The sequence below is a fragment of the Dermacentor andersoni genome, chromosome 6 (assembly GCF_023375885.2).
Source record: "Dermacentor andersoni chromosome 6, qqDerAnde1_hic_scaffold, whole genome shotgun sequence".
Lineage (NCBI taxonomy): Eukaryota > Metazoa > Arthropoda > Arachnida > Ixodida > Ixodidae > Dermacentor > Dermacentor andersoni.
Genome location: NC_092819.1, coordinates 79,399,500 through 79,543,678, shown reverse-complemented (window position 1 = coordinate 79,543,678; position 144,179 = coordinate 79,399,500). Strand labels below are relative to the sequence as shown.

General features: G+C 45.7%; 4 protein-coding genes and 1 long non-coding RNA gene across 6 annotated transcripts; 1 reads left to right on the top strand and 4 right to left on the bottom strand.

The window, feature by feature from the left end:
• Window positions 1–1,485: 1,485 nt before the first annotated feature.
• On the bottom strand, window positions 1,486–18,160 carry LOC126522446 (uncharacterized). The gene is made up of 4 exons (XM_072288941.1): window positions 18,107–18,160; window positions 13,148–13,424; window positions 9,946–10,115; window positions 1,486–1,830 (listed from the first exon to the last, which is right to left on the bottom strand). Exons 1-4 carry the CDS (start codon window positions 18,158–18,160, stop codon window positions 1,486–1,488), a joined length of 846 nt encoding a protein of 281 aa, XP_072145042.1.
• Window positions 18,161–18,263: 103 nt separating this feature from the next.
• LOC129382375 (uncharacterized) lies at window positions 18,264–24,782 on the bottom strand. Its single transcript, XR_008610442.2, has 3 exons — window positions 24,701–24,782; window positions 23,993–24,025; window positions 18,264–18,382 (listed from the first exon to the last, which is right to left on the bottom strand). It is a non-coding gene; the product is annotated as an uncharacterized lncRNA (long non-coding RNA).
• A 9,455-nt stretch (window positions 24,783–34,237) lies between these two features.
• On the bottom strand, window positions 34,238–51,682 carry Surf6 (Surfeit locus protein 6). Its single transcript, XM_050171192.3, has 5 exons — window positions 51,442–51,682; window positions 48,944–49,057; window positions 46,717–46,806; window positions 45,527–45,903; window positions 34,238–34,520 (listed from the first exon to the last, which is right to left on the bottom strand). The coding sequence occupies exons 1-5, from the start codon at window positions 51,611–51,613 to the stop codon at window positions 34,299–34,301; spliced, it is 975 nt and encodes a 324-aa protein (XP_050027149.1). The 5' UTR covers window positions 51,614–51,682; the 3' UTR covers window positions 34,238–34,298.
• Window positions 51,683–51,859: 177 nt separating this feature from the next.
• Window positions 51,860–123,800, top strand: LOC126522451 (RNA-binding protein Ro60). The gene is made up of 9 exons (XM_050171194.3): window positions 51,860–51,966; window positions 57,075–57,406; window positions 59,471–59,705; window positions 65,433–65,668; window positions 74,315–74,602; window positions 84,570–84,809; window positions 92,141–92,310; window positions 108,363–108,546; window positions 111,431–123,800. Exons 2-8 carry the CDS (start codon window positions 57,086–57,088, stop codon window positions 108,493–108,495), a joined length of 1,623 nt encoding a protein of 540 aa, XP_050027151.1. The 5' UTR covers window positions 51,860–51,966; window positions 57,075–57,085; the 3' UTR covers window positions 108,496–108,546; window positions 111,431–123,800.
• Window positions 123,801–134,263: 10,463 nt separating this feature from the next.
• Window positions 134,264–143,575, bottom strand: LOC126522450 (calcyclin-binding protein). 2 transcript variants are annotated; one of them, XM_055066416.2, is made up of 7 exons: window positions 143,455–143,575; window positions 142,163–142,379; window positions 141,003–141,099; window positions 139,550–139,649; window positions 137,728–137,822; window positions 135,113–135,161; window positions 134,264–134,889 (listed from the first exon to the last, which is right to left on the bottom strand). In XM_055066416.2, the coding sequence occupies exons 1-7, from the start codon at window positions 143,470–143,472 to the stop codon at window positions 134,806–134,808; spliced, it is 660 nt and encodes a 219-aa protein (XP_054922391.1). In that variant the 5' UTR covers window positions 143,473–143,575; the 3' UTR covers window positions 134,264–134,805. The 2 variants fall into 2 exon arrangements, with proteins under 2 accessions (XP_054922391.1, XP_050027150.1); XM_050171193.3 differs by lacking the exon at window positions 135,113–135,161 and having other exon boundaries at window positions 143,455–143,567.
• Between the last annotated feature and the right edge of the window lie 604 nt (window positions 143,576–144,179).

Here is a 144,179-nt window from a genome sequence, read left to right as displayed (position 1 = left end):
CGAGAACAATGGGCCGTTCCTGTGGCAGTGACAACAAGCGAGGCGAGTCCTGGCCAGGAGGACCGGCTCTGGAGCTAGTGGAGCCCTGATGGACGCCCTCGTGCCATCCACTGAACAGGGACACCATTTGTGCTTCATGAGCGAGTTGCCCCGATGTGGCCGTCACAGTTTGTTGGTCTGAGCCTCTGGTCCGATCGATGCCGTCAGAGGGCAACGAAAGTGGCCTCGACGAACTGAACAGGACAGCTCGGGTCGGCTCTTCCACCGAAACATCGTTTGGGCTGACTTGTTGGGCCACTGCAATGAAAACAGGCTCTCGTAAGAGAATTGTTCTCTTAAAGAGGTTTTATTATGAGGAAAAACATTATCCATACCTCAGGCGCTCGAGGAATTCACTTAAGCGAAGCTTTTATTTGTGTTTCAGAAAACGCTGTTTGTTTTTCTTTTTTTCATTTGTAGACATAGAGCTAACAAAACGCATCGCTCAATATAAACTTGTGGGCCGAATTCGCAAAGCTTTTCGTTCGTAAGTGCTTTTTTTCACTGACTGATCGCCTTCGCTAATAATATATCCTACATCACTACTGGCTGGCACGAAGGCTTTTACCGCAATAACTTTTTGTGAATGCGGGCCCTGGTGTTCGATAATACAAATCCCGTGCATAATGACGAAGGAATGTGGACGACGGAGGGAATATGGGATGACGACACTGCAACATGACGACGACGCTATGACGACGGTATATGACGACGACCTAGTGACGACGGCGACGTCAGGACAACTGGATAGACACATTGGAATGGCATAGACAGGTTGACCACGATAGAACAACAGCGCCGATATGACGACAACACAACGGCGACGACGGCATGACGAAACTGGAATGACTGCGACAGAGTGATGACCATATACCGACATGACGACGGCATTATACGACGATTACTGCAAGGCAACAATGTGTTGATGATAGTGACACTACGACAATGGAATGACTAAGCTGGAGTGACGGCGTTGGAAGGATCACGACGGCGTAACGACAGTGCGATGACGAATCGGGAATGACGGCAATTAAATGACCATGAAGGGGCACATATAAGTTTCGCATATATAAACCCTCCAATAAATCTGGTAAGGAAGCCAAAAGCAAAGCCCAACCCTGGAGAAGAGGTAAAGAAAGCGCCTACCTAAAGCTGCTCACTTTTGCTGACGGAACGTGGCCCGTCGAACACCAAGATTGTACTGCATTTACTGACGTGGTCGTGCCTCCAAAATGGTCGGGTGTAGCAATACCCTCCAGCTCGACGTAAACTAGAATCACGTTGAGTATAGGCAGATGGTTCAATTGAAACGCAGCTCAGCGTACGCGTTTTTCTTGTATTTTTTTTTCTCTACACCGCCGCGGGGACAGAATTGGCAAACACACAAGAAGCGCGTTCTCAAAGGTAGACAACGTGACTGAAGCTGTTATGTTGAAACACTCTGCGCTACAAAGACTGCATAGCGGTGTAGACAAGTAACCGCTTACAGTGCTCCGCCTGGTGCTCAACTGGGAAGTCGAGATCGTGGCCTTCGTCGGCGACCACGTCGGGTTCTGTGGGAAGGACCAAGCGGCGCGGATCGTAACGGGCAGTGTCCCCGAAGTGCCTCATGTGCGGCCGGCCCGAGCCACCTCTGAGCTCTGCGATCTGCATCGCCTCGAAGCTGGATGAGGAGGGGAGCCGCTGGTGGCGAGAGATGCTCGCCGCTGGAATCTCAGCGTTCGACGAAGACTGGTGCCAGATGTACGAGACGCGCCTCAGGTTGGGCACCACGCGCATGGCGTAGGCGCTCTGCGAGTGGGGGCAGGGGGGTAGGAGAGTGTTTCTAACGATAGCTGGAGACGCTATAGCCTGGCGATTTGCCTGGCATGATACTCCATATTATTAGGGTGAAGGATTCAATAAATAGTTTCCGGGAATGATTCTAAAAGGTTAGACGCGAGAAAAATTATTCATGGAAGAAGACACAAGAAAAGCAAAAAAGAAACGGCACATATTAACAAAGCTCCTTGTGTTTCAGTAAGAGTAAACTTCTGCTCCAGTAAAAAAGGTGAAGTTAGTTCCGTCATGTAGTATTGAAAATCAGTACTGGTGGCATCTTTCCAACTTTTCATATTTTTTACTGCAATCGAAAGCCCAGGCCTTCTATAACAATACAAGAAAAGTTACAAGCATATGACCACACTAAATAATTTACTGTAATGCTTGATTGTCACGATCGGCCCGGATGCGTGAACGAGGGAGGGCTCGAGGCACCCTCCGTTAGACGATGCTCCGAGGCGTGGAGGTGACGAACGATGACTGACCGCCGAGTAGCTGTGCTTGGGTGCGGTGCCCAATATTGCCCACCAACCATGGCAGGCCACCGAGCCTGGCGGGCCAACGAAGATTATGCCCGAGGGCCTGTCACATGCTTGTTAAACCTCCTTACCCCCAGTTTGTTTGTCGACAACAAACATCCAAGTTCAAAGTACGAGGCTCTGCCTCCGTCCTAGCCGGGTCGACAGTGCCTGCTACTCAGGCGAGTTACGGTCCGGTGGCCTCCGCCGTGGAGTACTCCGCCTGGGCACAGGTGTTGACGGGCCGGGTGTGGCAACGCCAGGTGCTGCCTGAGCCAGCCTCGCTCCATCCGCAGGGTTCGTAGTGGTCGGCCTTGTTAGTGTTGCCGGACTTGCCATCGGCCAAACGGGCGCCGCACCACTGGCAACGCTTGCGGCCTCCGAGATGGGCGTTGCTCCGCTGGAAGCGACAGGTGTTGCCGCTAGTCCTCCTGCGGGCCGTAACTCTGAATTGGCAGTCGAGGATGCTGGCCAGGTCCCGAGGCGAGGCCTAACATGGTCGGCTTGTCTGTGCCGCGTGGCCCCGTCTGGCATGCGGACGAGCAGCGACGAGACGCTGGCAGGATACACCACCAGTCCGGCGGAACAGGGTGGGCCAGGACGGAAGTTACTGGCGAAAACTTGAGCTCCCGACTCCGGCAAAGCCCGACACGGCACCCTTGGTCAGTAGCCAGTTTCTGCTTCAGCTGCTTCAGGAGCACTGTGGATCGGAGGTCCGGATGCAAGACTTCCAAGGGTGTCTTGACCATGCGACCCAGCAGGAACTCACAGGGTTGCGGCAAGGCTAGTGACATCATGGGGCATGGTCCGGTACTGAAACAGTATCGGGCAATCTGCGTCCGGAAAGCACCTCCGGGTACGCGTGCTCCAGCGTGAACACTTCAGCAGGTTCCGGAACAGCATGAGATACCTTTAGCAGGGGCAGGCGGCTCAAGGCATCGGCAGGTCCCAGGTCCTTTCCCGGACGGTCAACCAGCTGGTACCTGCAAGCCGCCAGCCTCAAGGCCCAGCGTACCACTCGAGGTGGTGCATGCACGGAAACTGCCTTGTCAGGCCCCAGCAGCCCCAATAGCGGCTTGTGGTCCGTGACCACCTCGAACTTCCACCCCCAGATACTGGTTAAAGCGTTCGACACAGAACATGAGGGCCAGGCCTTCCTTGTCCAGCTGGCTGTAGCATTGCTCTGCAGCATGAAGCCGACGAGAAGCAAACGAGACAGGACGTTCCTGGCCATCGTTGTCCCGGTGTGCCAGGACGGCTCCCATGCCGTACGGCGACGCATCTACGGCCAGGACGAAAGGCTTGGCAGGATCGAAGTGTACCAGCACTGGAGCCTTAGTGATTAGCTTCTTGCTACACTGAAAGGCCCGGTCCTGCTCCTTCTTCCAGGCCCATTACTGAGCATCTCGAAGCAGTAAATGGAGCGGCTGTAGATGCTCCGACAGGTTCGGCTGGAAACTGCTGTAGAAGTTGATGAGGCCGAGGTAGCTCTGAAGCTCCTTGTTCTGGGGCTTAGGCGCCTTGAGCATAGCATCAACTTTGCGGGGAGCCGGGGCTAGTCCAGCCTGGGAAATTACATGTCCCAAGTACTCAACACTGGGGGCCAGAAAACGCACTTTTCCAGCTTGAGCTTGAGACCGGCGTCCTGCAGCCGTGCCAGGACGTTGTGCAGGTTCTGCAGGTGGTCCCTGTCGTCGCTGTCATTAACCAGGATGTCATCCAAGTACACCGCGATGTGCCTCCTGCCCTTGAAGAGGTTGTCCATCTCCTTTTTAAATATGGCTGGGGCTGAGGCCACGCCAAACGGTAAGCGCGTGTACTGGAAGAGTTCCAAAGTTGTCGATATTGTGACATACTTCCGGGAGGCATCCTGGAGCACCAGCTGCTGGTAATCACCTCTGAGGTCGAGCTTGGTGAACTTCTGTCCACCGGACAACACTGACCAGAGATCTTCTATCCGGGGCAGCGGGTACTTCTCGACGGTAGCGACGGGGTTGATGGTAACCTTGAAATCCCCGCAGATCCTGACACTGCCGTCTCGCTTGAGGACGGGTACGATGGGAGCGTCCCATTCAGACGTCCTGACGGGCACCAGGATGCCCTCTCGCTGTAACGGCTGCAGCTCCTGGGTGACCCCGTCCTTCAGAGTGAACGGCAGTGGGCAAGGCTCAAAAAACGTGTCTGGGCTCCCTCAGGTAGATAGATGCCAGCCGTCGTGCCGTCGAATGTGCCCACCCCTGGCTGGAACAGGGACTTGAACTCGGTCAGGAGGCTGGGCACGTCTTTCACCACATACATTCTGGCTTCCTAGTATTCTGGCACACGAACGCCCAGTGCATGTATCCAGTTTCGGTCCAGCAGCGTCGGCGACTACCCCTTGGTTAAGTAAAGGGGAAGGATTGCCTCCCTGTCGCCAAAGCAAACGCTGACCTTTGTCTGACCCTGGACCTAGGAGAGCTGCCCGGAGTAGCTGCGCAGCATCACGCCCGAAGCCTCAACGGACATGCCGGGGAAAGTACGCTTGAAGAGTTACCGGGCCATTACCGACACGCAAACCCCTGTGTCCAGCTCCATGAAAATTTGGTGCCTGCATATTTTGACGGTCAGCATCTATGGCGGCACAGACAACGGAACAAAGCCTGTGTGCTACATCTAGAAAATCGGCATGACGACGTGGCCACGACGGCCACGACGTGGAGCCTGGCCGCGGAAGAACTTGAGCCTGCTCCCGCACGCCCCCGCAGCGTACCCTTGCGACGGCTACCCTGGCCACGGGCTTGTCTGGTACCTGGGCTTGAACCAGGCTGCTGCTGCTGTTTGCTGTTCGTCCTCCCCCTTCGGCATACCCGTGCCAGGTGCCCAGTTTTCCACGCACGTGAAGCATTGTGCTTGAGAAACTGGCACTGTGAGGGGGAGTGGTCACCACCACAGCGACCGCAGGTACCGCGCTTTGTCTCCAACTTGTTGACCACCGCTTCCGCCGTCGGTGAGCCAGTCGCACGGGTCATCTCGCCGGCGTCCTTGGCGGCAGCTTCCATTGCCAGCGCTGCCTTCACGGCGTCGTCCAGCGAGGGGTCGGGAAGCTCCAGGAGTCGCGTCTGCATGTCGGGGTTGTTGATGCCGCAGACGAAACGGTCCCGGAGCAGCGAGTCCAGCTGGCCCCCGAAAGCACAGGCACTCGCTAACCCTCGTAGCGCAGCAACGAACTGCCCGAGAGTCTCTCCTTCCCGGCGGCTCGGGTTGTTGAAGCGGAAACGCCCCATTAGTGTGGACGGTGCTGGATTGAAATGAGAGCGCAGTATGGCGAGATGCTCACCCAGCGTCTTAACATGCGGCGTGGCTGGCTTGAGAAAGAAGTCGAGCAGGAGACTGAAGACGCGGGTCCCGCAGCTGGCCAGGAAATGTCCCGCTGTTTGCCCTCGGATGTGTTGTTTGCCCGGAAGAACACGTGGACTTGTTCCTCGTAAATTGGCCAGGCGGACTAATCTCCCTCGAACGGCTCGAGCCTTACATACAGCGGCATAACGGCAGCAACGGGGGGCGGTGTTTCGCAGCTCGCGGTGGTGTGGGACAATCCGTGGGCGCTCGTCGCCAGTGTCACGATCCTCCCGGGTTCGTGAACGAGGGAAGGCTCGAGGCACCCTCCGTTAGACGGATGCTCCGAAGCGTGGTGGTGACGATGACTGACCGCCAACCAGCTCTGCTCGTCGGTGTTTATTGGGTGCGGTGCCCAATGTTGCCTAGCGTGCATGGCAGACCTCCGAGCCTGGCGGGCCAACGAAGATTATGCCCGAGGGGGCATCACATGCTTGTTACATTGATTTCTTTACCCATTTCAGTTCCAGTGCCCAGGAGGGTTGATTAATTATGACGTCACTATGTAAGTTAGCTCGCACCGTGCCTGCGCTTCTTATGGTTGTCACACGCAAGCGCAGCCATAAAAATGCGTGCAGCACACTTGTTATATCTCTCCATAAAAACGCTATCATGCATAGCCTTGTTGTTATAGGACTTCAGCAAATTTAACTCTCTCGTGACGTCGCGATGTCGTCTATGACACAAACCCTGGCATGTTGAGAAGAAATTTAGCGTGTGATAAAGTAAGATAAGTGCTTCCCAATTTTCCCATTTAATAAGTGTCAACATTCCGCATGCGAGACACCTGTAGCAGAGTGTCTGCAGCTTCGAAAATACCTGTCAGTACTCCTTTAATCCGTGTGTCTCGAATAATAAGAGTCATACGCGCCTTTGCCACTCACAAACCAAGCACGGTGTTTCCCCCACAGTCAAGAACGATCCGCGCGTTCACGGTGTGTTACTCGATGGTGTTTAATGAACTATTTCGGTTCTTTATTGTGGTAACAAACCGCTTGCATGTGCGTATTAGAGGTGCCAAATCCTCGCGAACAGTGCATGCGTGGCATATGCAGGAAGACATGCGCGTTGAGCGATCAATTTGGTGAGCGGTCAATTTGGTGGTCATCCCCCTTGTTCTTACCAAACCGTAATTTCCATAGCTAAGAATACGTTCTCGCAGCTTCCGAGGCATATTGTTTCCTGTGGGTCCACAGTTACGCCAAGGCTTTTAGGCTGTACAAACATGATCTTGAATGGGCACACAATATTCCTACGAAATTCTTAATGCTCCGTATTTCACTGTCAACTTTCTTTCCTTTTTTTCATAGCGAAGCTGTTAAGGGCTAGTTCCCCCAGGAGCGTGTCCATGTGTAGACACAATACTATCATCATCAGGATTGGCTCTAGCGTCGTCGTGTGCTGCCACAGCTGGCTCGTTGGCGCCCCCTGATGCTACCACGCGAACGCCCTCGTGCTACTGCTCCCGCGTTAGTCGTCGTCCTTAATTAATTAATTAACACAAAGGCGCAACCAATTTTACAGCGAAGCTATTAATGACTAGTTCCCCCGGGATCTTGTCCGTGTGTAGACACAAAACTCCCCATACGTGGGCTGACCCCGAAGGTTGTACAATGCCGGGCCGACCTGCGGCGGAAGTGAGGTAGGCGTTAAGCACTCCCCATAAGTGGGCCGCTCCCGAAGATAGTGCAATGCCGGGCCGACCCACGGCGAAAGTCCAGTTCGCCATTAAGGGGCCCACATACCCAGCTTCGCTGGTCGTCCTTCTTCACAGAATGGAAGGGCACTGATTTTTTTTTTTTTCGATTTGCCGGAACCTCTCCCATGCCCTTCCAACAACGCGACATTGATAACTTTGTAGTGATCCCCTACATCAGCAAGTTCTTCAAGGAGTGTAAACCTACAGTCCTAATCTGCATTATTCCTGCAACATTTGAACTGTGTCCGCCCAGTAGAGATCTTGCCTGGTTCTTCGAACCCTACGAAATGCTTCCACAAGAAATTAACGAAGATTTTTATAATTTCCCACAGATAACCAAATTAATCCGCATACTCATCACCTTGCCTGCACACCATCCACAATGCACTATTAAACAAGCAGCAGTTCTCCAGCTCCAGGCCTAGGCATGCGTCAGTAGGTGCACATCATTGTGCGCATGAGTGTAAGTGATATATTATTGCAAGAGTTGTCGGAGTGGCTATGTTAGGGGGGGGGGGGGGGGAGGAATGGTCCAGATGTTGTGCTGACCGGTGCTCTCTGTCCGGGTGTATATCTTGCATACGCGCATGAGCACATGTTAGAGCGTGTGGCGTCCGTGTATATCATGATGCATTTCCTGCCTATGTGGTGATGTTTTGCTTGCGCTTGGCGTCGACCGTCATTTAGGGTTGGCGGTGAAGCAGGCGTCAAGCACTCCTCATACATGGGCTAATCCCGAAAATAATGCAACGCCCGGCTGACCCGTGTTGGAGGTGCAGTGTGCCATTAAGAGGCCCACATACATAGCTTCATTTTTTTTTCTCCACCTTTTTGAGGGGTAAGAGGGGGCTGAGTTTCAATGTGGCCCCGTGTCACTCCCTCCTATCTTTTCTTCACTCCATGTATCGCTAAACCTTTTTTCCCTCGTTGCTAGTTTTGTCACTGCGCGATGCACCACGGCGCGGAGAAGTCACACGTGCAGCTCCCGTAGGCACCGTAGCGACAGCGTTCCCTCAAGTAATTTGTCGTTGGAAACTCTGTGCTGTTCTCTACTCGCTGGAGGGAATCGACGAAAATTATTTCTATTTGTATAGACGTCCGCACGCTAAGTTTCATCCTAGACGCCAGCGCTCGGTTCTATACACTGGGGGAACACTTTCTCCTCCCACGGGTGTACGTTTCCGCCGCTTCCCTTCAAGGTCGCGCCCGCGCATAGCCCGCGCTGAGCGCGAAACATCTATCATTTGCGATGGCGCCTCTTCGCATGACTGTTGTTAACTGTCACAACAGCAATGTAAACACGAAAGGGTTGACGTCACCAGTGAAATTCTGCCGATTCACGGGAAAATGGTACGAAAAAAGCAGACGAACGACATGGATTATTGCGGTGTGCCGAACAAAGTAAGCAAACAAATGGCAAACGAAGCCATCTCGTCCATTGATCAATTGAGAGCGTATGACGGTTTTTACATGTAATCCACATGAATTTCATGATTACTGGGCATATAATTGTTTTATTCAAATAAAAACGTTCAGTTGTTAGACCAGCGCTTGTCCTTCCTACTTTCTCGTGTTTTGTTTGTGCGCGCGCTGCCCAAGAACGGAAACCATTTGTGTTGCATGCGCTAGCAGTGGCCGGAGTTCACGCGTGCCGAGAAATGAAATATGTACACGATGCATTGAACATGACCGGAGTCCATTCCTGAATCACCTCTGTACCGATCGATCAACTTACTGCACGATACACGCCCGCGTCTTTGTCGCGCAGGCATTGCTGAAGCAGAAATGATTACAAATAGTTTCAACTTCCGTCTCTTGACCACTGTTAAAAAATGGCCAAGCTGTTTACGCTGCTGCCTATATTCTATATTGTAGGGGACGTACTAGTTAAAGTTGTGGGCATATGTCGTATTTGTGCTATGCGACGACATGTTTTGTGTATTTCCGCGCAGTGTCGATGGAAGTCCGTTGTCGGCAACAGAGCCAACACGGATTTGTGGCAAACATTTTGTGGGTAACTGCAAAAATGACTTTAGCTAACACGCATGGTATGTGCCGACGATTTTTCTGGCGGCACATACGATGTTGTTTCCTATTGCTTGCTCATCGTCACTTACATGGCTAAGCAGACGCTGCCCTTTCGCCGCATTGCAACCATGAAAATAATCGTCAAGCGCACCGATCTTCTTAAAGGAAATAGAAGCGTGTGCATCGTACCTCGAATAAAACGTCCGCTCACACGCATGCACACAGCGCGCGCGGTACGAAACGTGCCCAAACACGTGCCGTGCAAGAGGCAATCAAGGCGGTGTGAACGAGAGACGGGAGAGATGTACACCCGCTAGTTGCATTTCGCCCCGCGCGCGGCGCTCTCACGCCGGCGCGACTAAGGTCCCTCTATAATGATTGAGGGACTTTAGGCGCGACAGCGCAGCTCGGCGGTGCCATTCTTGACCGTTTGTGCGTATAGGAGGCAATACTACATGATACTACCTGCTCGTGCAGGTCCTCGAGGCCGCTCGGGCTACGTAGCTCTGCCGGGTCGTACAGCGTGTCTGGTTGCGTCACCCCGCTGGCCAGTGATGAGGCACCGCCAGTACCGGCGCGGCTTCGAGTCTTGGCGCGTCCGCCGGGGCGCGGAGGCCCGGGACCGGGGGTGGGCTCTGCGGTGTAGCCGGCAGAGTGAGTGCTCGCCATGCAACTCGCGCGAAGCAACAACTTCGGGAGTTGTAGATCGGTTGGTATCACGTGCACCATCATTTCAATGAACGGTTTTAAAGCACGGAGCTGCATAAAGTTTCCTACACAATTTACTTTGCCGGTCGTTCTGGCACGGGCTACTGGGAGCTCGTAGGGAGAATAGATTTATTTGCATAAATATAAGTTCCGTGGCAGCACAACGTTGTCGAGCCTTTTTAGCACGTTCGTCATATCGCTCTGCCAAATTTTCTTCGCTCAGGTTCCGGGTTAGCCGCATTTTTACCCTTCCGTTGCATGGCGCCCCAGTTTTCTACCAGACACCGAATGCTAAGCAAGAAGAAGCGGGCCAGTCGCATAGGCTAGCACGACCCTTGTCGTCAGGTTTTCTACTTTCACTGCGCTAGCAGGGCCACCCTGAAACCCTCTCCCCTTATGCATGCTCCTCGTCTCTGGTCAGCCAATTAGATAAGAAAAGCCTGTCACGATAGCTGATGCTCTTCGCTTGGAAAGCAAACAAAAGTGACCTCTAGTAAACGAGCGGAGCATTTCATTCGCCCGTTCAAACAACGCTGCGAGTCACCGCCCGATGTTTGCGTCGGCAGTTGTGTAAATTTGACGTCAAAAGTTTGGAATAAAACAGATTCAAATAGCTTTACGTTATAAGGCTCCAGCTGCACAAACACAGGATAAGGAGAAAAGAGTCCTCTTAAGCACGCAATGCCGCTTGACGTCAGGGAATTAGGCGAATCTAATTGGTTAATCTAATGCATATTATCTTCGAGTTGGCCGACGTACATATAACATTTTTTTCTTAGGCTGTAACCGACTATAGTGTCTATGGGAGCTGCAAGCATGGCTACTCCGCCAGCATGCCAATGAACGATGGTTAGTACATTGATTTGCTCTAAACATCGTTCTTCTGGCTTGAAATGGCTTTGCGGCTTAAAAACGAACTATATTCTACAACATATTGCGTTATGCGTGAGACAATTTGCAGAGGTTATGTATTCGCATAGAGTGTTACTGCCTTCTGCGCTTAGAAAAATATTATTGCTTGGAAATGTAGGCCAATAAAGGCCGGAAAAGCGCATCAAGTAAAGCCTCGACAAGGTCTGAAGCTACAACCACGAAGATTATATAGTAAAGCTATACACTAACCATCGTTCGCGTAATGGCGGAACGACCGTAGCGCCAGAGTTCTCTCTAGTCATGTTGGCAGCCAACTCTATGAGGAGCAGCATAAGGGACTTTCCTGCTGTGTCGTGCCCGCCCCGCGTGCCACATTGGAGGAGAGCACGAAAGGATTGTATCAAGTTGCTATTGAAGACATTGGAAAAAATGCAGATGCCGTTTACGACGCTAAGGTGGGAGCTTGGGCTTGTTGGTGATCTATTACGAGCAGTAAGGAGACGTAGCACAATGCATATGAGCAAAGAAGAAGTGGCTCCTGTCGACTCTTCTTTTGCCATGTTCAGCATAGCCCTATATCTATACTGCTCTTCTCGAAATTGCACTTCCTATTCAGTGTCATTCTTCAATTCCTCGGGATTTCTTAAAGCTACCTGGAGTCCAAAATGAAATACCCGCTACCTGTAACAAAAACATCTTGTGGGGAAGTCCTGAGATCCAAACCCTGGCTTGCCCGTCTCCTGCATGCTAGCCCTGCGCCGCACTCCAACCTCTTTATTGGCCACAATGTCGCTGCTACCGTATACAAAGCGCGCTTTGCGGCAGCAGTTCCCACAAGTTCGACAATTTATTTGCAGTGGAAAAATACTCATTTAAATCGTTTCAGCGCTAGCCTATTGAGAGCACTTCAAGGTTTCTTTCGCACTTAATTGAATAAAATCTCTCGCGCAGGGTAGCCACCGAGGCTCGCTCGTTGCCGTGGCGTCATGATCTTGAGCACAAAACACAAATATTCAAAAGGGAGTCAGGCGCTAGGCAAGGGCCATCGCCTAGTTATGACTTTCGTGTTCTTATCACTGTGTGTTTTGAAATGCAAGCAAAGATCGACGACATAGCTCTAGCTGAGCTCAGAAGCTTTGTCCGGTATCTACCCAGTAACTATCCATTTCCTTTTATATTGTTATTTCTCTTATTGTCAGTCACACAGAGTGGCCGATTCCAAAATTAATACCCTCAGGAGACGATGATCCCGCTATAACCAATAATGTCGAACTCAGGACGCATGGACACGTGCCTTCGCACGATCCACCCTCTCATTGGCTGACGGCAGGTTCGGCTTCCACTTCATGGCCACGTTGTGCAACACAGTGTAGACATCTTCCAGAGCCTTGCGTCGCACGACATGCTCTCTCCTATAAGCAGGCGCATCCTTCGAGTTATTTAAACATATTCGCTCCACAAAAAAAATTGCTGACTATTACTATACTCCCTAATGCGAAATTTGAGCTCAGTTCTATAGGTGTTTTCATTTCGCGAAATATCGGTTGGCGCGGGCAATCCGCCTTGCGCGGCACGTTGCAAACGGAGCGAAGTGTGGTGCATCTGAGCACGTGGATGATGCGTAGGCGCGATTCCCATCAGCCGCTGCAAACAGACCTCCGCTCATGCAGCGCTTTATTTCCATACAGACTACGCGTGCTACCGCGACGCCATTTTGTAGCCATCGTCATCGCACAGCCCGTCTTGCGCGGAACTACGCTTTTCTTCTCACGCTTTCGCCCTAACCTCCTCCTCCACTTTCTTCCTATCGCCGTCTTTCATCTCCCGCTGTGCTCCGAGTTCGCTTTCATCATTCGCTGTGCTCGTTCGCTCGGTTACCAGGTGTGACGCCGACGCTCACCGCAGGAACTGGTGCCTAAGAGCCGCGCTCTAAAACGTACACGAGCCAATCGTCGCCGCTGTACGGTGGTCTTACTTTCAATATGCGAGCGTGTGGACCAACCTCGAGTACGCCATTTGGTGATAACCTCTGTGAGTGTTGCACATCACCCGCTCTCGCTTTTGGTATATCAAAAATAAAACGCACCGCTCGACGTCACAACGGATCGCCAGGGGTTAGGAGTTAGCCACCCGAGGAGCGAGAATGACCCGGCACCGCTGCGTCGACTCTGGCGACCGTCGCTGGGCACGTGGAGAGAACGGCGGCTGCTCGCGGGGCGCCTTTTGATCTGGAACCAGCGCCACGGGTTGCGCGGATCCACAACCGAGTTGCTTGACGGGTCGGGTGACAGCACAGGGGTGGCCTCCGCCTCCTGTTCCAGCTTCGACAGGTAACTCAGGTAGAAGCACACCAGCACCAGCGCCTGCCCCGTCCCGAAAAGTGACTGTTTATTGATGACACGTTCTATCCTTGATCTATGGCAACGGTAGAGTATGCCAGTACGTTGAAAGCCTCCCTTCAAGCAATACAACAAATGTAAACACGAGTATTGCTCTCATGCAGTGGTCCCATAGGCGCAGTGCGCGCGACGGACGCGCCACTGGTGGCGGCTTAGCTAAGTGAACTCGGGAAAGGAGGCAGCCGTCCGCCATAGTTTTCTGCGTCGTTGCTCGCGCTTCTCCGTCTCATCCACATTTTTGGAGTAAAATAAGCAACACCCGTCGCATAAGCGCGGTGGCCACATCATCAAGGTATGTTGAAAAACAATTGTTGCGTGGTGAGTGCTCACATACTTGCAGAAACTCCCCGGCGACACGGTTCTAAACATTTCCCCGCACGCCGCATGAACAGCAGCAAATACATTAATGGATCGAAACTGTTCGGCAGGAAATTTCTAGGTTTCCCGGTTTCTTTTGTCACTGCAATGTTGAACTCGACTATGTTTACACGGCTGAGCAGCGACGTTGATCACGGCAACCCATGTTTCGGTTCTGTTTGTCCGCAGTTCAACGTGCAGGTTCGGAATGTAGTTTGCGTCTTTTACCATTTGCCGTTTCTTTACCGTGGTACTCTAGAACACCGTGCATGACTATACGAGTGCATCGTGTTGTGTGTTAAAGCTGCTCAGACTTGCTAAGAGTGATTTTTTTTTTTGCTTTATGCGGCTCGTTAAATCGTCGCACCAGCTCTCACGAAGACCGTGTTTCTGCATCTATTTTATGCGTGCCTTTGCGCTTCTTGAACTGTTGTTAGACGCTTCATACAGAGCTTTTCTTATGCTTTAGTATTAGCAACGTAAAGGGGGAAAAGGTGTAGGCGTGTGAAGTGTGTGAATATATATATATATATATATATATATATATATATATATATATATATATATGTATGTATGTATTCTCGCTCCATTGTTGCCAACTCGACGTTGTAGGGGGGTTAGCAGTCCTTCAAGCAGCTCCTGTGGCGTTTTTTTTTTTCCTTACTTCCTCAATTTTTATGGAAACCGGAAAATAAGAAAGAAAGAAAGAAAGAAAGAACGAAAGAAAAAAAGAAAGAAAGAACGAAAGAACGAAAGAAAGAAAGAAAGAAAGAAAGAAAGAAAGAAAGAAAGAAAGAACGAACGAACGAACGAACGAACGAAAGAAAGAAAGAAAGAAAGAAAGAAAGAAAGAAAGAAAGAAAGAAAGAAAGAAAGAAAGAATTTAACGGCACCAATTATCATCACAGTTTTGCTCGCAACTGTATGCTGTGGCTGGGCTTTCTCGTGTTACTGAGCGTAACTGCGGCACGTCTCAAAAGTGATATAGACTCAGCCACGAAAGTTCCCAGGACACGCTTTTCACCACAAATGCAAATCTCTGTTCAGTTATAGCATGGCGCTTTCAATCTAATGGATCAATACGTATTCCTATGGTGTACCGACCACGAGATTGCCGAAAAAGAAAGCAATTTCTTCGTAATCAACATGCATAAACTGATGTTGACTAGTGCACTAGAAAGTTCGCAATGCCAAGCTTGGACCGTAGTCCTCTATTTGAAGTTACATTCGCAGACAAACGAGAAAAATCAGCTTTGTCACCCAATCTCTGGTTTGTAAATTTCTGCTCACTGGTGTATGCCTCAAGAACTATATTAGCGATTAAAACATTGCATGCGAGGTTACGTGCTTAGGCTTCACATGGATGCAGTTTTTTTCTTTTTTTTTTAGCATCCTTCCCTGCCCGTACAGTTTTGTGGCCGGCTGTTAAGGGCATCATCGAAGGAAGGAGCCATGCGAAGTCCTGCACGTCTTATTTTTGAGGTGCATTCCCTTTCCGAAAAAACACACAATTCACAAACCATGAACACAAACTTTACATGGTCACTGCTCTATACTTACCCTCACGCTTGCTATCGCTGTGACCAACACGAGAACACTCCAAAAATGCCGCTCCTGTAATGAGGAGTATAACGGTGTAATAGACAGCAGCACGCAGCTGGTGACGCTGCACTTTAATGTCACAGCCATAATTATTTGGCTAAGCAAAGATACTGCAAGGGTAACAAATTTAACGCAGTCGTACCATGACAGCACTTCCTTTGTGGATCAAGATTTGTGAACACTGGCAAATTCCTTCATGCTCGCGCTTTGAGCCTATCAGAGAGGACGTAGCCGCCCTGTTAACCATCAGGTTGAATCAGGTTGAATTTGACAGTGTCCAGACTCGTTGACTGTGCAGCAGCTTTTCTCAGCAAAAAAAAATGGATTGACTTGGCTTTCTGTCTCATTCTAACAAGGAAATAATCCACAGAAGTTCCTTCTTTTCCTTGACTCTTAGTTTCAATGAAGGCCTTGATGCTGTCGCATTCTAGGAGGGTGTGTTCTCCGGCAGCACAGCTCGAGTTGACGCTCTCCTAGAGTAACAATTTGGAGTTACTTCCTACAAATAAATCCATTCACTAGATGTTCTATCAGGCGGGAAATTTCAACTCCTAAATATACAAGTATTAGTACATTACGATTAACAATTGGCAAAAAGCCCCTTCTTCCGCGGGAAGCAAGGCAAAAAAAGAAATGCAGAAACGAAACCTGGATTGCGCCTGAATTTCCCTGAACTCGCTCGCCAAGATGTCATGGATTTCGACAACGTTTGCATGTATCAATAGTTAACTGTTTTCCACTAAAAAACACTAGAGTCTACATGGCAACCTAGCAGCTCTTGCGAATTTATCTGACGCAGAAAACGGCCCATACACCAGAACAAAATTTGAGCTCGTCACGTCAAATTTACGTGCGGCTCTGGGATTTTGACAGAAATTCAGAAAATAAAGTTAGGCCTGCCTTTCTTTCAATTATTTGCCAAGCCTTTTCTCACTGAGTGAATCAGGGTTGTAAGAATACTGTGTCATTGTGAACTGGTGTCAAGTGGGTAGCGCAAGAGAATCCATACCTGTGGCTGTTCTATTCGCACTATTTACGCACATCTAAATGCGCCTACGTGGTTGACCGATATAGTCCTTGCCATAGAGAAACCAAAACACGTAATTGAGCTCATGGCATCCGCAATCCGAAAACCTAAACTTCCAGGCGTGTGTGGACAATGCACCAGCCTACCTACCCCAAGAGAGCACGATAGCGCGCAGGTGGCATGGTCATATATGAGAATTCTGAAAGCTACTACGAATCTGAGCGAATAACGAAGGAAGTTATTTCTTATAGAATGTCAGCATCCTGACGACACTTCTGAAGATAGGTCCCAACGTGCACTGTCGTCTACTGTTAATATTACTTTCCTGTGCTAAAACATTACAGGATATTTTTGCTATCTTTCCAGAATTCGTGGGAAGAAAACGGTTTTTTTTTTTTTCATGTCTTGTTTCGTGCGTTCGAAATTACCGAAATGTTTACCCCTCTAAACACAACAGAGCTATAGGGAAGTTATCGCTTTACTCTCACAGTCATCCTCCGATGGTTCCTGCTCAATATTTAAAGCGAACCTTTCTTTAGCTCTTCTCCCCACTTTGCAGGTGTTGGCTGCTACTGCCTTGCCAACAACTCGGGTCACTGGGCATGTGTAACCTCGCCATGCGACACGAGCTATATGAACGTTCTCGGTCAATGCCCCAGAATGGACATGCGTCACGGGGTGCTCGCACATACAAGCAGAACAAGAGGCAAGTAATGAAGAAGTCGTCAACGTCAAAAATTAAAAGAAGTCGGCAACAGAAGCAGCCGAGTGCCAAGAAGTGAATAAAATGAGACCGGAGAGTGCATTGAGCGAGAGGCGTTTGGCTACCTGGAAGTGAACAAGGAGAAGTGAAGACATTTCAGTAAACTTCAAGGGAAACCTTGCTTATCACCTTTTAACACATGCGCGCGGGATATCCGCCGATTCTTTTATAAATGCGAAGTATTCTTCGTCCCATTCTTGGCACTTTGCGGTAGGTACGTAGGTAGACAGGTAGGTTCCTGTCTTGGGGCGCTATAACGTAAAGCTATTCCAATTCTGCAATCCGCCCTCCGCGATTGGTCAAAAACTTTTTTGGACCACGATCACTTCGCTTGTCTCTCACGCGACGTCAGGAAAACCGCGATAGCTCCCTATCTGATGTGACTTCCACACACTGATTATGCGTGTCTGGAGCGAACGAAAGAAAAAATTGTTATTTTTGATTCGATGCCTGTTCGCCCTTAGACCTCGGCGATTGGTCAAAAGCTTTACGGCTGCACCTACTTCACCTGCTTGTCACGCGATCTCACAAAACCGCGAAAACTCACACGTCAAAATGATGTGTACGCGTTAAAGATGCATTAGTATGCCGAACTGCACTACTTCCTAAACTGGTCCACTTTCCCCAGCACTTTCACGTAACACTTTACGCAGTTTAGCGATTTCTTCGTAACAGCCACACACGCGTACGCTCGCGATCCACACCCACAACAATTCAATTTACACAAATGCGCTTGTTGCTTTGATAGCTGTTTGCAGTACCCCAAGCAATGCTGGTTAACCAAGTACCTACAAAATGCTTCGCAAAACGGCGATTCCCACAGTGCCCGAGATCCACAGATTTCGTTGTTTGTTTGTTTTTGCGTTCCTTTTTCGTGCGTCTGTGAGCACCACTTACATGCTTGTGTGGTTTGTGATCTTCATTGACCTTAAACACACTGGCTCCCATCATTTCGAGGCTGCCGTTGGGCGAACCACCAGCGTCTTGAACAACCTGAGAATAAAATCACAGAATGCATCAAGAAGTGGATGCAAATAACACATAATGAAGGCGGACATAACATGTACTCACCTGGCTGTACCTGTAATGAACTTGAATGCACGCAGCGATCCAGCAGAGGAAGATGGTGACGGCGTTCCAGGCGATGAACATTTTCAATATTCCGATGATACTCTGCGCAAGTAGTGTGGTTACACGCTACTCAGTTGAAGACAAAGGAGCTGCTAAGGGGGTGAAAGCAGAAAACTGTTATTGAAGACTGGACAAATACTGAAGACCTGTACCGAATGCTGCTGACGTTCAAACACTTCCGTGGCGTCCGCTACGTGTTTTAGTGCTATTTTTCATCGATCGGTGAGTGATTTGTGCAGCTTCACTACAGTGGCGGATCCATAACGCAAGGGGGCGGGGGGAAAGGGATCAGATTACCCCGTGGGCTAAAGGATCTGCAGGATCAGGCCCACGTCTGACAGGGGCCCCATATACAAGGTTTCTTTGACGGCCCCCTCAACAAGCCTAAAGGGTGCCTCGTCAGGATCCCGCCGGGAATTTCGGTTACAAAATAAATATAGTAAAGCATCGAGCAGGGAGCGCTCTACCACAAGAATTCCACAAGACAGGGGCCCCATATACAAGGTTTCTTTGACGGCCCCCTCAACAAGCCTAAAGGGTGCCTCGTCAGGATCCCGCCGGGAATTTCGGTTACAAAATAAATATAGTAAAGCATCGAGCAGGGAGCGCTCTACCACAAGAATTCCACAAGACAGGGGCCCCGTATACAAGGTTTCTTTGACGGCCCCCTCAACAAGTCTAAAGGGTGCCTCGTCAGGACCCCGCCGGGAATTTCGGTCACACAATAAATGTAGTAAAGCGTCGAGCAGAGAGCGCTCTACCACAAGAATTCTTAAAATAAGTTTAGCAGTAGTTGAATTATAAGCAAACAATCTATCTAGAGGCTATCTTCCTTTGCTCGACCAGCGTCCGCAAGCAACCTTTCTACGTGGCCTTAACCCATACAAAAAAGGAAGGTTCACCCCCTCAGCAACAACGTCAATGAAGAAGTAGCTTCACTGTCAGGTTCAGCGCACTGCAGGGTTGTGCCTCCTCTTTTGCAACGACACCCGCCGCGCCTTTATTATACTTTTTAATGTGATTAGCATTCTTTGCAAACTGCAGTCATTTTGAATCTATCTATCTATCTATCTATCTATCTATCTATCTATCTATCTATCTATCTATCTATCTATCTATCTATCTACCCAGAGCCATGCCGTCGTGGTCGTCTCATCGTCGTCATTCTAGTTTCGTTATTTGACTCTCGTCATGCCATCGTCGACATGCATTCTGCACCAGCCCAGTGGTCAAAGTTTTCTGATAGATCGGGCCTGTAGGTGCTCGTGGTCGTGATGTCATTATGGTCGTTGCACCGTCGTCATTCAAGCTTTGTCATCCGACCCTCCTCATGCCGTGGTCGTCACGCCATCGTCGTCATACAGTCATCTTGCATTCGTTGTCACACCGCCGTAGTGATGCCATCGGGGTCATTCCATCGTAATCACTAGTTTTGTCGTCTGACTCTCGTCATGCCATCGTCGCCGTGCCATCGTGCTTCGTCATACAGTCGTCGTCACGCCTTTGTCGTCGTACACTCTTCGTCATCACATTGTCCTCATACCGTTGCCATGCCATCGTCATTGTTGTGTCGTCGCAATGTATTCGTTATCACACGTCGTAGTGACGCAGTCGTTCCCATCATTGTCCTTCTCACTTCATCATCCGACTCTCGTCGCCCTGTTGCCGTCACACCATTGTCGGCACGTTGTCATCATCATACCATTGTCATCATGTCATCGACGTCGGGCTCTGTCTTTACCATGGTTAAGAATTCAGTAACGTGGTCCCATTGTCGTCGTCATGCCACCTTCTTCAATCAATCGACGTCATTCCCCCTTCCCTATTATATCGTAGTTATACTATCGCCATTCAGTTCAGGTTATGCCCCGTTGTCTTGTTATCGTCATCATTGCGTCGTAGTCAGACAGTCGCTATCACGCATATGTTTTTGTAATGCCGTCGTCATGATATCTTCGTGGTCGTACCATCGCCGTCATTCCAGCTTCATCATGAGGTTGTCGTCATACCGCCGTCGTCACGACATTGTCGCCGTACACTGGTCATCCCGCTGTCCCGGTGTCGTCGTTATACCATCGTCACCACTTAGGAACCGTCTTCTCGTTGTCGTCATACCATCGTGGTAACACCGCCTTTGGCGTTCCATAGACGCCATTGCTTCATCGTCATTCCATCGCCGTCGCTGCATTGGCGTCGCACGGTCGTCATGCCACCATGGTCATGAGAGCCCTTGGCAGGCGCAAAGTAAGCAAAGTAAGCCAATACCGAAGTACGTCGCATGTAGCCGAAGCAATGAAAATCGCAAAATGACCACTAGAGATGTTAAATAAATGTGACTTCAGAAATACGGTGTGTTGCTATATTGCTCGAGGGATAATCACATTAACATCGACAGTCATCATGAGATGGAGTTGTGCCGTAATTTGTATCGCAATTGGTTCACAAAAGATGACGTAATACGTCCATCATATATCCAAGTCAACCTGCAGCGAGTTTGTTGACATTATGGCACGTAATTAACGTAAGGAGATGGATTTTTGTGAAGATGAAAGAAGCCAAATGTTCTTTCGTTGTTGATTCCACGCCGTATATTGGCTAGCATTCAGTAATTGTCCGGTGCATGTTACGCGGTGATGTCCACCAAATATTCATTGGGTTTCTACTAATCGAATCGCGCACTTGTGAACATCTGGCAACGTCCATGTGTTGTCTTCTTTGGAAGAACGCCATTTCAATCAGCAGCTGCCGAGGCCAGTCGTAGGATGACGCCAGAAAGAAGGCTGGAGTGTACCAAACTCGAAACTAGAAATACGAAGGCCTCCAGTTGCAAATAAAGAAGGACCCATTGGATATTTATATAGCATGCTCCAGTCACTTTTTAAACCCGGTTGGTGCTTGGAGTGTAGACTGTTGTGTCGAGGAAGTCAATCTTTTTCTACACTCTTTGAGAAGTTCTATGAGTTCTTTTCCGCCTCGCCAAAGTGATGGAATTACTTCTTGAAGGGCCTCTAACAACATAGAAAGCTTTCTGTTCCGAAATGCTTGTGAACTACAAGGTGGTCCCGCCATGCTGAGTTGTGCATTTCCGACACATGGAAGATATTCTTCATATTTTGGCTCAACATGAACGAGAAACTGGCAACACCCGGCCGTGTCGACCGAGACACGATTTCTTCTCAGAAGCTGTCGAAACTCGAAAGTGCTTCACGGCAACTTTATGAACGAAAATTTTTGGAGCGCTTTAACAAGAGGCAGTGACGCGCTTCAGAAGCCCGGTTTACATCATTCCTAAATCTTATAGACGTCTATGTCGGCTCTGTCCGTCCATATACTCATATCTCTACCTCAAGTACCAACTCTTTTTAGGAAAGGGCAAAGGTACTGAGGGTCCATATGGGCGCTGTCCGCCCTTTGCATGAAAGTAAGAGTTTTTGCCAGCTATCAAGGAGGCCTCTGAGTGCAGCGCAGTATTGATCAAGCAGGCTAACGAATTAGTCGAAATGCGCGGAGTCCATCTTGAGTCGACATTTTGTGCTCAGGTCGCACAGTTTATCGCTCTCGCATAACTGCACATAGCGATATAGTAACCTTCGTGACCTCACGAAAATGTTGAAGCGAGCACACATTTAAACCATTTTTTTTTCTAATGTCTTTATTTTGCTTGGGATATATTTGATTATTCCAATCTCAAACTGTGAGACCGAAAGCCCTTTTCCAAAGCGTTGCATGATTCAAAATTTTCTGTGCTCTACCCTCGGCGATAGGAAGCTGCTGCACTCCCTAGACAATATGGTCGTCGAAAGCTACAGTGCGCATGTTCAGAAGTTAACTTTGTTTGTTCTTCACGATATATTCATAACCTTAATTAATCACAACATAATTTTTCGTATGTTAATAAAACCAAGTGTCGCGAGCCTACTGTTTATTCTGGGATTCTAAAGAGCGTAAAAGACACAGGTACGGACCTAAGAACGACAACACATAACGTAGTGTGTTATTTATTTATTTATTTATTTATTTATTTATTTATTTATTTATTTATTTATTTATTTATTTATTTATTTATTTATTTATTTATTTATTTATTTATTTATTTTTATTTATTTATTTAAAGTTACCTTACAGGCCCCTAGAGGCATTGTGTAAGGGGGGAGAGTACACTCATAGATTATAAGATACAATAATTATAATACATATGTGAATACATATGCAAAGAATACAGTGTAAGAAATGCGCTAACATAGCGTAACGTGGTGTTACAATTGTACAATGGACAAACGGAACGCTTTTGAACGCGAGAGGTCACCGAACAACAAACTTTCACGACCAAGAAAGGTGTACACCGACCAAGTAAAACTTATTAAAATACAATACCTTTCGGCTCCCATACGAAGTCCTTGTTCAGAATAGGGCGAAAGAGGTTGAAGTGCCTGCTTAAATAGGTTTTAGCATGTGCCGCAAGCACCGCGCGTAAGACGGGGGGGGGGGGGGGGAAGGGGAGGAGGGTTTTTTTGTTTCGATTGAGTGTGTGTCCTGTTAATTGTACCTCGAGGGACTCTAGGTACAGACGTGACTTCCAGTTTCTTTCCTGACCGATTAGACTAGATTTCATCCAGTTAATATTGTGCGTAGTCGTTACTTCGTGCTCTGCCAAAGCATTTGAAGCCACTCTTCTCTTATCCAAATCGTTTTGATGTTGGCGCAGCCACTGTTTAAGGTTGCCCGTTTCCCCTATGTAGGTACCATCGCCTACATGTTGGTTTCCCCTATGGTTTACCTCGATCTCTCGATTAAATAAACTTTCACACAGTAAAATATATTCAATAGAATTACAGAGCGAGCTGAATGTATTTGGCTATAACAAAACATTATTTAACGGATAGTAGCACATTAATAACGAGAAAGGCAAGAAAATATAACACTTAGGTTATGCAGAGTTCGAAAAATGCGTTGTGAGAAGACGCCGGAAATTTTCTTGGTCCCTCTGATAAGCGATGGGGTTATGAAGGCTGTTCGAAAGGCGAATGTCTCTTGGAAGAGCGGAGTAGCTTTTTTTTTCTTTCAAGTATTTTTATTTATTATTCATTATTATTTATTTCTTTCATAATACAGTGAGCCTTTCTCAGGCTCTGACAGGAATGGAATGTACAATAGGTGGTACAACAGGTTTGGTGTTCCGGAACATGAATTGAAAGATACATAACTTACATAAATAGAATCAAAAAGTGTGCAGAGCTGTAGGATCATACAATTCATGACTCATATTCAAGAAAGCTATGGCTACAACACATTCACGAAAACATTTTCTTCCCATTCTAAAGTATAAAAAGACAAGGCCATTCTGAAGTATGGCCTTGTCTTTTTAGCGCTATTTAAGATCCGCGCTTGGGGCCCATCTCCTCCTTCCCAGAGGCATGCCGGCACTTCAGCAGTAGACAGTATTGAGTGTGCAGCAGTATTCTTCTTTAAGACGCGAAAATATGTACTTCGATCAAGATGCAACAATGAAGTGTTCCGTCTAACCATGCTTGATTCTTATTTCAAGTATTTGTTTCACGCCTTCAATACAACGTTAAACTTTTCGCTACTAGCATCTGTCTGGTCACCTAAAAATCCTTAAGAATAGTTGCACTTTCTTTTGTATATACTTACGCGACCTTCGGAATCTGCATGCGTGCACTCTTTCTGAAAGTGGAAAAAAATAGTGAAGCTTTTTGGGCCTGCCTGATCGATTTTGGACCTCCACTGATCGAATCCCGTGTTCATGTATACGGCATCTGAGCCAAACCCCCAACATCTGAATGAGTTGTACAGGAAGACTCACACATTTACAAAATCACCCCAAGAAGGTATTAAGGCAAAAGTACCCCTGCAGTATTAATGAATATTCAAGAAAATAGCTCCTTACTTTCGAGAACCTGACGTATGAGTGAAACTAAAGAGCACAAAGCGAAAACAAAAAAATCAGTTACCGAGAACTAAATTTTAAAATACTAAAATAGGTATTGTAACAATAATATTGTGAAACCTGAGATCTGATATTTTGGTTGTCACCCATCAGTTAGCCGGATATTTTTTTCTCCAATCGCATTAGCTCTTAATTGACCGTACATATCTTACGTGCACTTTCCTCCCAATAAGTGACGGGATTCGACTCGACAGCGTAATTACGATGCCAAATTTCTTCCGAGGGCGCTCGAAGTACAGCGTCTTGCGCAGAGTACACAATCGAGCGTGTTACATTCACATGTGGGACAAGTTCTTCGTTTACAGCATGTCAAGCAGTTATGCAATCGTCTTTCTTGTAGAGAAGGAGAAGCAGTTGCGACACAAATGAAAAGAGGGAGAAAGCATACGCACAAAATAAATGCTGAATATGAGGATGACGTCACTGGCTGCGTTTGTGAAGAGCACGATGTTGTACACAGTGTTGAGCGCCAGTTCTCCTGCAAGAACGAAGAGAAAACGCCTCCATTTAGAGGAACCTCTACCAACGAGGCAGTTATGGGGCAGAGCGCACCGTAGAGCATCTAGCTACTCTGCGTGAGGAAATCCTGTGAAGAGGCTTTGATTCCGCGAAGCACTGCAGAAATTCTAAAGGTTTTTTTTATTAATTTAAGAACGCCGTGAAAGATGGAAGAAGAAGACAGGTCAGACAGATGTCAAACCGTCATACAGATGGCAGGAATAATCGCCACTTGTGGAAGAACCTCGGCGCGCTTTTCAGGGAAGCCAAGGGCGGAGAGAAGCCGAGATCTGCACAACCTCCGTGATCGGCCCAATTTTTTTAGAGTGCGTTATCTTCGGGATAAGCCCACGAGAACGGCTAGCCAGATGGTAGATGGTAGGGGAAAACCGTGCTACAGTGCAATGCCCCCGACAAGAATGCTTCGCTGTAAAAAAAAAACCAGCGTAGATAGCAGGACTACGGGAATACAGTGCCCGTGTTGACGTCATCCCGTATTCCTATTCGCCGGCGCGGTTTTTTGCAAAATGTCAATAGGCACGACCACGGGATCAGCAGTGCAACGCTATAATTACTGGGCTACCGCGATGTGTGTATAACATAAGACATCTTTCTCCGATGCAGAACGCCACAGCCATCGAGCCAATCATTATATAACTAGCTGAGAAAAGTATCACGGAAGCAGCTTGATCCAACTATGGTACACGGTCGTCCTGGGAACATTGATGCCACTCAGCGTAATAACCACTAAGCGTCGGTGAAAACGGCAAGCCCTGCAGAGTGAACAATGGCTCGTCGCTAAGTTGCTTGTAACGATTCATTCACGTCCTGAGACCGACCAAACGTAATGCGGAAGACGTCACCTTAATTCAACCTGCGATGGCGCTGCTAGCGCTTCATCGATCTCCACTATGAAGGAACCAGTTGCATAGCCACAGTACCACCGCGTCCGTATAGATAATATTGCATTCTATTGCGAAGTAAGCCTTACAATTCGTACATTCAACGGTTCCGAACCTTTGTTGTACAAAACCGGCCCAAATGCGCGACAGTTCCGCAGAGTCTACATCCTCTCGCCTTGTAGCTGGAAGTACAGTGAGCGCTCCGAAAACAGCCTCCCGAGGCGTCTGAGAGCGCTGGTGTCTTAGCGCTCACACTTCGTCGATGTCTTTATCGCGCATTTCGCGTGAGTGCTAGTTTTGCGGGTTCCAAGTCGACACTGCGTACGTATTGGTGAGAGTCGTAACGACTGTGTAATAAACTTCCAAAGCTTTAGAATAAAAAACAGAAACTTCTTTTTTGGATATCTATGTCACATTCAATGACGTCTTTATATTCTGCTTCTGCAAATAAAGCATTTGGTTGCTAGTCAGCGCTCTGTCCTGTGCTCTTTACTCGCTCGTCCTGTGTCGCGCTGTTTTGTTATTCTAAAGATGAACCAACCAGCCCCTTCGAACATGCTGCTAACGTCCCAAAGCTTGCAATTATTGCCAAATTTGCAATAAACCATGGTACAGCGCGGGCCACCACCGCGGCAGTAAGAGCAGAGCGCTGATTTTAGAAGTGTTACCAGTCTCCACGTACGCTTCTTCAGGCTTCAGTGACCTTTCTGTATAATACAGCACTACCTAACTATTGTATATGGGAATCCTTCACGGCTCTTAAGCGTTCGTCTTCAGTCGATGCCGTTCTTGATGCATGCTTACAAGAAGTTTACGCAGACCTGCCAACGTTCTCGAAAGTGAACGTTTCCTTCTCGGCGGTGGCTGAGCTACTATAACATCTTCAATCATTTATTTTATTTTATCGCTGGCCTGTGGATACGATGATAACGATGATGGTAACTATTTATGAGCTGCAAACGCCGCTGTGAATGCAACTGTAAAGTCAGTGTAACACCTACAATCACTGTAAAATAGCGTGCACTTGTTAACACGACACACAGCAGCAAAGAGAAAGTAATACCTTGTGTTTGATGCATCCCGATTTTTTCGAATCCCCAATCGTTGGACACCGCGAAGAGGAACACGCAGTTGTAGCACTGAAAATAAGCGCAGACGCACAGAGCGCAGAAGTTACGGGAGCACTGTTACGATTTCCTGAAATGCAGTTGGATGATGTCGCTTAACCTTTATGTCTATATAGGCTTCATATTCATACATAAGTAAAACGTGAGCAGGAGGAAGCGCTCGCTTTCTGTTCTTCTGGTGAGTGACAGATCAATAGACAGGGAGGAAGGAAAGAAAGCGAGGTCAACTAGACTTTGTTTGATTACACAACACGTGGGGAATGGGACAGTGTTGAACAGGGAGAGATAGCACAGCAGTTCAGAGAGCTCAAAGAAAGAAAGAAAGAAAGAAAGAAAGAAAGAAAGAAGGAAATAAAGAAAGAAAGAAAGAAAGAAAAAAAGAAAGAAAGAAAGATAGAAAGAAAGAAAGGAAGAAAGAAAGAACTGAAAAAAAGGACAGACAGAAAAAAAGGACAGACAGAAAGAAAGTACAGACAGACAGACAGACAGACAGACAGACAGACAGACAGACAGACAGACAGACAGACAGACAGACAGACAGACAGACAGACAGACAGACAGACAGACAGACAGACAGACAGACACAGACAGACACAGACAGGCACAGACAGACAGACAGACAGACAGACACAGACAGACAGACAGACAGACAGACAGACAGACAGACAGACTTTCAAAGCGATGCTTTCAGCGCAAGCAGGTTGTATACATACACTGACACTTACCAAGCAGCCACTGGTGACCAGTAAAACCACCCTCGAACTCCGGCCGACTTTTCTTGCCGACAACCTCTCTTCTGGAGTGTCAGGCATGTAGTTTGATAGGTTACCAACGCTTCCCCGAGGCATCATCCCGTTTAAGTGCCGTAGGCACACCTTGTCCTTGTTCCTTAGTGAAATGGCGCACCGCGGCGGCAATACATCTTCTTCTTCTACTTCTTCCTCAGAAACAGCTGCCGCGTGATGATGATGATGATGATGAATCCTCAACAAATGGCACAAACCCACTGTGGGGGATAGGCCACGAATCGGGTGGTAATATGATTCAATAAATAAAATAAATTGGATAATAAATAAATAACACAGGAAAAAAAAAATAATCCAAGATGCAAAATGAAATGTTAATACATGAAATAAAGTATTGATCAATACTGTAGTAAGCCTTGCGGTGATAAGAATGGTTAAAAAAAAAAAAAAAAAAAAAAAAACAAGAGAGAGAGAGAGAGGTGGATGCACTTAAACTTGAGTAAGGTAAATTATGGATAATAATAGTAAAATTTAAAATGTGAATTCTGTCAGCGACGCAGTTGATTGTTGCTTCTTCTTCACGCCGGCGATATACGCGATTCCATCATCGAAAAAGTGATTTCTCGCGTTCCGCGGGATTTTCATTGGGCTTGGAAAAAAACTTTTATATAGCACGTATCGAGCAATAGAAAGTTGGATCGAGGATTTTTCAGGATCGTCTATTATTTATTCTTTTGCACTTCTGCTGGAACATTTGAGAAGTTGGTTATAAATAACGAATTATGTTAATAGGCGACATGCAAAAAATAGTCTGACTTGCTGCAATTGCCACAGCATACAGCATTGCCATGGTTCTGCCCAGCTACGTGGCACTTACATATTTTAAAGTTTTCGCACAAGTTACTTGGGACACATTGTTATAGTGAAAACAATGTGTAAAAACGCCCTTACTCAATGCCCATTGCTGGTCCGTAAGGCAGTTTTGAGTATCCTATTTGCCTATGAAGTTGCAACGTTGTATTAGTTGATGCTTACTTTTGTTTACCTCACTTTTGCTGCTCAGCGTTAATATGGAGTCAGGAACGCTTGATGATTTTTTATTGACAGGCAGTGCTGGTCGAAATGCCGGCTTTAATCAGAAATTGGAGATGTTAGCCTGCAGTTGACGGCATGTGGTGCTGCTCCAGAGGCTATAGGGATATATATATATATATATATATATATATATATAGGTGTTTTCTTCAAAGTTCAGCACGCAGGACCCGACGTAACATACGCAGGAAAGAGACGACGAACTTTTCGGAAGACTTCTTTTACTTAACGTTTTCGGCTGGTGGACCAGCCTTCGTCAGAGTACAGTGTACTCTGACGAAGACTGTACTCTGACGAAGGCTGGTCCACCAGCCGAAAACGTTAAGTAAATGAAGTCTTCCGAAAAGTTCGTCATCTCTTTCCTGCGTGCATATATATATATATATATATATATATATATATATATATCCTTGTAGAGGGATGTGTGAATATTCGCAATTTTCAGTACCAATCGAATATCGAATATTCCCTGTTATTGGATTCAGGCTTAATTTGAAGTCAAATATTCGTTTCTTTCGAATATGTAGAAGGGATCGTTGCAGTGCACATTTTCTAGTAGAATATGTATGCAAGTGGTCCATAGCGTTACGTCTATTTTACGAAAGGTGTATAACTTTGGCGGCTGAACAGGCATAATTACAACTACAACTGAAGTCAAATTTTGCGAACATAAGGAGAACAATACGCCAAGTTTTTGTGCGATGGTATATGCATGTTGATCAAATACAGGGTAAAAAAGTTGCAAGCAAGTGTTCGAAGGTATCACGCTGCTGCAATTAGGTAGGTTTCCCAATGTCCTAAGAGAACTCTGCGTTTCACATATTTATAATTTGAAGGAATAGCCAGCACCCACCGTAGTGTTGGGCTGCTGAGCATGAGGTCGCGGGGTAGAATCCCGGCCGCGGGGGCCGCATTTCTATGGGGGCGAAATGCGAAAACACCCGCGTACTTAGATTTAGGTGCACGTTAAAGAACCCCAGGTGGTCCAAATTTTCGGAGTTTCCCACTACGGCGTGCCTCATAATCAGATCGTGATCTTGGCACGTAAAACCTCATAATTAAATTAAGAAATAGCCAGCATTTAATTGCAATGCGTCGTGTAGTCCTAACGTTTCTGGCTCATTTAGAAGCTGTACGAATAACTACTGAACATTCATCTTTCTTTCTTTTTACTTTTTCATGCATGATACAGTTTCGTCTCGTGTCCTTCCTGAACTAAAGGAGGCCGCTTCGTTATGTTTGGTGACTGTAAGGACAAGTTAATGGGTGATGTGCAGGTGAGGTTGAATATAGATAGGTAATTGGGTCTTTCACAATAAATTACGTATGCAAGCACGTATGCGAGCGTGTCTAAGGAGCCAGGAAGAATTGGGCCCGCTGTCCTGGGAGAGCTATAAAAAACCACCAAGACAAAATTTAGCGAAAATTGGTGGTACGCTACGGAAACTATCTGTGCGAAGTTAAATGCAGCTGGATGAAACACATCCTTTCTAAAAAAATTCTTATTCGCGTGTTAGAGCTTATGATACGACCGCTATCAGCTATTTTCTTTGGCAGCAACTAACTGCTTTCAAGACAAAGCCCGCGCGTTCACGCGGGCTTTGTCTTGAAAGCGATTAGCTTTGGGGGCACAGTATAGGTAGCTTTGAATGAGCTGTGTTCTCGCCACTCAGTTTGCTTTGAAGCTATAGACAGCACGAAGGTCACTTCGTTCGCTGCTGCTTCCATACGCCATACGCTTCCATACGCCAGCGTCTTCAGAGCGACTTTCCACGGTCATTGAGTGTCATGTGTGCATGTTTGCCTGTGCGCGCTGACAGCATGCTTGTCAATTTAGTTAGTAAACGAGTGTTTAAAAGTTTATACGGCCGATAAAGCTACTGTCCTGCACGTGCAGTGGGTCGAACTAAGCAAGCCAGTGAAGCTGCGATCAAAGACTAATTTCGTATTCGCCTGGGAGACTGGTCTTGTTTACAGACTCGAGCCTCGTGACTACGGCCTAGTATATTTTCTTCCCTTCGGCTCCTATCCTAAAGCAGGCGAACGAACCTTTTCTATTTGAATAAACATAAAACGATATCTTCTTATCTTTTATGCGAAGATAGTTTTTAATCTGATATGATTGTTCGCAAAGCTGGTGCACTGAAAAGGAGGCTCGTCCTGCTGCAGGAAGCCAGGGACGCATCTTCTCCCTTTATGTCTTGAACATACAAGACTACTGATCATACCTTCGAGGCTAACACCACATAAAACATTACCATTATCATTACTGCCACCACCAATACTTTCAGTTGCACGTTCTTGACCTCTTTCACCACTTGGACATCATTTATGACATCCCCCGCTGCTGCACATTGCAGTCATAAACGACGTTTAGCAAGCGGCACTCACTTGCAGTTCATCGGGAGAAATTAAATCACACTGGTGTATCTGATGTTCTGACGGTGACATTGGTCCCACAATGGAAAGACCAACATGCGATCACTGTTAGAGTGCTTAATTTTACTTTATCATGTATTTATTTTCAATAACGGTGAAAGCGAAAAGCGGCCTAATGCCACACATCCCGGGATCATAGGAGGCGCGGAGTAGGAATAATCAGATGGAAAAGGCTTTTTTGTAAAAGAAAACAACAGAAAATAAATTAAATTTTGACTGTGACACTGCCGGTGTGCCGCCTCCTTCGTACGCGCATACTTATAGCGTAACAGTAGAATCATTAAAGCAAGCTTTCCCGCACATAGATCTTTGCTGAGGAAAAGCCGGCTTTAAAGGGTTCCTCACAGGGCCCCGACGGATATTTTTGGTTATCACTGAGTGATAAAACTCCGCCCAGGATACGTTATACCGCAATAATTTTTACTGCGATCAGCAAATTATTTTAAAGCTTTACCTACTTTGCGGTATGTCTGTACTTAACCTATTTCACCCAGTGACCCAAGTTGTTAATGTCTTCTAGCTTGTGCCACTAGATATGTGCAGACCAGACCACACGGGCCGTTGGGTGTGTACCCGAATAAACAACTTCGGCGCAGCGCATGTGATATTGGTACGTGCCCATTCTTTGCCTGAGAATGGATGTGCCAATGTGACACAATGGGTATATGCAGTCTTAAATATACCAAAGCGATAGCGCCCCATCCGCGTCGAGCGTGGCCATTTGATAGACAGCCATCGCAACGATGGCTATCCATAGCGGCGTCGCCGCTAGGGGACACATGGTGTCCAGAGTAAAGCGCGAGGAGCCCGGCTGCAGTGCGCACCTCATGCATGACGCCACTCCACGTGCCCCTTTAGTGAGCCCTCTTACCGTCTCCATGTCTCGCTTAAATAACCTGCTTACCGCTCACGAGTTCGAAGAACGCAAGCACCGCCGCTATATGCAGCGGGAGCCCGCGCCGCTTCGCTTGGAGCAAATGGGCGACCAACCGACAGCGCCTCGCGGCGAAACTGATGAAGATAGATCACAATTTGCACCATATCCGATAAACAAATATACCATCACAAATTGATGACCGTCGCCAGGGCACAATCGGTAGTGCCACGTACGGGTAATGCGGAGGTTGTGGGTTAGCCTACCATCGGCGACAAGTTGTCTTTTCGTCCACTTTCATTTTCTCTTTTTTTCGGAATTTTCTACATTTGAACTTCAACCACAGCTCATTACCCTGTGCTTTTGTTTGCTTCATTGCCTGCTGGCTTTACGTGGTCGTACACCCGTAACAATAAAGCTTTCCCATCGCAATAACGTCACTAATCCTCTGCACAGGATGGATGCGCCGCCAATTTAACTTTTCAATGGCTTTCCCAATCGCCTAGATGAAGCAAGTGAAATGTGGTGAGGCCACGGTGCGAGGAGGCGAGCAACTTTCCCGCTGCCTCGCCGAGCGCCCTCAAGCGTCATTCCTCACCCCCCGCCTTCCTTCTATATATCAGAGCCTAAGGCCCACGTGATGTTTCTGTCAGCACTCACGCCGCCTCCTTGTCTTTCTGTGCACAGCCTTTCTTTTTACTACCCCTTTTCACTTGCTGCGCAACGCATTTCAACAAGCGGTTGGCCCGCGTGATGTTTCTGTCAGCACTCACGCCGCCTCCTTGTTTTTCTGTGCACTGCCTTTCTTTTTACTACCCCTTTTCACTTGCTGCGCAACGCATTTCAACAAGCGGTTTTGCCATTCCGAGTTTAACGGGCATCCCCCGAGTCCTTCACACTGCTGCTGGCGATTTGCGTGCACTAGACGCCGAGTCATCTCTGCTGGCGGGAGGAATGAGCCTTCCATGAAACATGAAAGGTGCAGAGGCTTGTGTTTGAATTTTCGGTTGTAGCCGCAGCGTACATAGGCGTAATACTTTGCAGACACGATTGTCACCATGTGTCTGTTTGCAGTGTCGAAAGCTAGTGGAAATAGTGAGCAACGCATGTAGTGCATGCGTGCAACAGCAAGTTTTCGGTGCACCTCGCCCTGCTATACGACTGTACGTACAATCGTCCCCTGCTTGATCCCTCAGCATGGATTATGTTTGGCCATTAGTGCAATCTTTCCGGGAAAACGATGAGAATGCTGTTGCATAGTCTACTATATCCTTATCAGTGCCGTCTTCCAAACTTCACATCCGCTTTCACCTCCCCATAGCTCTGAATTCATCGCAGTTTCTTATGCACAATTGCTGTTTCTGTTTAATGCAGATATTGAGGACATGTGTTGGTGACATAAATTTTAGGAAAAATTTAACCGGTGCATATTAGAAATGTAAGCCCCCATATCTGCAGCAAAAAAAAAAAGCAGTACTTTGCTGCTTAAGTGCACCACCCGAACATGATGAATGACCTGCTACATTCCCATAGCCACAATTTTCAATACCAAGTTGCATGCCTTAGCTCCAAAATATTTAACCCTTTCTGCAAAACCTGGCATCCTTGTACTCTTGCTCACAAGCATACTGTGCAGTACAAGCATACCTTCAGTAGTACACTGAGGGCCAAGGCTCATGTCGGTAATAAGAGCTGGCTGCATGCTCCAGGGACTGGCAGAGGGCGCACCCCATTGTGCATTACTAGATTTTCCATGAAGCTTTCATTCAGTAAGCATTAGACAACAGGTCACAATCAGTAGCAGACACCAAAGGATTGCTTCTTCTGGTGCTCCATTCTGCTTGGCTGACACAGCCCATAGCTTTTATTTCAGTAGCGCGTTGGAAGCTACAGACATGGTATGTCCCACCACGTCCACAAACAGTTACGACAGGATCTTTGATGTCTGGTGAGGTTGGCCGTTGCGAGGACTAGAGCATGTTACTATGTAGAACATACCAAATGTGTGGAGCTCAGCATAATACTACATTGCAGCAACTTGCCATTACACTGCCAAAGAGCCAGATATGTGAATGAAAATGGCTTGTCTGCATTACATTACTAAACCGATAGTATATTTCACATTTACTCATTTGCAAGATTCCTGAATGGGTGGTGGAAATTAAATAAAGCATGACATGCATACTATAACGTATCCATCGGTGTGACACGAAGAAGGGTGATGAGCAAGCCAATCTAAAAAAAGACAGTATTCTTCAAGACAGTCATTTTTTTTATAAATGTATGTTGCACCCCCAAAACCCCTAATCTTCTCAGAAGCCTGGCACAATGTGCCCCTTTTTCTTTAGCCGCTTCATCTTGGTCTGAAGCTTGGCCTGCTTGCGTGCCTTGATGTTGTCCCGACGTTTCTGCTGGCGTTCTTCCTGACGTTGCTTGACGTGCTCAGTGCGAGACTCCCACTTCTTGCGGCTTTGCTGCCGGCGCTTTTCGTGCCGTTTCAGCGACGCCTTCAGCAGCTCTGGGTCATCCCTGACCTGCAAATGCAGAGAGGGCTTTTTTAAAGTTCCTGATATAGATGGAGCAGTGCCATGCACACCGACATACTGGACAGCTAAATTGTACTGTTGTATCGCACAATGTTCATCCACAGCATACAGTATTTGCAAGAATGTAACCCAAGATAAAACTGCACTTTCAACTATGTAATGCATGTGGCATTACATAGTTGGCAGCTCTAGAGAGGCAGCGACCGCATGAAACCGAGGAGAAGGGGGCAGCACCCCCAGGAAGGGGGCGGTGGCCTTCTCGGACCCGCGGAAGTAGCGAGGGACCAAGACCTCGAGGAGCACAACACACGAGACTGACGTAGTGGCCGCGTCGCGGTAAAAGCTTGTCCTCCCGGTGTGGAGGGAGCCTAACCAATTCTGCAGGCATATTCAATAAAGTTGTTTCTCTCTCTCTCTCTCTCTCTCTCTCTCTATGTAATGCCGACATTCTTTTCTAAAAATGATATGTGCAGTTTTTAGCCAAAAAGTCACAAAACCTAAAAACATTCACCTTATGCTAGCATTGCTTGAGCTATTACATGGCCATGTCTATGGAATAGCTCAAGCTGGTGTCTACAGGCTATATGTCTATGTGTCATTTTGCCTCGGTCAAAGCCTCATCAGTTTTGTCTGAAGCACCAGACAAACATCGCCTGTCATATTTATTGCCCAGGTATTGCTCTCTCACAGTGTGCCTCCACAAGTCTGATTCCTTTTTAAATTTGTTGAACATTGTTCAATGACTCGATTTTTAAGGTAAATAATGTTTAATTCAACTGAAATGCACCCATGCATGTTAAAACACTTTACTCATTCAAATGAGTTTTGCATGATGTTTCACTGGGACTGTATACACAAAGTCAAGTGTTATAGGCTATTTATGTGTCAACATTATTAGACCATAAAATAATTTCTAAAGGTTGTAATAAAATGTTCAGAGTACCCCAAAGGTATTTAATACACTAAAGCATCATGAACTGAGACAAAGGAGAGGCCAAACCGAGTCAGAAAAGACAGCAAGATGATGCTTTCAAACATGGGAAAAGAAAAGTGCCATCTCTCCCAGCATGCAGGATAAAATATTTTTCCACAAACCACTGTAAAATGTGAAAAAAAAGTATGTGTTTAAAATTGGCAACAGAAGGTGAAGGCCAGAAAAACTAGGCCGCAGCCATGGCCCCGTTGCAGGGCGCCTCCCTCGGCTGCGGGAGATTGCAGGTTGAATTCCCGCCGCCGCTGGGCACCCACTGGTTCTGAAATGGGCACAGGTGAACCAAGGCGTAGCATTCGGTTTTCTTCAGGGGTGATACACCTGAGAAGGGAGCCTGTGCACTAAATTTCCATCGAAACCCTCGTGAGCATCAAAAAGAAAAAGAAAACAAAGTGATGTTTGGGCTGCTCCCATGTGGCGGCCCAAATGTACCTATTGAGGTAGCCATGCCTTCGAGTTGGAGACAAACACACCTTTCTAAGGGCTAAGGTCCCATAACGGCCGAGCATCAGGCTGGAAGCATGCTTGTAGTACCTATTTTACCGGTAGGCACCCAATGGCAGCACTTGCCTCCCACAGCCGTGGCGGATACTCTTCAACAGGACTGTCTGTGGTTGGACAACCAGGTGCACAGAGACAACTCGTAGATCTCTAGTGGGCACTCTATTCGAGATTTGAACCCCTACAAATGTAGAGTACCAGGCCTCTACCCACTGGAGAAAGCTGGCGGGTTTCCGGCAGCACCAGGATTTTAACTCGGTATCGCCCGCATATGAGGCAGATGCTCTACCGCTAGAGGCCACCACTGTGGTGACCTCTAGCGGTTGGAAGTAAAACTTTTGACCACAGACAGCCTTGTTGAAGAAGATCCGCCTCAGCTGTTGGGGACAAGTGCTGCCACTGGGTACCAGCCGGTAAAATAGGTACAAGTGCGCTCCCAGCCTGGTGCTCGGCCATTATGGGGCACCACTGCTTGGAAAGGGGTGTTTGCCTTCAACCCGAAGGCTCAATAGGTTCATTTGGGGCGCCACATGGGAAATGGCCACCATAAGAGCTGCCCAAACATTTTTTTCTCTTTCTCTTCTTTTTTGCTCATGAGGGCACACTTGCACCCATTTGACAACCAGTGGGTGCCCAGCGGCAGAGGGAATCGAACCCACAACCTCCTGCAGTCGAGGCAGGCGCTCTACAACTAGGTCACGGCTGCTTACGTAAAAGTGCGTATCTCTATGCCCTATTAATACATACATTCTTAAACAAAGAAACTAGTATTCATCTTACTTTTTTACTTATTATTATGGCTCTGGCGTTGAAACCATACACTTGGTCTCAAAACAACTGCTAATTGTTTGCTCTTAAACCTTTTAGGCTGTGAATGACATTTTCAACTAATGCCATTGAATTTTCCAACATAGTAGCTCACAAAGGACGCAGGAACTGTTTTTTATTGGAAGATACTGAAAAAGGCCACTTATAATACGAACCCAGACATGCTATTATGAAAGGCAATTCTGGGACCGCAAAAATGAGTTCAACATGGCCTTTGCAGCAAGCGGTAACTGGAACTGAGTTCACGAGGGTTGCAATGTGGGCTTGTTGGTAATGCATCTTGAAGGGGTGTATGGTAGCATGATTAAAAGATGGGACAAAAGAAGATACACAGAGACACACACAGCGCTGTGTGTGTCCCTGTGTGTCTTCTTTTGTCCCGTCTTTTAATCGCGCTACCGTACACCCCTTGAAGATGGAACTGAGTGATGCATTCTCTGATGTTGTAGTTGGACTGCGCCACATGGAAGTTCACTGTAGATGGCTGTTGCATGTGAACATGGCGCAGCGTGCACAGTGAGCCTTTACTTTCGGCAGCCTTCATCAGCCCGACTCTATGCACTTCATTCGTTGTTAGTTTTGCTACCCTCAGCCAGCCATGAAAAAAAGACAACTGCTAACATGTCAGAAAATGGCACTAGTTTTGTGCTCAGTGACAGTGACGACAGGCTTCTCTCACTTCACAATGTTTTTAATTTGAAACTGCCACTGACTCTATGCATAAAAAACAAGACTTCAAACACTTTGGGACCCGAATATAGCATGAGAAGCAAACTTGATGTGCCACGATTCAGAAAAGAAACTTGCATTAATATGCAGGTTTTTACAGCATAGTTTTACCATGTGAGAAAAGTATGCAATATGTTGTTTAAGCTGATAGCCTCCCTTTGACCTCTAAAACAAAAGTTTCTCGAGGCTCAGCCACTTTGTCCACAGACACTGGTCTTATGAAGTTTTTGGAAGCAAGAGATCAGCTGGGACAATATTCTCATTCAATCCCTTTAGAAGGTATGAACACTTTTGTGAGATCTGGCACAGTGCCAAGAACACTGTCACCTGTAGATGCCGATGCATTAAGTGCTAGCCATGCAAAATCACATGAAAGTGATTGTACAGTCGAACCCACTTATAATAACATGCAAGTGCCACAAAAATTCCATGTTTATAACCAATACTTGTTATAACCATGTTGTACGAAAAAAGCTAAATACGGGGACGGCAGAACTGTTATGAGCAAACTATAATGTCGGGAAGGCCACTGCCCTTCCCCTCACCTTCCTCCATCCAGCTGCTGATTGTGTTGACTCGTTTAAGTGTTTACTTCCACCATCCAGCTGCTGATTGTGTTGACTCGCTGAACTGTTTAACACTGCTTCCTGCGTGCTCCAATCGCGTGTAACAAGCCGCAGCTGCCAGTGTTCAAGAATGACACTGCTATAACAATTGCAATGAGGGGTCACGGGCGGCAGGTGATGTGCGAGCTCCACTGAGGCATCGCTTTGGTGCCCCCAAAATGAGCCTTCTAAAATATGCAAGAAGGTTGCCACAGCAGCCTCTCAGCTTGAGAATTCCAGAAGAAACACTGGGGCGAGATCACCATGAGCATCTCGCCACACTGGCTTTTACGAGAAAACCCCATGTCCGTCAGCCTTGCTTGCTTTACGCCAAGCTTGGCAACATCATTTTCCAAGGCATCCAGGTGCTCTATGTAGTGCAGCGAAATGCCCCTCGCAAGAATGAAGCCCCAGAGAGACTGAATCATCTGCAGGGCCTCTGATGAGGACAACATTGAGGCAGCTTGCCCTACTGCGTCACCACTGCCATCGTCACTGTCGCTATCCAATGCAAGCATGTTCGCGACAATTGCCATATCAGTTAAAAGTTCTAATATTTCTAATGCATCGTCCACATGTAGAAACTCTGAGCCCTGAAGCACCTTCGTCAGCTGAAGACAAAGTTTCAGGCGTCACTTCTATGGCTGGAGCTTTGCAGGCTGCACATAAGTCACTGCTGCCTCGGACAAAGCATGCTTTCCCAAAGCAGTTCCGCACCGTAGAAGCGTCTACTTTGGACCATGCACCAATGATAAACTGCACAGCCATCAGTAGGTTGATCTTCAAGTCTGGTTGCTCCCTGCTTGTCCGCATAGCCATGTCCATTAACAAGACTAACTTGTTCAGGAGATGGCGATGATACATGACCTTAAAATTGGCGATCACGCTAGTGTCCATGGGCTGCAAGCCTGCTATCGTATTTGATGGCAGGAAAAAACTTCCACGCTTTAGAGCTTCAGCAGTGAGTGGTGGGCATTACAATTATCCAGGATGAATTCCACCTTCCTCTTAGATCGCTTGATGCGTCGATCAAACTCAAAGAGCCACTCATGCAAAAGTTCTTGCATCATCAGTGCCTTGCGGTTGTGATGGCAGCGTACCGATATCATGGCTGCACCACAGAAGCAGCGAGGAGTTTTTGATTTCCCAATGAGAAATGTAGGGCACTTGTTACTCCCCTCCATGTTGGCACACAAAAACACAGTGAGGTGCAGCTTGATGTTTTTCCCACCCTTACATGTGTCTCCTTTGAAGTGCATGTGTCTTGGATAACAACATCTGGAAGAACAGTCGTGTTTAGTTGACATTACATACAACGATGCTAACGTGGTTGTTGAGGATACGCGGCAGTGTTTCCTCCACCCACTTGTACTTCGCCTCCACGTCAAGCAAGGCTCCTTCGCTGGTGACGGCTTTGTAAACAAGGCCGTGCCTCTCTTTGAAACGTTGTACCCAGCTGCCATCTGGCTGGAAGTCCACATTGTTTATGAGTAGGGCAGACTGCTTCGCCTTTGTGGCCAGAATTGGCTCAGCGATGGGCACGTTCGTGGCATGCACACCATGAAACCACTTAATAGAAGGCCATTTCCACCTCCTTAGAGACATGCATTTGTGCCCATCGTCTAACGAGCAGTTTTCTTTGTCGAACTTCTCTGCCGAGTGGATGATTGTCGACACTGTTGGTTGCGATTGTCCGTACTTCACCAAGTCACACACTTTTTTACTGTCTTTGTAGTCCTTCAAGATAGGTACTACACTTTGTTTTTGGATCTATAGTAGTGCACTTTCTTTGATGATCAGCGGGTTGATCAGTCATCTTCTGTTTTGGCAGCGAGTCAAACGAGGCAGAGAAACCATGTGGCCAGGAATGGCTTCAACGCAACCAACAAAGACGAGCACAAGGAACTTAATCCGTTGGAAGAACTGTGCAGAATGAGAGGCCAGCGAGCAATCTGGGAGCAGCGCTGTCAGCACAGTTGGCACGGTCCATTAGTGTTTCGTAGGGTGGTGCGGCATAGAGCTGCGAGCGCAACCCATTTGTGTGTGGAGGGGTGCAAGGGCAACGGAAGGGAGGGACGCAAGCTTGACGATGTGGAAAAGGCTGGAAAACAGGTTCTATGGACCTCTCCTTGTTTGCAAATAGCATGACATCACTGCAAGTGCCCCTCCCATCAGCCACACCTGCAAAGTGGGCAACAAAGGTCATGTGACCTGTTCTCTCTGCACAAGAGCACTGCTTGTAATCAACTACCACAATCCTAATTCCGGCATATTGCTATTTTTTGAAGTGACAGCATCTATGAACTGTGCTTAGAAAGTATAATCATTGTTGTGCTTTACCAGCACAACAACGTAGCATTGTTGCTGAGTGCATGGTTCCCTTAAGGCAGCATGGAGTGATTTCGTAAGAATGTGCCTCTTCTGCAGATCAAACAGCCACAAAAATGTATTACTCTTCGAAAACGAAGATTTTGTCACAGAAGATGCACATTTTAACACTGCCGAAATGATACTTCACTTAAATGACTGGTCCTCGGACAAAAATTTGCATTGTTGTGAAGGCACTAATTTGCACCCCATTAACACTGTAGTGTTAAACGATCCAAAAGATGAACTTCTCTATTACTATCAGCCATACCAATCAGAACGGTGACCGAATTCCGCCGAGGAAAAATGCAAAGACACTTGTTACCGCGCTTTAAGGGCATGAGGGAACAGTAAGAAACCCCAGGCGGTCAAAACCCCAGACAGAGCCTTTATTTACAGTGTTCCCCATAAGTCACTATGCAACTTAGGGATATAAACCAGGCACGTACCCAGGGGGAAGCCAGGAGGGCCCGCCCCTCCCCACCACGAAATTATGCAGCATACCCCTTCCCGCCTCACCACCACTCCTCACTCACATTCCTAAAGCGCCACCAAACCTATCTTGAGACTTGACAGCTTTTCGACGGTCAACACAGTATTATTATGGCCGAGGCATGGCAGCAATCACTGATCAGGTCAAGGGAAAGGACACTGAACCAAGGGCATGAAACAGATTGATATCCTCCCAGCTAAAGAATGGCAGAATGTTTTCGCCCTTCTCATTATGTCGATGTTTGTTTCGAAATCTCAAAGTGCTGTCGTTGGAAAGGCCCCACTGATATCTTTTTAATGATCTACATTTCACAGCCATACCAAAAAATTCCAAAACTGCAATGAAACCCTGCAATAACTGTTAAGCCCATAAGCAATATGAATGTGACTTGAAAAAGGGAGTACCAGAAAAACACAAAGGATGTGCACACAAGGAAAAGGCATTAGACACAGATGGACACTGGACTTTAAGCTGGACTTCATTGGAATTTACATTACCGCACATAATCTCCGACGCATGCGTATCTTCGACTCCTCATCATTACGCCATGAATGTCGCCTGTTACCTCGTCTGATTTCTTTCCCCTAATTGTACAGCACTTTTCATGCAGAATTGGCAACAGGAAACAAGGGTTGCAAGAAGTGGAAAAATTAAGTGATCTACTAAGGGAGAGAGCCAAGGCAACAGCCAAACTGCAAGGAAAAGCGAAAATTAACAAATTTAACCGTTGTTTGTGAAAATATTTATGGATGAAAATCTTTTTACTTAAAAAGAAAGTAGAGAAAACGCCGCTGGAAGTGGAGTATGGTTCCATGTGTTTTGAATGACGTTTCTATAGTTATCAGTTGAGCCTCCCGATGTAGGCACTTCTATTCTGTGCTTACATGGGTGTTTCTCTAAACTTCCAGGGTGGGCACACTACGTCTAGAACCGCAACATCCTGCACTCTACGTGGTTGCACAGGACTGGCAGCCACACATCATTATGCAACTTCCCAAATAACAATACGAGTTGCTTTTGGCACTTGACTTGGTAGAGCAGTAAACGAGGGATTGAAAAGAACCCATTGTTCCACAAATATATATTTCTCTATAATTCTTCCAGAGCTAATTAGAAAAAGCACCACTACAAATCTTTATTTTATGCTTTTCCTAGTTTACTTGTTCTTAGCCTTCCTGTGTTTCTCTCCTGTGTGAGTCAATTTGATACGATTCCTAGTTTGCCAAGTAAAAGAGAGGTGTATATCACAGGCGTAGTTGTGAGATAGACCTTATTTCATCTCTTCTGCAGGTTTATGCGCCTTTATAGCAAACAGTGGGAATTATTAACGTTCGTACAAGTAAAACTACACGCGTCTCTCATTTGCATAGAAAAGTTACCTTGTGGGTTGCCCCCCCCCCCCAAAAAGATCCTGGGTATGTGCCTGTGCTAAACACTATAATTTAATTTTAATTATCAGTCATAGTAATGGAAATGTACAAAGCAAGAGTGTACATAGTTACATAGTCCATTGCAATCTAACTTTGCTGTGTCTGCTGCCTCCCTTTGCTGCTTTCAACTTTTGCATGTCTACAGGGTCCTGAATATTTCACTATGCGTGTTCGAAAAAAGGTTTTGCACTCACCATTGCCCTGCTGTTGCTCAAATTTTGCAGAACCATCGCATTTTGGCACCGACTCCATTTAGTATAACACTTGGCACAGTTAAATGCCTGGTCTTAAAGAAGAAAGTGCAAATCTGCCTGCGCTTATGGGGATGCAAGCTGCTGCTGCAACGGCGCAAGCATAAACTTATTTTTCAGCCTACAGTCAGCTGCAGAAAGTAGCATATCAAGGAGGGCAGTCGCTTGTTCCAGGAGTGGGCAACACGCGGCAGCGATGTGGAGCAGGCAACATGCATCGCCGGCGTGGTGTGACGTACCCCAGGAGAGGTCTATTGGATGAGCGTGCGGCGGCCATTGGGGCGGCGGGCAAGGGTGTAGCAGCTCAAGTTCCTCTTTTTCTTTTCAAGGATTTTGCATTCCATTACCTTTCAGCACGGACACCCAGCAGCCAGACTTCATCACTATAACCGATAATGCGGCATAAGGGCATTATCATAAGGAAAGTAAGCGGGTTATTTCACCACAGACAACATACAAAGTTGATGATGCAGCAGCTTGTCATTGTTACAACCAATATACAGTAAAACCTCGTTAAACCGTACCCGCTTAAACAGTAGTTTCGGTTTAAATGTAGTAAAGTCAATTCCCCGACTCAGCGGCCATTGAACATAATGTATTTAGTATCCGCATAAACCGTACCAGCTTATTGCGTACGCATCGGTTAAAACGTAGCCTTTCCACTTTTCGTCGCGCAAACACGGCGGTGCGTCGTCTCCACCGGGCGGTCCGGCAGAACAACAAGCCTCAGAGATCGGTACAACGGCCTCCAAGCGCCCTGTGCGTTTGAACGTGAAGCCGCATCAACATCAACATCATTTCGACGCCGTTCCAGAGAGCGAGAGCGTCATGGCGTCGCGCAAGCGAGGACTCGCGTCATGCCGAAGCTCGGATAAAAAAAGACGCCGGGTGCTCAGCATAGAAGAAAAATTAGACATCGTCTGTGCTATCGGACGTGACATGAAGTCGGCGCTGGCCCGCGACATGGATCTGCTGTTGACTACAGTGTGTGGCATTTGGAATGCGAAGTTGCTCGGCAGCGCTGCTGCGACCGCAAAGAGATGTCGGCTACGAGGTTCGACTTTTCGCCATCGTTGCCTCTGTTGTTGCCGAAGTGTCGACTAGCGACAGTGATGAGGACGACACGGAAAGCGACAGCACGGGCGATTCAGGCCCGACAGTGGCAGAAGCTGCGCGTTACGTCAGCTTCGTGAATGCAATCGTCGCAACGAGAACAGGGGCGCGATAACGTAACTATTCCAAACCAAAAGTTTTCCGAACTCCGGCACCCGGCAATGAAAAAGGCGCCCCGGAACTTATGCAGCACTAGTGCGCGCGTGCACGGAGTAACGCCAACGAGGAATCTGCCGTGCGAGTGTTTGCCGAGAGGAGGGGGGCTGGCTGAGAAGCTGGCACGCAGCTTGAGTAAGTTTGAGGCTGCTGTCGTCGTGCTAGGCCGCCGCGGCATCAAACGAAAATAACACTTATGTCGCGCGAAGTGAATAAATACTGCATGTTTTTTCCCCTTTCATCGCACTCTCTCTGAGTTCCGTTTTCTACAGGTAAGTGGGCGATCTCATGCTATTTCGGTTAAACAGTACTACCGTTTAGTACGTACTTTTTCCGAGCTCCGGCCAACTACGGTTTAACGAGGTTTCACTGTACAGTCAAAGCTCGATATATCGAACACAGATATATAAAATTATTGTGTATAACGAATACTTTCTATATCACCTGGAAAATCGCATGCATTTTTTATTTCGAATGGGGTCGGGCGTAAAATGGATATATCGAACTCCGCCACCCCAGACCACGTGCACTATGTTGACAGGCGGTGAGCTTTCCCACAACACTATCGAAGATAGCGGTGGCGTGATGGGCGTTCTCGGCTGCTGCACACAATAGATGCACACATCGATCGCGTTGAGGGCACCCGTTGAGGCGGCTTGGCTACTTCGACGTCGATGACTCATTGTATTTGGTGCACTGGCTCCTCCTCGCTGCCACACTCCGCGCCTCGTGAGGTCAGGCAGTTCGCATCCACAAAGACATGCGACAGCGCGCCCTTACTGGGCTCTCTCACAGACGCTTTGGCAGACGCCACTTAATATGTTGTTATTGACAGTGTTTCAAAATGCTTTGATTGACGAACGTGAAGATTGCAGCAGAAGTAGCGGCCAAACGAAGATGCTGCCGAAGTTGATCCCGCAAGCGCTGATGTTGCCCCGCTCCCAACTTCATCTGGGCTGTAGCTGGCACCAGAATATCGCTTTTGGATGGTTGATTATGTGACGACTCCGTGTATAGGCACGCGGCTGCCAATAAGAAACAGGCTACACTGCTGCATTACTTTCAGCCAAATAAACAAATACTTTGTGTGAAGCTTCAAATGAGTATTTAATGCGCCACTATTGGGGCGCGATCAGGGATCGTTGTTCGGTTGCGCCGCACAAAATTGGCCAAGGCCGCATCGACTTCACACAGCTGACAAAGTCGGCGCAGCCTAGGCTAAATGCATGCAGCATAGTCGACCCCGTGCACTTGGCTGACTAAGTCGACGCAGCCTAGGCCAATTGTGCACGGTGCAACCAAATGCGCACATGTTGTTTCACTGATTGATTGATTTCCAGAAGTTTTTGACGCATTTCTTACGTGACTTTATATATTGAATTCTGGCTATATTGAACTATTTCGCAATCACTGCGCTGTTCAATACATAGAGGTTCGACTGTATTTCTGAAAGTGGCTTGACTAAGAAAACTGCACATGGAAACAACTTCCACATCACTGATAATAAAAAACAAACATTTAGCCACCCACCTTGATCCCCTCAGCCCTGTCCAGAGCCCGGTGCCACTTCTGCTTCTCCTGAGCTTTTTTTGCACGCTCCGGGTCAAGTTCCTCAAGGTTCTTCATCTTTTCTGCCTTCATCTCCAGTTGATGGACAAGCTTCTTCTTCTCAACTTTGGGACGCGCATCTGTCCCTGCTGCTGAGCCAGCCAGCTCAAACTTGCTGTACACCATGTGGCTGTCGCGGTTGAAGACCGGCGCTGCCTGGGGCACCTTTCCTACTTTCTTGCTGCTTGCAGCGGGTAAGGTGTCTTGAGTTGGTTTGTGTCGTTTGTTCTGGGTCGGCTTGGCAGTTGGCTTGGCAGCTTGTTTGGTGGCTTTGCGCTCCCCTCCTTCCGGTCTTTTGCCTGTGACAATGAACACCAAAGTTAACAATTCAAGCACTTATACAAATAGACACAAGTGTGCTTCATGAAATCGTGGTTGGCTGCTTTCACCAAAGTGAAAAGTGTGACCTTGAAGAGAGTTTGCTGATAGGCTAGTTCGTACATGATGCTACGTGAGAACCAAACAGCGCCAGAAATAAGACAAAGCACAAGCATGTCCAGTCACATAGGCACAGCCTATCGTGAAAAAATAAAGGCAATTTGGACATCACCAGCAATCACCAATGGGCCTTTAGCTTTTTCAATAGTCTGTACAGTTCTCAATGAATGAAATCTAGTATAACAGCATATGGCTAGCACTACACTTTGTGCTCTTCTTTGAAATGCTGGGAATATTTTTATTGGCAAGCATGTTACACAAGTGTGAATGTTGCTGTGATAATGACATTTTTCATTACGTACATCCTGAAACATAATGTATTCCCTGAAACTCAAGCAATAATCTAAGCGTCAGATGTTTACTGCAGTTTGAGATGCTAAGTGTCCAAAGTTAAAATTATATTTCAATTAATTTGTTGAGCAGAGTAGAAGCATGGCCACACATTTTATTACACTAAATTTCTAATCCACATGAGTAGAGTTCCAATTCAATTTCAATCGATTCAACGTTTAAGCTTCAATTGATTCAACGTTTGTCTTTTTAAGGCATAGAGGACGTGACATACTGCATGCTCTGTGCCTTTTTGACTCCACGTCCAACCCTAAGGCTATTCCTAGGACAGCCTCTCTTCCAACCTAAACATCACACAATGGCAACAAGAATGATCTCCTCACCTCTTAGAGTCTCAATCTTGCGGCTGAGCCGCTGTCGGAGCTCATCCAGAGAACTGGCCCGATCCAGTGCAGCTGAGTGCAGGCTCACTTCTGCAAGAGTGTTGAGTATGCACACTGATCAGGGCACACACCTCAACTAAAGGCACTCAGTGTCACCCATAAAGCAAGAGATATTTAGGAGGTGAAACTTCACACTAGCAGTAGTGTGAACAGACACAAAGAAAACATCTTGGGATGGGAATAATGGTCAGCTGCATAAGTGGGGCAGGGGCATCTCAGTAAATGCTGCCATGAAAGCTGGGCCACACGAAGGTCTGCCATCTTGTATCCTTCATTATGAGAGAAAGCCTTTCCTTTTGCATGAAGATGCCGAGACTCAAAACAAGAAATGCAATTTTCAGCAGCTTATTATTCATGTTAATTACTACGTTATGCTGCCACCAAAAACTACTCTGCATGAAATGCATGGTTTGATGAATAAAGCATGGTGTGAATGCACAACTGATAGCACATTTTGCACAATCCACAGCCCTACACTGCAGCCTCTCACATTGATTGAGTTGTTTTGAAATATTAAACCACATTAATCAATCTCCTTTGATATGCGAAGAATCTTTTTGTTCACAAGCATTTCAGGGCTAGAGGTGTGAGTGTCATTGTGGCAATTATATTTCTCACTATGTATGTCCAGGGTTTATACTCTCCCTTCAGTAGGGGGGGGGAAAGAGGGGTTCGTAGGGCGGCCACAAATATAGTGCACGCACACACATACATGCTCATATATATATATTATATATATATATATATATATATCGGCAAAGCAATGAATCACAAGAACCAGCAGGAAAACAGGTCAAAGAATAGAAGGACAGAGGAAAAAATACCAGGATTTTACTGCCATTTCAGCCGGGGACCGGCCTTCACTCTGGCAGAGGCCAGTCCCGACTCACTGTCGGAAGAATGGCATGATGAAGAGTGGCAGCAGCAGCGAACGAATGCTTGTTGTTGCCTCTAGCTTTAACGCATCTTCAAAACTTGAGATTATGTGAATTTCTATACAACGGACGCAAGAACATGACTAAATGTGATTCTACGTCTCAGTCAGTTTCGTCACAACTCTCACAGGGCACAGAAGTTGTGTTTGGGACATTCACTTTTTGTTTACTTTATTGGCGCTGAAATAGCCAACTTCAAGCAATGCAGTGAGGCCAACTTTCTTTAGACCTAAAGCAATTTTTATGCGTGTTCTGCAAATAAATGCATTATTCTTGTTGTATTTTGGGCATTTATTTAATTTGCTGATCCAATCAAGCACTTAGAAAATATTGGCACTTTAAAAATGCTTTCTTTTTTTTTTTTCAGAAATATTTCGGAGAGTAAAGGGTCAAATACTATATAAAAACTCGAAGCAAATAAGTGTAGTTGCAACACAGAACATTAGTTGCTTTGCCTCATTGACAACCTCAGGCACTACAACAATATATTTTATGGTTTCTCACTTACTCACCTACAAAAGTGGACAAAATGCTTGTCTTTGTTATACCTCAGCACTCATCGTGCACAACTAAATGAATGATAATTAACTGGTAACCTAAAGAAACCAAGGTGGACAGTCACAAGCTAATTCACAAGCAGGTAGCTTCATGCTCAGGCGACTCATAAAACAGTTGCTATGCCAAGATTCTTAGTTGAACAAGGCTGGTGATTGTCATGTGCCGTGCCTCGGGGAAATGCATGCAGCAGTAATACAATACTTGCTTTCCTGTTTCTGCTCTTGCCACATCAATTGATTATTCGCAGTTAATCTATTAACCAAAAAATTAGAATTGATTCACACAAGGCACTACTGGTAGTAAAATCAACTCCAGTGCTGATCAAATGGGTGCCGCAGTGCTACAATTGGCCTGCCTAGTGGAAAACGAGCCCCCCCCCCCCCTTTTCAATAATGGGGGTGGGGGGAGGGCCCTGCCTGACTTTAAGCACTGTGTATGTCCCAGAACATGTAAGGGAAGGGGGGGCTGTACTTCTGACACTAAATGTTTTGTAGTTGAGACTACCTGGAAGAAAGGAATGAACGACTGTGCAATGGTTGGCTATAGTCAGAGGGATATGACATCCTGCTTGAAATGCAATGCCAAGTTTTCAAACAAGAGAGAATTAAAATGTCATGCAACATTCCAAATTTAAGGAGAAGCTCTGCAATGTCACTGGGTAATTGATCACTCACTGGCCTTCCGGGGTTTCTTGCTTTTCGGTTCACCGGCCTGCAGTAGCTGGCTGACAGTCTGGAAAAGGCCCGGGTCTAGCCGTGCCATTTTGTGTGCCTTCTTGACGCCCGAGCCTTGGAAGGAACACAGTCAATTCTTGCATTAATTCAGGCTCCAGAGGATCAGAAGACTTTGTTTCAATTATTAAAAGACTGGTTAATCAAAATTTGAATGAGATACGATCGATGCAAAATCTGTGACTCATTACATAAACAGATACACATCCATGATCAAAGGTGTGCAGACCAGGTGTTCTACGAAAAACAAAAACAAATTTGTGTATGGAAGCATTGTTCATTTTAGCTACTGCTGTGTGAATTTCTTTTTTTTTCTCTTTGAATTGTCGGTGGTCTCAGAAAGTGGATTAATTGGCACAACCTGTTCTCAAAAAACACATGGTTCAAATAAACTGAAAGCCTCACTTGTATTGAGCATGTACAATGTTATGTAGCACGTCAAATAAAATGTAGAGATTTGTTTAACTAGAATAACAGATTATCCAAGTGTGAAATATTGTGGTTCCACTGCAGTAGCACAGCACGTGAAACAAATTTGTCAGATGAGCACATGCTCATTCCTCCGTAGCTTGGCTAGTTAGCAAACAAATGTTCTGTTAACTCAATGTGGGCATCCTTAATTCCACAGGGTAGTATACGAGGCTTTATTGGTCGGTTACATGCAGGCCAATAGGTTCATGTATTATGTGATGCCTGCAGTCGAAAGGATGTTCCATGTCCTTTACCAAGGCTGTGAGTAGCACTGGCTAACATTGACAGGACTACGTCTAGTACACATATACAAACACCCAAGAAAATGTACAGGAGGATTGCGGCCTTGATAGTTCAATAGTAGAGCACTGCAGGTGTAATGTGGGCTCGATTCCCGCTTGCTCCAAGCTGCATTTTCATTCCCTTTCATTTCCCTTTTCATTATTATTTCTATGTTTCAACTAAAGAGGACAGTTCCCTCTGTTTGCCTGGTTTCATTTCTGCTGGTTTGATACAGCTGTAACTAACAAAACATAGATTCCCTTAGTTCCTCTCATTCTTCTAGCTCACATATCATAATTCACATAGCATGGGGATGAAGCTCTAAGCATTTGGATGCTATCAGTGGCACTGAGATATTTTCTTTTGTGTGCAAAACAGTTAGTTGCACTTCAAACGCACAGTCCATGATCAAGATACTATACAGTTCAGCTGCAGCTGTTCACGGCAGCTTTTCTGTCGTTGTGACATTAGAAGCATGTCACAATTTGGAAGCAGCTCATCAATTTCCCACAATTCGAAGTGTTATGGTTACCACATGGCAGTCCAGTGTGGCTACACAGATAATAATATGAAATGAAGCTTGATAAAGTTGTCACAAGTACTTGCTGACGATGACGATGCCCTATCTGTCCACTCATTTTCTGCAATCGCTGTTTTGTTTCAGTGGCTGTATATTAAAGGGACACTTAATAGAAAAAATTTTCTCACCTGTGTTACTAGACTATCCTTCTACAATACCAAAAGCGGCACTGTTACCACGACAAGAGGCTTGGTAGGCCAGAAAAGGCACAACAAGGAAAGACAGGTGGCGACGCCACCTGGAAGTTCCCGCATGAAATCGCCATGACGTCACAGATTTTTACGGCGTCTGCTGGAGCCTAAGTAATCATTTATAGATAAAAATGGACTGGTATGCATTGTGTTCTAAAGGAACCAAAGATTTAACATGGCAAGTTTCGGAAACATTTATTGAGCCTACGCGGCCCAAATATAGAAAAACACTTTGACGTCAGTGACGTCACACTGACGTACCGGCATTGGAGTTTCGGCGCGAAATTGAAAAAAAATGAAACAATGACCTTAGTTGTTTTTCTAACAACCAATCTATTTTCGCCAAATTAACGAAAATAGAGTTTTCAAAGACTCTGAGATGCGGCATACACGTGAGTGGCAGACCCATGAGCCATCGCGGCAGACCTGCGATGAGTGTTCACATGTAATATCAGTCTAAACTGCTTTAGTGTCCCTTTAAGTATTCCGTTGGTTTCACTCCTTCGACCACATCATACGGACAATTGGCGTACGGAGGTGCGATTTCACAAGTGCGCTCCGAAGAACGGTTGGATTGGTCGCAAGCTTAGGTGACAGCACTGAGTTCTGTTATAACAAACCGCTCAATGCGTGAAACTGCAGGAGTTTAGCAACCAGATGTCGAATTTCGTAATGGCGCTTGCGTCAATTTAGCAACTTTCCATCTCCCCAGCGCTCTTATAGCTAATTAAGAACGTGATCGGTAAATAACGTGAGAGCTGCAAGATGACAGCACAGCAAGCATCTCCGCAAGTGAGGAAAACACGACAGGGCACGCGAAAACGTTGCACTTTTCTACGGTACCAGCTTACGTTTTCTCCGGGGTGAACACTTAAAAACATCGCAACACCACAACTCACACGCTAACGAGACACTACCTTGTACCCGGTTAGCCACTTTTGAGTTGATCTCTTCGGTCAATGCCTCCACTGTGTCAGAGTCAAAGTAGTACTTCGGAGGCACCGTGTCAATCAGCCGAAGCATGTAATCGTCCTCGGCCATCAGTCGGCTGCGCAATGAATCATCACGCGATCGCTCAGATTCGTTCATGGTAGGTTCGATCACCGCGTCGTGGAGACCACCACCACGCGTAAATTTCAATCAATGGGCTGCGCCATCTTGCAATAGGCTCGCAGATAAGTTGTAACTTCTAATAATTAAATATAAAATGTCTTAGTAACAAATATTCAAATATTTAAATTGTAAATATATTATTTATTTTTATAACTCAAAGTTTGTATTACCTTAATTTTTGTGAGGTTTTTTTATGTTTAATGTTTATGATTAGCTGCGGTCCGAAAATTAAAGGCCGTCCCTTTTGTCAGCTGTGTGGCTGACCTACGCTAGCTGGTTCCTCTAACACTTGTTGCTACCTGAGCGCCGTCCCGACGCCTAACATCAAGGTAAATACGCTGATATGTCATCTCTTAAGGTGAGACATATCGAGGGCGATGGTCAGGCGTGACAAAGCGTTGCCACGTTTTAGTGCAGTGTAGTTTTAGAGAGGCAGGAACTTGCGACGAGTTGGGAGCCGTACGGCGCTAGCTCTAACCCATTTCGTGTGCGTGTCATTGTAGAAACCTCATCATCGAGTATTCTCAGGCCGCGGTGAATTTACACGCCTAAATAAAGGATTCTGTGTTTTCTTTTGTTGTCTCCCATGGCTGGCGGACGAAGCTGACGACGAAAGCTGTGCTTCGCACGCAGAGCCGAGCAGGGTTATTCTCTCTCGCTCTTCTTCTTCTTTTTCTTTTTTTTTTTTGTAAATAGATTTCGGCGATCATATAATGAGTTGCAAGCTTGAAACCTCGGTGTTCGCGGTGTGATCTAGCTTTTTATTTCAGGAAGAAAAAAAACAAGTGATGCGGGCATGCTTCACTCACGCTTGTGACCGCAAAAAAAAAAAAAAACATGGGTGTGTCATCAGGCTGTGGACACTGTCTACTTGTGTAGCCAATCCCCCTCGTGGGTATGTGCCATGTTCGACAGGGCTCGACAACAACCCGTGGTCCTGGTCGGCGCTAGAGGGACCGCTGTGTTGGGACAAATGCCCTCGCTCAGCGCCGCGACAGGCCCGAAGATTCTTTCCTGCATGCCTAAAATTTCGCTATATATAATATATATGTATATTTCAACTTGCATTACAGCTCTTAAATCGCGCGTCACTTTTTGCACTCGCGAAAACCAGATTTGCGGATCTCGGCGCGTCGTACGTAGATATAACCACGGTCCAGGAGTACGCTATGAAAAAAAATAGAGAACAACTTATACGCGTTGTCTCAGGAACTGGTGTTACTACGCAACCACCGCAGCTATTCTGCAGCGGAATCATTCGGAACAGTCCTACCCATCATTATCTCTCCCTCAATACTTCGCTCAGTGTTTTTATACCTCGTATATAAGAAAGGAATAATTGACAACTTCGGACACTGAATTCTCAAATCAAATGGCAAGGGACCATATGATTCGTATTGAAAATTAGGAATATTTGCACTCCCCTAAATAAAAGTGATACTAAAGGACAAATGTTGGATGATGCCAAGGTAATTGTACATGAGATCGTTCAACAGAATGTAAACATCTTGTAAATAATGTGACTATATATTACAGGCACTTTTTAGGAAGCATATACATACAGTAATGTGGTTGTTTGGCATGTCAGTAAGACATGACTGAAAACTTTATTTAAAGTGCGCAACCAGATGAGGACGATAAAAGAAGTCACGAGACACACGAGCGCTAACTTCCAACAATTTATTGAGAACCGCAGAGCAGAATATAAAGGTATTTCATGGCCATATCTCATCCAATTGCAGCCAGCACAACAATCAGTGACGATGCAAGCACTGTAATTCCTTCAAAGATAAAGCATTCGATGGCTTGGACACACCACACTGTTATCCCCTAAACTATCGATCATCACTGCCTCGGTGATATCATGCACAAAATTTCTTCATGGATTGAAGAAATTGAAGAGGAAATGGGCAGTTTTTCTTGGCGATACATTAGTAGCAGTGGCTAATTCCAGGAAGTATGTGTTACATATAGCAATATGCTTTTTCTAGTTTAACTGATAGGCTTTTCCATTGGTAACATTAGGACACATGTTGTGACTGTCAAGTTCAAGCAGTTCTCAGTGCGTTTAGCCCTGTTGCGGGGATACTGCATTGGATCCTCATGGATCCTGGGGATCCATGAGTTTCAGTATATTTGTCTCCAAAATGTGCTGTATGATAAATACGTAATTGTTCCTCATGATTTCGTTCTCCAGTGTATGAGGAAGGACTTGGGAAATGTTTGTAACAACAATCTATTTCACTGGACGCTTTAGTAAACATTTCAGAGCTGATGCTTGTCTCAGAATCTTGCTTAAATTAGCATGGCTCCAGTACCCATCTGCTTAAATTCTGCACCTGCAACACATGCTACTATGTGATTATACATAGTAGTATATGTGTATAGTAGAAGTTTGTATAATTCAATGTGTGATCAATGTTGCTGCAAATAATCTATTGCTGATCTTTTAGAATCTCCAACTCCACTGCTCTATTGTTTTTCACTCCTGCTGCAATAAATTCAGCATATCAAAACTCGCCTTAGAGTGCAAATACTTCACCTTGTTTGTTTACCTGCTTCTAAAAGGGAAGGGAGAAAATGTGGGAAGGCCAGGCAGTACAATATGAGTGCCTATTTGATTTAATACTTATTAGAATTTTATTACTGTGAGCTGCTTGCAAGTGAGAAAAAAGCAAAAACCTGAGCACTGTTTGTAGTTGATTTATTGCAGACTTTTGATGTGGCTGATAAATTTATATGTGCAGGCCCGTTTCTGTTACCAGCAGGCTTCAATAATGGCAGTAAGCCCGTACGTTCAGCTTTATTCAAATATTCAAAAAATGTTAATATCAAGTTCTCAAAATCAAACACATAAATTTGAAACAAAGGCATTCAATTCAGTGTTTCAAAAGCATTCATGTGTTTGTGTGTTTCTTTGCGTTCCTCATCCTTCGTCTCATTTTCTTCGCGCTGGTTAAAATTTGTTTCAAGATTCAATTTCATATTCAGAATTTCTAATGTTTTGAGTACATTCAGGGTAGGACATCAAGTGCATAGCAACGCTGCTGTGTTCATCAGTGAAAGAGATGTCCATACCTCTCGCATAATGTCCGTCAATGAGTTTGGGGGCATACATAGCAGGATTACAGCATACCCTGCTCGCGCAAATTTTGTTGAAAGACAAGGTATACTTTGGAGGGGGGAGGGCGGCTGTTTGCCATTCAAAAAGGAAAATCAAGGGAGGTTGTACAAGCTTTGTCGATGGCTGGCTGATGTGTGACTGTTCACATGTATTGTCAAACACTTCTGCCAATTTTCAATCATTGTTTCACATTACAAGCAAAGAGGAGCAAGCCAGTAGGGCAGGTGATCGGTACATTCTTCAGCCTTAGCGTGCTGGAACATACCATTCTACCTTAAATTAAAGAGCTCACATATTTCCAACAGAAATTAATGATTTTCTTTCTAATCCAACTAACTTTTCACGCCATTGTGCTTCCCTCTGTTTGCGGGATACACTTAAGTACGTCAGATTTCTTCCATGTATCTTGCGTTGATGCCTTTTCAGTTACTGAAATCTTTTCATATTTTTTATTGATATATTTATAGCCATCTATTTTGTTTTCATTACTTTTAATTTGACATTATTTAATAACGTTTTATATGTAAAAGTTTTGTGTGTTAGCACTGTTGTATTACTTATTCTTATCATGGACTGGAGATCCAAATTTAGTTCCTCATTACTGGACTTCTTTCTATGTATACATCTTTTATGATTCCTACCTCAATACTGACATGAATAAAATCACCTTGATTCATAGAGTTCAAGTTAGCTTTGCAACTTTACTCTATATAATAACATATGGGATCAATGACTACTGGCACTAGCAGGTGTAAAAAGCTCAAATAAATTGAAGTGGCAGTTTTGTTCCATCAACATCCAGCATGACCTCTTAACAACACTACGTAAACATAAATGTCACAATATATTTCCACTGTAGGTTGCTTTTCACTATACTGCACAGATTACTTATATTTAGCTTCTTTTCTTGCTTTTATAGTGAGCTAAAGATATGCTCATGTATTGTACCATTATGGTACTATACTAATAAATTTGGTACTGCAGATTTGATTGCGATAATTGAATTAATTTATAGTGAAGTTTTTAAACGGTTGTGCAATCAAATTTTCTAGCTGAGTATCTTTGCTATGAAAGTGTATGTACATTATCGTGATAAGCCAACTAGCTGTTGTTTATTTTGTCATCTTGTTAAGTACCACCTAGTGCACAATATTTGCCTCTGTCTTTTAATTGTATAATTGTCAGTACTTGGAGTACACTACCAACCTTAGAAGTATTTCTTTTTTCTTCTAAAATTTGCTCAGTGGTATGTATTGCTTTTTTTAGCTTTGTTTCAATGCTAAGCTTTGCTTGTACATTATTTGCACAGTTCATGCAACTCCAGGAAGGCAGGTGGATTTCCCTAAGGCCAAAATGTTCAGGAACCCCTGCTCTAACAAACGCAGTTTACAGAGTTGCGATATCTGTTCTTGGTGCAGATTTTCCATTTTTGTTTTTTGTTTTTTAATTTGCCAATGTTTGGAAATTTTTCGTCATGAATTTCGGGCGATAAATAAAAATTCTGTTTCATAGAGTCACTATAATTTAGCTTTTCCTCTCAAATGTGACAAACTTCATTCAAGCCAGTCTAGCAGTTGTCTCATTAAAGCATTTCTGCTTTTGACATGTGTTTGAATACTCACTAGAGAAACTGTCGGTAAATTGAATTCTTTGGTTGCATAATGTGGTTTCAGTTTACTGCAGTGTACAGAGTATTGCTACATGTGCCCACTTTACTGATGACAGTACCATGTTTGACGGGAGGTTCGACATGCCATGTTCTGTCAGAACAGTGGTGAAGCAATAGTTATTTTTCTTCATCATTAATGCTTGTTGCCAATATTTAGCTTATGTATGTTCTTTGAGCTCTTGCATCATTGGCTTTTATGATGAAGTGTGGCATAAATTACTGTACACTAAATCGAGGTTTAGTTCCTGTGTAATTATGAGCACTCACTAGAAAATGCACAAAGGATAATCCTACCACTCTTTCTTTCAATAGAGTTGGCAGTTCCTTGGAATAAAATTATGTAACTTTGCCACCTTTATTGACTGTTCATCAGAATGTGTGACTGAAGGAGGGGTGGAAATAGTCATACCTCGATATAACGAACACAAGTATAACAAAGTAAGTATGAAATATTTTTCATTGACATCACTGCGTAGTGAATGTATGTTTATAATGTATGTCAGATATATAACAAATGTATTTTCATGTCATATTCAGCTTTGTTATAATGCGGTTCAACTGTAAATATTAAAAAAAAACTGTCCAGCCCTGCAGTTCACATCGAAGACAAGCAGCCTGTGGTAAATGTCCACTATTGCATACAGGTCTCCCTGCAATGGACTGCAAAGACCTCAGTGACAGCCTGATTCGGCTGCGGCGCTTCCTTCGCACGGGCCTTGAAGGCAGCCGCTACCATGCTGGCGGAGTGGGCGGAGCGGGCACCAAGTTTTCAAGCGAGTCGGCACCAACAATTCACTCAATGGTTGAGGGACCGTACGCCTACATGGTGATGGAAGAGCTGCTCCACGTTATGAAATCTAATCAGAAGTCTCAGTGGCAGGCAGCATGCCCGGAGGCCGTAGCCTATTCACTGGCAGTCTGCGCAGCCTCGGACCACCGGCCGACCAAGGCAGCTGCTTACCTGGCTTTCAGGGAGGCAAGTGCGCTCTGCAAAGACCTTGTTCTTTCAAACATTGGTTCATAGGCAGCTGCATCAGAACAAGCTGGCTACTGATTCAGTGTGTGTGTTTCTGTTACATTGTTACTGTGAAGGAGCACCGTAGAAAAAGAAATAAAGTTGTTTGTGCAACTAGAATTTGGCAGCTAGTGGGGTACTCACACGTGTTTTCATATACTCAGTATGCTGGCCTGATAGTAATTCAAAGTTCAATAGCCTCTTCAGTAGTTCCAAACTTAGATGAGAGAGAAAGAACTGCATATGTACATGAGAACAAAAATTATGTACTAATACTATGATGGTTTTACTGGAGAAATGAGTAGCAGGGCCATGATTTGCCTCATTTGCGTGCCTCATAAACAGACCGTGGGTCTGGCACAGAAACGCCCGTAATTTAATTTTAGACCTTCACAGTATGGGGGGGGACCTTGCAGTCTGCCAAAATGATCACAAACCAAGCTAAATAATTCAGCTGTAATAAATAAAATGTACTTCTTGTCCAAAAAATAAAGATACTTTGCTGTCTATTACATTAGAATTATTGCTCTTTTCACTGCATGCTACATGTAAAGAAAGTAATGTCAAAAGCAGCATTGGCTTTTCACCAGCAAGGTTGAATGGTGGAACAGGTAGAAGCAGCTTTCATTGAATGGCAACATATGCAAGTGCTTTAACAGAGAAGCTGTTTAGTTCCACTATGGTTCTTGTGGGGTGGTGGCGGCGGCAAGGACCTGTGAAAGCCAACAAAAGCCTGCAGTCACTATCAAATGTCATTCAAAAAAGAACCAGTGATGCAGCCTGCATCTGAGCCCAGAGGCAGCCATACGACCAGTGCATCAGCGAAGACGTGCAGTCAGATGCTGATGTCGGTGATGCACCATCGCTAAAAGCATCGAGCAGTGCATCCCTACCAGGTGTTCACAATGCACTCCAAGGCGCCAGCATTGGTAGTGCTGCTGCAGCATAAATCTTGGGTGCAATGAAGAAATTTCAGCAGGTATAGAACCGGTTTGCAAAGTCTTGTGTAGCTTTTTGGCACTGGCAAAACAGACCTGTAGTATTACCTGAAGCTGTGAGGACCCTCTTATACAGCTTCTGTCTTTATTGTTTGAGTGGTTCAGAGTGGCATACATCTGCAAAAGCTTTTGTTTTTTACTTTTTTTTTCATGCTCATGCAAATCTCATGTTCTGTGACCACCCCATTTGCTAAAAATGCATAACTTCGTGCTGGGAAATAGTGCCAGCACTGCCTGAACAGGGACTGAATAGGAAGTTTGGCATGGTTAGCAAAAGGACCTGAGTGTACAAAACTGGTCAGTGAATGCTTGTCTGTATCATGCAAAATGACAGACTTGACAGTATGACATAATTCGACAATATGGCAGAATAGCCATATAATCTCTTACAAAAATTGCTAGAGGGAACACAAGTGTCTATGGGAGCTACAAGTGTGTTGGTTTAGACAGCATGAGAATAGTGGGTAGTGTGTTACATGGATTTGCCTGAACTTTAGTCTTCTTGCTTCAAACAGCTTTGTGACTTCGCAAATTCACCATTTTCAACAAAACACTGCATTGTACGTACAATGAATCGTGAACCAAACAATTATACATACATGCAGAAACTTCTTGCTGTTATGCGTTTAGAGGAATACAACTGCCTAATAATTTAGGAAGCTAATACATAATAAATAATGGCACGAGAATGTGTGAAGCTACTAGCATGAAAATTCGACAGATCCATGGGGTGCCAGAGTTCCCTTTTCTAATTTTTATCGGAAACTTTACGAGAATAGGAATAGCTCACCTGCCATGTGACATCTTAGCCCATCGGCCTTTTTATATCCCGCCTCTGCTGAAACCTGACCATCGCATCTGAAAACTAAAGATGTGATTTTCTGCTCGGCAACAGAACACCACTACTACGGTAATGGTACGGCAGGTGGTGCAAGAGCCGCATAGGCTGCAGTCATGAGCTTATTACTTACCCTGTACTCACAAACCGGCCCAGACTGGTCACTAACAGCCACTTGTTCACTTGCAGATTTGCAAGTGCCCTTCGCAGCTTTTTGCGGTCACCCGCTATCTGGAGCAGGTGAGCGAGGGAACTGGCTGGGGCCGTGCCCACCGCCGAGCCGTGGCCCATTGGTACTCGGCTGGAGAGTACGGCAATGCCCGGCAGCTGGCGGCGCAGGCAACACGTGTAGTGCGGCGCCACCGGTGGACGCATGCCGATCTGCTGCGGCTTGCACATGTTAGACCGCCCCAACACAAGCCAGGTATGCAGCTCGTCCTTCATTTTCTTATGAGCAAGAAACGGGCAACATTTGCCAAATTCGGTGGTCTACATCCCTGGCACACTCAAGTTTCAGAGAGCGTGGTCTTGTCTCATTTTGACTAACTAGCAATAGGCGGGTAACAGGTTGCGTACGAGTTCTCAGTTTGTTGGTGTGAATTGTTTGCCTGCAGTTGTCACAAACTTGGATTGACCTTATTGCACCGTAACAATGTGCTGTCACAAGCTGGATGTACTAAACGTCCAACTTGTCATGTAACTCCTGTGTATCAGTTTCTGTGGTGATCTTAATGTGTGCTATACCTGCTCAGAGCAGAAATCAGTATCTTTGATGGGAGATGTCATCTCTTTAATCCTTTAAGTGCCACCAAAAGATCCCAAAGAACATTCAGAAAATGAAATTCTTTTTAAATTGCACATATGGATAGCAATACAGGGAATTCACAACTTATGTCTGAAAATACAAAGTGACAAGAACCATTTATGTCTACTAGAAATTTCAGAGTTGATAGAATTTCATTTCTGCCGCAACCACTCAATGCTATAGGTACATTTTAGAGCGAACATTTGTTGATGAAGGGTTGCAAATGCAAAAAGTCAGAGTTCTTGAAAAGTGGTATTGGAGGATTATAATGCTGCTTTCATTTGAGAGATCCCAAACACAGGATGAGGCAAAGTCTGACATGACACTCCTTGTACCAGAAAAACGTATTTCTTTGCTAACTTTATTGCCACTGTTGCTCCAACCTTTTAAACAGACAATGCACCGCTTTGTAGCTTTTCACTTGCCTCCTGTATACAGGATGAAGTCTACAATTTGCTGAACCCTCAGATGAGTAAGGTCTGCTTTTGAAGAATGTGCACACCTGAGGTGACAGCAACACATGACTGGCAACTGTCATTATTTTCAATCTCTACGAGACAAACAGTCCATAGGCCCCCTAGTAGCCAAACGGAAAACTCGCCAAAATGTAAAAATGGATTGAACAAACACGACTGGTTACTGGCACTTAGAATGAGCGCCTAAATATGTGGATGGGACATGACTCATCCTTGGCACTTTATGCAAGAAGTTATGTTACTTTTGTGACAGAGTTACGCTCATGCACGGCATGTAAGGGGGGAAGTGGGCCACTCTTGTGAGGTGGGTAAACGGCAACCCTGGCAACTTTTGCATCATGTCAGAAAAGGTTTCGTTTTAGATAATTCTACTCCTTTTGAAGACGCAGCTTATTTCATGTGAAAATGCAGAAGTAACTTGAAATAAGCAAAAAAAAAAAAAAACCACCATTCAAGTAAAGGTCCTGTGCAGGGTGATTTAAGCTGAGGCTTACTCTGCATCAGAGGCACTCAATTAAACTGGTCCCCAAATAACTCATGAGGTATTTGACGACTGCAGCAGCTGCTTAGCCTGCTGAAAGCCTCTGCTTCTGGCTTTGTCCACTTCCATCTGCTGTTCTTGTCAACCAGCCTGGGTTCCAGGCTGTGTGCTGCTGCATGCAGGAATCTGTTGCAGAAGTTCAGAGCTCCAAAGAAAGCTTACAGTTCCTTTCTGCGCTCCGACTCTGGTACTTCATGCAGAACCTTGACCTTGTCATTTGTTGGCTGGATCCCTGCCCTGCTGACATTGTACCCAAGATACCCAACCATATCTGTGCCAAAGACACATTTAGTCTCTTGGTTCAGTCGCATGCCATCGTCTTGTATGCTCTTCATCACTGCTTCAAGACGTACATTATGCTCTTTTTTCATCTTTGCCACCGAACAAGATGTCACTTAAATAGTCTTCCACCCCGAAGACTCTGAAGCAGCTCTTCCATGTACCACTAAAATATAGCAATAGCCACAGCTGCTTGAAATTGCAGGCAAGTTACTCGGAAGAGTACTCGGTGCGTTGACAGCGTCAAAAGGTCAGCCGTTTCTTTGTCAACAATGAGCTGCTGGTACGCTTAGTCAAAATCAAGCTTGGAGAACTTGAAGCAGCCAGCCAGCTTTGCAAGCAGTTCCTCTTGCATAGGCAAAGGGTAGGTGTCCCAGCAGATGACAGGATTCAGATTACTCTTGTAGTTTCCCCAAATTCTTATAGCACTGCCATCCTTCTTGACTACGAGGGCTATTCATGTGGCCCACTCAAAATGTCACACAGGCTCCAGAATGCCTTGCCCAATAAGTTTATCCAGGGCCTCATCGACCCACGAAAGCAGACCAAAAGGAACGGGCCAGAGCTTGCAAAGTCTGAGTTGTGCATTTGGTGCTCTTTTACTCATAGAGGTGGCCCTTGGCTCTTTTCAGGACCAAGCTGGAAAACATTTGAGTGCTTTTTCAGTACGCCGGTGAGGGATGGGCTCTGGCTCATCATGTCCTCTCCCAGTTGATCAACCTTCTGCTTGATCCCAAGAACATCAAAGGGGCCCTAAACCACCCCTTGGGCTTGGTGAAAAAATGTCCACGGATGGCATGCGCTGCTGTGAACATCTCAGCCAAGTTTTGAAGTTGTGTGCGGCACATGGAGCTTGCAAGCAGAGTGCAAAGCCACCTTTTTCTCAAACGCTCTCATTATAACACAAGCCTACTCCTCACTCTCTTCTGGATGCTTCATTTCGTCATTAGCAGATTCCCAAATGTGGCTGCTATTGACCAATAGCTGACGTAAATCAGTGCAGTTCTTTCTAGCCTTACTGTGTATCTTTATTGACGCAGTTCAATAAATAGGCTGAAGTAAGCACAAATTTGCTTTCAAATTTTGATAATAATTCCATAGTTCCAAAAGAAGCCCATGTGCTTACATTTAGGTGCTCGTTAAAGAAACCCAAATGACCCGCCGTGGTTGCTCGGTGGCTATGGTGTTGGGCTGCTCAGCACGAGGTCACGGGATCGAATCCCGGCTACGGCGGCCGCATTTCGATAGGGGCGAAATGCGAAAACACCCGTGTGCTTAGATTTAGGTGCACATTAAAGAACCCCATGTGGTCAAAATTTCCGGAGTCCCCCACGACGGCATGCCTCATAATCAGAAAGTTCAGAAAGTGGTTATGGCATCTGAAACCCCATAATTTAAGGAAACCCAAGTGGTCCAAATTTTTCTGCAGTCCCCCACTAGGTGTGCTGCATAATCAGATTGTGGTTTTGGCACCTAAAGCCCCATAATTTTTTTTTTCTGGAAGAAGTCGACTATTGTCTGCTCACGTTGGACTGTGGCAGCCCGCGCAGGAAATAAACTTTTGCCATCCTGCTTATCGGTGTCATAGCCGTCGGCTCTCGTCAATTTCGACTAGTAGTTTTGAATGCTCAACTAGCCTCAATCCGCACGAAATTTAAAGGTCAGACTATACTCATGCTTGCCAGTGCATGCTCACTTCGTGGCTGCTCCTTGTAGATGCCTTGGCAGACTAATTGACAGCACTTCAAAAATGCGCAAGTCCTAATGCAATATTTCGAGATTTGAAGCTAGTCATCCGAACATATTCGCTTCCAGACATCCAAAAAGTTGTGGGGTTCTCACCCGTGCTCTTGGGACAAAGGAACGACAACACAGTAGTGCAAACAATCACAAGGGCATTTATTGCACCTTTCATAGATCAATGCCTGCTAGCCGAGTTGCTATCCCCAAAACATGCCGATGGGCGCGCGACAAATCTAGTAAGTCCGACTCACCGCGACCGGATCGCGAGCGAATATGTTCACCCTATGCTGGACACTAACGCCTGGTGGTTCGCGAGTATGCGGTCACGCGAACGGTGGCGCGTTCGAACGAGGCCTCGCAAGACGGTCTCGCAAAAGCATGGATCGGCGCACGCGCGGAATGTCCGTGCAGCTTGCCGATCCAGAACCAAAGAGGAAGCTTCGCCTTCTCCTTTCCGCACCCAAGTAACCCCGCCGTTGTAAGATTTGTCGGACGGTCCTACCTCTGTCAACCAGATATTTGAGTCGTCCGACTACCTTGCCGCTGCCACCATTTGAAGGAGATGAAGGTCGTAGACAGGAACTCGGTGAACAGGATTTATTTACATATTAACAGTTTAAGCAAGATACATTGGCAGCCTAGCGCGACTCCCATATGGAGCCCGCAAGACTAACATACAGCAAACAGCTTACGAGCACACAGCTCACTAGTGCATTTCTAGCCTGATGAAGAGCACTCAGCTCCCGACAACGAGCACGACACGAGCACACTCTAGCAGCCGGCAAACGCTGCTTATAAGCTCTCCGCTTGACGTCATAGTTCGACGTCATCGTTCGGTGTGGACGGAGCACGAATGGTCGGGAATGTTCGTCCAATCATTGTAAACTTGCCGCCGCCCTGCAGTATGGCTCACACACACTAATGCACACAAGTTCGAGCCCATACACACAAAGGCTCCGGAGTCGACGACCGAGGGCTTCGTAGAACTGTGCTCCGTCTCGGGTGGCGCGGCGGAGTACCACATTCCTGAGCTGACCGCGCGCCACGTGGCTGCCGGTCATCCGCAGTTCTCGGAAGGGCTCCCTGTCTGGTGGGCTTGGAACACGTGCAGCGGGCTGAAAGCTGGCACGTTGCCACCCCGTACGGCCATTCCTAACACCGTGAGCCGGCGTTAGCAGCACAACGCTCTCGCCATCTCTCGTACTGCGCTTCAACCACACCGACCGCCGCGGGTCCCAGGCCACGCGGCGAAGCCGGATTACAGGAAACGGGAGCTATGCAGAAAAACAACGTATCAGGGGACGCGTGAGAGTCGCACATCCCCACAAAGTTGATTCTGTTATGTTCTGCATCGTAATGAATTCCAGGCAAATTCACTTCCAAAACTGAAACTGAATCGCATAACAGCACATTTATCATGTCTTTAGCAGACGCCCACAAATGATGTGGCATTTACACCTCACTGTGGCACAAGCATGAAGTGAGCATCCTTATTCTGGAAAGCCAACTTGCCAGTCTTGCTTAAATGCTGTGCGCTAACATGTTGGCTTTTTTTTGGGCACAGCGCTTGTGCTGATGGTGCCTGCTCAAAAGCATCCTAAATGAGAGGGGGGAAACAAACTTCAGCTCCTAGCTCACCGTTGCAGCAGCATGAGGCCACAGCAAAGTGGAAGAAAGCAGTTGAACAAGTGTGCACACGAGCAGTGATGGACAGAAAGAAGGGGAAAAGACAAGCGAGGAAGTGCTTTCCCGCATTGCCTCTGGCTCGGCTAGTGAGCTGCTACCAGGTGAAAAGCAAGTGCAAATGACGTTGCCAATGCTACCCCTTTGCCTTTTCCCTAGTATTTTTGAAGGTTTCAAGTTATTTGGAGTCTGGCACGAAAGAATTTCAATATAAGAGGCGAGAAGCACATGGGCCGGAAAAAAATTTATATTTAACCAGTATTTCGAGGTATCAGAGTCCTAGTTAACAAGGGTTTACCTGTACATACCTACATAAACATGCAGAAATGTACACTTTCCATGTGCACAAAAAGTGTGAGAGGTAATAAAAGTTGTCATGTGCCCAAAAGTAGCATGGGGCAACAAGGGAAACCCATGCGATACTTCAGAAATAAGGCTTTTCAGTTTCCAGTGAATGAGTTCTTCCTTTTCACGAAGCTTCCTTCACCTTGTGGACTTCCACAGAACTGATTTACTTATGCATGAAAAGCATCCCCTTTCTATTCATGCTAGCGCTCACATAGTTTACAAACTACCAGTTGAAATCAAACAATAAAGAAGTTTTATGCTGTTGCACGTTGGCAGGTGTCGCCGTGTTGCTCCGCTACTTGACGCACGGCCTTCCAGCGGCCGCCAAGCTGGTGGAAGAGAAGGAAGCAGAAGGAGGCAGCGTGGCAGAAGAGGCTCGGGAGGTCCTCGCCTACCTGCAGGCAGTGCATGAGGTGCGGCACACCAAAGATGAACAGGTGGCTGCCCGCCTCATGGAAGAACACCAGCTCACCCTAGAGCATGTGCCCTCGCACCTGCTGCGCTCCAAGGAGGTATGCGTCATCACCCTTCACGTTGGTGCTATTGCTGTGAAACCTCAATTTAACTAAACCTGGAGCAATGCAATTTACATTTAATGTAGTGGTTTAAATTTCCCAACTCATATTCATAGAGACTAATGCACTAAAAACCTCAAAACAAGAAAGGAAACTCACATGCTATTGCCTAATTTAACGAAGTTCTGGGTGGGAAATGGGGGAATTCAAGAGAAAATAAGGGTTTATGCCATGTTTTAGTTCAGGTGATGAACACCATTGACCTGTTAAGGTTTGCCGCTCCCATGAAGGAACGCAAGACAACTCGGCAGGCTCACTGTCTGTTGGTGAATTCCATTGACAGATCCTGAGCAGGCAACAAGCTTGACGAGCAAGCACCCCATTTCGGCTTAGCTCTTTCGTTACTCTGCTTATAGAAATCAATCAATATGATCGACAGTTTTTCTATGCGCTGTTATACATTTCTATTGGAATTCTTCTGCTAGCAACCTCGTGCACCCTCTTGAATGGTGACTGAACTTTAGCTGCTGTTTGTCAGATTTTGCAATTTTTGGCAAATTAGTGAGTCTTCAACTGAAGGTACCCTCAGGATTAGCCTCCGGTGCTCCTAGCATTCCTTCAATAAAAAGGCTTAAACGTTTCACTCAATCGATTCGGCAAGATAATTTTTAAATGAGAACAGCAGCGAAGGCTCTCAGATTCTCTTGCTAATGTGATTTGTTCTCTGTGCTTCTCTCGGGTTGTCATTTTTGTGATCAGGTGTATGGGCTGTTTTAATGACATCTCAAGCAAGGGTAGATGCTCATCAGTGCATGTTATTTTGATAATTGCACTCGAGTATTATCAAGCGCAACTTTACTTTAACCCCCATGTGTTTCTTTTATCTATCAATGCTATAACAGCGTATGCACAAACTATTACAAGCAATCCTTCCCGTTGTGCAGGGTTTTTAACCCACACAGGACTACACAGTCAATTGCAGACTGATCTTCAACCGAAAGCTGACACGCTGTCTAAGCTCTTCAATTTTGAACACTACCTATTCAAGTGCCCTTATTAATTACTGTACAGTATTATGCAACATTCCACATTACTGTACACCACTGTACAGGAACTGAACAAAGTATGTGCAAGCTCCAGTACCTGTTCACCTTGCTCGTACAGAAAAGTTGATCAAACAAAATAACTGACGAGGCTTCTGCCTGCTCCCTGACCTGACAACCGCTGCTTGGCAAGCCTAAAGATGCAGTAAAACTGGAACCAGGTGCATGCTTCAATGAGTACAGTCGAACCTGACTATATCGAACAATTTCTGGTCACGGTATAGTTACAATGAGTATATATAGACAAAATTACTTACATCGAACGAAAATATCGGTGACTCCCGATATATCGAACGTCACGCAGCGGAAAGGGCCCCCGGAAGTTGGCTTTCCCTCGCGGTAGCGGGAAAACCGAGCGGCGCGGCTCCATCCAACTGCTCTGTCTACCGTGACCGCACTCTCTCGAACAAGCTGTCAACACCCCCCTTTCAAAAAATGATCCTGGCCCACCCGCAGCACTTGCTCAGACAGCCAATCAGAGGCTCTTGTGCCCTCGTCGTGCAGGATGGCAAAAGTGCAAGTTGTCTCGCTGCTTTTCTGGTTCATTGTGTGTGCGCCTTGTGGGCCTTCTCCCACAGTGTTGCAGTGATGAAGTGGCAGAATTTGCCTTTCGTCATGAAGCTTGAAATCATAAATCGGGCCAAACGCGGTGAGAAGTGGGATGTCCTTGCAGCATACAAGATTCCGAGGAGCACTCTCAGCACGATCTTGAATAATAAGGGGGAGATTAGTGCTCAAGTGGCCAAACTCGCGACCCGGTGCCTGTGGTGCCCGACGCGTACGCACGGCCGTGTACTAGTGGTTCATCCGAAATTGCTTCAGCCGTGCAGACTTCCGCGTGCTCGGTGATGACTGTAAATTCTGATGAATGCAACGAAGCCGTTGCTGGTGTTGCTGAAGTTTCAAGCGAGCTGTCAGAATTTCTGGACGCCGTTGAAGAATCAACGGTGGACGAGTTTGTGAGCGCAAATGATGGTGTCACGACCAGGGGAGAGCCCGAAAACAAAGACTACACTGCCGACATCGTACCGAGCACAAGTGAAAGTGGGCCCAATGAGGAAAGCAACGACGGTCCTTTGCCCACATCCTCCGAAGTTATTGGTGCGCTCGCACTAGTCCGGTGCTTCTGTACAAATTCGGAAGGGTTCGGCCTCAGCTGCTTCGACTCCTTAGACAATGTGGAGAAGTGTGTGCATCGCAGGCAGCGAAATTGCCCAAGCAGAAGAAAATGCCGGACTATTTCATTCGAAACTAAGCTAGTTTCATCATTAAAGGGATTTTAGAAATGGTATGTGCTTTTATGACATCCAAATGTTTAGCAGGATTATATCGAATTGTGCTCTATACCGAACTAATAGGTGGTTTTTTTTTTGTGAGTTGAATATAGCTGGGTTCGACTATAAAAGCAGTTTCTATCTACAATCGGAACTTACCCGTTTTTAGATTTGGAAAACTACTGCTTTCCTGCATAGCATGAGCATCACTATGGCTAGTACTCCGGCCAACAAATCTTCTTAATAACACTCTGTGGGATTTAACACAAGAATGGGGAACTAGGGACCAAGTGCATCTTTTGTATGTTTCAGATTTTCTTTATGCTCTGTACTTAAACTAAAAATAACCGATTACTTTCATTCATATTCATTGAGCTGCCTCTTTAATGTTCCACATAAGAATTCTCAAAAGCTGTCTTAACAATTATTACTGCTATACATCATTCAAAGCATTAATGATAAAGCTATAATTTTATGTATCGCAGTATACATTGCAACCACTGTGTCTTGAAATAAGATGTTAATGCATAAGCAACGAAAATAAGCATATTTCTCGTGGTAACAAAAGAGGTAGTGCAACGCCTCCTGATCCCTGATTAGAACACAACCCACGCAGCCAGAGCATATAGCATAAGAGTAAGAGCAGAAGTGCGTTACTGGATCCATATTTACCCAGGATGCACTGCTTATGGTCGTCTGCTGTTCACTGCCAGGGCAGATGAAACATTCTGTCAAATACCTGCCGGTAAGCAGCAACTTCAGCGTTGCTGTCTTTGTTTGATCCATCGCATGTGTTGGAACTGTCTGAGTCAGAGCTGTCACTATCAAGCAGCACAAGCAATGCCGTGCGGAGTAACGAGTGAGTAGTTTGTGGCGTCCGCCATTGCCACGAAAGCCACGACTATCACTGCACCACCAAGCTTGGTGAGCAATAAAAGAACGAGAAAAGCATGCCCGAAGGAAATACAGTTGCCAACCGATACAGTTGAGCACTTCTGCAACGAATGCCTCTACAACCAAATGACTTGTATAACAAAGTAATAATTATGTCCCTGTTTTGTTGTGAGCTGTACGATGCGTAACCTTTACAACTAAGTGACCTGTATAACGAATGATTTCAGAGGCCCCAAGCACTTAGTTATATAGGTGTTCAACTGTAATTCGGACTCGACAGGTACTGCCAGAAAGTCTGAATAATTGGGAGCCCGAAATACCGGTTCACAGGAAAGTAAATGACTTTATTCCACAAGTGATACTACCTTAAATTTCGCTTGACTAGCGCAAGATGCGTTGGCGTCTACGAGCGATGGCATTCTTGACACGGTGACAAGCACGCTGCCTTACTCTCTTATCGCAGTGCAGTAGTGCTGCTGCCCATCAGCGTCTCTGGTGCTAGTCACACGAAATATTGCGAACATGAATGTATATTCAAAAGCAATTGTCCAAGAATATGGCCCACGTTTATCCACACATTGCTGCGCACACATATGCCTCCCTTTGGCCTAGGGAAAACACAGGGAAGACGAGAGGTGGAAATTCAAGACGATGAGCAAAATGAGAACAATGTGAAAGCAGAGCCAACGTTTCGACAAGTGGACTTGTCTTCTTCAAGGCGACATGCCTAGGCCTAGGCCTTTGGCCTAGGCATTGCATGACCACAAATTCTTCTCGCACTTTTTGACGCTTTGTCAATGATCAAAGCAACTCTCCGCACACATTATCATCAGAAGTAGCTCATTATGAATGGGTTGATAAGAGTGGCATACATTCGAGCGGAAGGCACCTCTACAAAATCGCAGCCTTTATCTCAGACATTGTGAAGCTGTCACTGCAGGTAACGTACAGTAGTGAGTTCATGCACCGAATTCTCATTGGCAACTAGTAGATCGACTAGGCTTCAATATTTTCAGGTTTTGAGGACCTGCTCGCAACATGGCCAAAGATCGTACCAGTGATGCATCAAAACGAAAATATAGCTACATTTGCTCGACTTGGACATGGTAGTGCAGTTGGAGTCCTAATTATCACCCGGCTCGCTGTAATAGGTCCATGATTTCATTTGTCCTTATCCATTAAAGGGAAGCTGAAACAGTTTTCGAAAAAAATGAGTTCTCTGCGCCATTCTACAGTTTTGAGTCCCCTGAACACGAATATCTGGTTCAAAAAGGGCGGAAACAAACGCAAGCGGCTGTTTTTTCAAGAAAACGCGCACCAGCGCCTCAGGGCATCGCGCGAACGCCGCTGTTGCCCGTGATTGGTCGGGGCCACTGTGACGTCAATCGCGGCAGTCGCCGGTCGGCGCCGCCGCATGCCGCCGTTTCAGAGCGTAGCACGCTGTTTTGTTCTGGCTTCATAGCTGAGTTGTAAGCATTATGGAACGTTCTCGCTGTCTCGGACAGCTTGTATTTTCGCCGTACATGTTCGAACCGACAGCCGATACGGAAAACGATGGCGGCAATGGCGGTAACGGCGGCAACGACGATGTTGAGTGTGCCAACAGCGAGAGCGATTTGTGCACCTTCTCGCGCGTTGGAAATCTTAGCTGGTACGTATGTTTTTTTTGTTTTTTTTTTCATGTAGCTGCACGTTCCAATGACGGCAGAAAAAATGCGCTAACGTGTCACTGGGAACTTGCTGCTGGAAGAATGCCGAAGCACTAACTTCTCATTAGATTGTAAACACGGGTGAAATTCCGCGATGTCAAGCACCTTGCCGCTGCTTGTCTAAAGTTCCGTGGTTTTTTGAGTGTTGATACACGATCGCGAACATAAGTGCCGCGTTTCAAACCGCGCACATGCAGTGCTGCGAGGTACAGTCACGGAAGTTGCTTATCATACACATCCAGAGATCGCCAGAGGTATTATATGTGCAATATTCATACTATGTTTCGACGACTTTGCAATTGTGGCTCGATCAAGAATCGGTATGCGTGCTCCATGCTAGTGTTGACATAAAGATATTAGGCAGTTTTAGCACCGCCGTGTGGTAAACACGATAACTGCAACTGTACGTCGAATGTCACTAGGCAAGCCTATACTCCATTTCATACCTCAGGTGCAACGCTGTGGAAGCTACGCACGAAGTCCGGTCACCAAAATTTATTACTGCGCGCGTTTCCGTCTATGCTTCGCAGCGTGCCAGCGGCGTTTGCTCGCGTGAGCATGCACGTGAACCTGCCGCGACGGGCAGCTTCACCAAAGAACATTTTACGAAAATCGCAAAAGAAAACAAACGTGAGCGGCGGCGGCGGCGGCAGATCTCTCGTAGCGTCGTTCAGTAAAGCGCAGGATGGAAAGAGGCATGCCAGTACTAAAGCCCCTGCATCTACGCGCCACCGCCGTGGAAACGTGTATGGAGGGGCTTTAGCCAGTACATGCCAGCACGCCGGTCCGGCAGCTCGGTCGCCGCGAATGACGTCACTCTCGCCGGTTCTCTCCTCTGGCAACCACCTCACCCGGCGCTCCGGGAAGCGATGGGGGCGTGTCCGCGGGGGTGATTTAGAAAGTGATTTCCGCCCCTTACATTAACAAAACGAAGAAAAAAAATTCGGAACCGTAAATTATTAGGTCTGTTCTTCCCAATCCCAGCAATTCGTGGAAATTGAAAACCCTTTCAGCTTCCCTTTAAGTCTGTCGGTCTAGTAGGAGTACCACGGAGCTGTCTGAATAATCAGGCATGTCTGAATTATCGATCGGAGACTGTACGTCACACATATTTTCGATACTCTGCTGGTTTTTGCAGAACAGCATGGACTGCTCCATGGAAAGGTCGCAGTTCAGAATTTGCTCTGTTTCTCATTGGAACACGTAACTCACGTCCTTACACTGTCATTCGAACGCACTTGCTCCAAAAAGAGCTGGAACAGTTACGCATTGGAACTCGCCAGATGACGAGAGAGAAGTACGTATGTGTTTTCAATTCACTGAAGTTCTCGATTTAATGAAATAATTTTCTGGTCCCATAGACTTCATTAACTAGAGGTTTGATTGTGCTGCTTCGTTGTGTAACAGTGTGTCTTGGGCTATTCAGTGAAGAACACGTACTTGAAACAGCAATTCATGTTGGTTGGGTCATGTAGCTGAGCACTCACGTAGATACAGAAGAGCATTTCAGCATGGTGCAGTGCACAGTCAGCACCGGCAAAATGTCAGTGCAAATTGCACTGCCACCACACACACCTGTCGGGGAACATCTCTTGAAGCATAGCGGGGCTGTAAATCACAGTTGCAGCTCAGGCATCCCACTCTATTAAAACAACAGTCTTCAGATAATTGTCACCCAAGTTTTTCACGAAGTATCACAGGGAATAAAAGTTTATAGACAAAAGTCTATAATCGCAGTTTATTGACTGTGGATACTCGTCAGAATGCAAGAAAACGCGACAATCGCTGTGTCGAGCTAAACACCTTTCGAAAAGGTCTGTGCTTTTCATTGTTTGAAATTATGAGAGGCTCAAATTTGTCAAAAACAAAAAGGACATCATCTGTGACTCTGGCGTGATAATTCTGCAGAAACCCGCAAGGTGGAGAGAAGTAATTAATAAAGGGAAAATTATACATCCACCTAATCGTAGCAATTGTGCAAAGAAACCCAGGTTCAAGTCCCAGACCAGGATGAATTTTTCTTCAACTGCGAGGCTTTTCTTTCGAGGAACCCATATTGGTTTCCTTTGTAGCAATTGCTACAGTGAGGTGAACGTATCATTTTCCCTTTATTAATTACTCCTCCTCACCTTGAGCGTTTCCGCAGAACTATTACGCCAACTTCTTGCCTTTACATCGAGTTGTCAATGAATTTGGCTTTGCCCTACTATCTGCTAGCCGCCTGGTTAGCTCAGATGGTAGAGTGGCTGTCCTGGAAAGGCAGTGGTCCCGAGTTTGAATCCCAGACCAGGATGAATTTTTCTTTAACTGTGAGGCTTTTCTTTCGAGGAACCTGTATGGGTTTCCTTTGAAGCAACTGCTACGATTAGGTGGATGTATCATTCTCCCTTTATTAATTTGTGACTCTGGAAGAAAACTTGGTTCCATCTTCTCCATAAGCAGGCAGGAATGGTTGTTCAGGCTACAGTAAATACTTGCTCGTTGCCAGTTGCAGTAATCCACACTAAGTTGTTGTAAAGTTAGTGCTGCTGCTAAAGAAATATTACCATAGCTTTGCATGATATTGTGGCTCCCTTTAATACACACATGCCATATTATTAATCCAAACTAGATCTTATTCTCTTGTTCAGTCAAAATTTCAAGCCCTCTTTTTCCTTTGACTCAGCTCACTCACCCTGTCAATTAATATGTCCCCTAATCCCTCCAGTTCTACTGTACAAAGCAGGAATGTCCTATGAAAGTGTGTTTGAATGTAACACTGCATTGCATAGCACTGTTCTGCAACGCTTACGTGTAAGGCACTTTGAGTGAGCACTAAATTAAAGTAGATGAGGTGTCATCGTGCCATTCTCATCATCATTGCTGCCACACTGCTCCATTGTTGTGGAGTTGTCGTGCCTTTATTCATGAATGCACAATTACGATTGCCGCATACAGTGCCCACGAAGTGCAGAAGTGCTCCTTCACTTTCGTTTGGTTGAAACGAGTCAACCATATGACATTTAGTCAGACATATTTAGTCAACAGCCCTGTGCAGTAAGAAAATAGAATAATAAATACTCTAATAGAAAAGTGGGTTGAGCTGTATTAGTAGTTTATGCTTCTGAAAGGGCAGGAAAGCTACTCTTACCACGAGATGAGGCTTGGTAAGCTCAGAACTGACACAAGAACGAAAGACTGCTGGCAGTACTGCCTTGACATTAACGTGCCAGCTCACCATTATGTCATAAATTTTGACAGAGTTTGAACAAGTCTGGTTAATTGTCGATTTGTAAATATGGACTACATTGCATCCCAAACAAGCAACAGACTGAACTTGGCAAGCTTCAAAAACTTTACTGCACCATAACAGCATGGTGTCACACAGACATACCAGCTCTGTGGTTTCAGCACAAAGAGAAACAGAAAATTAAAGTTTGCTTTAATTCTTTTGTTTTCGTCTGGTAGTCACTCATTTTGCAAAGTTAACAAAAGTAGAGTTTCAGAAGAATACTTGATGCAGGATTGACTGTTGGGCTAGTTGGTTCATGATCAGCGCCATGTTTGTGCACTTTCTTGTCTTGTCTCGTGTGGTAGCGGTTTTTATCTGATTACCTTTAGTGTTTTTCTTTTATGTCCCTTTAATGATGCAGAAGGCCTTTTACTTTCTGTTGCCTTTGGCAGGTGTGGCTGTATCTGGTGCGCCGTCTGCCCCTGCACGAATTGGTGAAGCACGTGCCGCAGCTGTCAAGGGCGGGACTGCTGGCACGAGGTCCCCTAGTGGGGGCACTACGAGAGCGTCTACAGTCAGCCTGTAAGGAGGACTGCCCACCGGTGGGGCCTCTGGAGACGTATGTCCTCAAGCGCAGCCTGGAGGCGGGACGTCCCAAGCACCACAACCACCACCACCGGTCATCATCGTCGCACCAGCTGGATGATGTTGTTGCTGCCCTTCATGAGCACTCATTCAGGGTGAGCATCACAAAGTCGAAAGTGCAGCGCCATGGCACGCAGGAAAGAAAACATTTAGGGGAGAGCGCGACATTGGGCACCGATTCTAAGTGACCACCGGTTATTTTGCCCTACGCATTACACGACCTTCCATCTTCAAAGCGAATAGCTTTTGTTGGCTCTTTCGGCCATCTTTGGGATCATGGTCAGATGTCAGTTGGCGGTCAGAGGTAGGACTCTTGCTGCTGATACAGTGCAATCCACTTATAGCGGTACCACGTATAACAATATGTCAGTTATAATGATGAGTCAACTTCAGAGTATCAGCTTACGCATTAGGGCTGTGAGACAAAAAAAACATACATAACCATATGTTATTCACCGCATATTGGATATAACAATCGAAATTCTGCTTTTTGGGAGGCGTTTTCCATGCAGAATAATCGTGAAATTTTCGTTGCTAAGTTCCCCTTAACCGAGACAGGGCGAAAAGTTTGCCTACGCGAGTTCGTATCTGCTGCCATTACTGTGCAGCGTGTCCTGCCAGCGCACCAATTGCGAAAGCCATGGAGAGCACCGCAAGTTGGCACAGTGTTCCACAAGGTGGTGCCAGCAGCTTCATGTCACCGGCAAGCGTTTAGAGAGGGGAAAAAAAATGAACCGTGCCAGCATTCACTTTCTTCAATCTCCCTCCCTTCCTCAGCAAGTGCAGAAATGTGCCCCGGAAGCAGTGGTGGGTGCGCCGACAAAGCGCAAAGCTGCAAATTGTGCAAGACTCACAAGTACGAGCTCACGCAGTCTATGATATCGACGATTCTGAAAACTGTGAGCACCATGATCATGAAGGCTAAAACCAGTGACTATGCCGATGAATGGAAATGGCGGGCTTTGTGCTCCAGGACGAAACCACCCCCTTCCCCCCATGTGTGAAACCAATACGGTAGCAACCACTGACATTACCGAACTGTGGGAGTAGTTATGAAACTTCCGCAAAAGCAAGCGTATATTTCTGACTATTTCAGCATGCATAACATTTGACATGCTGTTTAGAGGTACAGTCGCCGACCGATTTTCCGGACTCCAAAAATTCGGACGTGCCCGATTATTCGGTCAGCTTCGCGGCACCGCCGTTCTCCCCATAGACCATAATGTATAACAACTGCCGAAAGTTCGGACACCTTCCAACCTCTCGTCTGATTTTTCGGACACTCCTTGAGCCAACTCGATCGAGGGCATCACGCACCGACTCTGACCGGCGCATAGTTGGACTTGCTGAACGCCATTTTTGTTTTGAACGGAGCCTCCTTGCTGCCCCACGAAGTGGCGCTACTGGAAATCCCCGCTCATCATCATCGTTTCTGCCTGGTTCGATAGAGTGGCCGTACAGCAGTTCCGGTTTCAGCTTAGTAAGCCATGTCAAGACAATCCAGCAGCTGATTTGTTTCTTTCGCGCACGACGCTGCGAGCAGGCCGCGTTTTTCGTTTGTGCGACTGGTGTCGGCACGGTGGTGTTTGCTTTGTGTGCTGTGTCGAGGTTTCGGTGTTCCAACGCGGCGTACGAAAACATAGCGTCAAGTGTCTAATGGCGCCGACAGTGCCCGCGCAGACTGCGCTGGGGAATGCCGGCAAGCGGGTGCCGGGAGGCCTAAGATTTGTCGCCTTCCGATGTGCTCCCTACTGACGCGGAAAATGTTCTGCCGAGACCTGCGCAGTGGTTGCATTGCGATTCCGGACACCGTGTCATTTGACAGTTTCACAGGTGCTGACACTGCTGTACTGACATGCGCAGAACTTGACGACGGCGAGATCATTCGTCAGGTTTCTGCTGCACCCATTCTCTATGCTGCACCGCCGGACGATGACTCAGAGTCGGAAGATGACGCACCATGTGCTACGCTGCCGTCGCATGCGGAGCGTGCACAAGCAGTGACTGTGCTTTCAGCCGCCTGTAGTGACCGTGCAACCCTCTCCGAGATTCAGGCTTATCTGATTGCGCGTAAACGGAACAGCGTGCAACGGCGCACTCACGATTTCTTCAAGCCTAATGCCGAGCCCGAATAAGTGCGTGGAAATAAAGGATTTCATTTTTTTTTTCTTAATCTGCTTTTTCGGACACCTGTTTATTCGGACATTTCCGCAGTCCCCGTGAGGTCCGAATAAACGGTCGGCGACTGTACACATAAACGTTTCATTTTTCGTAGCCTACTTTCTACAGCGTCAGTTTCTAATCATAAGTGGCAAATGTGATTTTGGAGCTATGAAGGTGCATTCGGCAGCTTTATTCTTTCCTTTCTTTATGGCAGTCCAGATATAGAAATGATCGGATATAACAATCAGATTTTCCTTTCTTCTTGATGTCGTTAATAAGTGGACTGCACTGTACAAGAACACTGACCCAAAGGTCACATGTGCTCTTGCAACCAAGTTACGAAGTGTGTTTGTTGCCGGATGCCAACTGCACTCGCGGTTTTCATAATCGTCCTTATCATTGACTGTGCGAGCTCGTACTTCGAGCCACTTATAACGATACTGGTTTTAACAATATATCGGGTATAACAATTGGCAGCCGATGCATAGTCAACTTTTGTAAGTATTCCATAGTAAAATGAACCGCTTTCTACAATGCTCCCATGCTATGTTATTGGTTACAGTCGACGACCAATAATTCGGTCTCCACGGGGAACGTAAATAAGTCTGAACTATCGAATGTCAAAAAAAAAGATGATTGTATGAAAAAAGACCATTTTTTTATGTTTTACGGCAGGTGTGCAAGGAATAAGTGGTTGATTCATTGCTGCATGCACTTCCACTTACGTGCACCAAGTACGCCTGTATTTCTGCCAGTTTTGTGCTGTCGCTGTACGCGGATGCAAGGACTGCAAAGGCTAGAGTGCAAAGGCTAGAGAACTTCAAAGGCTAGGACTGCAAAGGCTAGAGAACTTGCTCAACTATTTCATCATCATTTAGTTCGGTGCACGACAACACCGCAGCCTAGCAGGTCATCAATGATGTCCAGATTTGAGCATGTTGTGGTAGGCGGCAGGTTCAGCCTCTTCAGTTGTGGAGTCATTCGGACTGCAACTCAAGACTCATATCGAGTTGGACTGCAAGGGCACTGCCGGTTCCATTTGACACAGCCTGTCGATAAGTTCACGAGAAGGACTTCTTGGAGCCAGCAGGGAGACTCTAGAATGCACACTAAACAAACAAGCACAGAATAGTGGAAAGGCAAACTCAACAAACAGAATGGCGAGAGCAGGCCATGCGTGGGGTTGCCGGAATAAGATGTGATGATTGCGATGTTGATGTGATTTATAATTCAGGCAAAGCCTCTAAGATTGGCATTTGTAGTTAAATTTCTGATGCGTAGTGATGTAACCAAGGCAAGGCCTCAGGGATTACCATCTAACGTCCAATCTCTGAGGCCATACTTGATGACTTGTCGAGGTTGCCAGAGGAGATAATGGCGGCAGAGTCAGCACGCACTACAGCCACGGAGAGAGTCCGGATAAACGAAGGTAGAGCTGGCGGCTGTCCGAACTATCGGTCGTCTTTACGCATTAAGTCTATGCCGGGGCCATTGACGGTGCCGCAAAGCTGTCCGAATTAGCGAGCATGTCCGATTTATTGCTCAGCGACTGTACTATAACAATGAAATCTGGCTACTGGGTGAGGCCACCAAGAAAAAATGTGGAATCGTTGGGGAATCGTCAGGAGTTTGCAAGCTGATTTGCCAAACACACCTTTGTGCCATGCACCCCGCATGGCACGCCTTCATCGCATTGCACCGCCAGCCTTGTGCCCTTCTACCGGCATCGTTCCACCTTCTCGCTGACGTGGGAGGGGGCAAAAGGGAGACGGGAGAGGGGTGATGAAGGCGTTCCATGCGGAGTGCGTGGCACGAGGGTGTGTTGGGCGAAGCGGTTCTGACTTTTTTTCTTTCTTTTCCTGTTCCTTCTTTTTTTCTTTTTTTGTGTGTGAAGACACCCAATAGCAAAATTTAATTGTTATATCTAATAACACGGCATGGGCATATTGTAGTAGGCAGTTTATTTTACCATAGAACACACACAAAAGCTGATCATTGATTGGATGTTCATTGTTACATCCAAGTGTTAAAACCACTAATGCTATACAGTGTAGTCCACTTATAGCAATATCAAAAACAACGAAAAATACAATCGTTATAACCGATCATTGCTATATCAGGACTGCCATAAAAAATATGCTGCTGAACATACCTTTGTAGCTCCAAAACCGAATTTGCCACTTGCACCAAAAAAAGACTTAGAAAGTAGGCTGTGAAAAATAAAACATTTAGTTATACCTCTAGACAGTGACTCAAGCGTGAGGCATGCTGAAATAGTCAGAAATCTGCACTTGGTTTCACAAGAGTTTCAGGTTCACAACCACGGTGTGCATGACATCACGTCGAGCTGCTCCATGAAACACTGGTGGCAGCAATTTAGCATGCATGAAATGTATGAGCGACTCGATTGACAACAGTGCGAATTGTGTGAACTTTGGGGTCGCTGTCAAATATGGGCCATTGCCAATCTCGTCACTGCCACTGCTGTTGTCACCTCCGTCGCACAGTGCCGCCATCTGTCATCACTGCAATGATCGCCCCATTTCAGATCTCTTTGCAGAACGAGGCAGCACTACCTGCTCTCAAAAACTCCTCCGTTGAAGCACCACCTGTTTCACCACCGACAGCTCGGTAATGTTGGTGGCCTACACCGTGTTGGTTTCACCCTGGGGGGTCTCACCCTGGCGCTCAAAGCGTGCATTTTCTGATGATTGGCACGGCCACCGGTTCCAGCCTTCTTGGTCGCGACACTCACGGTTTTCAGAATCGTCCATGCCATCGACTGTGCAAGCTCATACTTCCAGTCTTGTAAAATTTGCAGCCTCATCTCAAGCGACACAGCCTTACGCTTTGTCGGTGCCATATTCTACTAACTGTGCTGTCCGCTGCTTCCGCAGCACATTTCTGCATTCACTGAGAGAGAGAGAGAGATTGTAGAAAGAGCAGGCACTGCTTTGCCTTTTGGAGTTTATTTTTGTTTTTTCTCTTCTCTTCTCTTCTCTAGATGCGCAAAGCATGAATGTGGGCGGCGCGGCTGCAAAGCAGCTGGCGCCATATTGTGGCACGCTGCACCAACTTGTAATGCTCTCAGTGGCTTTTTTAATCGGCACATCATTACTTCCAGACCTCCTGCATTCTTCCGGCCATGTCGACTTGCACCAGACAAGCTCAAAGTGGCACGTGCAGAGTTTGAGCACATGTTGGAATTAGGCATTATTCGGATGTCTGCCAGTAATTGGGCAGCTCCACTCTACATGGTTCTTAAGAAATCGGGTAACTGGAGGCCATGTGGAGATTACAGATGTCTCAATACTAAGACCATTCCGAATTGGTACCCTTTGCCCAACATACAAGATTTCACCGTTGCTCTGCATGGCACCAAAATCTTTTCAAAGATTGGCCTTGTCCGCACCTACCACCAGATTACTGTAGCTGAGCAAGACATACCTAAGATGGCCATTACAATGCCATTCAGACTCTTCATGTTCCTGCAAATGCAGTTTGGTCTCGGGAACACTGCCCAGTCTTTCCAACGCTTTATTGACATGCTAACGCGTGGGCTACCATTAGTCTTGGTCTATGTCGATGACATTTTGGTAATGAGCAAATCCGTCAGTGAGTACTTACAACATCTATGCCTTTTGTGCCAGTGACTATCTGAACACGGCATGATCATCGTCTCCAAGAGCGAGTTTGGTGTCGCCAACTTCTAGGACATCACCTCGATGTCAGTGGCATTCGCCCAGTTTCATCAAAAATCAAAGCAGTAGAGAGCTTCCTCAAGCCCATGACGGTCATGAAGCTGCGACAGTTCCTCGGCATGGTTTAATTTTTACTGCCAATTTATCAGGAACTGTGCAGCCATATTAGCACCTCTCGATCACCTCCTTACCAACAAGAACAAGACTTCCTTGCTGCATTGGGATTCCGCCGCTGAAGATGCCTTCTTCAAGATCAAGAGCTCACTTGCAAATGCCACACTTCTTGCACATCCTAACCCCACGGCATTACTGGCCCTCATGACGGACGCATCCAGCACAGCCATGGGAGCGGTTCTTCAGCATCACATCGATCATTCATGGCAACCCCTAGCCTTTTTCTCCAAGAAACTCACTTTAACCCAAGCTCGCTACAGCACCTTCGGTCCAGAGTTGCTTGGAATTTACCTTGCCATCCGTCACTTTCGCCATATCGTCGAGGGCTGACCCTTTACCATTTTCACGAATCACAAGCCTTTGACACATGCACTTTCCACAGTGTCATCGACACATATGCCATGAGAAATCCGGCACCCTACATTTATATCAGAATTCTCCCCGACATCCTATACATCTGCAGCGACCAGTATGTACCTGCTCACACCCTGAGCCATGGGAATGCTGTGACATCACCTGCTTGTCCTGCACTACTCGATGTGCAGACACTCGCTGCACATCAAGCTAATGATTCCGAGCTCCTTCAACTGCGCTCATCGAACACAGCACTGCGGTTGGTCGATATCCTGCTTGATGGTGTCACACTCACCTGCGACACTTCTACAGGCACACCAAGACCATTTGTCCCCAGCATGTGACGCAGGCAGCTTTTTGGCACACTGCATCAGCTCGCTCACCCCACTGTTCGTGCCACACAGCGCCTTATCTCATTGCGCTACATATTGTCCCGGATTAACGCCGATGTACCCGACTGGGTTCGTGCATGTGCATCCTGCCAGTGTGCAAAAGTTGATAGGTATCCCGTACCCCCAGCACGCCAGTTTCTCCAAGCTGATCATCAGTTTGATGTTGTGCACGTTGACGTAGTTGGACCACTACCACCGTGTCAGGGATTTTGCTACCTGCTCAACTCTATCGGCAGGTTTGCCCATTGGCCAAAAGCAATACCACTTCAAGACAGCTCTGCTGCAACGGTCGTGGCAACTTTTGTCACAACATGGGTTACCCACTTCAGATACCCTACCAAAGTTGTTACTGACAGGACAACAATTCAAGCCCGCTCTCTTTCAAGCACTCCTGCACTTGCTTGGCATGAATAGTCTGCGCACAGCTGCCTACCATCCCCAAACCAACGGCCTCGTGGAATGCTGTCATTGACATCTAAAACCAGCACTGATTGCTCATGGCACGCCATCGTAATAGGTTCAATGTCTACCACTGGTTCTTCTGGGTATCCGGTGCGCGTTGAAATCGGACATCGGGTGCTCGAGCGTGGAGCTCGTCTACGGTACTATGCTCCGTCTGCCCAATGACTTTTTTTCACCACAACCACCTTTGGCTGTTCTGTCTACTCACAAATATGTGCACCTTCTTCACGACCTCTTCCAAGATCTAAAACCCTGTCCATCGCGTCCAGTTCCAGCACGCTTGCCTTATGTTTCAACTGACCTTGCAAACGAAACCCACGTCTTTGTGCGCTATGAGCCTCTTCTGAAGCCAGCCTACTGCGACGCGACTCCCACAGTCTCATCCCTCAATTCAGCCCCAGACATCTCCATTCCGCTCGGTGCTCACGCCTGTTCAGTCCACGGAGTGTCACGGACGTGCTGATATTGTGCACAGATTATGCTGCTCTCTAGAGGGGGAGCTATGTAGTGCCAGTGACATCGACGGCATCGCCCCAGGAAAGACGACGAGGTCAGGCAATGCCACAAGCGACGCGGGAGCTGAATTGGCTTGGGACTGAAGAAATAAAAGATCAGTTGAGTTTGTGCTCCGGTGCTGGAATAAGGTCTCGTTGTCTCTCTCTCTCATGTGCTCTGCAGTGGCTTGGCTTGATGTGTCCTGTGGTGTGGTTGTGGTTGGCAACTAATGGATTGAATAGGCTTTGCTAGTTTCAGTTTCATTAGTGACATGGCGAGCGACTATACCAACGATGTATTAAAATCAAAATATAGCTTTTTTTGCTCGACTTTGTGGCCACATTGGTACGCAATTGTGTAGGGAGAGTCCAGTTATCGAAAGGCACACTTTAAGGTGCGGAAAACTTCTGAAATTTCTGCCAGGACCATGGCACATTAATAAGGACACGTTGGTGGTGGTCATAAGTGCACAGCTAAAGTGTCTAGCACTGTTGACATTTCTATTTTAGATTTCATTACATTATAAACTACATATTTTTTTAAATTATTGTCAAAGTTGCAACATATCATACAGGAATGTTGCTGGAATGATGACATATGAAATGGTATTCTAATAGAGAGGTGCCAACGAGCCCTTCCCTGGGACCAGGCTTTAGTGACATTATACTGTCTACACTCATTACAACATACCTGCATACAGCAGACTTTCGGGTATAACAGATCATATTTCAACCTTAGTTTGTTCTACTCATTTTATTAATGCAATGAAGTTCACTTTTAATGGTCCGTGCTACAACGGACTGTCGGCTACAGCAGATGAAATTAGCGTCTTTCTTTTTTTTTTTTTTTTCGAAATCGGGCACATCATATTTCTGCCATGTCTTCACGGGCTGACAACTGACTGGTGAGAGTCAGTCGACAATCGTGGCTGAATATCATGCGCACGGGGGAGGAAGGCGGGGCGGAAATGCGCAGTCTTCCTTTGCGTCGCATGTGGGAAGGGGGGAGGGCGAGGGGGTTTTACTCCGGCAGCTGCTGCTTACAGCGTGGCCGCCGTATCTTGAAAGCGATCTGCGATGTGGACAAAGTGTGCCCAGTGCTAGTAGCTTCGTATGCGCAGTGCTTTCAACGTTTAGTTCGCGTTGAAACGGGAAGGGAGACAGCACAGAGGTCAATTCACTCGCTGCTGCTGCTGCCATGCTTCTACTCCATTTTGACAGCGACTTTCCACGGTCAATGAGCGCGATAAAATTACTTTGCATAGCTGTCTGCTAATTTGCTATTGCAATCGATGCTTCGCCTTTCGAGCAAAACAGACTTTTTTTCTTTCTTTCTTTTAATTTTTTTTTTTTACTTTGGACGATTGTCGCTCACTCTTTGCAATAACGTTATTAGACATCGCGACCAATGTTTCGGAAGTGAGGCATTTTGGATATTACGGACTTCAGATAAAATGGACGTTTTTTGCCGCATTAGCAGGGTCTGTTGTAACGAGAGTCGACTGTACCAGGGAAAACGTATGAAAGAGGAAAGTATCAGCAAGGTTCTACTGTATATTTGTTACATGCTAATATCAGCGAGATAAATTTTAGATTACTTGATTATATCTTATAATTTGTTATATCCTTCTTCATTATAAAGAGCCTTGATTGCATCTGTGTTCATTACATTGACATTTGGCTACAATGCAGTAAATAAATATCCAACCTTTGGCTTATGGTTAGCCAGGTGAGGTCAGGTCTGCCTTACTCATAGCTGCCAACTCCCCCAAATTTATCCTAACGTTTACGAATTTGGACTCTTTCTACGATTTTATACATATTGCATCAATTTTTACAAAAATAGATTCTGTTCACAAAAAGCTTTAAGGCTGTTGAAGGAGGAGTGTTACAAAATTGCAAGAACCGCATATGAAAAATGAAATTTGTTATGGTGCCTTCAATGCCTTGTTATTGCAGCACAAGATGCCATATACCAGAGGGGTACTTGCTTCGAGCAAATTTATTCAGACAAGTTCCCAAAGCTCCCGAAATTGGCTACAGCAGAGTCTACTGAAAACATCCCTGCAATCTAAAAACAGTGCATTGCTTTTCAATCTTGGCTGTTGTTGCTAGTTTCTTGGTGTTTGTGTGCAGCATCTAAAGGTCAATCATTGTAAATTATGTGCATGTGTGAGCAGGTGTGAGCACAGAGCAATCTCCTAAAAAAATTGTGCTATCGTCCCTCCCGCTCTTTGTCATTTCCACGGGATTTTTGCAATTTTTACAGTGTTATTAGATTTGTAGGTGCGATTACTGCAGCAGGAGATTCCCTTGATGCAGGCAGTACCCCCAAATGGCATGCGCTACCTGGTAGCTGTGGATGTCCGTGGCCCCATGACCCATGCGCGCACCCGTGGTCTTGATGGGCTGACGCCCGCTGAGGTGTCGGCACTGCTTCTGCAAGCACTGGTACGCTCAAGGGACGCGATCACTGCAGTGGCCTTCTCCGCAAGGGGCCTGGCACCACTTGACCTGGACGCTCAGATGAGCCTGGCCGACATCAGCCGACGCCTGCGCGAGGTAGGCAAGAGCAAAGGAGTAGATAAGAGGCTGCATTTAAGTGGTAGTAGTCATGGAGTTTTTAGCAAAAATTACTAGCGGAGACTCAAGTTCTGCAGTCATGTGGCTACCATGGGAATGATAAGTGGTACACAGATTTGTCTTGCTTTCGTGCTTATGGCTTCAGACATCCTTGTGGTATTATTTGTTATGCTTTATGTTTCCAAAGTGCATGTAAAGGCCAGCAAGCCTTTCAAGCATAGTATCTCTCCATCTTTGATTAAATCAACTGTTGTTTCATCTGCTCTTACTGCTTTTCCCCAGTACACTCAAGGTTGTGAGACATTGCGGCCCTGTATAGGCATTCCGGCCCTTTATAGGCTTAGGGGCAGCTGTGCCAGAAAGCTGAAAGAATGCCCAGATTATACTAATTCATAAGAAGGGAGACATTACAGAATTTAAAAATTATAGGCCCATTAGCCTGCTTTCAGTATGGTATCAAATATTCACCAAGATAAATTTAAATAAAATCGGGGCAACACTTCAACCAACCAAGAGAACAGGCTGGCTTCAGGAAGAAATATTCTACAATGTGTCATGTCTATGTCTTCAATCAGGTAATTGAGAAATCTGCAGAGTACAATCAACCTTGCTATATGGCTTTCATAGATTATGAAACTGCATTTGATTCAGCAGAGATACCAGCAGTCATGGAGGCATTGCATAACCTAGGAGTACAGGAGGCATACATGAATATCCTTGGAAATATCTATAGAGGTTCCACAACTGCCTTGCTTCTCCACAAGAAAAGTAGAAAATTTCCTATCAAAGAGGTCAGGCAAGGAAACACAATCTCTCCAATGCTATTCACTGCATGCTTAGAAGTATTCAGGCTATTAGACTGGGAAAGCTTAAGAGTGAGGATTGACGGCAACAACCTTCGGTGCACAGATGATGTCTCATTCAGCAGCACTGGGGATAATTGCAACAGATGATTGAGGACCTTAACAGAGAGACTGTAAGAGTGGAGTTGAAGATGAATATGCAGAAGACAAAGATAATGCTCAATAGCCTGGCAAGGGAACATGAGTTCAGGATCGCCAGTCAGCCTCTAAAGTCTGTGAAGTAATTCGTTTACCTAGATCAATTACTCAAAGGAGGCCCTGATCATGAGAAGGAAATTTACAGAAGAATAAAAATGGGTTGGCCACTAGTTCTTGCAGGCACTGCAATGACATCGCTAGCCTAGACCATATGCTCTGGCGTTGCCCCTCGTTACGAGGCACTGAACAAATCAATGAGGACAAGTGGCTCTCCGCTATCAAGAGCCCCGATGCCAGGGCGCAACTATGGGCTGTCCAGAGGGCCCACGATGCGGCGGTCGGGCAAGGCCTGACTGTCCCAACGTGGGAGCGGCCCGCAGCGCGCTGAGTCACGTACCTCAGGACCTTATTAAAGTTTTGCATCCATCCATCCATTGAAGTGCTTATGGCAGAAATTGCCAGATCCTGGCTAGAAGCTTACCATTATCATTGAAAATAAAGGTGTACAATCGATGCATTCTACTGGTGCTGACATTTGGGGCAGAAATTAGGAGGTTGACAAAGTAGCTCGAGAACAAGTTAAGGACAGTGCAAAGAGCGATAGAATGAAAAATGTTAGGTGTAATTGTTAAGTGACAGGAACAGATCAGTGTGAATCAGAGTAAACAGGGATAGCTGATATTCTAGTTGGCATTAAGAGAAAAAAATGGAGATGGGCAGGCCATGTAGTGCGTAGGGCAAATAACTGGTGGACCATTAGAATTACAGAATGGGTGCCAAGGGGAAGGGAAGCGCAGTCGAGGAGGGTAGAAAATTAGGATATCTTCAGGTGCAAGTTGTATCAGCTAGCACAAGACAGGGGTAATTGGAGATTGTTGGGAGAGGCCTTCGGCTTGCAGTAGACATAAGGTGATGATGTTTCCAAATTATCAAGAAATCATATTTTTTCTGAATGCAGGAAGACAGTAAGTTTCTACGTGTATGCTAATGCAAATTGTTTCAATATTGACGAAATATTTTGTTTGAAAATGATTGATTTGACAAGTCCCAATGCTGTTTGAAGACAGAAGGAAGAAGTTCAGGCAAATCCATGTAACTAGCTGACATTGCCATGCTAGCTGAACCATCGCTCTCATAGACACTAGCTTGTAGGAAACTGCCTTATTTGCACAAATATGGTGGAATGTTTTTTTTTTTCTTTTTAGAAATTTATGACCTCAAAATTCACCTCACGTTATAGTCAGGTTTGTGACGCAGGGACGCGGGCATAACAACATTTTATTTTATTTATGTCTGGCACTTCAAATTGCAGTGAGCTAAACCACGAAGCGCCGCTGCGATCGCTACCACGTACGGAGCTATGTTCGATTGTGCCTAGGGCACTTCTGTAGTGCTGCCTGCCCAGTAACCTTGGTGGCATGAGGGACAACACTGTTCTCATTCACATTGATAAAGACGTCGGCAGTGACAATTAAATTCTGCGTGTACTCATCCTTTCACTGTATTTTGTAATGGCAGCTCACAGCAACGATGAATAAGGTGCCCTGCGGGCATCCACTTTTATATGTAGTTTCCGGTTTCCTTGCGGCATAACTTCATGTTACAATCATATGTTCTTTGTTTGCTTTTTTTTTCGTTTTTTCCAAGAGACCGAAAGTCCCCCCCACATTATATTCATGGTCGTGCTATTTGCATGCAAATATGGTATATGGGAGTCATAGCGATTCAAGTATCCACACGTGCCATTTTTTGTTTTTATGCAAAGTATTTCTAAGTTAGGTGAAGGATGTGTCTGGTAGATGATGGCTAGGGTTACAGGTACAAGGGCACGCAGAGGGCAACATTCACTTGCGTCCACTGTTGCACATTCCTTCCAGTGTCCGAAGGGGTGATTAGCGCCTGTATTCTAGAATGTCCCTCCACTCAACGCTCCACCAACATCCACTCATGACAGTGGATGGCAGCACCTCCCCTCGAAAGAAGCGGTCACTGTGCTCCAATGATACTCCACGGCGTTTCTTGAGAAACGGTGCAACATTTTCCATAAAAGGGTGGGGCCGTGTCCAACTCAGTGAAGTGGAGGAAGAGCTTTGAGTCAGAAGATCATTTGAGAATACGGGGGTAAGAGTCTTAGTCTGACCTATGTGTATTACCATTTCTGTAACACTAAAATGCCAATTATGCAGACAGGAACACTCACTGGTGGTGACGTCTTGTGTTGCTTTGTTAAATCAAATAGCACAGACAGAACATTTATTGCAATGACTAAGTCTGTTTCACTTAAATGAGTACATTCAAGCCCACTTATAGCAATACCGGTTTTAACAATACATCTGATATAACAATGAGTAGCCGTAGCACCTTGAACTTTTACGTGTGTTCTGTGGTAAAATAAATCGCTTACTACAATGCCTTTATGCTGAGTTATTGATTATAACAATTAAATCTGGCTACTGGGTGTGTGTGCCGAAAGTGAAAAGACCACAAGGTAAAAAATAAATGTTTTACAATTATGATACTCCCTAATGCGAAATTTGAGCACAGCTTAATATGTGTTTTCATTTTGCGATATACAATATAACGTCATTCGTACGTTTTGGAAAAAATGTACTAACTAGGAAAACGTACGATCCGAAGAACCTAAAAAAGAAAAATTGACAGACTCAACTATTGTTGATATCTATATAATGCAAAGAGTAGCGCAGATCATTGCGGCACGATATGCGAACGTGCGTCAAGCTGGTGGGGCTCTGGCGGCACGAGACATGTTTTGTTTTTTTCCTATTGTATGGCGTTTTAAGCGGGTGATGGGAAACTGAAACGAAATTGAGCTGGTGGGCAACGCTGGATGCGGTCGAAGCGAAACGTGGTGCCAACATTGCGCCGCCTGCAGCAGGGAACGGCGGCATGTTTGAATTATTGCCTACTAAAAGCATGCAGTACGCCACCAATGGCACTACGCACCACACGCTGCAAAACAGATAGGTGAAGATGCTCATCGCAATAGGTTTGGTGGCTGTAGTGTCTCGAAGTCGAATTGAGGTGGCAGCTGCAAGTGGCTCGTGGTCCTTGATGTTGTCGTCTTGAGACATTACCGTCAATTTGAAGCGAATCCCACTTCTGATGGATTTGGCTGGAGGTCATGAGGTACTAGTACAGGATTTTGTACGTTCCGTGGAAGCTGCTGGCAACTGCTGACACTCTTTCAAGAGCCCCCTGTCACAGCAGCATCCACAGCTGAGGCAAACCAACTGGAGTTGTACGTCAGTGAGGTTGTCAGCATCATCGAGCAAGGCACACCAGTCAGCCTTGAGGCAGTTGGTCAACACCAGCCGATGGATGGTGTGTGCATTGCCCTCGTGAGATACTGCAGACAACGTTGGCCCTGAAAGAGCAAGGTTCCTTCGAACCTCTTGAAGTATTGGAAGTACCAATGGGAGCTGACGGTCAAGCAAGGAGTCACTTCTTAAAGGAGGGCACCTCGTGATTCCGGAAGTTCTGCAGAGGGGTGTGTTGGAGGAAATCCATGAAGGCCATCAGGGCATGAACCGATGCAGGGCTTGATATCTATGGTTGAATTGTGTGAACGGTGCACAAGTACAAGAGTTCAGCGGGCCAAGCCTTTACTTCAAACAGCTTTAATGGAGCGCATGTGGCAACAAGTGGAATCATATTTGTTCAGCACGAAGGAACAATATTTCCTGCTGCTTGTGGACTACTATTTACTCTATCTTGAAGCCATCATGCTACACAACACTTCCAGCCAGGCGGTGATTTCGGCTATCAAGAGTGTTATGGCTCGATTCTGTATACCGGAAGTGCTCCGAAGTGTTAAAGGATCCCAGTTCTCATCACACGAGTTTGCAAGTTTTGCTAAAAACGATAGGTTCAGTCACATTACTAGCAGTCCCGGTTGGCCCCAGTCAAATGGTGTGGTGGAACATGAAGTGCAGACTGTGAAGGGTCTCTTCTGCAAGAGCAATGACCGCTTCCTGGCACTGCTAGCGTATCGCGACACACCAGGTGTCATAGGTTACAGCCCGTCCCAGCTGTTCATGGGTTGGCAGCTACGAACATGCGTACCCAGGAACCACGGCAAGCTGTCGCCACGAATATCACCACCAGACGTCTTCTCCCACAAGGACCCCACCACCAAGAAACGGCAAGCTAGGGACTTTAATTTAAAGCGCAACTCCGGTGATTTTTCTATGTCAATGGATGTCGATGAAATTCACTGGGTATGTTCCTCTGAACACTTCCGTCATATCCTCAAAAAAGCAGGTTTGAGACTTGCGCAGATTTTTTACAAATGAATTTAATTAATTGCCTCGAACACCCTACCATGCCTCCTCCTCAGTTACAGGCCATATTATGCATGATGTCAGGAATGTTCCATGCAGAGTGTGCCGGGATCATGCAGACAACAGCGATGAGAGTGTCAAGTAGTCAACGATTGTGAGCTAGTGCATGGCATGAGATGTTGCTGTCACAAGAAGTTGCGTTCCCTGTAGACGTGCAAGAGATGGGAGGCAAGTGGTGTTGCATTGTTGGCTGCATGAACTTCAGCCCTTGCCATCCGCACACACAGCTTGAGCCGATGCCAGAGCCCTAGGTCTCTATCTGCTGTCCACATATAAAGCTTATTTCTCCTCCTTCAATCGTGTTCAGCCGAAGTTAAGCCTATATGTACCGTTGCGTAGTTCATGCGTCTGCTGCTTGCAGACCTGAGCGACTGACCTCAATCTAATCAGGCCATCAGGATGAAGAAAACTCCTTCTGTAGTTCAGTTTTGCCCACATGGATTTGAAATAAACCATTCCTAATTTCGTACAGTGCACACACAAAAAGCGAGCAGTGACGGCACGGAGCAGTATCGCCATCGGTACATTGCTGTTTTTGACAGAAAGCTGCCCGCCACACTCACCGGCCTCGCCCTAAATTAAATACGACTATGAAGGTGGGTGTATTTTTACGTATTTTCTTGCCGACTCATTACAGTAAAACCTCGTTAAACCGTAGACGCTTAAATAGTAGTTTCATTTTAAAAGTAGTAAAGTCACATCCCCGACTCAGCAGCCATTGAACGTAATGTGTTTTATAGTCACACAAACCATACCAGGTCATCGCGTACGTATCAGTTAAAACGTAGTGTTTCCACTTTTTGTCACGCAAACACGGCGGTGCGTCATCTCCATTGGGCGGCCCAGCAGAACAGCAAGCCTCAGTAGTGTTTCCGCTTTTCGTCACGCAAACACGGTGGTGCGTCATCTCGATTGGGCCGCCCGGCAGAACAACAAGCCTCAGAGGTCAGAACAACGGCCTCCAAGCACCCTGTGCATTTGCGCGTGAAGCCACATAAACATCAACATCATTTTGGCACTGTGCCAGAGAGCGTTGTGGTGTCGTGCAAACAAGGACTCGCGTCATGCTGAAGCTCGGATAAAAAAGACGCCGGGTCTCAGCATAGAAGAAAAATTAAGACATGTCGCTACACACACTGTTAGTTTTGAAAGCGACGTTCGGCTTGCGGAACGTCACTGATGTTCTAGTTTCAGAAGGAAAAAAAAGACTTGATTCTATTCGACAGAAATTCTATTGATAAAAAATATTTTCTGGACCATCATATACTAAAACTGAGATGTAATCAACGCTGGCATACTAATTTGGTATTCCCTGTAATAAGAGTAGACTGTACTCTGTATATTGATTTCTATCTACCTAAGTTACATAGTTACATTGTATTTATGCAATACGAGGAGACTCCCAAGCATGTGCATCACCGTATTTTCTTGCCTAAAATCTGTAAGGATTAAATTTGACGAAAAATTTTCTGATATTTGATATTCAATTCGATATTCGACATTCTTTTTTTTTATGATTGGATATTCGATTTGAAATCTACTACTATTTGGTAAGCTTCTGGAAATATGTGACAGATGGTGGAACTACCTCGCAACTCGCCAACTTCATGTTACCGCGCACATTCAACTGGAGAAAGTGGTGGGCATACGGGTGCGTCAGTGACATGGCGGGACAGAAACACAGAAACATACCAGTATGTCAGCGACACAGAAAGGGTTGAGCCATTTAAGTAAGATGGATGCATTGCCAAGAGGGCTACACCACACCATCAGGTGTGGCGTCTGCATCTCTTCTTTGTGCCTTGCCTAATTTTGCGCTGCTCACATGACTTGGGACAAGTAAAAAATGCCATGTCAATAGTCCTGCAGACTTGAACCACCTGCCTTCCAGCTTCGATGCTGCCAAACATGATTGAGCTTCACAGTAACGGATTACTTGTACTTGCAGACGCCGATGGGCCCAGTGGATGTGTCACTTCCGCTGCAATGGGCCCGTGAGCAAAAGCGTGTCTTTGACCTGGTGCTGGTGTGCACCGACAACCAGACTCAAAGCTGGTCCGTCCATCCCGCTCAGGCCCTGAAGGAGTACCAGGAGAGCTGCAACATTCGCGGTCTCAGGTGAGCGGCCACTACATGCTGCAACTTCCTAATCAAGCATGTTTTATCTCGGAGTAATACACTTGTGCAACTTGCCACCCAAATCTTCCTTCTTGCTGGGAAGTGTCACTTAAAGACCAACCTCAATGAAATGTTGGAGTGCGCCAAGAAGTCTACTTTCAGATTGTATATAATAGAGCAGCTTCTGTACAAAATTTTACATTTCAAATAAAGTTAATCCCCGATATATTAAAACTAGGATATGTCAAATTATTGTCTATATCGAAGAGTAGTAAAATTCCATTCGAAATCTCATGTGTATGAGATTTGTATGAGATGTGTGTGAGAAACTATGTGTATATTGAATTCCCGTTCATCGCCACATTCTATATATTGAACATTGTGGCACACTACACCCCAGCAAGTGCACTCCTAACAAAGACACAGTCACTTTCGTGTCATCGGAAATAATTAACGCCAAGAATCTTAAATGCCACCATTTTGTCAGATGCTGTCAAACAGAAAATCAACTCTAAAGAGTACATGCCATGGAGGGAAAATGAGCAAGGTGCTTTCAGTTTTCCTTGCTGCTCATATAGAACCATGGCTCGTGTAAACTGTGGCCGTTCGTTATTGGCAAGAGCAGATCCCCATTATGCTTCAAGAAAGCAAATGGCCTCCTGGTCTGATACGCATTTAACAAAAAAGTCGCAGTTTCACCTGGAAGGCGAAGCATCAATTGCAATAGCAAATTAACCAACAGCTATACGAAGTAAGGATAGCAGTTTTATCAGCTGCATAAATTTGTTAATGTTCACTTACTAAATTAACAAGCATGGTGTCACGCGGGCACAAACGTGAACCCACCTCACTATGACCGCGGAAACTCACTGTCAAAATGCTGGAGTGAGGAAGCGCAGCATCAGCAGCGAGCGAATTGACCTTCATGCTGCCCCTCACTTCAGCATGAATTAAGTGGAAAAAACACAGTGCACACGTAGCTATGAGCGCTCGATGCACTCTGTCCACATCACTGATTGCTTTAAAGATAGGGCCCATGTGGCCATGCCATACGCAGCAGCCACCAAAGCCACCACCGGAGGGTGAGCCGCCATCATTGGCTCACCCTTGCACACATTCACTCGCTCATGCAGCATACACACTCGGCGACGGTGATGACGACGGCAAAAATGCACCTGGAGTGCCCATATACAGTCCATATATAGTCAGACCTCGTTAATACATACGCACTTAATGTGTAATTGCAGTTTAAATATAGTTGCGAAGATTGCCCCACTCAGCCCTCATTGAACCCCACGTATTGGCTGACCGCTCAAGCCGAAGTCGCTCAGTGCCCACCAAATGGTTAGTGCGTACTATTTTATTTCTTGTTCAACACGCACAGGCACAAAATCAGCAAAATCTCATGTGCACAGACATTCAATTCTCAAGTTGCAACACCTGAATGGCAGCTGCCAGCAAGAGTGACATTAAAATAAGGCCACCATGACGTAGTTCCTGCTCATACTGCTGTTGCCGATTGCAGCGCACAAAAGCATGGCCTTTGAGATTGGCTTCCGGTAACACGAAGAAGCTGCCGGTAGGGGTGCGAATTCGCTGTTGCTGTTGAACCCAATCCAATCCAAATCATGTAGTAACCCTGCAGAAGCACATTTTTTTTAAATGCGTAGCCATTTCTATGCTTACCCAACGAGAAAAATGTCCCTCCGTCTGTCCGTCCTGCAAGACGACCACTTTCAAGATAAAGCCCGTAGCAGTGGGCAACTGTATCTTCACACTGCCCATTGCTTCAATGTGAACGAGGTGGCAAGAACACAGCACTTACAAAGCTCTCGGCAGAAGCTGCACCCTGCCCCTTTCGCAGATCGCTTTCAAGATGTGGACCCATGTGTCTCTCTTCAGCGCGCAGCAGCGGAAATGCAGCGCGCGGAACTATTAGCAGTAGGCACTCTCTGTCCGCATTGCAGATCGTTTTCAAGATACGGTCTGCATGGCTGTGCCATATACACAGGCGCCACCGGTGTACATTTGATCATGGTTCATAATGGTTTGATGCGGATGGATAAGATACTAATGAGCAATAATGACTTATAATAATCAGAACATCATCAGCGCACCAGGCACCGCTACCTGCAGTACTTTGCTTGCTTTATCAATGCACCTTGCACCGCCATCCTCACCATTTCGTGTCGCCGCAGCGCTGTTGTTTGTTTGGATTGGCCGGATCAAGTTTCATAACATTGATAATGACGTTAGGCTGCGTGGAGATGAGCAAGTGGCACAATTCTTATACATACTTGGACAACTCCCATAGAAGTTCCTGCGTGAACTTTTTTTCTTCATTCGTCAATTGTGTTTGCGGTCGTGGTGTTGTGCTATTCAACAGTCCTTGCTTGAGAAGTCGACGTTGTTACAGCCGTGGAGTTCTCAGACAGTGACATTGTTGCCGCCGTTGCACCTCGTCCATCTTCAAGCAAAAGTGATGACGACAACGACGATGTGGAAGTGGATGATGGCCCTTCATTGTCTGACGCGGCATATGCTTTGAGCGTCATGCAAGCTTTCGCAGAGAAACGGGACCTCGTGAACAAACTCGCTTGCGGCCTTACCAAGTTCGAAGATGTCGCAGTAAGGCCACCATGGTGGCAAGTGAAGATCGCCAATTTTTTGCTGCCTACCCACAAATAAAGCATGTCTGAGTGTGTATGTTTGAGAGCATCGTGATGTAGTTCTTTTCCGGTCAGTAAGTAGCTTCTAAACTGGCATTGGTGGTGAACTCGTATATTGTTTAAAACATCATTCGTGGCCGACTTCGTATTATAGACGTTTGACTGTGCATGTATACTTATAACAATATTCAAGTGCCACGAAAATTACATTGTTATAACCAATGATTATTATAACCGGTTCGCGTAAAAAAAAAAGTCAGAATAGGGAAATGGCAGAGATGTAGTGTGAAAACTATAAAAGCAGGGAAGCCCGCGCCTCTCCCCGCCACCTTCCTCCTGGCAGAACTGCACAGAATGAGGGGCCAGAGGTAACCTGGAAGCAGCGCAGCATTGTCAGTGCAGTTGGTGCGGTCCAGTCATGTTTCGAAGGGTGGCGCGGCGAGAGCTATGGGTGCAACCCATTCGTGTTTGAAGGGGTGGAAGGGTGACAGGAGAGAGGCGGGCAAGGCTGGTGGTGCGAAGAAGGCTGGAAAATGAATACGCAGTGGCCGATAAGGTAGCGGGCGATCGTGCAGCGGCTTTAATTTCTTTCTTTTTTTCTTTTCAAGGATTTTGCATTTTATTACCCTTTGGCACGGACACCCAGGAGGTAGACTTCATCGTTATGAGCGATAACCCTGCATGGGGACATTGTAGTAAGTAGGTTATTTCACGTTAGAAAGCATACAAATGTTGACGGTGCAGCAGCTTGTTATTGTTATCACCGATATATTGTTAAAACCGGTATTGCTAAGTGGGTTCGACTGTAATGGCTATCGCAATAAAAAGCATAGATTATAATACTCAATCTTTTCACTGAGTAGAGCCAGGCATGAGAGACTGAACTGGAGATATCTGTGCCGCCAGGTTTGTTTCTTGTAGACACGTGTTTTCCACTAACGACATTTTAGGATTCTTCAAGTGACGAAAACGAATCTGACCCCAACTCCAACTTGGACGGATCTTTACATTACAGTTTAAATTTAACAATCGCTGCAGGCCACATCTATACTTTAGCACAAAGACCATGGCAACTTCAGCGTGCAAGACTCATCGCTGTGCGATTTGAGAATCCGTGCTGAACGCACTTTATTCGTGCTCGCATGGTTACAACCGAGTGAGAATGGATTCAAATGTTGTGCAAGGTCAAGGCCATTCTTGAAACTTATAGCATTTGATGGCAGTCACCAATGCAGTGGCCTGAGGGGAAAGACCAAGAATGAAGGCACACTGCAAGGTGTCGGAGCACTGATCAGCAAAGACTTTCTAGGGCGATCAAGAAGCGAGGATGACTGGTTCAAACAGGAAGTCAGTTCCAAAGCCCAACACAATAGTCTGCCTGGTTCGTTGCCCACATATATCAATTGTCCATTAAAAGGTATATTTTTTGCTATTCTGACGGACACAGAGCTGAGCATGTTCATGCACTACTGTATTCACAGTACAAGTGTACTGTTGGCAGTACCATGCATATTCATCAGGGCGGTTTACTTCCATGGTTTGTCCATTTCTACCTTATCTTTAATGAAAATGTGCAACAAGCACTTCCAACACGTGCAAGGTACACCATGCTCGTGCGTCCGGTCGAGTGATGCAGGCTTTAGGGTTATCATTGCTCTCACTATACCAAAGACCATTCCACAGCGATAGCAACCTTGCAACATCTGTGGGCAAAAAAAAATTTGGCAGCATGCTACATGCCTGTAATACGTAAAGGCGAAAGCCTGCTGCACACTTGGTAATCCACTAGCTCACATTGTCGCATTGCTGTTTTCGCAGTTCGGCTTCTTCGGCATGTTTTCTACAGTTAGCTGCAGCTTTGTCCATACGTATAGCAGGGTCAGACTTGCACCGACAACTTCTCTCTTTGACTCTACGTTGCATCCTCTCAGCAGGGGATTGGAACATCTGCTGTCCTGTGTGTTGTATGGGTAATTTCAATGAACATATGCACTGTTTGCTTCGCTTTGCTGAATGCTTGTAGCCTCTGAATTATGAGAGGTATGAGCCTTTTCATTTTTTGCTTGCTTAGGAGGGTATGAGCCATTGCTGATCATCATTTCTTCTTTCTTTTTTCAAGGCTATCGGGAGTATGAGCCACTTAAGGCTTTCACCTTAAGTTAACTTTCGACGTGGCCTTAGAGAAGCAAATCAACAAATTCCCCCTTTTCACGATCTCGAGAAGCTGTACGAGATGCGTAGAGGTCTCAGATAACCTTCAGATAGGATAACCTTCAGCATATTTTATATTTAGAGTTGCCATTTTATCGATCTAGTTTGTGATTTTCTTTGAGTGCGATATATCCAGGATTAACTGTATACTAGATGGGTCACGAGAAGCTCAGAGAAATCGACATTTTTCATACTGAAACTGAAAAAATGAAAAAGAGAACACCAGTCATTATTGCTCACTGGAAAAACCCATAATGTTGAGGACCAGTGTGGCTCCTCAGCATCGGACCTCCAAGATCAGGCAGTGCCCGTGGCATGCTGAAAATCCGAGGCCATGTTCTGGGATCTGAATCGTGTCTGCTAATCAGCAGACGTCCACATTTTATGCTAAGGTGCTACATAAAACCCCTTATCGCCCAGTGTCACAAATTATTGACATACCAAATAATCGTCAACTCATTAACGCACAGAAGTTATGGGCTGGTTTTAGTCTTTGTTCTCCATAGATAGCACCTTCCTTGAAAATTTGGATCACCACTTCTGGGCAGTAATCTGAACGAAAAGCGAGTGCACGGAGACAACTATGCTGTAGTCGAGCATGTGCAAGCTCACATTTTTCCGTTGTTGTTCTACTGATGTGGGAGATGAGACTGTTTCTAAAATAAAGTTGTTTTTCATTCTCACACACCCTCAATGACTATTCTTACCACTACAGTAAATCCTCACTAATGTTACCCCGTTAATTCAGAAAACCAGATAATTTGGACTTGTCCTCTGGGCCCGGCAAGCATCTGTATTAAGCCTATGGGCAGGCAAATAGCAAATTTTACTTTCGAAACGAATTCAAAGTGATTAATAATTTGGTCGAATAATTTCCAATCGAATAGTTTGAATAGTAGTAGTACCTTGTATACCTCTGTACTGCATACCACATATTTTGATAAAGAAAGATGCAACAGCATTTACGATAATTCAGCTATAACAAATATCAATATTTTGGCGCGAAGTGAATAGCTGTGGTCTTTACACTATTACAAATATCAATATTTTGGCTCGAAGCGAATAGCTGTGGTCTTTACATAAACCTTGACATGAGAAAGACGTCGAAAAATTTAAATAAAAAAGAAAGAGGCAAGGTGGTGTAGAAACACCTCGGTTGCATACATGGCAAGTTTTTTTTTTCAGCGCTGTTATGCAGATATTTTCATGCAAAAATGCAAGTTAAACATTTTTTTTACAATGCCAGCAGTATGGGAAGCAGCACAGAAAACTTATTTGCAAACTTTTGCTCAATCTTGTGGTTCAGTATTCAGTAGAACCTTGTTGATATCTTTTTGAAGGAACTGAGGAATAAAAGTGTAATAGCCAAGAAAATGTAACAGTGAGGGAGGCCTGAAATCGCTACAGTAATTTCAAAAACAGCTCTGCACACCTGTATAACTAAGGGACACACCCTACACATCTAATGCCTAGGATGGATAACCAGTGGACGATTAGAGTTGCAGAGTGGATGCCAAGGGAATTAAGGGAATTGCAGTCATCAAAGATGGCAGAAAACTAGGTGGAGTGATGAAATTAGTAAATTTGCAAGTGTAAATTGGAATTGGTTGGCACAGGACAGGGGTAATTGAAGATCGCAGGGAGAGGCCTTCATCCTGCAGTCGACATAAACAGGCTCATGATGACTATATTCGGCTCCTTCCAGCTCCTGATATGCTTCGCAGTATAACATGCCTTTATTGCGGCGAAGCTGACTTTAGCCAGCAAAAACTACAGCCTTGGTGTGACATGCTTATTCGAGACCGACGATCACATACTTATGGCATTTTATACTTCCGAATTTGCCTTGGCACAGCTATACTTATGGGACTGCTGCATTGAAATGTAACAATGCAACGTAAGATGCGGGAACATTACACAATGGCAACATATCAAATAGGAACATAATACATAGGAATTAATTAGCTTTAGGTCAGGACTGTGATAATGCGACTTAGCAGCCAGGAAAATGCAACAGCGGCGAACATGTCAACAGCATTCCACTGTACTTGAATTGCATGACAGTCAATCCCACTGGGGCATTTCACGTTCGCGCGGCGTGCGGCTCTATGTGTGTCGCACGGCAAATTTATTTGCAGACTTTTGCTCAGTGTTGCGGTTCAGTATACTTGAATTTTGTGATGGTTGTGGTCTGAGGGCATTTTGCATTCACCCGTTGCGTGGCTTGAAGTATGTGATGCTTCACCGCGATTCCGCAAAGTGCACATGTCGCATGCAACCTTAGCTGTGGCAACTGCGTGGGCGCCTGCAGTTTAGGCTCAGTGCTTTCTACCTTCGCGTGAGTTTAACCTACTCTGTCCAGTAAGCACACAAACTTAACACACACTATAGTTTACGGCTAAGCACCCTTGGTTGCCTGTTGACCTGCATGCCGCTTCTGCAGCCCTCTGCCTGTCCCGTGCAAGTGATCTCAGGCACGATCACCGATGAGCGGCAAACTTCACATGACAGTTTCGGCAAATTTTCATCGTGGCGACACTGCCTTGGTTGATGGGCCTTATCGGCACTGCTTCGCCAAGTGTTGGTTACCAAAGTTGCGATTTGGTCACCAAGAAATGTCATTGCCAAGAAAAGCGAGGATACAGGACATGATCTACATGGCACTGTTTGTCAGATTTTCCAACATCGTAAGCACAAATGATATAAAAAAAATTGATTGAGGCACCACGCAGAAATAAATGCTTCAACAATTGAAAAACTGACCGGCGATGCTGTGGCCCAATACTGGCTTCGTATTTCGTTTGTGTTGGCTGTCAGGTGTGTCATCGACAATGCTACTTGCTCAGCAAAACCGAACTTGTTCATTCTACGTTTTGAAATTGATAGTAATTTTTTCCAGATAATTATAGAATTCTGAATACTGAAATTTGATCTGAAGCAAATACCAAATAGCATAACATTCGATTAAATATTCGGAAATATTGAACACTCGCCCAACCCTAGGTAATGGCATCAAACTCATTAATTCAGACATATTTTACTGGACACCATTTAATTCGGATGACCATCAAAGCACGCCAAACACAGAGTGCCACAAACGTGCAAAGCAAAAGAGCGCAAGCAACGCTAGCGTCCAACTCAAAGGAATTGGTCCACATCCCCATAGTCATTGGCGGGAATCATACGGGCGTGCATTCATGCAAGAACGCCAAAATGCTTCATGTCAGTTTTTGTCTTTTGTAACCTTTATTCTTGCTTTTAACATTGTGTATGAAACTGCACTGGCTGCATGCCTTCAGAACTGCGTAATCACTATCCACGGTCGCGTCAATACCAACCACAGTTTCACCCACAGCAGTTGCAATGAGCAGTAGCTTCATTTTAACCAGTGCTATTTGAATACCGAATGTATCAGTAGCTCTGCTGTTACTTAATGACAGGAATTAAAAAATAACTTCCTGCTTTGTAACCCCCCTTAGGAATATTGACTGATTTGACTGTTTACGCAGACGACACCAGCCTGTTTTTGATGGTGACTCAAGTTCTAATATCTCAAATTGAACCAATGAAATGCTTGCAAACATACACACGTGAGCGACAAACAGTTATCTTACGATTACGTAACATAGAAAAAACAAAGGCAGTGCTGTTGAATTTGTGTAACAAACAGTATCAACTATCCGCTACTAATCTAAATAATATTGTCACGCGCTAAGGCAAGAATAAGCAGCAGTATCAGCAGCCAGACACGAAAATGTCAGACACAAGGAGGACGGTTCACCAGCTGGCGCAAGATCCTTGACTTCGTCGTCTTCAATCACCGTTTTTGCTGGGCACGCACGCTGGCTTAAAACACCAGGTGGCATTATTCCCCCTCCCAATGGAGCATCGACTCGATGCTCAAACACAAAACGTACATGGAAACTAGACAAATTAGGTAAAAAAAAAGGGGGGGGACGCGCTAGCACACATACGGAAATGCACACGGAAAAATGTGTTCTGTGGTCGGGAACAAAAAAAAAAAAAGAACGCTTCAAAGTTCTTTGGAGGAAGACGCGACGACAGCGAAAAAAAAACCAGAAGAGAAGAAGGTTGTTTCACTAGTACACTTCACCGTGTAAAATACGGCTTGAGGCGGACCACATGTACAGTCTCTGCGCGTGGTAAACAGCGCTTGGGCGATGGCAGGTCTCCGTCTGGAATCACTTCATAGTTCACGTCGCTTACACGCCTTAGTACTGTGTATGGGCCGAAGTACTTGCTGAGGAGTTTCTCGCTGAGGCCTCGCCGTCTAATGGGTGTCCAAACCCAAACTTGGTCACCAGGCTCATAGGTCACTTGTCGATGGTGGAGATTGTACCTTATTGCATCGGTACACTGCTGCTGTCTTATGTGCACGCGGGCCAGTTGACGCGCTTCCTCGGCGCGCTGAATGTACTCCTCGACGTCAGGAGCTAACTGGTCGAGCTGGTCGGTATCTTCATATGGCATCATGGCGTGTAGCATAGTTTGGACATCTCGACCATAAACGAGGCGGAATGGCGGGAAGCGTGTAGTTTCCTGCGTGGCAGTGTTGTACGCAAACGTTACGTACGGCAGGATTTCGTCCCACGTTTTGTGCTGCACATCCACGTACATAGCGAGCATGTCTGCCAGTGTTTTGTTTAGTCTTTCTGTCAAGCCGTTAGTCTGAGGGTGGTATGCAGTGGCCTTTCGATGACTCGTGTAGCTCAGCTTGAAGATGTCATCCAGAAGCTTTGCGGTAAATGCCGTCCCTCGGTCAGTGATGATGAATGACGGTGCGCCATGCCGAAGCACAATGTGATGCATAAAAAACTGGGCAACTTCAGATGCTGTCCCGCGTGGTAGTGCCTTCGTCTCAGCGTAACGCGTCAAGTAGTCAGTTGCGACAATGATCCACTTATTGCCGGAGGAAGACAAGGCAAATGGTCCAAGAAGGTCCATTCCAACTTGATCAAACGGCGTACGCGGAGGGTCGATGGGTTGTAGAAGGCCTGCAGGCTTGAAGGGTGGTGACTTGCGGCGCTGGCATTCACGGCATCCTTTCAGGTAGCGTTTGACGCAAGCAGTCAGTCTAGGCCAGTAGTACAGTTGCCGTACCCTGTCCAGAGTCCTTGAGTAGCCCAAGTGACCAGATGTTGGCTCGTCGTGGCAGGCTAATAGGATGTCGTCGCGAAGGGCTTGAGGTACTACTAGCAGATGTGGTTTGTCGCCGGAACCTGTGTTTCTTTTGTATAAGATGCCCCCTCGTAGGCAAAATGACGACAACTGTCGCGAAAGTGGGCGAGGAATGGACGCGATGCCGCCTTCTAAGTGATCGATGACGGGTCTTAACTCAGCGTCCGATCGCTGTTTAGCGAGCAGATCCGGCCCGCTGAGTGCTCCCAGAAAGGCGCTGTCGTCTTCCTCATCAGGATTCTGAGATTTAACAGGTGCCCGTGATAACGTGTCAGCATCTTCATGTTTCCTGCCTGACTTGTACACGATGGTGATGTTAAATTCCTGGAGTCGCAGACTCCAACGTGCCAATCGTCCAGAAGGGTCTCGGAGGTTGGTCAACCAGCACAAAGCGTGATGGTCGGTCACAACTTTAAATGGCCGCCCGTAGAGATACGGCCTAAACTTTGTGGTAGCCCAAATAACCGCGAGGCACTCCTTCTCTGTGGTGGAATAATTGGACTCTGCGCGTGACAGAGTGCGGCTCGCGTAGGCGATAACTCGTTCAGTCCCGTCTTGTCGTTGCACCAGGATAGCTCCGAGACCGATATTGCTGGCGTCAGTGCGTACTTCTGTGTCGGCATCCTCATCAAAATGACCGAGCACGGGAGGAGAAGACAAGCGACGTTGTAGCTCCGTAAAGGCGGTCTGTTGTGCATCAGTCCAGAGGAATGGCGTGTCGTCACGCGTAAGGCGAAATAGCGGATCTGCAATCTTTGAAAAATTTTCAATGAAGCGTCGATAATATGCACACAAGCCCAAAAATCGTCTCACACTTTTCTTATCGGTTGGAGCGGGAAAAGCTGCTACGGCAGCAGTCTTCTCAGGATCAGGCCGAACACCTGCCGCGCTTACGACGTGACCAAGGAACTTCAGTTCCTCGTAACCGAAATGGCATTTCTCTGGCTTGAGTGTAAGGTCAGCCGATCGAATGGCTTCGAGTACATTCCGAAGGCGTCGAAGGTGCTCGTCAAAAGTTTCCGAAAAGACAACGACATCATCGAGATAGACGAGGCAGCTTTTGCATTTGAGGTCAGCGAGAACGGTATCCATCATTCGCTGGAATGTGGCTGGAGCGGAACAGAGGCCGAAAGGGAGTACTCTAAATTCGTAAAGGCCGTCCGGAGTCACGAAAGCAGTTTTCTCGCGGTCACGCTCATCTACTTCAATTTGCCAGTAGCCACTTTTCAGATCGATAGAGGAGAAATACTTCGCGTGCCTCAGCCTGTCCAGAGAATCGTCGACACGAGGCAACGGGTACACGTCTTTCTTTGTGACGTTGTTTAGCTTCCAGTAGTCTACACAAAATCGAAGCGTGCCATCTTTCTTTTTAACAAGAACGACTGGCGATGACCAGGGACTGCATGAGGGCTGGATTACGCCGTCTTGAAGCATTTCCTTCACCTGCGTTTGAATAGCATGTCGTTCGGTCGGGGAAACACGGTAAGGCTGTTGCCGTATGGGGGGCACGTCGTCATAGGTGATGATACCGTGTTTCGTAATCGATGTTTGACGTACCTTCGACGACCGTGCAAAGCAAGAGAGGAACTCAAGCAACAGCTCGCGCAGGGGTTGTCTGTTCTCTTCAGGAAGCGTTGGACTAATGTCGACGTTGCGTAGAGGTGCTTCAGCAGTGCCGATTGCCTCGGAAACAAAACACTCAGTGACATCGGCGATCGGGTCGGCGTAGGCGATGACAGTACCGGGGAAAAGGTGCCGGTGTTCGTAGCTGAAGTTGGTGACAAGAACCTCACAGTGGCCATCGTGGAGATCGACAAGGCTTCTTGCTACGCAAACACCATGAGAAAGCAGGAGAGAGCGATTGCTTTCTACGACTGCTTCACCGTGTATGAGCTTGTCACATGCCACTTGAACCACGACACTTGCACGCGGTGGTAACGTGACAGCGTCGTCGATAACACGAAGAGGTGCTTGAGGGTGGATGGTGTTGGTCGTCGCTGTGGCGCTTTTTGTCGAGAAAGTGACGAGGCGTTGTCGAATGTTGATGATAGCGCCGTGCTCCCTGAGAAAGTCCATGCCGATGATTAGGTCTCGAGCACTGGGGGAGAATGCTCAAATTGGCAACAAACGTAGAGCCGCGAATCTGTATTCGTGCCGTGCACATGCCGAGTGGTGTGACGATGTGCCCGCCAGCTGTACGAACTGGCGTTTGATTCCAAGGCGTGGTCACTTTCTTCAGAAGGGTGGCCAGTTTTTCACTGATTATAGAATAATCCGCTCCAGTGTCCACTAAAGCAGTCAATTCACGACCGTCAAGCAGTACAGGAATGTCCAAGGAAATTCTTTTTCTGTAATCAGCAGGTACTGTCGTCGTCGATGTATCGTCGGTCCGTGTACGCGTCAGTAGGGGTCCTTGAGCACGTCCAGACTGAGCGGCCTCGCCCCCAAAGGTCGCTGTGGTTAGTTTTCCCGTCGTGGGCTGGGCGACCGACCCTGCACCACGCTTGAATACGTACGGCGAGTCGGAGAAAACCGCCGCGGCGAAGGGGAGCGTGACTGGTGTCGAGCTGATGGAGATCCGCGCTGCTGGGCAACGTATTCTTCAATTTCAGGAGGACGCTGGCCGAACCTAGGTCGCGGCGAGTTCGCTGAGAATCCGCGTAGTCCGAGCTCTCGATAGGAGCACTGTCGGTAGACATGCCCAGCTTCGCCACAGTGAAAGCAAAGGGGACGGCGATCAGGTGCCCGCCATACGTCTGATTTCCTCGGGGCCTGTCGGTGGTCCTGGTAATACGAGGCAGGTTGGACGGGCTCTAGCATGGCCGGGCGCGCGGCGCGAAGCGGGGAGGGAGGTGGGGCAGGTTGCCTCAAGGCTTGCGAATATGACATATGTGGGCTGTCATTTCTTAGCGGTCGAGCTTCTGTATTGAAGGGTGGTTCTTTTAGCGCATGCTGGACTTCGTCACGGAGAACGCTGGACAAGGAGCTGAGCGTCGGCTGTGAAGGTACCGACAGTTTCTGGAGTTCTTCGCGGATCACGGTACGAATGAGCTCTCGAAAGAAATCGACGTGACCCCCGAGAGCTCCGAAGAAGTCCGTAGGTGAGGCAGTGTTCACTTGACGTTCGTATGATGGTGTCCGCTGGCGAAGAGTCTGCTCCGGAATTAGAATTAGTGTCATCTTTCAAATCACTTGGCATGTGGCAATGTGGCAATCGCTGGGAATGACATGGGATTGCCAAGTAAATCACTTTGTTAGTAAATTGTGTAGAACAATAGGTACAATGCATCGCCATTGTATTTATCTCCCCATATCCATGAATGTGCTTTTATATAATTCAACGTTCTTTTCATTAGTTTAATATGGAATTCTTTCCTGGGGAACGACTTTAGCAGAGAACATGCATAAACTGACAGTATTGCAAAAAAGAGCAATACACCTTGTCTCCCAGGCACCATATCTGTGCCAGACCGTTCTGTTGTTTTCAAAACTTAGAGCTATTAAAATTGAATCCTTGTATATATATAGGCTTTGTCGCTTATATAGAATTGGAAAAATTAAGAATCATGAAACATTAACAAATCTGGCATCCTTACAGCAGCATAATTCTTTTTATAAATTACCTCAGCTAGAACCTTGGAATGTTACCACAAACAGAACTAACTATGATGACGAAAATGCTACAGTTTTGTTTGCCGACACTGTTAAATTGGATGCACAAAGAAAATGGTCTCAGCGTATCTATACTGCCTCTAATAAAGCTATACAATATATTTGTATTATGGCATTTGCTGCTGTGATAAGTCTTTTTCTTTGTTTCATCAGTATACCTTTTTTCTCTTAGAACTGTGCCAAATGTTCTCACGATAACTTCTCACGAATCCTGGCAGTAGCTGTTCTCTCCTTTAGTATGATGGCATGAGGGTACGAGGGGCCGCACCCCCAACTTGGCAGCCAATAATTTCGAGAGAAACAAATTTCCAACAAAGAAGCAATCGTGTTAGGTGCCCCAATGCCATGCACATGCATCGGTGAGTTTTCGTGCTCTGTGTACTATGTTCCAGTGTGTGCACAAATGAAGGCTGTGCTGGCACCATATTGACCAAAAGGTTCAGTCCCGTGTAGGAGCTGCACCTCATCAGAATTGTGGAAAAAGATAGTGTGGCCCTTATACGAGTCTATACAGTACTTTTGAGCATAGGTGCCTGTCTTTAAAAAAGGCGTGAACTAATCGCGAGGTGGTGTGTTTATTTCATACAATGGAGGTATGTTTTTTGATGGATAAAGTTGGCCAAGGACACGTCTTGCACCTGAAAGCGACAGTGATAACAGCTGTCTGAGCAACAAAGGTCCCAAGTATTATTTACACACTCTCCAAGACTTGGTTTCTCCAATAATTGGCCCGGCTTGCGAGGACAAAGAAAACGAAAACTTCAATCATTCTGAGCATGTGCCTCTTATCAACAGAAAAGATGGATTGGATGAAGGCATCCTTCATAGAGAAATGTGAAATACTGCCATGACAAGAATCTACCTGAGAGTGAGAGGGTGAAGACTGAGAATTTCAGATATTTTTTTTATGAAGCAGCATGCTCTATAACAGGAAAATGAGACTTCTCCAAAACAGAGGGGCAAGATGTCATCGTCCATGAAAACATTCCTAGCGATGAAGGGTGGTCTCGTGAAGCCATTTCCAACTGCGGGTATCAGTATGTGAGTGCGTGGGTGGCACTGGCCACTTGTAAAAGACATGCGGCAGAGGTGTGAGGAACCTAGCTGTAAAGAAGAGACATTTTCCATTGGCTCGAAGTGCCGTGTCCGTCTCTGCCTCAATAAACACAAGAACTCCTTCAATTTCCTTCATCTTTTGAGCCAGCAAGATTGAATTCATAAGATTTTTTAAGATAAAAAAGTGTTTCAGATGAAAAAAACAGGCATCCTTTAACTACATGCCAATCTACATAAATTGCATGCCGCTTTGAGCAGAAGACTTTTGCTACATGAACCATCTATATTTTGAGACATGGGCCTTGCCCATTTTTCCTCCCTGACATGTACTGCCCTTCAGATTCTTTGCCTTGCTTGACATATCTGCCAAAACAGTGCCGTTTCGTTGACGCGAACACTTCTGAGGTCGCGAGAAGTGATCATAGCACAGTGTGGCACAGAATGTGATGTATCGGATGTGACAGTGAGCAGGAGCTTGGTACACATGTTATACAGCACTATACTTTTGCGTGGTATTTCCAAGGAGATGTCACAACAGTATACACAGACAATAATTCAGTATATGAAGGTTTGGTATTATCCGGGGTCGATTGTAGTACTCATTTGTGACCGATTGAGCCAAAGTGAAATTATGTTGCAGTTCACCTTAAAAAAAGGGTATTTACACAGAGGAGGAAACCTGTTGCTGCAAGTCAATGCACATATCTCGTGACAAAAATAATATGTAGTAGTCCCATAACCATTCGCTGGAGGACACAAGCTTTGCATAGACAATGCCAACACTCAGCAGCAAAGTTGGTGCTGTATATTGTGTAACCTACACTGTTGATGGCACGCTGGCACTCCATTGCATTGAAAGCAGGCACTGCTAAGTCATTCTGGTAATGTTCATGCTCCTCCAAGCTCTGTTGCACTTGCATGAATGAAGGAGCTACCGTGGAGTTTTAAATTTCTACTTGCATCAGTGTTTTCCGGTTGCTAGGGCTTCCCTTATGAGAACATTGCTTTAAGGATGATTTGTCGCAAGAAACTTGTATCACCACTTCAGTTTGCAGACCGAGTGTGTAGCTTTAGCCAAATCATATCTATTTTGTGTCATTAAGGGGTATATACAACTGTGACAACTAAAGGAATTGCAGTTGTAAGTCAATGCTATGTGTGCTTACCTTGTCTTGCCGGTGATGTCACATTGATCTAGACAGTGCTGTATGCCTTATCACTTCTCATGTGCCATGCACCTTGCAGGTTCGCGGTGTGTGCGATGTGCAGCCAGGGCTTCTCGCTGGCACCTCCTGACGAGCTGAATATGCTGGACATCGCAGGCTGCGACAGCCGCACCATTCACCTGATAAAGGATTTTGCTACAGGCCTCTTCTGAGCTCCCATCCATTTCTTTCCTGTTTCATCGTAGCTTTGGGCTCATCTCCTGGTGAGAGTCTGGCACTGAGTGGAGTAGATATTTAAGGAATTTTATCTCTTAAATCTTTTGCTGTCTTTTACTTGCCATTTATGTTTTGACTGCCTACATGCAGTAGAGGAGTATTAACCCCTTAGCTTGACGACATAAGCTTATCATGAGTTATCATCACTGTATGGCTTATAACAAGCCTTCCTCAAAACGTACATGGTGGTAAGCGCTCTACATTTGTGGCTTTTGTTGAAATAGGTTTCCCACACTATTTGCAGACCTGATTTTGTATTTTAACCATGTTATCGAAGCATTTCATGTCAGAAAGTGAGCCATTATGGTAGAGAAAAAAAGCACCCTTAAAGGGTAAACGGAACCCAAACAAATGCTGGACAGACTCTCGGTGAATTGCATATTCTTCGGTTGCTTCCCTGCAGTAATGATATAGTCATGGAGGCAAACCTTAATTAATGCATGCAGACCTATTAGGCAAAAAATGAAAAGAATGTCACGCTGGTCACAGCTTTATAGAAACGCAGGTGGTCAAAATTAATCCGGTGCCCTACACTACTGCATCTCTCAGCCCATGTGTTGCTTTGGCATGTTAACCCATTGAGGGTCGATTTTTTTCACAATATGCGACCACCCAGGGTCGTTCTTTTTACAGATTCCATTCTTCTTAGGGACTTATTTCGAAAAAAATTTACCGTAATATTTCTAGGGTGACCGTAAAGTAAGAAAAGATATCTTGCATTGGTATATATGTGCTCTTCATTCATGAATAACAATAATAATATTAAAAATTTGATGCATTGTTATAGTTCAAGGCTTTGAAAATGCACACAGAAGAATATTTCGCAAGACTCAAGTGTTCCTGCTCTTACACTAATATGTACATCCATAGCGTAATCGAACAGCGTAGGTGCGCGCACTCAAGAAAACTGTGTGGTTGTGTGCCCACCAGAAAAGCAAAACTTCCGCTAATCTTCATCTTATTGCCAACCAGTAGCAATTAGTTTTCGCGAGTCTCCCCCCCCCACCCCACCCCCAAGAAAAAAGCAACGGAAACGCATGCATGGCGGCATCCTTCCCATGTGCACCCATAGCGTAATCGAACTGCTTAGGTGCGCACACTCAAGAAAACTGTGTGGGTGTGTGCCCACCAGAAAAGCAAAACTTCTGCTAATCTTCATCTTAATGCCAACCAGTAGCAATTAGTTTTCGCGAGTCTCCCCCCCCCACCCCACCCCCAAGAAAAAAGCAACGGAAACGCATGCATGGCGGCATCCTTCCCATGTGCACCCATAGCGTAATCGAACTGCTTAGGTGCGCACACTCAAGAAAACTGTGTGGGTGTGTGCCCACCAGAAAAGCAAAACTTCCGCTAATCTTCATCTTATTGCCAACCAGTAGCAATTAGTTTTCGCGAGTCTCCCCCCCCCACCCCACCCCCAAGAAAAAAGCAACGGAAACGCATGCATGGCGGCATCCTTCCCATGTGCACCCATAGCGTAATCGAACTGCTTAGGTGCGCACACTCAAGAAAACTGTGTGGGTGTGTGCCCACCAGAAAAGCAAAACTTCTGCTAATCTTCATCTTAATGCCAACCAGTAGCAATCAGTTTTCGCGAGTCTCCCCCCCCCCAAGAAAAAAGCAACGGAAACGCATGCATGGCGGCATCCTTCCCATGTGCACCCATAGCGTAATCGAACTGCTTAGGTGCGCACACTCAAGAAAACTGTGTGGGTGTGTGCCCACCAGAAAAGCAAAACTTCTGCTAATCTTCATCTTAATGCCAACCAGTAGCAATCAGTTTTCGCGAGTCTCCCCCCCCCCAAGAAAAAAGCAACGGAAACGCATGCATGGCGGCATCCTTCCCGTGTGCACCCATAGCGTAATCGAACTGCGTAGGTGCCCGCACTCAAGAAAACTGTGTGGTTGTGTGCCCACCAGAAAAGCAAAACTTCCGCTAATCTTCATCTTATTGCCAACCAGTAGCAATTAGTTTTCGCGAGTCTCCCCCCCCCCCACCCCACCCCCAAGAAGAAAGCAACGGAAACGCATGCATGGCGGCATCCTTCCCATGTGCACCCATAGCGTAATCGAACTGCTTAGGTGCGCACACTCAAGAAAACTGTGTGGGTGTGTGCCCACCAGAAAAGCAAAACTTCTGCTAATCTTCATCTTAATGCCAACCAGTAGCAATTAGTTTTCGCGACTCCCCCCCCCCCCTAGAAAAAAGCAACGGAAACGCATGCATGGCGGCATCCTTCCCATGTGCACCCCTGTGAACACTAAACGAGCGAGAAACAAGCGGTTGCCCTTCGAGTGATTAGTAACGAGATAGCCATCTGTTTTGAAAGTGCAAGAAGCCTAAATCGCCAACGGAACTAAACCCAAACCGCCGCCCGCCCGCGCGCGTCCCAATGCGTGAGCTGTAGTATATGTACGCGCGGGAACGAACTAGCGCTAAAGCAAACCATGCAACGAAAACCGAGAGAGGGAGGCGCGCGAAAAAAATTCTGTGTTCCCACATAGTGGCAGCACATAAGAGAAAAGAAAAAGTTGGGAAATTGGCCCGCTTTTTAAACATACAGACGGCACCGTAAATATATGGCATCGACAATTTTTTACTTGTTCGCGGTGCCATATATTTACATCATTGACCCTCAAAGGGTTAAATCCCACTATATCATTTTTTTTTTCTGGCCAGCTACAATTCAAACTGGCGAAAAGTTCCAAACCCCAGCTAGCTGGTCCATGGCTACTTATCTTGTGCTTCCACCTCTGCCTCTTTCATGGTTGCAATGTCGCTACTGTCTGGCAAACAGGCTTACTGAGCACAAGTTACAACAAAGCCTTTCCCCAATTCTTTTGCTTCCTTACTCCCTCTCTTCTTAACAGGAAAATCTGAACAGGACAGCAGTCTAAGCTTGTTCCCAGTGCCCCTCAGGAGCACTTCCCTTGGCAGGCACTCCTATCGCCCCTTCAGAAAAGCACGGTTCTGGTCTCGTCTCCTACCTGAATGGCAAGAGCAACTTCTGATGAAATAGCTGTTCTGTCACTGACCCAGGTGCAAAGCAGGCGGGTAACTTTGTCCTCGCATTTTTTCCTTCCTTCTGTCATTCTTTGTGGTACCAGTCCTGAAATTTTTTGTAGAGTGGCTAAAGCACTGAAATGCTAACGGAAAGCGTGACGAGCAGGCAATACAGCAGTGCGTGTTTTTTGTGCCAGTCTTTAGAATGTTGTTGTCTTCCTAATCCTAGTAAGACAGTAGGCATTGGAGCCTTGAAGTGATCGTCATTGGCTGAATAAGGGGAAGCCTTAGGCTGGAGCAAACATTTTGGCAAAGTCGTGGGCCTTCATCAGGCAACAAAACATAAATGCTGCCATGAATGTACATGAATGCTGCCAAGAAAACTGCTTACACATTGCATTGGGCTTGTTGGTTTTTTATTATACTATACCAGTACTAGGGAACGAGACTTGAGACGAGACGTGTTGTGTCAGTTTTGTTTTGTGTGCCGTTTCCCAGCGCTGGTACCAGATAACTGCCATGAAAAGCAGTTCTTGCCCTGATGAAGATAAGTTCCATTGAAATGTTTGCTCTAGCTGGCTTTCCTTGTTTTCTCGTTGTTAACCATTCTCTTCTTCATGCATTAGTTGCTCTGAAGGCATTTTACTCAGTTTGAGAATTGTGTGAAGCGTGATCACCTTCTCTTCTGCAAGGCATGTAGCAGTGGTGTTTGAAGAGGCAGAAAAAAAAACAACGCTAAATCTGGAAGGAGGCACAAGACAAACTCTCGGCGTTAGCCAGGTACATGTCTTTCTCTCAGGAAAAGCATCAAGACAAAAACAAAGGGAGGCATAAAGAAATGGAAAAGAGTGAGGCAGAAGGAGAAAACATCGCCACTCTGATTGCGATCGAATGCAAGTGAAATGTGCATCGCTTAATATAACCTAGTTTAGAAGTTTCAAGTTTGCATGTAAGTAGGTCTTATTTTTCGGCGGTGTTTACCTGAGCATGGCCTTGGTGCAGCCTATATAAGTACTGACTCGTTTGATGTGTGCTGCCATGATCGAAGCAAGAGGACCTGCTTGGTGTTGAAAATGGGGAAGGAGAGATTGGAGGTAGTTTCGTAAAAGAAAAAATTGCTATCCAACCGAATGTAGAATTTTGGTACAAAGGGACCCATTAAAAAGGGCCTGCTTTTAAAAAGCAATCTTGCCCAGTTGAAGAAAAATTTGGCCATCTCAGGATTTATTTTGCTTCTGTATTATGATGGTCTAATAGATCTTATGTCAATGCGATTCTGCTGGAGATATTTGCTTCAGTGGACACAATACCAAATTTAAAGCAAATATATATTTTCAAGTCATCAGACTTGTTCCACTCTTTCTGTAGTGCCGCTGAAAGAGAAATGGCTGATTTAATGGGATTTTGATGCTTTTGGTGTAATGTAACTTCAAATGCTTAGCCTTTGTTGTGACCATCTGTTTCTGGCTTCTCAGTCAATTTGAAGTCAGTTATCATGCTTCCCACCATGTGTTGTCAGCAGACTGATTTCATGGCACGTTTCACCATGCCAATGCTTCTGCAGAGTTATCATATTTACGAGGTTGTATTATGGCCGATGCTGGCTAAGTACTTCGTTTGTCGCGAAAAGAACTCAATGCTGTCATGCATTTCCCACAGTGACCTATTTTTGCATGTACTATACAGCAAACTTTTGCCTATTACCCGCACTACAATTTTGACTTGTGCAAAAAAAAAGAAAGAAATCGTCCCTATAAACAAACATGAATGACTGCCTGCAAGAACATTTGCCGATACAAAGCACAGCCCTAGAAACAATCTCATTTTTCATTTTTCATCTCGGTTTTCCTCGCATGTACACCCACTCCTGCCATAGCCCTAACGGGCTGCAGTATGTATAAATAAATAAAATAAATTTTATGCAGTCATGAACACTTCCGCTACTCTAGTAAGTTTTTAAGGGGCACTAAAGAGAAATTTGAAATTGAGGCTGATTCAAAATTTAAATTCCTGGAATATACTGGAAAATTCAGGTGTTGCTGTGAATTGAGGTTTGGTAAGCCAGAAAAGTGAAGCTGGGCAGGCTGTGTAATGCGTAGGGCGGATAACCGGTGAATCGTTACTTACAAAATAGGTTCCAAGGGAAGGGAAGCACAGTCGTGGACAGCAGAAAACTAGGTGGGGTGATGAAAATGGGAAATTTGCAAGCGGAAGTTGGAATCGGCTAGCTCAAGGCAGGAGTAATTGGAAGTCGCAGGCCTTTGTCCTACAAGCATAGAAGTAGAAATGATGATGATGATGATGATGATGATGATGAAGCCAGAAGGCTGCAAGAACTACAAAGGGGTAGTGAAGTGCTGTAGGAGTTCATGCACTGCCCAAAATGTTACCAATCTTGGCAGTGTCGACTCTAGAAAGGTCTTTATGAATAAAGAAGGTCTACACTGTATTCCGAGGAAGCTCCTTGGCCATACTTGGCCCTTATGCCACAAAACACCAAATTCATCATTCTGAGCAAGCCAACGGCTCGCCTAAGCAACCTTTGAAAACTTTTCCCTGTGCGAAGGTGGTCCAAATACTCGCGGGTTCGGTCCTGGCCACTGCGGCCACATTCTGACGGGTGCAGAATGCAAACATACTAATGTACCGTGCATTGTGTGCATGTTAAAGAACCCCAGATGGTGAGAATTATTCTGGAGCCCCCTACTATAGGTTCGCCTCATAATCAGGTCGACAGAATTTAAAGAGAGACCAAGGAGAAAAACAACTTCAGCTGTACTAGTAAGTTACCCTTCTACAATGCCAAAAAAGCTACTCTTATTATGAGGAGGAAGCAATATTGCTCACGCACTTAGGTGATTTAGGTGCACATGAAAGAAACCCAGGTGGTCAAAATTAATTTGGAGTTCCCCACGACGTCATGCCCCATAATGCACCTGCCAACCCTCTCGAATGTTTCTTAATGTTTATGAACTTGGGCTTCTTTTACAATTTTAGGAATGTCCCATCAAGTTTTACGAAAAATGCATTCTGTTTGCGAAATAGTTTCACTATCGATCTCGAAACTTGCCGTTTGAAGTTTTCCGATGGTAAACAAATGACAGGGTGGCACTTGCTTCGAGCAAGCTTATACATGCAATTTCCTAAACAGGGCAAAATCGGCAACAGCAATATCGCTGAAAACGTACTGTTATCCGCATTGTTGCTTGTCAGTCTCCACTGTTCCATGTTTGCTGCTGCTTGTGTGCTGTGGCTCAGGGTCTAAAGAGTCGTTTAATTATTAAAGTGCGTATGTAGCCCTCAAAAGGCATGACGGTTGCAAGTATGCTCATAATCAGATCTTGGTTGTTTAAATTGATTTAGTGGTGGTCTGTAGCATCCCTGTGAAGCACAGTACAGCTTCAAAACAGTGAGAAGTGCATTGCCATGAAGCTGCATGTGAAGGCTATTTTTGTGTATGTAATCGGTTGCATTATACTTAGCAATTCGTGAAGTCTTGGTGTGGGCTGTTTGCACAGAAATACAATATGTACCATAGCACAGAGAAAAAGTGGAGACATTGCATGGAGTGCAAACCATTATTGCCCACAGAGACCACTTGCAAAACCTGCTGTGTGTCTGTAGCCGTGGCTACTGATCGTACTATTTCCGTGAAACCCTGAGCACAGTAGCGAGGGTATGCATGTTGAATATATTAGCAATGCAAAAGATGGTGTGAAGACAGGAGAAACACGCGGACCCAACGTTTTGCTTGTTGGTTTTGCCTGTCTCTGCCGCCCACCCACTCCTCCTTTCTATTTTTTTATATGTGTAGCATTTTTGGAGATTAACCGCGATTTCTTGCGACTGTCAAACTGTTTTCATGGGCCAATCCCAAAGATGGTGCAATCTAACACATTGGTAAAAGCCGCATGACAGTACGGCACTAGCATGCTACCGTGCAGCAACACATGGTGGCGCATTGGCAAGGGGAGTGTTCTCACATTCTTCCATCGTGACAGCTAGCATTTGTGAGATGTTGCAGCCAGAAGCAGTCACAGACATTGCACAGGGTTCTGAACTGGTCCTTAATGGGACACTAAAGCGAAACAATAAATCAGTTTAGACTAATGAAGCATCATTTGAGAAACTTGCAGGCAGTCATTTCAAAAATATAGTTTGGTTATCAGATGAGAAAATGAAGGTCCAAGTATCAGTATTTGAATTTTGCGCCGAAACCCCAGTGCCGGTACGTCAGCGTGGCAGCAGGGATCCCAAAGTATGTTTTCACATTTGGGCCGCGTTGGCCGAGTAAAGGTTCCCTAAACTTGCCATATCTGATATTTGGTTCCTTTAGAACACAATGTAGTCAATCTGTACCGCTATATATGATTAGTAGGCCCTAGAAGATGCCACCAAAATCCAAGACGTCGCAGTCCCCAGGTGCAGGAACTTAAGTAGGCGTCGCCACCCGTATTTTGTTCTTGTGCTTTTTCTGGCTTACCAAATGTCTTATCGTTGTAAGAGTGGTGTTTCTGGTGTTGTAGAATGGTAATTTACTGATGCAGAAGAAATCATTTTTCACTTTAGTGTCCCTTTAATGAAGTGGCGCTTGAAGTACTGGTTGGCTATTGGGTATGGGTAAGGGAAGCATGCATGGTAAGGACACCATCACCCATAGCACGTAGTGGAACATAGTGCCACAAATAACCACTTCCCAAAGCATGCTAAATGCATTTTTGGATAGCAGTTGGGGTTGATTCTTCATAAAAAAAGATTATTTTTATTTGTTTGTGTTTTTGTTGTTAGTATGTTGATGATGCATTAACAGGCCCAAGTTCTAACGCAATTAGCATGGCAAGACAGGTTTATTAGCCCCGAATTCTGCATTGGCTTCTAGCAAGTGCAGATGCTGCATGTCTGCATCGAGAAAGGCCAGGAGTGCAAAAAGCAAGGTGATCTTTTGACATTGCCAGTAGCCTGGAAGTGAGGTCAGAAAAGCTTCACCACAAAAACAATACCTCTTGTTCTAGCTCTGTGCACTCTGTACAGGGTGTACTGATGTAAAGTGAATGGGAGACATGGTTACGAAAATTCAGCGCAAACACAAGAGACATAGAAGGATGTTCAGTGCTTGTGTATTTCCTTCTGTGCCCCTTGTGTTTGCACTGAATTTTCGTAACCATCAATCCAGCATTCCAACTAGCCCAATCAGCACTCTTGAATAGGAGAACTGTTAAAATAAAGAAATCTGCTTTGCAGCATTTCTTTTTCCTATTGTGAGAAATATTGTAAGTCGTATTCAGACTTGCACTTATGCTGGAGTTGTACATTGGAGGCGTGATTGTTTCCTATCAGATCGTATGTACCCCACTATACCATTTAATGGCTTAACTTGAGACCAAAACAAATTTAAACTAGCCAAGAATGAATGCTTACCAATGTGCAACTCGGATAGGGTGCCAATTTTGGAAGTGTTCAGACTTGCTTTAATGGGAAGCATTCTTGGGCTCATCCAAGGCATCTTGTGGTAGGTATGTAGGTAGGTTATTGTTTTGCATCATTTCAGGCCTCTTCAATAAAGATGAATTTAAGTGTCTAATCGATGGCAGGATCAAACCTCAGCCAACAGCCTGATGCTCTCTCTAACCATTCAGCCTCGATAACATGCATGCTTCTATTTTTCCAGCACGAACTAGCTCTTTCAGACATCTGGGGTGCGATCGGAGATGGTTGTTCGGCGCGTTCGTTCGGTTACTGGCGCACGCAATTGGCCTACTCCGCGCCGACGTCGCCAGCCGCGGGGCGCAGCCACGTTTTTGGTGACGTCAAAATGACGACACGCTCCTGTCAATCATCCTCCCACTGAGCATTTCATCTGCTAGGCACCGAACTCGACGGGAGCTGGGAAGTTTGGAGCAATCATACGGCTTCGCATGGTGCGTCTGGTGGATTGGATTGGATCCAACCGGTGGCTGCGGCATGGCACGTTTGGATCCAATCCATAGTTTAATTCAAGAAAATGGCGCTTCCGTTGAGAAGTTAGGTTTTGCGCTGGCGTTTCTAGAGGAAGGAGGAGAGCGGGTGGCGGTGCGAAATGTGTTTAAAGAAATGGCAGAAAGTGAATTCCGGAGTCCTTTTCGTTTCTCGAAACAAATAATTCATTGGTTGTACAGCGAAATCGACTCCATCATCGGTGCCAGCAAGCCACTGGAATGTTGTCACTACCTCTTGAAAAGTGCGCCACTCTTCCCGTCGTTTCTTTTTCTTTTATTGCGAAAGCAATACTGCTCACACTTTCAGCCCATCGGTGGTCGTGGCGCCTCCTTACACAGCTGCGCGTCACGTGACCGTGTGACGTCATGCCAGACCGAGAGACAGGGCCCCAGCTCGCGGCATCGATGGTGGAGGCGAAGCCTTGCGCGCCGCTGCTGTGGCGCTACCGAGAGAGGGCGCTCGCTGGTGTGACGTCACGCTAGGAGGATAAATGGGGCTACAGCTCGGCTCCTCGCAGTGGTTGGCGCGCTGCCTTGCGCTATGTCGGATTATGTATAGCCATAAGTTTAACAAAGGGCAACCATGTCCACACCATCAGCCGAACGAAGGCGCAGCCAAGGGTATTGCTTTCGCAATCTTCCAGGCTTAACCAAGCTAAGCCTTCAACCAATTTCTTTTCTTCTCGCTGTGTGCGACACCACCTAGGGACGACACAAAGAAACTAATGGTTATAAATTGCAGTAGTCACACATACTACTATTTGATAACCTGTTTGGGCTTGAGAAGAAAAAATACATTTTTTTAGGTAAAGATTTCATTCATTTGGAAGACAAGAAACATTTCGTTTTGTAGTATACTGTCCGCAAGCAGCGGCAAACGACGGAAGTAAACTTCCGGGGAGGTAACCGCTTCCTGAGTGGCTGCTCTTTCCGCCCCGTTGTCACAAATTTTGCATACTGCCACATTGTGACGTTGCAGCAACCAAACAGAACGCGTATCGAACAAAATATCTCCGAACGCACCCCTGGCGTGTGCGGCACGTCACACATAATAAGCAAGAATATGTGCTCACAGGCCAGTTTCCGTTCAGCTACAGACTTGGGAATGAGACATGCTAGTATTAGTCGCATCATTTGCGTGCGTCATGTCACTTGTCACGCTTATCAAAGCAAGAGTGTGCAAGTTTCTCCTTTTTTTTTCCTTCTGGCAGCTAGCTCTTTGAGACGCTCATGTTAGTCTGCACCACCTTCAGGATCGGCCCTACTTTTAACAAAACAGGTTGTAACATTTCTTAGCCGGAGTACAAAAAAAGCAGTTGCCATGCCATTGCCGTCACACTAATGTCGCCGCCACCTTCTTGCAGCTGCGTTGAAGCAGACGTTTGTCATGCACAAAATTGCGTGACATACACAGATGTGTTTGTCCATCTTTGCAGGTGTTTGCAAGGTGTTTGTCCACTTTGCAGAACCCGAAATGGTGCTAGATAGCTAGCTGCGCATGATATTTGCATTTTTCTTTTCTCATGAAAATTTATGCCTGTCATACTGCTTTTATAAGAAATGTGTACTTGACATGAAGTGATGCAAGAAGTGACATCTGTCGATGAATGCCAGTAAGTTCAATGGAAAATGCACTGTCACTGAGCTCGACACAGCCCTAGCTCTGGAGAGTTCTGCCGTATTTATCCGAATAGTGACTCTGCATTAGCGTAAAGTTGTACATGCACGCTCCACCCCCTCCTGCCCCTCGGCCCATAACGATCCAAGGCCTGTGTGTCGCTACAAAATGGTTCAAAACGTGCAGTTCTTAAAATTGCAAGTCATGGAATCATTTTGTAAGGGTTGCACTAGCTGTGGAACTACAAGACCTGGCACAATTTTTCAGTGTGGTTGCCGTGTGCCAAACTTGCTTGTAGCGCCATCCTACATTTGTAATGTCATAGCACTTTTGGACCAGTACTAGTAGTCACTCTCCTTGATAATGCAGAAAATGAAACTGCACCTGTATTGCAAGTTTGTTACGCTCTTACACGTGTACACAGTGAGTCAGAATTGTACGTGGAGTGTGGCGCTATCACATTTCATTGGGGTTTGAGCCCTTGTAGCCTCACATAACCAGAACCTTGTTTGCGGTGCAGAAACACATTATTACTTCGAATGACAAAGGCTCTCACAGATGGTGAAATTTTTGCACAAGCTTTGTGCCTACTTGCAAACTCGCTAGAGATCATGTCGCATGGGTCACATGGTATGTGTCCCATTGGCTGGTACACATGCAGGTTGCGATCCTGGCACCACACAGCGATCTTGTGTGCAACAATGTCCAGAAATTGTCACGCTTCCAGTTCGTATCGTGTCGTTCACAGAACTGCGACACTCTAAGGAAAAGTTAAAACCTTTAGGGGTGTATCTTGTTCCCAAACAATAATCGTCATCTGTCAGGCTTGCATTTCCTTTCTTGAAAACCCTGTTCTTGCTACTTTCTTATGAAGAATGCTATGTCATGCTGATAGTGTGCATGTAATTCATGACCTGGAAGTACTGGGGGCACAGCATTAAAGCATGGAAAAATGTGCAAGCTAAGTGACAATTATTGTTTGGGGATGAGATAAGCCCCAAAGTGGTGCAAACTGTTCCGACGGTGTAGCCTCGTGAATGCCGCATGAATATTTGGTCACCTTTAATTCTGCACGTACTGTTCAATTGCAGTTTTTGCTTATCTTTTAACTCATTTGAGAAGCTCTTTATAGTGTGGCTATTTTCCACACGTTCCTTTGTTTACTTGCTGGTGTCAGACATTTTTTCTTTTTTTTTTTTCGCAACCTAGGGGAGAAGGTTTTTGTTATACCAGGGATGAACACACTGTGTAGGCTACTGCAGCTTAACATTGCTGCCACGTTTTCACGACTCGAGCAGCGCCACCTGTCACAATGTCTGCCGAGGAATGCACTTCACATTGTCATGCAATAACCATGCAGTATGTCAGGAGCCTTTATGGGCAGTCGTATTAGTGAGCAAGCAGTTATATTCAAACTGATGTGAACTGTGGTGCAGGATAACTCAATACTCTTGGGCAGGCTCTGCTTTACATTGCGAGGTGTGACGGCCCGGAAAGTGTAGCCTAGTGACATCTGCAGCAGATGGCGCTACTCGTAGTTTATGATGCGGCAGTGCCCTTTCGTGGCGCACTGGTGTTCAGAAAGTTACACATATTTATGTATTACATAATGTCTCTGTATTCATTGCATGTGTTATTTATAATGCTTGTAGTGTGGTGCATGCAATCTTCCGTCGCATTTTGATAGGTTTTGCATTGTAGTATTTCCTATATATATATATATATATATATATATATATATATATATATATATATTCCCTTCTTATGTGTTTGTTATGGGTCTTGAATCGAGCCCTTGCCGTGTCAACCATTACTTGCTCCGGCAAATGTCCATTATGTAAAGTTGGCTGAACTGTTTTAGCTGAGTGTTATTCTGTTTTGTTTTTTGCTGTTTCGAATGCTATTTACTGAAACTCCCGCTGCTTGTTAACTTTGCAACACGTCTTGCATTTCGCCCGGCTTGTTTTAATGACATGGCCTATGAGCCCATTGCTTACAGTTGGTGTGCATTTCAAACAGATCTTGCAAGAGGGTGACATGATTTCGACGCATGCAGGAGCACGTCATGATTTATAGTGTGATTTCTGATTGACATTTGCCTATCAAAGCAAGAAGAAAATATGCAACAAGTCAGCTGCTGGTACTCTTGTGAACATTGCAAATCCAGCCATCTCGTGAAAGCCATACATTAGTCCGATCACATGCTGTAGCACCCAAAGCAGCGGCATGGTCCGTGGACATGCATATAGCATGATCACACAAAGGGCCCATTTTGCGGTAGTCTTGTCATAGTTTTCAACTTTGTCAGCTTGTGCTATACGTCGCCCACTAGCCCAAAGAAATGTGCTTGATGTTCTTTATGTTCTCATCAACAGACCAGAAGCCATGTACTATGGACATGGCTTGCGTGCACTTCATCTGAGCCAATTGAGTGCACAAATAGGCAGCTGTTACATTAGACTTAGTGTGAACTGATCATTGCAAATACAATATCTGAAGCAATTATCTTTAATGTGTTGTTGTTGCCTGATTGACAAACGTATAGAAGCAAGAAGAAGAAAAAAAATTATAAAATGTGGCACCCTGTAGTTGATGTTGGGAACCACTAGAGCGACATAATTGTTTTAATATTTGGTCACGATTGTAGTAGGTTGTATTTTCCTGCTGTTACAAAATCATTTAGGCTGTGCTGCAGTTTTACAATGTTTTACAGTACTTTTAAGTTTCACACTTATGTGATAAGGAAACAGTTTCACGTAGCATTACGAGTTTTAAACTTTGCTGTCTTGCAAGTGTTTCAATTCTTAAACTTTCCGGTGTTTTGTGAATATTTCAGCATCTTCTGACCTGATATTTAATCAATGCTGTTGCATGGCATCAGCGTAAAGACAATAACAAGCTGTTCTCTTTTTCAAAGGCAGCCTTGTTTAGCAGTGTGTTTCGTTGCTTAGAATTATGATACTGGTACTGTAAGCTCAGACAGGTTGTATGCTTGAACAGTCAATGGCTAAAGTGGCAACATTCTTATATGCCAAGTTTACATGCTTAAAGGGACACTAAAGATGGCATCACGCATGATTTGAGGATTGCCTTCCTGAAGTAGCAAATAGTATTTTCACTGAAATCAGAAATATGGAATGCCGGAACACAACGTACAGTAGGCGCCCTATTAGACGGAAGTGAAGATCTTTGCAAAGCTTTTTACCTTTTTGGTGTTGCTCTACACAGCACAAAGTCATGGTTTTGGTTCCCGGCTGTGTGCGCCGCATTTCTCTAGAGCTGAAATGCAAAAACACTCCTTCACTTTATCATATGAATAAGTATAAACAGCCTCTGAATAACTATGCACATGTGATCCCTTAACTGGTGAATGAATCTTTCATAAAGGACCATGCTCTTATTACGCCTTCGTTGGCATATTCTTACCACACAGGAGACATACCAAGAGCTTACTGCAGTTAATTTTAATAGGTGGTTGTAGTATACTGAATTCACCATTATCCAAGGCCAAGCAGGCCCAGGGCCTTACTTGAGCCCTAACCCTCAGCCACGTCCCTCTTTACCCTTCCCCCTTTCAATAAAGTTTATCACCACCATGATCGTCAGCCACGAGACATGCACCACAAAAACATCATATGAAACGACTGTGCATTCTTTTTGTTTTCCTTGTTCTGCAGTCACATCGAGCACTAATTAAACACTCACTCCCCACTCACAGGGTTTAAAGAGTTGCAGATTATCAAAATAGATTAACATGCTTCCTACGGCATCCCTCAGTGCACCGTTGGGACTCTAAACAGTGAGTTAATCAGTCTCATTGAAAGTTCAGCTTAACAGAACTGCACTGCTGAATCTGTGGAAACTAAATGAAAGCCACCATTGCTAGTCACCTTATCGGAGAATTGAGCTTGCCAATGTTCATTCTGAAGGGTGTCAAAAACGTCGATTCAGCACCTTCTCAAAATTTGTGACGCAACATCTTTTGATGTAACAAGATAGTGCCAACAATTGGCTGGTGCAGTTAATGGTTTTTAGAAAAAATCCATCAGCCAACTTTTGCATGAGTCTCCGTAGTGGTGATTTCTGAATTACCTTCAACTAACTGGGGTTCTCTAAAATGCACCCAAATCGCAGTGCACAGGCATTTTTGCATACCACCTCGATCGAAATGCGGATGCACAGCAGCTGAAAATCGAACCCACAACCTTGTGCTTGGCGGCAGGACGTCACGTAGCCACTGAGATACCCTGGCATGCTTTGGTAAAAGTAAGGCTTTCGACACATTCGGGGTAGTAAACCAGCGTTTCCCCTTGACGCGTCTTTTCTTAGTGTCCCTTCAACATGTGCAAGTCTGTTGGGGCAAAGTACAAAAGACATACACACATCTATCAGCCTCTGTCTAGGATGTCTGGGACTATGGTTATTGTTCTCCTCAGCTGTAATTCTGCACACTCTTGATGTCCAATTTAGCTTTGTCATTCTGTAGCGTAAACAGTTTGCAAAGTATGGTGCCTGTGGTGTGCTTGTTTAAGACCCCTGCTTTAATGAAGCGTTGACCAAAGGTGTAGGGTCAAATTGTTCCTCCTGCAGCAGTATATATATATATATACACTATTCTGGATAATAAAATGCTTTCTTGCCAAATGGCTCCGCATGTGTGCATTCTTCCATGGTACTTAAAGGAGTACCGACACGTACCATTTATGTTGTAGAAGTACTACCACACACTTCTCGTACATAAAAGGATAACACTTTGTAAGTAAGACAGTTGGTCAGACAGTTGTAAGTAAGACATAATTTGATAGTAATGTTCATCTCAAAATGCTGGACTTTAGCATTTTGTTGTCAATATTATCATGATGTCGTGATGCAGAGCTAAATTTTCTGATGTTGTGTAGCAATAAGGATGTGTATGGTGATGTTTCTCATAAAAATGTGAACAAGAGAGCGCACGTTTCTTCCAGCTGCGCTCGCATGTGGAAGCCGCAGCCATTACAGGAACGAAGCAAGCCAGCATATCGCGACATTATGGATGAACTGGTTTATAGAAACAAGTATTCTAATAAATTATTATTTAAGCTGTTCTGACATTTGTTTCATAGAGTTTAGAGTGCTTGGCCCATTATTTGCAGAAAAAAAAAAGTGGAAATTGTCGTATTTAATATGATAGTTTCCACTAATACTCTTTTAAGCGTAAAGTACTGCAGAAAGCATGAGTAGTGATGTGAAATGCCCAGCTGATTACACCGTTGTAAATCTGTATTCTAGATATCTTGGCGTTTTTACTCTGTGCTATGTCACTGGAGAAGCACTGGAGAGAAGAATTCAACAACACAAATTATTATAAACAAAGTGTAAGATAACAAATATGGTGCTGACCTAAAGGGACAATAAAGGTAAATATTAAGCCAAGCTAAATGAGAGATTAGTGCTCAAGAATGCCTAAGGCATCAATATTATTGCGAACAGAGCTTTAATAATCGAGATATTGAGGTAACTGCAGGATGAGATTAGACTCCCCAGGACATTCAAGACGAATGCCCTCCTCATAATTCTTTCACTAGTACTGAACCACTCGTAATAAAAACATTGTGCTGCCGTATAAAGAAAATGCTACTTGTCCAGTTCTCTGTAATCTTTAGAAAAGAATTAATTGACATTGCCCTTCATAACAGTGTGGGCAGTCGGTGGGTTTTGTGGTTTCGTTTTCTCTACTGTTCGCCACCCGTACTTTCGTATTTCAGTATTTTTGTTATTGCATAGTGCTGTGCTTGCTTTTGCTGGCTCATGAAACACACAAACTGCAGGTAGCAGAGAATGCCACATCCATGTGCTGTCGCAGGATTCCTGAATGGTCCATGCCACATGACCAAGGGCAGAGGCAAATCCAACCCAAATTTGCGGTTTGTTCAGAAAAGCATAGGGCCATCTGTGGGGCATCATTTTAATCACAGCAGTAAAGGGTGGTGATGGCTATGCTTTGTCGTGACCACCCGCTCGGGGGTGGGCGGTTTGAACTTCACCAAAGGTATACAGAGCCTTCATACGCAATTTTCTCGTAAATTAAGTCTTTTTCTTGACACAAAAGAAGCACTGCAATGTTTCTGGAATGGTATTTTAACAGTCCACATCAACTTGGTAGGTACCTTTAGTGTCCCTTTAAACCCAATTTGTGTTGCATGTGAATGGGAGTGTATAGCCGCAAGACACATTACATAAAGAACATCATTGGCAGACTGTCGCACGTTTCAGAATTGTTTTGCTGTGTTGCTGCAATGTAGCAGGCATATTTTCACACATGGATCACTACTTGGTCAACACGAACTAATTTGCCCATCTTGCAAGTGTACTGCACTTGGTAACGTAAGATTGTGCAATTATCAGATCAATTATCATATTTGACCTATTGCGCATATTTTGATACATCAACCATTTTGACCGCATGAAAAGAAAGATGCCACAGAACTACAGATGCCTGCATCCAAGAAAGTGGCGCATACGTTTCCGTTCAGTTCTATTTTCTCTACAATCTTTTGTTTACCACATGGCAGAGAGGAGAGCGTGTTGTGTGCACTGAAAAGTATTATTGTTCCTGCTTTCGTTGCGACATTCAGCATGTAACCTCATGTACGTGCAGAACAACCACTGCGCCATAACAGAGGTTCTTTTTAGCCTTCTTTGCCATTTCCTGGTGACCAGTGACCATTCCACAGTGGATGAAAGTGGTGACATTTAAAACTCAAGTTCCTATAGCTTCTGCTCTTGGCAGTCACCCTACAGCTACATGACAAGGTAATTGCTGCCCCAGTATAAAGGCATCCGCTTGCAAGCTTCGTTTCTTCTTTTTTGCACCATTATCCACAGTGCTATTGAAATGCTGGCATGTGTCAGCTGCGGAAACATAGAGCCCAGGAATTAGTGTGGTGCCGTTGTTAAGAGAAACACTGCAGTGTGCCAGCATTTTTTTTTTTTTTTTTCATCATCATCAGCAGCAGCCTGTTTTATGGCCTCTGCAGGACGAAGGCCTCTCCCTGCAATCTCCAATTACCCCTGTCCTGCACCAGCAGATTCCAACTAGGGTCTGCGAATTTCCCAATTTCATCGCCTCACCTAGTCTTCTACCATCCTCGATTGCGTTTGCCTTCTCTTGGTACCCATTCTGTAACCCTAATGGTCCAACGGTTACCTAACCGGCGAAATACATTACCTGCCCGGCTCCATTTTTTTCTCTTAATGTCAGTTAGAATATCGTCTATACCCGTTTGCTCTCTGATCCAAACCACTCTTTTTCTGTCTCTTAATGTTATGCCTAGCAATCTTCATTCCATCGCTCTTTGCGCGGTCCTTAACTTGTTCTCAATCTTCTTTGTCAGTCTCCTGGTCTCTGCCCCATATGTCAGCACTGGTAAGGTGCTCTGATTGTACACCTTCCTTTTCAGTGATAATGGTAAGCTTCCAGTCAAGAGCTGCCAATGTCTGCCGGATGCGATCCAACCCATTTTTATTCTTCTATTAATTTCCTTCTCATGGTCAGGGTTCCCTGTGATTGACATAGGTGAGTGAGTGAGTGAAAACTTTTATTGAGTCTTTCAAGAGTTTCGCGGTTACGAGGTCTCCGTCATCTTCATCTTCTTGGCGCTGGCGACTTGAGACTTCTCTTCAGCAAGGGTGGGCCCCTATTCTAAGGCTCCACTGAGTCTTGCTGCATCGCTCGCGTGCTGCACTAGGGCCATTTGGGCCGTGAGCTCGCTGCTGGTGAGCCGACTCTACCATTGCTCCGCACTCGGGCGTTCGTGTTTGTGGAATGCTTTGTTGCGTTCGCACTCCCAGGTGATGTGGTAGTGTGTAGGTGCGGCACCGCAACAAGGGCAGGTGGCCCTGTATTGTGTCGGAAACATATTATTGAGCACGTGTAAGTTGGGGAAGGAGTTTGTTTGTAGTCTGCGCCAGCTGGTCGCTTCCTCCTTTGTGAGGGCTTTGTGTGGTGGCAGATATCTAATTCTTGTTCCTCTATATAAGTTCAGGGTCTGCGTATCCCCCCTCGCAAGCCTATAGGTGGGTAATCCAGTGCATTAATTCATAACACAAACATGACCATATGCCATGATTTTTTTTAATGTGCTTCTTACCGCTCCCTTTCCACCCCAGTGAACTTGCCAGCATCGACAAGTTCATAGACCAAACCGTCATGACATTAGTCGGGCAGCAGACTCGGGCGAGCGTCTCAGTGCGCGTTTTCAGAACATCGCAGACCGGGCGCCGTAGCAGAAATCTTCCTCACGTCTGTGCTTGCTGCATACCCGAGCTGTAGTCGATGGCTGTTTGCCGGTTTTATGTTTCGTGAGCCAAGCTTCACGCAGCTTCTTGTCCTGCGGCTACGTGTGAATAAGGCTGACACCGGGCTCTGTTACGTATGTCCGGCACTGCGGCACCGAGCAGTAGCCTACCATGTTGCGCGCCTTCAAAGGCAGCCACTACCTATTGTGGTGCTTTCGAGCGTTGTAAAGGAGACACTCGAAGCGGGAGAATCTCTCCACTAAATGAGGACCGCAGCGTACGAGGGAATTTAAACTCTCGTTTTCAGCTGGCTTCAGCGCTCCCGAAGCAGCCAACGCGGACGCTATGTCCACGTGATCACTAATAGCACGTCACGCCAACGGTGGCGCCAGCTTTTCTAGTGGTGGAGCTCGAGGCCAATAGAGAGGCTTATTGTACTCTGCAGATTTCTCGATAACCTGATTAATGACACGGATGTGATGCATTGTAGAGTATCCCTTCCTGAAGCTGGCCTGTTCCCTTGGTTGACTAAAGTCCAGTGTTGCCCTTATTCTATTGGAGGTTATTTTGGTAAATATTTTATATAATACTGGGAGTAAGGCAATGGGCCTATAATTTTTCAATTTTTTAACGTCTCCCTTTTTGTGGATTACTATGTTTGCATTCTTCCAGTTTTCTGGGACCCTTGCAGTCAATAGACACTTCGTATAAAGAGCTGCCAATTTTCCAAGCATTATGTCTCCTCCATCTTTGATTAAATCGACTGTAATCCCATCTTCTCCTGCCACTCTTCCTCATTTCATGTCTTGCAAGACCCTTCTGGCCTCATCGCTAGTTATAGGAGGAGTTTCTGTATCCTGTTCATTAATGCTTCTAATGGAAGTATCCCGACTCCTCTAGGTATTGTGCAGGTCAGTATAGAATTCTCCCGCTTCTTTACTATACCTTCGAGATTATTCATGATATTACCCTGCTTATCTTTCAGTGCATACATCTTGCTTTGTCCTATGGCAAGTTTCTTTCTCACTGATTTCAGGCTGCGTCCATTTTTTATGGCTTCTTCAGTCTTTCTCACATTATAGTTTCGAATATCACTTATTTTCGCCTTGTTGATCAGTTTTGACAGTTCTGCGAATTCTATCTTATCTCTCGAGTTGGACACTTTCACTCTTTGTCGTTTCTTTATTAGGTCCTTTGTTAATTGAGAGCGCTTGCCTACTCGTTAGTTCCCTTGCCTCCCACTTCAATTGCTGCCTCTGAAGCCAGCCTAGTTACAGTTTTGTTCATTAGCTCTGTCATCGTCATCTCTCTGTTCTAAGGCTGCATATTTGTTTGCAAGTACCAGCCTGAATTTGTTTGCTTTTACCTTTACTGCCTCCAGGTTGACCTGTTTCTTCTTAAGCAATTTTGCTCTTTCTCTCTGCAAATTGAGGTGAATCCTAGCCCTCACAATCCTATAATCACTGCACTTTACCCTACCTATCACTTCTACATCCTGCACTATGCTGGGATCAGCAGAAAATATGAAGTCAATTTCATTTTTTGTTTCACCATTGAGGCTTTTCCAATTCCACTTTCTGTTGCTACGCTTCCTGAAAAAGGTGTTCATTATTTAAAGCTTATTCTGCCAGCATCTCACCTCTAGCATTCCTAGAATCGACGCCATTGTTGCCAATTGTTCACCAGCCTGTTTTTTCCCCACTTTTGCATTGAAGTCGCCATTACTACAGTATACTGAGTTTGCACTTTTCTCATTGCTAATTCAACATCTTCATAAAACTGATCTACTTGCTCATCATCGTGACTGAATGTGAATGGGCAACAGCAAGGTGTAGCATTGTGCTTGAACACCTTGGACCATGTTCTAACTATATGTATGTGCAACATATTGGTGCAGCACAACATGCAAGAAAACTGTTGCTGGCAGAAGGAAGAGCACCGCCAGTGGCGTTGCACCTTGATGGTACACGAGGTGAGACTGACTATAAACCATCGGTGTTAGTCAGCCACCCAGTGAAGTACTATTTGACGGCATTGGCTTGACGTTTACTGCTCAGACCAGAGCATACACACGGCAGCTCAGCAGGAACAGAAGTGCGCTTAGATTGTTGGTGTGCACAATGCTCCTGCCAGTAGCAGAACACTGTCCTTGCTTGAGCCACGCAAGCGTGAAATTTTCGCAACCTATTGCACATTTGTGGGCCTTACAACTCCCAATGAACACCAATTTCAGTTTAATTATAGTACCTACCAATGCACAGCGACTTCCATCAGACGCAGCCATTCCTGCTCAGGTGGACATGATGCAAGTACTAAATGAAATTGCGAAGTGATTCGATATTCCGATCCGTGGAAACATCTGCATGTTGTGATTCCTTCAAGAATGGGGGACCACTGTGTGGTCTCCAATAGTGACCATGTCAACAAGTCCTGATCTCGCAGCAATAGATGTTATTACAGGAGTGATGATATTGTAATTTGGAGCTTATGAAGTGTTCAAATTAGCGTGAGATTAATCTCCACGACCTCTTTCACGATATTCATTTATAGCCCGGGGACTGCATTGGTGTTGAGCAGTGAGTCAGTGGAATAGTGCCCGATGAGACATCGTGCAGCACACTTGCAAGGGTTGGGAATGCCCTGTCATTCTGTAGCAAATTTTTGAAGCAGATAAAATTTTATTATGGAACAAATTGGAGCAGTCTGCAGTATGTAAATTTAAAATTTGACAATTAGTATAACTAAGTGAAGTAACAGTCACAAAAACTTGCATTCTGCAGCATTGAAATAGTGTTGAAGAGCAGCCTAAAGACCTGTCATGCTATTTTTGCATTTAATGCTAGCGAAGTAACTGGAGCTGTTTTGCAACAGAAGTTGTGAAGCTAGGGTTAGTGAACATCAGTTTTATTCAGACACTTTTAGGTAATGTGACAGCACCAACTAGCTCAAACCAAGATTCCTGACCCCACTGACCCCACTTTGAATTTTATTGTTTTTACCACCGCCACCATCCATAACGTATGTACAAAGTAGTGATCAAAGTGTCTACCAACCGGGAAAACCGGGAATTCTCAGGGATATCGAACAGTATGGAAAAACTCGGGGAAAAATTTGAGAATCTGTGCTTTAATCAGGGAAAATTAGCTGTCATCTTATTGAAAGGGAACGAAAGTTGCCCTACTGCTGACTCAGAGTAAAAAAGAGCAATTGTAACGAATTGTCTTTGACGCCATGTCGTCGCCTGGAGGAGTTGCCAGCGTACAGTCAACGACCGATTTTCCGGATGCCCGACTTTTAGGAAATGCCCAATAATGCGGACGGCTTTGCGGCACCACCACGTACACCATAGAGCCAATGTATAAGAACGTCTGTAATTTCAGACGCAAGAATCCTTCGCTGTGCGATTTTCCATACTTCTTGCCACGACTGCAGGTCAAAGCCAACACCACCGTTCTGATTACGTCACCGCCTCGAATAAGCGCTCTCACACGCAGTTCCGCTGGCTGCTGTAGCCACCACTGCGGCAACACAAGGCTTAGCTGCTTCGACGAAGCTTTAGCTCGGGTGCTCCTATCTAAATACATGTAAAAGGAGAATTCATTTTTCTCGGCAACCACTGCAGCAAACTTCACGAAGATTGTTGCATTTAAAAGAAAAGCTTAGAATCTAGCGACTATTGGTTTCGAATTTTTTATTTAGCTGGTCAATTTTTTACTAGAAATTGAGAAAATCTCGAATTTTCAGAAAACGAAACTATCAAGTTTGCAATTCCGTAACTCAGCAATGAAAAATAATATCACAATTCTGTAAATTTCATCTCTTAGTACATCTAAAGTGGACAAAATTGATATGTTACACATGAATCTCAAAAAATTTAGTAATATGGAAACAGTTTTTGCAGAACCCTTGTAAACAACGTAAATCACGTAAGATATAAAATGACATATAGAATTTCTCTGCTTTCAATGATCTAATAAGTGCCACTTACAGAACCGAGATATCTGTTCTTAATGCAGAGTTTTTTGTTTTTTTTTAACTTTCGAATCTCCGGAAGTTTTTTTAACAAAATGCAGGTCCTAAATTGAAATTCCGCTTACAACAGTCACTAGAATGTAACTTTCTGAAATGCAACAAATTTCATTAAATTCAGTCCAGGAGTTCTCACAAAAACATTTTTGCGTTTTACATGTATTTGAATAGGCCGCGTCGGCGTTGGGCCCGAGTTAAAGCTTCCTCTTAAGGTTCTTGCCATTCGGTGCCACATTTTTCATTGAAAGAACTTGCCGCTGTCAGTAATGGCACAGACTCCGCCTCTGTAATCCTCATGATTGGCTTCGAAGCTTAAAAAGCATGGCGCGTTGCATAATGCCAGTTCCCTTATGGCAGCTTCGCCTCAGCACAAGTCATTATGCGGTGAAACATATGGGAAGTACTGCGGTGAAGCTTAACAAGCCTGGGAAAGGGCAATTGTCACGGGGCACAGTACGCATTCCATACACGCATGCACCTGCAGTCTCCTGTCACAGTACGAGCACCGATATGCCTAATAAGTGTATTGGCAGGCCTTGAGAGCTTTTTTGGACGTGCCTGTTATGATTTGAGCCCTTAAGGGCAGTAAAAGACAATCATTTATTTTTTCGAACTGCCCGATTTGATTTTCCGGACGTTTTCGTGGCTCCTAGGGAGTCTGAGAAATCGGACGTTGAGTGAGCATGCTTCAAATGGTTTGTGGGGCGAACGCGCGGCGGAACGAGGACAAGAACAGAAATGACCATCGCATTGAGGAATTGAATTGTGCGGCCGTTTTGAAGGAGCTCGAGCTCAAGAAGCATTGTTGGTTGATGCAAAGATGCAGGTGACCCTCATTCAAACCAAAATAAGCTCTTGAAAGCAGTGAAACACAAAACGGAGGCATTGTGCCTGGGCTGAGTGTGAGGACAGTTCAGGTTGACTTTCCAACTGCTGAGAAAATCTCACTTGTGACAAAGTTCGGGCCTAATACCAATGATCTTGCTATCACTTGATACAAATAGCTCATTTTCGAAAATATTCGCTTCTGTATACATCTTTTTATTCATATGTGAAAATGTTTCGACTCGATTTACTATGGGCTTTATAGTTTTTCTTTTTCGAATGTTTTATTTGCTGTGCATTTTACTATCCCCTCCCTTCAGTTTTGTTTTGAATAAAATAAACACTACTCCTTACTATTCAAACTGGATTAAATTGTTTTTTTTTTTTTTAATTCTTCCTTGAAAGTGACAGCATGGGGCGATGTGGTTGACCAGCCTGCCTTGACATAAAATAAACTTCTGTGTCAGGGAAAACTTGGAAAACTCTGGGAAATTGAAAATGTCAACTTGGTAGACACCCTGAATGATCAGCCCGCATAAGCGATAAGTGTTTGTGTGCACGGCGGGGCTGTACACAGTGTCATATAGGCATAGTACATAAGCCTTAAAACATCTCTCTTGTCAGATGTGTCAATAAGAGGCAAAGAGAAAGGAAAAAGAAAAATTATGGCAACTAAAACAGGGTGCGAACATACGTATAACAAACGCCACTCGCTAGACTCACTGGAAGCACCTAACTCCCTGAATAAACTAAAGAAAGCGACATTCCTCCTCTTTGGCTCTTCTTTTCAGAGTCCCCTCACCGTTCGCCCTCTCAGGTTGCACTTTCTATTGCAGTGAACGCGCTTCACAGCAATGCGATCTACGTGATATCGGGATTTGCAATTGCACTTATCACGGGGCTGCGCACCACTCGCACTGGCGTGAGTCAAAACAAGAAATTTAGAAACCAAAAAGGCATGGCTGGCAGTGCGCTATATTTCTGTGGGAATGGCACCAGCACAACCACACGACTTTGCTCCACCAATTCGGAGGTGTGGATAGGCCCCAGACCTCTTTGTTCGCTGGTTCCAGTGGCAAGATAAAATAATGTCGCTACGTATAGTTTTACCGAGGGGACTTAACTAGGCTGTTTGCAACTACTGCCGGCCAGAATGCGAAATTTACGTTTACACACCTTTTGAGACCAATGAATGACACAAGGCCCGGCACCGCACTCGCAACCTTTCGCTGACGTCTGCCAAAGCAAAATCTGCCAAAGATGTTCTGGCGCAGCATGGTGAAATTTTGGCCATTTCTCTGCTTGCAGCACAATTTAGTGCAGCAATTTGGTTACGTATCAAAATAGTGGAATTGGTGCAGGACTCCCACCCTTGCACATGCTTGTTCAATCTCATTAAACATTGTCAGGAATAGTGCTATGATGCTTCCTTCTTTCGAGTGAAGCAGCAGAAAGGGGGTGTGAATGAGACTGCTTAATGAAACAGCTTCATCACAGGCTCTACTGTGAACTGTGATTAATAAAGCTTAAAGGGCAGCCACTTGCTTCACCAAGGATGAACAGAAGGTATGCGTTTACTCCAGCAATGCGAGACCAAGTACACAATTTTTTAGGTGAAAGGAACGGGGTGGGGGTCTGTCTCTCACCGTTACAGTGAATTGTGTTGCACAGTGTATTCCGGCCATTTCCAAGATAAGCTATACTTTGAATCTGGCATTGCTGCAGAAGGCAGATATGTACACGTTTCCATCGTTGTTGTGGATGAAACGGGGGAATATTGCATCTGTTACGTATCTCGGCATGGACCTGCAAAAGAAGTTTGGCAATACGACTGTATTGCCTTGTTCCTTGCTGTTGCCCGAACCACCATTAATGCAACGGGCACACCAAGATAATGTTTATGTTCACCAGTCATGGCAGATGTTGCCTCCCTGGTGCTGACAGTAGGAGCAGTTTTGCCAGAATAAGGTAGCCAGTGAAAATTTATGTACATTTATTATGAACATTTTTCACTCCAACCACACAGGACAGCTCCAGATTTGAGAACCGTACCCGAAACAGACTCTTCACAAATGGCCGCCTGTTGCCACATTAGCTTTGAGCAAAGTGCCACTGTCAACTACAAGTGATCCCTCCAGTTCGCAATGCTTGCTCACTGGACACCATGGCTCTTCACAGCAGGCAGCAAACAAGCCTTTGTCATTGAATGCGTTGCGAGGCTTCACATGTCGTTAACAGAACCAATTTCTATGGGGAATCGAAACTGCGTATAGTGAAAGCTTGCCTAGTCGTCTGGGAGGCACTTTGCTTGTCAACTGCTCGAGGAATGGCGCAGCCTAGCTTGACCAGCTAGTCTGTCCAATGCACCGTTCTTTCAGTGACAGGCATAGCCCCTTCACTTTCTCCACAACAGTGGGACTCCTGCCACAGTGTCGCCATCTAAAGGCCCTCCCCATTTTCCTGCTGCTTTTCCCGGGCTTCTGTCCAGGCTTTTGCTATTGTGCGCTTCATTTCATCGTCACCTTCGTCGTACAACTGCTTCATCATATTCATCAATGATGAGCCCGGGTCGCTGCCATCTACCACATCCGGCTTTGGAACCCTGCATGAATAGAAATCAATGTCACATTTGCAGCTTTGTGTAATTGAGCAGAACTAACTGTTTCAATGGAATCCCTGAAAGTATAAATGAAGGCACTGGGCCTACAGTTTGGCACATGCCGACCGGTAACACATTGCCATTTGATTTCTATCACAAATAAAAAAGCACAACTTCAATGCATTAATATATTCAGGGTGTGCAAGCATGCCGTTTCAATGCTTACTAATGGTGCAGATGACTGTGTCCATGCTGTAAAGTTCCCTGAATTGATCCTGCGTATATTTTCAAAAAAGAAGATGCAGTACTCAATTCTACATTGCACAAGCAGTGCATGTGGACTTGGTGTCTCACAGTTTCGTGTAAAAAGTCCGACTGTTTTAGTGGGCTCTTACAACTGGTGGCACAGCCACTGACCTTCGATTTTTTTTTAAAGACCTGCTAGACTACGTGGACATCTATCGAACCAATATATAATGGCTACCGATATTCCAGGCACTGTGTCTCGCTCCATTTTACAAACATGCCTTGCATGGGCAACGTCAAAAACGTGGTAGCAATGAACAAATTTGCTGCAATCTGGGTTTTTGCCAATATTCACACTTTCACTGCCATTGCCGAGGCGATTTCTCAGCTTTCCAAGTGCCACTCAGGAGCAGTGGAGAGATCTTAATGTAACTCCAAACTGTAAATTTTGGTCTTTGGCTTGCAATAAAACAGCACTGGGTAGACCTTGTCAATGTCACCGTGTTTGATTTTTTTTTTTTTATTCACCTCCGCCCATCAAGCAGTTATTCCGAGAAACTTGTAACTATACTACGTTTGTACTACGTAAGAACCAGAATATAAGTCGAACTTTTTTTCAAAAAAACATTGCGAAAGTCGACCCTCGTCTTATATAACGGACATTGGCGGAAAAACTACGGAAGTCTTGCAACAATGGGCGGATGAAGTAAAGAGCCGCCATCGCCATCAGCAGTAGTGCAGCGTGGCGACATTGTGGCACCGCCAATTTGCGTTTACATTGTCACAAAGTTATATTAGTTAAAGGCTGCTTTTTCACATTTTGTTTCAAAATGAGCGGAAACCGACGGCAATTCATCGTCGCCTTCAAGAAAAAGGCGATTGAGTGCGCGGAAGCCCACGGCAACCTCGCGGCACAGCACGAATTTGGAGTATGCGAAAAGAGCATTCAGTACTGGCAGAGGCAGAAGCAGCAAACCAACAGAAAACGTCATTCCGTGGGCGGACCGCAGAATTGGAAGACAAGGTTGCGGAGTTCGTCCGAGAGCTGCGTGTAAGATCGCTGCCTGTGACTGCCGAATGCATACGTTTGAAAGCGGTAGAGATCGCGCACGCCTCTGGAATGGGCAGCGAGCACTCGTCATCCGACTCTAGTTCGGACGACTCGGATCAAAGGCACTGCTCTGATTCGGAGTAGTGCTTGCGCACTTCGTGCCCTTCTGTATACTGTACACCCGGCCAATTTTTAACAGTATCGCGCGACTATCGACCTGCGTGTTTGTCAGCACCTTATCATCATGGCACAGAGCAACGAAATAGCGAAAGTAAGCACACGTGTACACATGCACGTATCTCTTGTTTCGCCGCTCAGCGCCAATAATAAGGTGCTGACAAGCACACGGGTTGATGGTCGCGCGATACTGTTAAAGATTGGCCAGATGCACATGCGAGCAGCATTTAAATAAATACTGTCACTATTGTGCATGAGTCGCATTTGTTTCAAGGTAAGGATGCCTTTCGGTACTCTTGCCATTGAAAAGGATTTTTTTCATTTTTAGAATTCGTTAGTTGGGGGATCGACCTATATTCCGGTTCGACCTATAGTCCGGTTCTTACGGTACTATACAAAGCTCACTGGCAATCAGGCATGAGATCACAATGCATGGGCTAGGCTGACAAGACAGATGGGCATTTCAGTTCATGGGCAATTGGTAGCATCACAGTAGAGAGATTTAACACATCTGGTATTCCGGTATACACAATGGGGTTTGCGTAATTTAGTATTGGGTTACTGGATGCTAGGAGCGACATTTTGTGATGCTTCGTCTAATCACAATGCCTTAGAGACACGATTTTGTGTTCCATGAGTGTTCTTGTAAAAAAAAAACGCATAAGAAGGCAACTTGCTCACGATTACACGGCTGCTGAAAATTTACACCAGCAGCAAAGTGTAATACAGCTGGTTAGTGCAATAATAGCTCTATGCATGACTGGTTGAACAATGCGCCACCAACTCGGCCGCTCACATTTGCACCTCTGGCAACCAAGTAAGCCACAAATGGTCAGATGTTGACGGGCAAACTAAAACTCTCTAACAAGTACCTATTAAGATTGCCCATTTACTAAATGAAGTGATGAAACTTCGCATAAGTGCAAAGAGCTACAAACTGAATTCACACAGCATATCCTCAATTCTCAGCATCTAGCAACAAAGGTAGCATGCACTTTATGGCATCATGACGGGAAGCACAAAATGCCCCGGGGCCTCTACAGTTTCGAAATTTCAAGCAGATATTAATTCACTGAAGCACAACACTGAATAGCAATACATTCTACTCGTTCATACATATATCTTGTCTTAATTGAACGGCTGAACCAAAAAATTTTCAGACACTTCCATGTTCATAAAATCAGCCAGCAACTTTAGCATATGGATACAATGAAAGTGCTGCAACCAATCACAAGTTGCCGTACTGGCATCACCAAGCTAAATTTCAATATCAGAGTCTTCCAAATAACAGACATGCTTAAAATGGGAAGAGGACTTTTCGCCACCTTTTGAAACGCAATGCAATGCAACAAACTCCTGTTACTTACTTTGCTTCCTTCGCCTTTTTCTCGAGTTCATTGATGTCCGACCACTTGTCTGCGGATGTCTTTCGTAGGAACACCGCCACCATGTCAGTCTTTACCTGCAGAAGGAAGCAATAACTTTATGAGCGTGATATAACTTACTGTTACAACTTCACATGAGACAGTAATCAGATGCAACGTCCCAATCATGACCATGCACTGAAAGCACCACACAATACCAAACAAGGCAAGGCACACTTCCCACCATGTAAACTTGTCCAGGAAGCTACCGGGCAATGCCACAGCTGCTGCCCAGGGGGCGAGAAGAACGACATGGCGCTTTGCATGAACTAGTTTGTTATGGCACAGGCCCAACAGACACATCAGGCACGAGACAACACACAACGCCAAATGAACAGTGGCAAAAGCTAGCGTGTATCTACAGTTACCCCATCCATTTACAGTCGCCAACCGTTTATTCGGACTTCACAGGGACTGCGGAAATGTCCGAATAAACAGGTGTCCGAAAAAGCTGATTAAGAAAAAAAAAAAAAGAAATCCTTTATTTCCACACACTTATTCGGGCTCGGCAGTAGGCTTGAAGAAATCGCGAATGCGCCGTTGCACGCTGTTCCGTTTACACGCAATCAGATAAGCCTGAACCTCGCAGAGGGTCATACAGTCATTATAGGCGACTCAAAGCACTGTCACTGCTTGTACACGCTCCGCATGCGACGGCAGCGTAGTACATGGTGCGTCATCTTCCGGCCCGGAGTCATCGTCCAGCGGTGCAGCAGAAACCTGACGAATGATCTCGCCGTCGTCGAGTTCTGCGCATGTCAGTACAGCAGTGTCAGCACCTGTGAAACTGTCGAATGAGAATCGGAATGCGAATCGGAATGAGAATCCGGAATCGCAATGTAACCACTGTGCACGTCTTGGCAGAACATTTTCGGCACATCGGAAGGTGACAAATCCTAGGCCTCCCGGCAACCGCTTGCCGGCATTCCCCAGCGCAGTCTGCACGGGCAATGTCCACACCATTAGACACTTGACGGGATGTTTTCGTATGCCGCGTTGGATCACTATAACCTCGACACAGCCCACGAAGAAAACACCATCACGCCGTCACGCCGACACCAGTTGCAAACAAAAAAATATGGCCCACTCGCAGCGTCGTGCACAAAAAAAGAAACAGATCAGCTGCTGGATTGTCTTGACATGGCTTACTAAGCTGAGACTGGAACTGCTGTAGCCACGAATCAGGCAGAAACGATGATGAGCGGGGATTTGCAGTAGCGCCACTTCGTGGGGCGGCAAGGAGGCTCCATTCAAAACAAAAATGGCATTCAGCAAGTTGAACCATGCACCGGTCAGAGTCAGTGCATGGTGCCCTCGATCGAGTTGGCTCAAGGAGTGTCCAAAAAACCCGACGAGAGGTTGCAAGGTGTCCGAACTTTCAGCAGTTGTTATACATTATGGTCTATGGGGAGAATGGCGGTGCCGCGAAGCAAACCAAATAATCGAGCATGTCCGAATTTTTGGAGTCCGAAAAATCAGTCGGCGACTGTATATAGACAAAAGGAACTGATGACATAACACATCATTCACAATTTGCACACTGCCAGGTTTTCTCACCTGAGCTTTTTAGGCAAACTGTGTAGGGCACAGATCTTAAAACAGAAAATCTGAAAGTCCTTAGTGCGAAGCAAAAGGTGCAACTGACCAGCGCATACAACTATTTAAATTTAAATGACCATGTGAACTGTGTCACATTTGTTTCTTCCTCCAATTTTGTAAGCCTCTGGCTTTAGAGCATTATCACCATTATGGCAGCAACACACACCTTGTGATAGCTGGAGTCGGGAACAATGTCCTTCATGAGGCTGGTGATGAGCAGCTGATGATTCCGACCAGCCAGTGAACTGACCTCGAGTTCTAACCGCCTGTGGAGAAGAGATTGGTATGATTATTCCCGTGCAGTACAGTCACATGTACAACGTAATAGTATCATAGTATACTAAAAGTTGACAACCAGTTTGCATGAAACAAAGAAAGTTTGTCACTCACTGGATGATGGCCTGTTTTAGCTGCAGCACATTTCAAATGACAGATCTGGCTCATTTTTTTCCTCAATTTGAGCGTGTGATTGTGAAATCGCCATTACTATTACACATGCTCCTTAGGTCTCTTTCCATCTCAATCCCAAATCCTACGAGAGCGATCTTGTGCGCAACGTCGACGAGCAACGGCTTTGAGCAACGAAACAGGCCATCATGCAAACAGATCACTGATTCTTGCTGCTCAGCTCTGGAAATCTAGAGCTCATCACCCAGAAGTGCTATGAATGACTAGCCAATAGCACGAAGCCGGAAGTCGATGTACATTAGTCAAGTACTACTGATTGTCACACGGAACAAGCAAATGACTAAATTTTGATACGTGCAACGACAAAAAACCTACAGCAAGACCTTCAGAAATATTTTATGCTGCTCTTTACAGTAAAAGCACACGTCATGCCAGTATCAGCACTTATTTACTGCCCTCATACTGGCAACACGAGGAAGACGTCGCTCAGTTTCATCGCTCAAATTATCTTCGACTTGCACGCGGCAAGCGAACATGACAGCTATCTCCATCATGTCACTTGTCTCCGTCGCACACAAGATTGCTTGCGTGGGGTTTATACTTATCATCTGCTTCCGCCACACCTATGCCACTACAGAAGGACAAGCGCTAGTCCTCAACTGTTCCATGTGTCTTTGTCTAAGTTATTTGTGCTTAATTTTCCAGTCAACTATGCCACTAACCATGGCGGCCTTATAGCCTTCCTATGTACCATTCAGGCACCTCTTTCAAGTTCTCTCACAACCATCTTTCACAAGTGCAAAGGCTTCAAGCTGAGCTTCAAAGAACGCCACTCAATCACTTAGTAATTGGCGGTTAAGTTTTACATGTCAGGAAAAGGAAAGTAAGGAAATTACTGCTGACGACACTGTAAATGTCTAGCTACATCGGCTGACACCTGAACGGCGATCAGCAGTGTGGATGAAGGGTAAGGGACGGGGAGAGAGGATAGAGTAAGGGGCCAAGGGAATTATTTACACATTGTACAATGAGGTCAACCAATGCACGTTGGCCTTTTCTTTAGGTTCTTCATAAGGCAGTGTTTATTAAAAAAAAAGTTATTCTCCAGCCATACCTATGGGGCTTCAACGATGACGGAATACATGCTTCTATGTATCCAAATGCCCAATGAAACACTAGAGCGCAAGTGCCGCTGATGTAAGTCTACTCACCGTGTGCCAAATACAGATTTGATGTTTTCTGGGGGCAGTTCATGCACTCCAGGCAGCGTTATATACAGCTTGACAAACTTGTCCGACTGGTCCCAAGCTGCATTGCAATGAGTGACATGGAAGTTACTGGTGTACGAGTGCAACATGTTGAGGCTTTGCAACTTGATTGCATGGTGAACAGGATTACAATGCTTCCATGTTAGCGAAAGGCACTCACATGTCAGGGATATAAGCAACAATAATTCTGAGACATGTGCAATAGAATGAAGATGTAAGCTCACTAAAAACGGCTTACTGCCAGGCTATGTTAAATGCTATGTTATCAACATAGCCTTTATATGTTGATAACAGATCAACTAATACCAGTGTCCCATGAGCACTTTTGATGACGATCAACCCCAACTGGTATAAAATTTCTCATCTGCTATTGGCTTCCTTCCACAGCTTGTGCAAAGGAGCTAATCACAATCTATAAATTCAATCCCACCTCGCTCAATCACAATAGAAATGCAGTGTGCGACCCCAGTATTATACATGCAACGTAGGTGCAAGCATGCATACATGTCACTGACATGACATCTTCTGCACAAGATATAATACAGCATGAAGAAACAATGAGAACATTTAGACATCACATCCCAAAATATGTTGCACTGTCAAACTGAAGAACTGTGCATTTTTCTGTGCAATTTATTATAATACTCAGCTTCTGCTAGTTCAGTGAGATAAGTACATTTGCAACTCTGTTTGTGAGTGGTGTTTCCCACTGATGAACTTCTGAATTGGCCAGCTCACAACTGCCAAATGGCATCTTTTGTTTTTGGGGACTGAAGATAAAGGACTGAATCATTCCTGGTGTAATGGCACCACAGAGAGTAAATGAGAAGGGAAAGAGCTCCTCTTTGTCCCATTTAAACACCAGAGCAATGTGGGCACATAAATAAGCAACAAGCCTAATATGTAAAGAAAAGGTTTCACATCGTTTCATCTGAAATTCAACTTGTAGGTTCTGCATTTCGTCCTGTGTTTTCATTTCGGCCCATCCGGAGAGCTAAATTAGAGCAACCAATATACCTGCAAGTACCAAGTAACGAGAGAGACCATGAGAGAAATGAGCTTGGCTCATGGTTCCTAAGGGAAGAAGGTGCATGCAAGCCTACCATAGTCGGTGATCTTGGTTGTGAAAGTGGTGTTGCGTGACTGCTGTGAAGTGGCATGCCTGGCTTCTGCATGGGGAGCTGTGGCAGCTGCTAGCTGGTCCCGCTCATGGATCAGTTCCGTCTCAAGCTTGCGAACCTCAATGGACAGGATCTGCTGCACCCGACTGCGCTGGGCACTTGCCTCAAGAGCACGCAGCTCCACAAGGTCCTGCTCCAACTGCAAGCAAACATGTACACAGTCAGATTGGCATTTTTGGGACTAAGCACAACACATTAATAGCATTTCAAGCATGCCTGCTTGCATCCTGCGCAAGGAAAGAAGCTAAGAAACATGAAGATGGCGATCTTTTCGGTGCCTGTACTGTGTTTCAATAGCGTGTGGTAAAGCCATGTGATCTTTCAGCATGAAGCTGTAGACGAATGGAATAAATGTTCATGTAAACGGTCTTCTGCCGAATGTGTCGCTCTAAAGATATTCAAATAGCTGGGATGGGTGCGTCGCTGCCGGTGGCGTAGCCAAGGTATGGAACGTGCCCCCCCCCCCCCCTCCCCGGAATGTGCTTGTGACGGCTTTCCCAGCCCCATGTCCCCTTCCTCCCTCTCTCCGCTCCCCCCACCCACCGAAAAAAAAAAAATGTCTGGCTAAGCCACTGCTCGCTGCACGTGAGGCGGCTTCTGCTTTGACAATGCAGCAGTGACAAGAGGCAGACGTTCCCCGACGGGCAATACCAGACCTAAATCTCCGTGGACAATGTCCATATACAGTCACAGAGTGAATTATGTTTTCGTGAGCACGCATATATCACCCAAATTATTCTGCATGCTAGTAGGCGGAAATGTGCGATGCTGCAGAAAGTCCTATTTGCGCTACATATTAACGGCGAACGTAAAACTGCTCTGGTCGTGTAATTCTGCTCATAGATAAAACAGAACATCGCATTTACTTCTTTCGATACAATAAACGAAGTTAATTCCAGCATGACAACGAAAAGTAGAACAAATGTTGCTAGCGCGTGGAAGTTCGTACATTACTGCGGCATAACCTTTCGCACGGTCCAGCACGCTGAAGTCTAATTTATATGTCGCTAAAGTGTGTTGTGTGGCATGAAAGCAAGCGCTAGAATTAAGTTTCAGGATCTTCGTGCGCGAGCAGCACAGACGGCGACTAAACGCGCGCGCTCACGTTTTCCACGCATGCAGTCATCGCGGCTTTTGTGAACATTTACGTGTAGGTGAACACCACATGCGATCGCTGAGGCGAGGACGTAGAAGAATTGGCTGCGATCACTTACCTCCTCAAGTTTTGGCATTTTAATCGCAATATACGGCAGCGATACCAAAAGCGGCTTATCACGCCGTCGCGACTTTATTCACTCCGTAACGAGTTCTAGAACGTGCTAGAATGAACTACAGAGGTTGTCACTCCCGAGGTCTTCCTAGAGGACGCTATTGAGCAGCTAATAATACGGATATCTTGCAAGGACGGTGTAAGAAGGTGTTTTCAAGCACGTTACAGAAGATTATGCAGCGTTTTACAACGTAGCATAACCATTTTTAGTGCACGCTAGCGTAGCTAAAATTACATTAGTTATAGTGTCCACGGTATTCACATCACACATCTCTCTCCACATGAAGAGACAGGCGACTGCTTCAGAGCAGCAGAAACAAGTGGGACATTGAAAGGAAGGAAAAATAATTGTGACAACGGATGTGCGTTCCGCTATGGCTTACTAGCGCTAGTAGATCGGGTCATGCCATATCAACAAACCTGTCAGTCATACTTTCGAACACGGTGCTTAGGAACCTCCGAGATTGTGAGACTGTGAGAACGTGTGCCTTTTCAGCTGACTAACATCAGCAGCGACATCGCGGCTAAGCGAGTGCGGACATACGCGCCCAATTTAAATGGTTTTATTTTTCGCGTGGAATGAACCTTTATCACTGGTTTCCTCCGATGATTTCCTGCACCCACAGTTTTCGCGAAACATAAGCAAATGCGTTTCACGACAGTTCGAGG

Bases quoted from the DNA above. Each gene is read 5' to 3' on its own strand.
- Surf6 (XM_050171192.3), bottom strand. From the start codon at position 51,613: ATGAACGAATCTGAGCGATCGCGTGATGATTCATTGCGCAGCCGACTG. The intron at 49,058-51,441 runs GTAGTGTCTCGT...GTTCCTTCCAAG, and splicing joins AGTGGCTAACCGGGTACAAG to GCTCGGGCGTCAAGAAGGCA. The intron at 45,904-46,716 runs GTGAGGAGATCA...TCATTGTCACAG, and splicing joins CAAGATTGAGACTCTAAGAG to GCAAAAGACCGGAAGGAGGG.
- LOC126522450 (XM_050171193.3), bottom strand. The intron at 141,100-142,162 runs GTAGGCTTGCAT...ATTGCAATGCAG, and splicing joins AACCAAGATCACCGACTATG to CTTGGGACCAGTCGGACAAG. The intron at 137,823-139,549 runs GTGTGTGTTGCT...TTCCTTCTGCAG, and splicing joins CCGACTCCAGCTATCACAAG to GTAAAGACTGACATGGTGGC.
- LOC126522451 (XM_050171194.3), top strand. From the start codon at position 57,086: ATGGACTGCAAAGACCTCAGTGACAGCCTGATTCGGCTGCGGCGCTTC. The intron at 57,407-59,470 runs GCAAGTGCGCTC...GTTCACTTGCAG, and splicing joins CTTACCTGGCTTTCAGGGAG to ATTTGCAAGTGCCCTTCGCA. The intron at 65,669-74,314 runs GTATGCGTCATC...TGCCTTTGGCAG, and splicing joins ACCTGCTGCGCTCCAAGGAG to GTGTGGCTGTATCTGGTGCG.
- LOC126522446 (XM_072288941.1), bottom strand. From the start codon at position 18,160: ATGATGGGAGCCAGTGTGTTTAAGGTCAATGAAGATCACAAACCACAC. The intron at 13,425-18,106 runs GTAAGTGGTGCT...GGGACGGGGCAG, and splicing joins ATCACAAACCACACAAGCAT to GCGCTGGTGCTGGTGTGCTT. The intron at 1,831-9,945 runs GTAGTATCATGT...CCCCACTCGCAG, and splicing joins TCGAGGACCTGCACGAGCAG to AGCGCCTACGCCATGCGCGT.